Source organism: Acromyrmex echinatior, chromosome 9 (assembly GCF_024713525.1).
Source record: "Acromyrmex echinatior isolate Ae372 chromosome 9, ASM2471352v2, whole genome shotgun sequence".
Taxonomy (NCBI): Eukaryota; Metazoa; Arthropoda; class Insecta; order Hymenoptera; family Formicidae; genus Acromyrmex; species Acromyrmex echinatior.
In genome coordinates, this window is record NC_141860.1 from 1040164 (window position 1) to 1159172 (window position 119009).

Sequence of the window (119009 nt, forward strand, 5' to 3'; positions counted from 1 at the left end):
TCGATGGAGACATTAGTAGGGACATCAGTGGATACCTTTGTAATATACATTATATACATATTAATATTTATATTATATTATTATGTTTTTATATTATTTATATATTTATATACATATATGTATATTCATAATATATTATTATTATTATTATGCTTCATGTATTACTATTTCTTATTGTGCGAGAGCGCACCGCGCGAAAGATTCGAGTGAGAAAACGGCACACGGTTGATATGATAAGCGACAATAAAGAGAACTTCGTTTCTTTGTAATTTAACAAAAGAATTTTCTTTAATATGCACAGTTACAAAGTCAAAAAATATAATTAATTAAATATTAGATTAACAGAATATTGAATGCGGTCACCTTTACCAAATTGTATTTGGAATCGCGGTGATAAAAAATCTCGGCGAGTTTCTCGGCACTTCTCGAAAAGATTCGTTTTATAGCGGTTTTCACTAAGCAGTAGCACGGCGGTTTTACGAAACGATATAGTAGCAAGACTATGACTCTAAGAACTCTAAGAACTTTTAGAAGTAAGAAGGAGGACGGCGAGATCGAAGCATTTATTGCTTTCAGCCTGAGCTTTCTTTTTTGGGAAAAATCCAATAAAAATTTGCCACAATCGTAATTATTACGTGGCATTAGGTATACAAACTTGATTGGCGCTTTGGATTCTTTTCTAACGACGTTCAACGTAACAGTCATGCGCGACAGAAAATCCGTGCGTGGGATTGGTGACAGCGCGTGACGTATTCGTCGGAGCGCGGCGCTCGCGTGCGCGAATTGAATCGTTCTAGAACTTTCGATTGTCCGTTGCCGGTAACGACAACTTGTTTGCGTGTTAACGAATTGTTTTAAAAAGAACAAAGAACGACGAATCGATGATTTTAACGAGGATTAAGATCATGCTCGAGATGAAATCACGAGCTCAATTTATGCATGCGTTCAATGACAATTAATGTCGATCGACTGAAAGAATTCTTGCCTTTCTTTCGAATTACTGATCTCAAATACTTATCTATTATCTTAATGTGCACTTCATGTATAGGGTGCGTCAAAATCCGGACAAATCGGAACAATTTCTTTAAACAAAATATTTTTAATGAAAAATTAAAAATTATAAAAAATCATCTTACATGGCACTTGGAGAATTCCTGTAGAATACAATTATATATCCCCCATTAACTTAAATGATGGTCTCTATTCTCGCTCTGAAGCGTTCGCACGTATGTTGTAATGTAGCGCTGTCCATGCCGACGAATGCTGCCTCAATAGCGGTCCTTAATGACATTTGGATGCCGAGACTTGTTTGTGACCCTTTCAACTACGCTCCATACTTAATAATCCAAGAGATTTAAATCTGGGCTGTTGGGAGGCCAGAATGGGAGGCAAGGCGAGCAATTCGAGCTTGTCCTGGCAGCCTCAAAGAAATCTGTCGTACCTTTAATGTGTACGATTTATATCGAAGGTCCTCCTCGGCAATTCGACACATTGTTGACTCGTTTACACCAACAATCGATGCTAATTTTCGCAACAATTGCCTGGGTCATTCGAAATCAGCGCTTGAGCCCTTCAATGACTGCGGGGGTCCTCGCGATGCGTTCTTTCTCTTGCGTGACTCTTCCTTGCTGGCATACTGGAACCTTCGTTGGACTATTCTAAAGCCGTATATTTTGCTACAACGTCATAAACGGATGATCTCGGGTATCCAAAAACTGAATTATTTCTGTTGCTGAGCGCTCAGCGCGAAGGCCTTCGATCGCGGCTCTTCGATTATATTCCGCACTTGTGGTTTCAACATTTTAAAAGTATGACTGTTTACTAGAAACATCAGGTTTTCTTGGACGCCAACAACAACCTTTGGCGGAGGCAATATAGCAGAAAATTTAAATTGAAATTTGTCCGGATTTTGGTGACGCACCCTGCATATTTTGACGTTTTTTTATATTTTCATACAGCATATATTAACATATACACTGTAATATATATATATATATATATATATTAGGTGTTGGAATTAATTCGTAGCGTTTTACAAGTGATGGGAAGTACTTTCATTAATGTATTTTTTAATGCTCATGTGAAATAAATAACATTCTTTCATTAAAAAACGCTACGAATTAATTCCAACACCTAATATATATATGTGTAATATATATATATATATATATATATATATATATGCGTTACTGTTATATACTATTATCTGTTATTTATAATTTACACGTAATGTATGTTTATTAGATTTATATAAGTATTATTATTATGTTTTATGTTTTATATAGTATCATTTATTATGTGTATTACTATTATTTTTCATTTTATGTATCATTTCATGTACTTTATATCTGTATATTCTAAAACGAAGATGGAATGATAATAAAAAAATGTTATCCTATTACTTATATTGATATATACTTATATTGATATATTTGTTATATCTATACAAAATATATGAATGAAAATTTCAAATGATATTGTTTTTGTGTATCCATGAATTATGCGATCCCAGCCACTTGCGTACACCTTGCCACCTTTCTTGCGTACTTTCTCCACGAGGTACACGTTCGGATGAGTAGCACGACTCGTGCTCGTAGAACGTTCCAGCGATGGATTTTCCGCAATAGTTATCGAATAAATAGGTTACGAGATTGGTACGCTGCACTTTACCGATCATACACACCTCGGTGGTCCAATTTGATGTGTAATCCTTCAAAAACCGTCTTGCTTACGCGTATCGAATTGCTCATTTTAAATTTTACAAGAATCGTAATCTTTACAATTGTAATCTTATCTGCACGCTTCGGCGAGAAGAAATTTTCCGCGAAGGCGCGTCATAGTCCTGGAATATGACGATCTGTAGCAAGCTGATATTGTCAAGATGCTCCCGAGATACTCGAGCTTCAACAGAGATCACCACTACTCACCGTTATCGGTGTGTTGAGCAAGTGCACGTGAGTCGTACCGCTCAAGAGTAAGAGTGGAAGCAAGACGACTGACGCTATCGCCGAGGTAATTCGAGTAAGTGGAAGATGTCCGAAAAATTTACAAATAGATATGGAAAAGGAGTTTTACAAAATGTCGATGTGCAGAAAATCGTAATCTTGACCCTGCGAATGATGCTTGTGTTTGTGCGTTCATCGAAAGCAGTATACTTTTATATTTGTGCATATCGTCTTCCGTGCAGAGAAGATTCGAGAATCGTGCATATCGCCTTCCGTATCGGGAATTCTCTTGAAAATCAACTCGTAAAGACTGGGTGTACCGGCGTATCATACGCCGTCGATAATTATGTTGCCCGTATCATCCACGTCGAAATGTTTATTGCCAAGCATCAGTCCATTCTTGAGTAGTTAAACGTCATATGTATAATCTATACTGGCCTCTTCGCGCTCCCCTCAGGACAGCCTCGACATACTTTTGACCCAGAGGGCGCAAGTTAACTTGCAACGCCTCTCGACTTTCCGAAATTGGCAACCGATTTTGAACCTTTATTACTAGCGTCATCCATCGTTTCGAAAACGTTTTCCAACGACTCTATCGTTAGGCGTAGCTTATCGGTGATATGATTGTAGCACGCGGAGTGGAGATATCGGCTGTACACGATCGTGAGTTTGATCATCGGATGCGAGATCATGGAACGCTCGAATGTCTCGCTCGCTTCCTCTTCCTCCTCCTCCTTCTTTCTCTCACACTTAGAGGCAGACGGTACGTCATGCGACTTTTTTTGTCGTGCGTACGCCGGGGTTGTTGACGAAAAGCCACAGCGACTCGATAAGAAGTTTAAAATGCCTGTTCATTGCTGTATCTTCATCAATTCTACCGGTCTTCAGAACGCGATATTTCTTGCGGATCGATTCACTCGTCTTTTTGATCTTTCGTTTTTTTGACGCTCGTGCACATCTGCCACGTTCGTCTGTGGCGAAGTATCGACAACGACCTAGGGTATCGCGAACTCGTTAAATCCTTTTCTGTATCTATTGTTTGTAAGCGCAATATCTTTGTCTATCACTAGAAATCTATATTTTTGTTTCCAACAGTTGCGGCACATTGTGGTATTCGTTGTACGGTCAGTATTCACATAATTGTTGCAAATGTGTTTCAAGTTGGTACCGTCCTGTTTGAATAAGGATTAGTAGGTTCGCATTGTCGCGTATCAGATGTTTAGGTATCCTCGCGTACCCCTCTCGCGGGCTGCCACCTTGTCGTGGTGAGAGGGCTCCCCCACGGGTCGCTTGCGGCACGTGGGGGTCTAAGAGCAGCCTGTACGGACTCCCTCCTCACGGGGGGAGTCTGTACACCGGGTCCGGTACCCCAAGGGGGGCCCTCTCCTTGTGGGAGGAACCCCTGGGGGTCTCGTCCTTTTCAGGACGGTCCCCAATGTGCCGGTAGGGGTTGGCGACCCCGACTTCAATCGCCCGGTGGCACGGCACCGTCAGGAGGAGGATTGCTCCCTTCCCGTGCGTGATGTGGGGTTTCGACCCCCACTGCGCGTGGACCCCCGTGGGGCCCTCCCCTCCTCCCTGTGAGGTGGGATGGTTCCTTTGGGGTTTGCGTGCAAAAGGGTTCGACGCGGGTGCTCCCGCAGGCGAGACGACCCGTATGCTGGGTGCTCCTGGCTACGGGCTGTCTCATGCCACTGAGGGATGGGGTCTCCGAGAGCCTCGGCTCATTGCACCGGGGACTTCTCCCTCCAGGTGCGGACTATGTCCGTAGGGGAGGACGGGGCCGCGCGGACTTCGGTCCGTCGCGGAATCACCCGTCGCTCCTGGTGGGGCGGTCACGCGGCTGCTCGGACGTACTCCGAGTACGTAAGTAAAGGGAGATACGCTTCTCCATAGCAATCGTGCGCGCCAGGGGCGGGTAACAGGGGTCCGTCTCCTCCTATATAAAACGGAGACGGAGACACGGGTGAGGTGGTTCGTCACCGACCCTACCGTGGGCTGTAGTTGACACACACCGGCCAGCAGGGATCTGCATTCCCCCTAGCTTGAAAACTCGGATGCAGGGACACGGGTAGGGGCAGGTGGATCGGCGAGGCACGGGTTCATCTCAAAGGACCCGGGCCGGCGCCACACACCGCCAACAGGGGTCTTACTCCCCCTGTATAAATAACGGAGGCGTAGTGGAGGAAACTGGGGCGCGAGGGTCCGAAGGGTCTGGATGGGGTTGATTAGAGGGACGGCGCGTAGGGAGCGGGGCCGGAGTCGCCTTAGTACCTACGGTTCTCGTGGCGTACGAGGGACGTGCAGGCCCGACGCAGAGGAAGTACCTCGCCTCTGCCTAATAAAAACCGGAGGTAGTCGGGTAGGTGGAGACGGATCGTCGCGGCCCTGCTCGGTGGTTGCGAGCGCGCGTAGGTGTTCGCGATACGCTCACCCGAGTATCCGGTGACACACGTCGGCCAGCAGGGGTCTGCATTCCTCCCAGCTTAAAAACTCGGATGCAGGAACACGGGTAGGGGAGGTGGATCGTCACGGCTCTTCACTCGGGAATCCGACGACACACACCGGCCAGCAGGGGTCTGCATTCCCCCCAGCTCAAAACTCGGATGAAGGAACACGGGTAGGGGAGGTGGATCGTCGCGGCTCTTCACTCGGGAATCCGACGACACACACACCGGCCAGCAGGGGTCTGCATTCCCCCCAGCTCAAAACTCGGATGCAGGAACACGGGTAGGGGAGGTGGATCGTTGCGGCTCTTCCTTCGGGAATCCGACGACACACACTGGCCAGCAGGGGTCTGCGTTCCCCCTAGTTCGAAAAAACGGACGCAGGGACACGGGTAGAGATGGCGGATAGGCGCTGTACCGTTGCTGATGCCACTCGCCATCGAGCAGAGGCTTGCCTTCCTCTGGATAATCCACGAATGGCAGGGACACGGGAAGGGGGCTGGGGGTAGCAAGGGACCGGTCCCCGAAGTACCCACGGCCGAACAGGGGTCTCCCTCCCTCTGTCATCAATTCGGAGGCGAGTCGCGCCGAGAGGTTGTATTACCGGAAGATACGACCGCTCGGATCTTGAGGCACCTCGCGGCCTATTGTTAGGTCTCAGCATGGGGACGACCGGGTAGACGGGCAAGGGATGGGCACTCACCGAAGAGCGTCCCTACCTGAGCAAATGGAGATACGCTTCTCCTTAGCTACCGTGCGCGCCGGTGGTAGGTAAAAGGGGTCCGTCTCCCCCTATATAAATCGGAGACGGGGACACGGGTAGGTGGAGGTGGTTCGTCACCGGCCCTACCGTGGGCTGCAGCTGACACACACCGGCCAGCAGGGGTCTACATTCCCCCTAGCTTGAAAACTCGAATGCAGGGACACGGGCAGTGGCAGGTGGATCGGCGAGGCACGTGTTCATCTCAAAGGACCCGGGCCGGCGCCACACACCGCCTACAGGGGTCTTACTCTCCCTGTATAAATAACGGAGGCGTAGTGGAGGGAATTGGGGCGCGAGGGTCCGTAGGGTCTGGCCGGGGTTGACTAGAGAGTGGGACGGCGCGTAGGGAGCGGGGCCGGAGTCGCCTTAGTACCCACGGTTCTCGTGGCGTACGAGGGACGTGCAGGCCCGACTCAGAGGAGGTACCTCGCCTCTGTCTAATAAAAAACCGGAGGTAATCGGGTAGGTGGAGACGGATAGTCGCGGCCCTGCTCGGTGGTTACGAGCGCGCGTAGGTGTTCGCGATACGCTCAGCCGAATATCCGTTGACACACGTCGGCCAGCAGGGGTCTGCATTCCCCCAGCTTAAAAACTCGGATGCAGGAACACGGGTAAGGGAGGTGGATCGTCGCGGCTCTTCCTTCGGGAATCCGACAACACACACCGGCCAGCAGGGGTCTGCATTCCCCCTAGTTCAAAAACACGGACGCGGGGACACGGGTAGAGATGGCGGATAGGCGCTGCACCGCGGTGCTGTTGCCACTCGCCATGGAGCAGAGGCTTGCCTTCCTCTGGATAATCCACGAATGGCAGGGACACGGGAAGGAGGCTGGGGGTAGCAAGGGACCGGTCCCCGAAGTACCCACGGCCGAACAGGGGTCCGCCTTTCCCCTGTATAAAACACGAAGTGCGGGCGCGACTCGGAGGTGATCCGGCAGCATGGCGGGAACACTTCCGAACTTATGGGGCTGGGAAGGATGGAGCACTCTGCTCCTGATTTCTTTTGTCCCGGGGGGACAGGGGCGCGGTACTGCAGTGTCATCGCACACAGCAGGCGTTCTGGCACGCCTCAGCCAGAGGGGGGATGCGTTGAGAAGAGATCGGAGGGCTTAACGCGCTCCGTTGGGTGGGCGTACAACGGTAAGGGGTGGAAGGGGATGTTTGGAACCGCGGGGGTAAATTAAGAGCTCCGATCGTTCCCGTGTACGCGGATGGGTGGGGACATCGGCGTGGGTAGGCACTGTCGCGTCGCGATCGGTGAGGTGGAGGATGAAGGGAACGGAATTGATTCCTGATCCTCACCATCCTACCAACAGGGGCTTGCCTTCCTCCTCGTATAAAAACCCGGAGGCATAGTAACGGGTAGGTCAAATGGGGGCGCATGGAGGCTGGGGAGATGCACCGAATCAACGGCTGCTCTCTGGGGCCCCGTGTGCTCTCGACAGGGAATGCACGTCACCCTCGTATAAAAACACGGACGTGTGGTACGGGTAGGTCGCATAGGCCAGGGATACGCCCTCTCCCTGCGGGATACGTTTTGTTCGGAGGATGGTTCCGGGTAGGCCAACTGGCCAGGGGTGCGCCTTCCCCCTGTAAAATAATCGGAGGATGGGTAGGACAGGGGTCCCCTTTCCCCCTGCCCCTGCTAAAATTCGGACAAGGGCTCGGCGGAGGCACGCGAGTGGAGGGTCGGGGGAAAAAGGGTCGAGATATCGCACCAATAGGGTCAGGGCCCGCCCTCACCCTGTTAAAACACGGAGGATGGTGTCGGGTAGGCCATATGGCCAGGGGTGCTCTCTCCCCCTGCAAATCCTCGGACGAAGGCTCGGGCGCGATGGTTTCGTTAGGGCCGAATAATAGGATCGGATAGGCAGCTAAGGTATTAGCACCTTAGATGCAAAATAGGGGTCTCCCTCCCCCTGTCATCAATTCGGAGGCGAGCCGCGCCGAGCGATTGTATTACCGGAAGATACGACCGCTCGGATCTTGAGGCGCCTCGCGGCCTATTGTTAGGTCCCAGCATGGGGACGATCGGGTAGGCGGGCAAGGGGTGGGCACTCACCGAAGAGCGTACCTACCTGAGCAAAGGAAGATACGCTTCTCCATAGCTACCGTGAGCGTCGGTGGTAACAGGGGTCCATCTCCCCCTATATATAACGGAGACGGGGACACGGGTAGGTGGAGGTGGTTCGTCACCGGCCCAACCGTGGGCTGCAGTTGACACACACCGGTCAGCAGGGGTCTGCATTCCCCCCAGCTTGAAAACTCGGATGCAGGGACACGGGTAGGGGCAGGTGGATCGGTGAGGCACGGGTTCATCTCAAAGGACCCGGGCCGGCGCCACACACCGCCAACAGGGGTCTTACTCCCCCTGTATAAATAACGGAGGCGTAGTGGAGGAAACTGGGGCGCGAGGTTCCGTAGGGTCCGGTCGGGGTTGACTAGAGGGTGGGATGGCGCGTAGGGAGTGGGGCCGGAGTCGCCTTAGTACCTACGATTCTCGTGGCGTACGAGGGACTTGCAGGCCCGACGCAGAGGAGGTACCTCGCCTCTGCCTAATATAAAACCGGAGGTAGCCGGGTAGGTGGAGACGGATAGTCGCGGCTCTGCTCGGTGGTGATGAGCGTGCGTAGGTGTTCGCAATACGCTCAGCCGAGTATCCGGTGACACACGTCGGCCAGCAGGGGTCTGCATTCCCCCCAGCTTAAAAACTCGGATGCAGGAACACGGGTAGGGGAGGTGGATCGTCGCGGCTCTTCCTTCGGGAATCCGACGACACACACCGGCCAGCAGGGGTCTGCGTTCCCCCTAGTTCGAAAACACAGACGCAGGGACACGGGTAGAGATGGCGGATAGGCGCTGCACCGGTGCTGATGCCATTCGCCATCGAACAGAGATTTGCCTTCCTCTGGATAATCTACGAAAGGCAGGGACACGGGAAGGAGGCTGGGGGTAGCAAGGGACCGGTCCCCGAAGTACTCACGGCCGAACAGGGGTCCGCCTTTCCCCTGTATAAAACACGAAGTGCGGGCGCGACTCGGAGGTGATCCGGCAGTATGGCGGGAACACTTCCGAACTCATGGCATGGCCTGACCGGTGGGGGGGGGGGTGAATACCGTTCGCATGGTGTCCCGCTCCCGGTTGCCCGCCCGGGAGCAATGGGGCTCGCTCCCTCCTTTCGCCTGGAGTGGAGAGATCCGGCTGGAGGCGGTGGTTTTGACCACCTTGCCGCCGCCGGTACCTGCGAGCGGAGGTAGCCTTCTCTGCCAACACAGGCGTCTGCCGTAGTGGGGGTTCTGCCTCACCCTACTATGTATATATGTGCCCTGCTGCGCATGTGTGTATATATATATATATGTACATATGCGTATGTGCGCAATATATACATAAAACAATCGGAGGTGGCGCGCGTAACACAGTCCCTCTAGACCAGTGAACCTGAGGGGCTGTGCAGATTTTATAACGGGATGTAATCCCCTCTAGGCGAACATCGGAGGGGCTGGGAAGGATGGAGCACTCTGCTCCTGATTTCTTTTGTCCCTCTCGCGGGCTGCCACCTTGTCGTGGTGAGAGGGCTCCCCCACGGGTCGCTTGCGACACGTGGAGGTCTAAGAGCAGCCTGTACGGACTCCCTCTTCACGGGGGGAGTCTGTACACCGGGTCCGGCACCCCAAGGGGGTCTCCTCTCCTCGTGGGAGGGACTCCTGGGGGTCTCGTCCTTCGGGACGGGTCCCCAGTGTGCCGGTAGGGGTTGGCGGCCCTGACTTCAATCGCCCGGTGGCACGGCACCGTCAGGGGGAGGATTGCTCCCTTCCCGTGTGTGATGTGGGGTTTCGACCCCCACTGCACGTAGACCCCCGTGGGGCCCTCCCCTCCTCCCTGTGAGGTGGGGTGGTTCCTTTGGGGTTTGCGTGCAAAAGGGTCGACGCGGGTGCTCCCGCAGGCGAGACGGCCCGTATGCTGGGTGCTCCTGGCTGCGGGCTGGCTCATGCCACTGAGGGGGATGGGGTCTCCGAGAGCCTCGGCTCATTGCACCGGGGACTTCTCCCGCTTCGAGAGGTGCGGACTCTGTCCGTAGGGGAGGATGGGACCGCGCGGACTTCGGTCTGTCGCGGAAGCACCCGTCTCTCCTGGTGGGGGGTCGCGCGGCCGCTCGGACGTATTCCGAGACAGGGCGCGCGACTCCCGCCCCCTCCGGGCCGCTCGGACGTATTCCGAGGTCGGGGCCGGGGGGGGGGGCGTCGAGTATTGTGCCCGGTGTCTCCGCGACGGCGTCCCTTCCGAAGCGGGACACCGGGCAGCGCAAACAACGCTGGTCGCCACGGCGGCTAGGGTCCGGAAGGGGCGCCGCTTCCGTGACCTGAACCGTCCGTGGGGCCGCCCCGGGTGGCGCCACCCGCAGCGGTGCCCTCGACATCGGAGACGACGGACCCCTGAAACTCGTGAGTGGGCTCGCACAACATCCGCTCACGGGGGTAAGGGGCCGGAGGCCAGTGTCCCCGATGATACATTCCGGGGACCCGAGCCATATGCTAGCCCCCCGGGGGAACTCGGGGCCCCCTCTCTTGATTCTTCGGGGGAGGGGTGAGGGTACACCCTGGCTGGCGGAGCCGCTGCGGGCCGTGGGCATCAATCTAATGGACAATATAAATTCTCAACATAATGTGGAGGGAGAACGCTCGCTTCAGAGTGTAGAGGCGGACGCTCGCTCAACTATGAGCGACAGTTCGCGCAAACAACGTCCCGGCCCTGCGAGCAGCAAGGCCGGGGCACGCGCCGAGGCGGTCGCCTACGAGGGAGCGTTGTCGAGGGCCGTTTCTACGGTCTCGCTGAGCTCCCTTGGAGGACAGAGCCGAAAACGGCCGGCCGAATGTTTTCTCCTCCTCGGATTCCGAGGGGGAGTCAACAAAAAGGTCCAGGGGGAGGCCAGCTCTAAATCCCGAACATGTCGGGAAATATACTGCCGAGGCAATGGCAAAGAAGGCCGAAAAGGCTAAAGCCCGGCAGCTAAGAAAGGACCACCGGACGATTTTAGATCCGGAAGTTGAGCCGTCCTCCACATCGGCCAGGAAGGCCAAAGAGAAGGCTGTCGAACTCGCCCTCGAGTTCGACGAACAACCGATTTGCGCAGTCGTCGCGGTCGCAACACGCGAACTGGTGACCATTGCCAAGTCGGTTGAGCGATCAAAGAACATCAGGGACGACATAGTGAGGGATATGTGGACATGTGGCATACACCAAGCTGTCCGCAGCCCTCACGTCAGTCTTTACGAGGGCGGGTGATAGCAGCCTGGCCGCGAACGTAGACCAGAGGGAGGAATGCTCCAGACCCGCCTGGGCGAAGGAGAGACGCCGGCTGAATGAAGAGTTGGTGTTCCTCCGCTCCAGGGTCGCGGTACTGGAACACGGCCGGGGGAGGTCCACCTCCCGCCGCACGTCCGGCAGGGATAGGGTGCCGGGGATGGAATGGGACTCGATCATGGAGTGGTCGGGTCCCGATAGCCTGGCTGGCGACCGCAGTCCAATTAGGACTAGAGGAAGGACTGCTCCCGCGGAGGGGGAGAGGCCGCGCGTGACGGTCACGGAGGAGGACCTGAGATCCGCATATTTCAGGCCTCCTCTGCAGGGGGTTAGCAAGCAGCTGAACCCCCTGGCGGCCGTCGCGGACAGGACCGCCCCTGTCGGCAAGACACCCCCTTCGAAAAATAAAAGGAGGGAGAATGCCGACAGAGTCGATGATGAGGAGGGCCGCATCGAGCGGCTCATCATGCGGCTCCTGCCCCGTCTCCTGCGGGAGATGGGGGTCGCCCCAATGATGGCGCCGTCAACAAAGCCGCGGAGCGGTCTGGCCGCTGCCACACCGGCGAAGAGGGCCGCCAAGGCCGCTCCTAAGACGGGAGAGAGCGCAGCCAACGCGCCTCCCCCCGCCGCTAAGGCGAATCTACCGCCCCCGGCTGTCCCCAAAACATTTGTGGACGGGGGGACGGAGACGGACGCGAACGAGGCGACCTGGGCGCAGGTCGTTTCGAGGGGGGCAAAGAGAGCGGCCGCCAAGGCGAAGAAGGCGGAAGCGGAGCCGCCCCGGCCCCTCCCCAAGAGCGCGAAGAGCGCTGGGGCGCCCGTGGCCCCCGCTCCCAATAAAAAGGGGAGCGGTGGGAAAAAGGGCGGGACGGCGATGAAGGGGAGCACTGCCGCGAGGCCTCCAGCCTCCGGCAAGAAGGCTCCCCTCCCGAAATTGAGGCCGCCAAGTTCAGCGGCCATAGTAGTGACCTGCGCCGACCCTACTTCCTACCAAGAGGTGATAGGGAAGGCAAGATCCTCGATCTCCCTCAAGGACGTGGGGATCGAGGATCTCCGTCCCAGGAGGGCCATCACAGGGGCCCTTATTTGGGAGGTCCGGGGCCCGGAGAGTCGAGTCAAGGCGAACGCGCTGGCCGAGAGGCTGATGGCCGTCTTCGCAAACAGGGACGACGTGAGGGTGTCCCGCCCATCGAAGACGGCCGAGATCCGGGTTACCGGACTCGATGATTCGGCCACCCCCACCGAGATGGCACAGGATCTGGCTAGGGCCTGCAAGCGACTCCCACCGGAATTTAAGGTGGGAGAAGTCAGCAGGGCCCCCAATGGGCTGGGCACCTACTGGGTGCGGTGCCCTGTAGAGGCGGCCAAACAATTAGTGGCCGCCTCACGAGTCAAGGTGGGGTGGTCGAGCTGCAGGGTGGCCCTGCTGCCGGCCCGGAGCCTCCAATGCTTCCGGTGCTTGGAAGCTGGCCATGTCCAGGCCAAATGCACAAGCACCGTGGATCGCTCCGGGTGCTGCTACCGGTGTGAGGGCATCGGCCACGCGGCGAGAGAGTGCCGCGCTAAGGTCGATTGCCCCGCGTGCCGCGAGCTCGGCCGCCCCTCGGGGCACCGCATCGGCGGCGCCGGATGCGCCGCCGCTAAAGCGAAGGGCAAGAAGGGGGGGCAGAAGTCCAGTGGCCCCCTCACTGCCGTTGCGGGACAGCCCCCCGCGGCGGCAGCGACCACCGCAGAGACAACGTCGGCCGTAACAGTGGCCGACATTGAGATGGCCGTCGTGGAGGAGTCACCCCCCACGGCGGTCGCATACGTGGCCGACAAATCCAACGTCGGTGGGGGCGAGGAACGAGGTAACAACAATTAATGTCCCTCGTCCTCGCTCAGGTTAACCTCAACCACTCGGCCAGGGCGCAAAGCATGCTAATGCAGTGCCTCGCCGAGTGGGGGGGTGGACTGGCCATCGCCGCAGACCCATACCATATCCCGGAGAGTCACCCCAACTGGGCGGGGGACTCCCTGGGACGGGTGGCGGTGGTCAGCCGGCACGCGCGCGACACCCCGCCGATGATTCCAATATCGGCGGCGGAGGGGTTCGCTCTGGTAGAGTGGGGGCCCATCGATGTAGCGGGGTGCTACTTCCCTCCTCGACTAACGAGGAGGGAATATGAGGACGCCCTGGAGTCTCTGGGGGAGCACATCAGACGACGCTCCCCCAGGCTAGTACTGGTGGGTGGGGACTTCAACGCCCATGCGTTAGAGTGAGGTTCCCCATCCACCGACTCCAGGGGCGACAGTACCCTGTTGTGGGCGGCGAGGCACGGCCTAGTCTTGTTGAATAGAGGCCGTGCCAGTACCTTCGTGGGGGCCCGGGGGGAGTCCATTGTCGATCTGACGTGAGCGACCCCCGCGGCTGCCGCCAGGATATGTGGTTGGCACGTGGACGCCAGCTCCTTAGGAGAATTGTCGGATCATCGTCTGATCCGCATGGAGCTGGTGTCCACCCCCACGGAGGTGTCGATAAGACGCCGCCTACATGAGAAGGAACGTCGATGGGCCCTGCGCAAGTTGGACCCCGGCGCCCTCGAGGTGAGTCTCCTCTCCTCCACGTGGCCGGAACCCAACCAGGCCCGCTCGGTGGAGGAGGAGGCCGAATGGCTCGGGGACGCCATGTCGCGCGCGTCGATGCCCCTCTGCCATCCTGTGGCGAGGAGGGCAGTCTACTGGTGGTCCCAGGAGATAGCTGAGCTATGACGGGCCGCCGTAGCTGCCCGACGGAGGTTCACCCGCCGCAGACGACGGGGCACCGACGAGGAGGTGGAAGTGGCCGCCGAGGGGCTCCGTGAAGCTAGGAGCGCCCTTAGAGCGGCCATTAGGAGGGCGAAGGCCGACGCTTGGCGCGACCTCGTCTCCTCCCTTGACAGGGATCCGTGGGGGAGGCCCTATAAAATTGTGACGAAGCAATTTCGTCCGTGGGCCCCCCCGATAACGGAAACCCTGGACGCTCAGTTCCTGGAGGATGTGGTGGCCGCCCTCTTTCCCAATAGGGAAAGGGAAATACCGGAGAGGGTCGGTCCCCCGTCCAAATGGACGGAGGAGCTGGGCGTCACCCGGGAGGAGATGGTGATGGCCTTGGCCCGCCTCAAGGGGAGGCCGCGGGCGCCCGGACCCTCTGGTGTACATGGAAGGGTCTGGCTCGCCGCGGCTCCCATAGTGGGCAGCCGTCTGAGGCGGCTCTTCACGAGCTGCCTCAGAGACGGCATATTTCCCAGGCCGTGGAAAAGGGCCAGGCTTGTCCTCCTCCGTAAAGAGGGCAAGCCAGCGGAGAGTCCCTCCGCTTATAGGCCGTTATGCCTGTTGGACGATGCGGGGAAATTGCTGGAGCGAGTCATCGCTGCCCGCATCGTCCGGCACCTGTCCCGGGATGGTCCCAATCTATCCCGCGGTCAGTATGGCTTCCGGGAGGGTCTATCGACTATCGACGCCGTCAGGCAAGTCAGGGCCCTCACGGAGCAGATGACCGCGGGAGGGGAGGTGGCGTTGGCGGTATCCCTTGACATCTCCAACGCCTTTAATAGCATCCCATGGGGCCGGGTAGTGGGGGCGATGAGAGGACATCACCTCTTGCCCCTCTACCTGGTCGCTATTATAGAGGACTATTTCCGGGACAGGCAGCTGGAGTTCCATAACAAAACGGGACTTCAGCAGCGGAGGGAGACGTGTCGTGCGGGGTTCCACAGGGGTCCGTGTTGGGACCCCTACTCTGGAACGTCGCATACGACTACGTTCTCCGCGCGGCCCTACCCCCCGGCTGTCACGTCGTTTGTTACGCGGACGACACGTTGGTGGTGGTCGGGGCCACGACCTGGGGGAGAGCCGTCGGTACGGCAAACGTCGCGGTGGCGTGCGTGGTCGGCTTCATTAAGGAGTTGGGCCTGAGGGTGGCTCCCGCTAAATCGGAAGCTCTTTTCTTCCACGATGGAAAGAGCGGGGTGCCCCCTCAGGCACATATAGTGGTGGACGATGTCCGCGTCCCGGTGAGGCCAACGATCAAATATCTGGGCCTCACCGTGGATGGTCGCTGGGGCTTCGTCGAACACTTCGACGAGCTAGCCCCGCGGTTGGGCCGCCGAGCAGACGCTCTGCTCGGCCTCATGCCCAACCTCCATGGTCCGAACGGGTCGGTCAGGCGGGCTTATATGCACGCCGTCCTGTCTGGGGCCCTTTACGGGGCCCCGGTATGGAGTGGGAAGGCCCTGGCCAGCCGCCGAATAAAGCAGAAGTTGCACAGCGTGCAACGGCGGTTGGCCTTGCGCATCTGTAGGGCCTACAGGACGGTGTCGTACGCCGCCGCCATGGTCCTCGCGGGGATCCCCCCCTGCCGAGTACGTGACTGACGCCCTGGCAGAAACCTTCGCCGGGGTGAAGGCCATTCGGCTTCGGGGGGGGGATCGTTACCCCGAAGAACACTGACCGACTGAGAAGGAACGCCCGTCGGCGGGTCTTCGAAGAGTGGCGCTCCATTCTCGAAAACGATCCGCCGACAACGGGCGCTCGGACCGTGGAGGCCATTCTCCCCTGCCTCGAGGAATGGGTAGGCAGGGGATGGGGCGGACTATCGTTCCACGCGACGCAGGTGCTCACCGGACACGGATGTTTCGGGGAGTACCTGTGTCGCATAGGTAAGGAGCCGACCACTTGTTGTCACCACTGCGACGGGGACCGGGACACCGCGCAGCATACGCTGGAGACCTGCCCGGCTTAAGCGGGCGAGCGCGGTGTCCTGGTCCGTGAGATAGGGGAGGATCTCTCTCTGCCGGCTGTCGTGAAGGAGATAGTCGGCAGGGAGAGTGCTTGGAGGGCCTTCTCCTCCTTCTGCGATCGGGTGATGTCGCAGAAGGAGGAAGCTGAGAGGCAGAGGGAGAGGGCACTGGGAGGTCGGGGCCTTCTCCCGCCCCCGCCGCCTCCGGGTGGCGGGGCTGACGGGGGGGAAGGAGATGCGAGGGGTGGTGGCGTTGGGGGTCAACGCGGGCGCCGGCTCCAACCGGATCGCTCGCGCCCCGGGTCACCCCTCGCGCGTACCCGCCGCCGGGACCGCCCCACGGGGCGAGAACGACGGCGACCTCCTTCCCCCATAGATGAGAGGAGTGAAGAGGAGGACGGTGGGGTGGTGTGCGGGAGTGTCGGGGTCAGTGAGCCCTCCACCTCCGTCGCCACCATCATCAGTGACGGCCCCGCGTCTCGGACGCGGGGCGCAGTGAAGCGGCGGCGGATCGCCGATCCTAGGGTCGATCCGCCGCCGGAAACAGGATGACCCTCCGCGTGCGCGGGGTGCAGTGGCTCATCATCCTCCGGCCGCGTCGAATGCGCGACCGGGCGGGGAGCCCTGCACCGCCGCGCGCGGAGAGTGCGCCGCGAGACTTCCTCTCGCGGCGCCGAAGCATGAGGGGCGCCAAACTTTTGATTGGCGCCCCTCGGGGGGCTGGGGATCGCAGCGGGGGCCGTGATCCCCAACTCCCGCCCCCCAACACCAACCGGGGCGGCGGGCGCAGGGGGTGGTGTCCCCCCAGCGCCCGAATAAAGTCGAAGGTGCCAAGCACCGCCCGGGGTCACGTCGTCTCTCAGACGACGCCATAAGAATCCCCGGGCGGGAATAGAAGTCGGCAATAAGCAGACTGGCCTGAGGGACTCCCAGAAGTATGCTGCACGCGTTCCCGGGAGTCCCTCATGCAAGGCAGGTAAGGACACTCGGAGAGGTTTTAGTGGGTGCAAGCCCCACATAACCCCGGGCTCTCCCCCGAGGCTCGGGGTATGCGTCAGGCATTTCCCCTCCGTTATCAAAAAAAAAAAAAAAAAAAAAAAAGGTATCCTCGCGTACATCTGACAGAGATAGAAACAATTTACGTTCGCGTGGCGGCCCATCAAGAAATATACTCTCATCGCATCCTGCTTGTCGCATGCTACGTCATAAAAAATAAAAATAGAATTTGACTGCGCCTCGCTTCGTCGAACAATGTCGCTGTTGGAGAACGTAAAGTAGTCGATTTCATCGATAGATTTAAACAAATTTTCGAGATATCGATACTTTGGCTGTTGCATCGATTTCGAGTAGACGTACATTTCGAAACGTACACCGTTCGAACTCTCGAACAAGCTTATGAAGATGTTAGTTTTACTGCAATTCGACGGGCCGCAAATGATCGCGCGTATAATACTCGGCAGCATTTCGCCATGCTTGCGCTTCTCTGCACTGTCTCCCATTATTTGCGATTTTGCATCACAGTTTGTGACGCGTACCGTCAGCATTTGTCGCACAAATTTCATGCCCGCACTACAGGCTACGCGCTCGCGAACGCTTATTTAAAGGCGCGAGTCGCGCAGTAGCAAAATATATCTCGCGCTGTATCAGCCTTCCAATATTCTGGACTTGAGCGCCGAGCAGTTGCAGTATATGTCGAAGAATTGTTATGCATGTTCGGTGACTATATCGACCAAGTATGGGACAAACTTTCGGTATATGTGAAGGTGGATTCGTAGATTCAAACCTATCGTCGCTGCGAGCACTACAATCAGTTGTAGCAACGGACGCACATCGATGGTTTTGCACTTAAGATAAAGGACTGTAGCAAATGTCGGCGTCGAGCGGTGGTCTTCTGAATCGGGCGACAAATGCGCATTCTTTCGAATTATATATTCCAGGTAATTAGTTTTGCGGTTCGGACACTCGGTTGACGAAGCGAGTCAGATTTGACGCGGGCATAAATTCGTTAGACGCGGCAAGCTGAGAACACGACTTTGCGTATTCTCAAAGTACTTATCTCATCGATAGACACGCGACAGATAAGATACTCACCGATAAAGTGCTAGGACGCGTCATCGCGAGAAATTCGGCTCTGAGCGAGAGAGCCGCTGCTGCTGCCATCTGGGCAGTGATGAAGACTAATACTAAGATCAGTATGGATATGAAGCTGAAGAAGAAGAAGACGATGAAGAAAAAGATAACGAAAAAGCATATACTATCAATAGTGAAATGAGATGGCACGATACTGTTCTTTGCGCGCTCGGATTCTTGATCGGTAAGGCAACTAGCGTGACGAAAGCGATAAATGACAGCAAAAGTCCGTGCGACGTCAGCTCGAGGAGCTACAACATCATAATCATATGATGGAAGAAGGCCTGAGCTGTATCTCGCTCCATACAAATACGGACGCGGATTGTATCTCGGCCCGTACAAACGCGAATCAGCGAAGAAAAAGAACGTCAAAGAGATGATAAAAATGCCTTCGGGCAACTATCAACGTACATTTGGACGAGCTCGCAAGACGTATGCGCGTACCGTACATTAGAGGTGTTTTCACTGACTAGCGACGCGCATCAAAACGAAAGTCATCGTCAATCTGAATAATGCGACGGAACCTGGTATTTACTGTGTAATGTACGCGAAGAAAAACAACCGCATCGTATACTTTGACAGTTTTAGCAATCTTCGATGTCCAAGGAATTGATGCGATATTTCGAGAATAGTATTAATACAATTGCATGTCTTTTCCAATCAGACATGCGATCAGTTTCTGCGAACAGATGCCTGCAGTTTCTACGAACGGTCAATGCGCGAATATAAAAAGCTCGACGAAATGCCATGAAATCTCAATATTAGTCGAATGCTTTTTCCGGCATGTCGTTGACGCTTACGATGAGCGGGAAGTACCGTTCTCGCAGCGAACTACTTTCCCGCCATAGATTTAAATGACGATGATTACGAGCTTGGTCTGGCAATTTTTGAGACTTATCACACGAGATATAAATGAATTTTTGAAGCGTGCAATTTTATGAAAACGTCTGCGTCGCGACACGTCCGAAGCCGGCGCACATTGACAATAGCAATAGTAACAATGATGGTGATGACGACGATGGAAAATACCCGATAACATTCCACGCAAACTACAACACGATGAGATGCGAGATTAGATGTGCCTATAGAATAAAGCCTTAGTAAGCCCAACAGCATTGGATTGCTGCGAGGATTTTCGCCGAAGTGTGTACTGCGACTGCAAAGATGGTATGAATCGGATGTGTCGATCAACATAATGAACGTAAACGTTATTCGCGTAGAATTTAATGTGACCATGGGCACATACAGCAACAGCAAAAGCATGCACACAATATACGAATTTTCGCCGAGCGTACCGCCAGGATATAAGATATCGGAACAGCCGGCGCAGATTATTTATCTGCCAATCATCGCGCGGAGCATTACAGATATCTAACGATATGCGTCGTTGATCAGAAACGAACGGTTGCTCGATTTTCGGGGAGAAGAGATCATTGTTAGATTGCATATACGACGGCGACAGTGATAACGCGAGCGTGAGAAGCTTATGTTGTACGGAATATAGCACACGTAGAGATAACACATTTCTTACAAGGCTGGTTACAGTCGATAATACTCGCTTATCCTGCTACATCAGGAAGAAGCTCAGCGCTCGAACGTTACATTTTTAAAGTGTTTGGTATTCACGGTGTACAACATTTAAGATGACTGATATCCTAAACATTAAGGATGATCCGATCTTTGACGATCGCATCATTAAGACTGACAAGTACAACCCGTTCACCAACACAACGTTTGGGTACAGCGACGATAGAGATATCCATATAGCAACAGGATCTGCCGTATGAAAGCTTTCAATACGTCGAGGGAAGGACAAAGTAATCGAGGGTGCTAACATGAAATTGGCAAATAATTGCATCGCGTTCATATTCATTGAAATTTGATATATTTTCAATGGTGTAGAGATTGATAACAGAAACGTGGATAATTAACACCTTCAAAAACTATATAACAGTATCCGACAGAAGCATGATTCTGTGGAATGCCGGTTGGAATGCGCTGACTACTGCCGGATGATTTGATTTCTGTGTACCACTCTACGTACTGTTAGGATTTTGAAGATTATAAACATGTAATGATTAAATTATTAACGCTCACGAGTTGATTTTGATACGAGCGCACAATGACAATAATTATCTGACAGGAGATCCAGCGATAGGGCCAAAGCTCAAATTATTCATAGTACAGTGGTGAATGCCGCACGTATTATAGTATAAGTTGTCGATACTGTGCGCTTCGGAAAGCGAACGATATCTGAACATAGCTTTTTGATCGTGGAATCTGTACGAGTTTCCGCTCTTGCAGAGCACAACTAAAAATTTGTGGGCCATCAAGATGGCTACTCAGTTTGAGAAGCCGCGCTACGCCATCTTCGCTCTGCAAACAGGCCAAAAAAACATTATTTCCGAGGACATAAGTTGATTCGACGACTGCAAATTAATCAATGCGAAATTCTAATAAACTGAATATTATCCGTACGATTACTTGAATCTGGATTTCAAAAAAAACAGATATGCGATATTGTATGATTTATACGCGCGTTTCTGTAAGGGCTGCTACGGATACGAATATTATGAGTTTCACCTTTACGACTTTTCTAAATAATGGCCTATTCATAATCATCAATTTGCTCTTGACAGAACGAATCAGTCAAGAGTGGCATCGTGGATGTGCGATTAGACTTTGAATGTAAGGAGAACATGCCTGCAAATACTACAGCCTAATGTCTCATCATACATGATCGCGTGGTTCAATATAATCCGTTGACCAACGCTGTGCGTAAAATTATCTAAGTGCATCCTTCGACGATATAAACTCTATGATACGTCGCAATTGATCACAGTCTTCTTCTCGATCACATGTCTGTACCAACATTCGTGGATCTGCAAGAGAATTATCATTAACAAGAAATTTATAGTGAAGGAAGTGACGGTGCTGAAACAGGGAACCGTTCTCACGCTTGCATTTTTCGTCCCGTGCCATGGAAATTTTTGACAAGATCTGACAAGTTTCTTGATTGCTTATCATCATGGATTGCGGATGGGAGAACGGGAGGATCCCGTACAGCAAAGCAAAACTGATCACGACAGCTATTTTTGATGATACTATCGTATACGTCAAGGGGCGCGAGAAACAAATGTGGCAGCAGAACTTACTTTTGGGCGGTGAGCGAGAACGAATGTACATCGAGACTTTGAAGTTTACGAAGACATGGAATCTTTAACTAATCTGAACGTGACTAATACTATGCGATGCGAACAACATGTTAAGAATTGCATGTTACAAAATGTATTGAAAATAACTGGTGGTTGCAAAAGAATTTTTTAAATAAAAATACGTTAACGTATTTATTATGTATTTATTTTTCCCTTCCTTTGTAATATAAGTATGTCACGCATGCATGCATGTACGTATGCATGCATACATGTATATATGTACGTATGTACGTATGAGCGTATGGACAAATGTACGTATGTATGTACGTATGTATGTATGTATATATATTTATGTATGTATGTCTATATATATATTTATGTATGTATGTATGTATGTATGTATGTATATGTCTGAACAAGGATGCTTCTCTTGGACACACCGTGACATGCCACTGATCTGACAGTGTAAGGGAGACCGGGGTCAGTTGAATAGAAGTAAGTAGAATAGAATAGAAGTAAGTAGAATAATCGAGGCTACATTAAAAACAAAACACGTGAGACACGCGTAAACGTGTCTGAGCACGCAACAGCGACTGCTGCTAAAGTCTGCTGTAACATTTTGTTGCGAACACATCTATGATAGAAATTTTTGTTACAATTTAAAAAAATCATACACCTAAGTAAATATTTTTATTCTTAAAGTTTTTGTTTTACAATCATATATGAATGTCTGAGATATTTGATTTCTACTTAGATAGTAAGTATAATTCTTACTTAATTTCTTACTTAATAAAGTCTAACAAATTTTTTTTGTTTATATGTCTTTGTTATAATATATTGTTAATGTTTTTAAAAAATGAACGGATGAGAATAGTAGACTGACCACAGCATAGAACTGTATGACTCATTTAGTGATGACTCTTATAGTACTTACTCAAAATTTTATTCCTTTAGAGATTTTCCTCAATGGTAAATGTTATAAGTTTAGTTCCCTCATGTCTAATCTCAAAAACTAGGCTTATTCGACATGTTTTTGCACGAAATGAACAAATTTTGCAAAAAGAAGCATTGTTTTGCCCTGCGAAATGAATGTTTGTGTTTAAAATATATTTTTATAAAAGTTTTATTAATATGTAGCCAAAAAAGGAAGGTTAAAATACATTAATCTTTATTTTAATAATCTTAATTGAATTACCCCAGTCCCGGGGCTAGTTGAATCAGATAGAATGCATTAGAAAAATGCATTTTTTTCATATTATCAGTTTTCCCTTATTATTAAAATATTATTAGATAGTCAAATATATGTAGTAACTAGTGTAGAATTCATTTTTTTTGATAAGTCTCTTAATTTTGTCTGTAAACATTCGAAACTAAAAAGTGAGCCTATTAGCCCCGGTCTCCCCTATAAGTAATATACATAGGCAGTGTATAAAGTTTTTTTGATTCAATCATAGGTTTCAGTTACGGGTGATAAGACATGGACCGAGTAAAAGAATATGTATGTCGAAAATAGATCGAGCAAAAGAGGTACTATCCCTTGCCATTAAGTCCACCAAGTTCCCAACCATTGAGGGAAAAAGCTAAATAGGGAATATTCTGGCGAAAAAACATCAAAGTAACCCAACGTGCATCAACGTGCTCATCATCATCAATGTCAAAATATAAACCATGAAGTATACAATATATATGTATAATATATATATATAAATACCGATACTCGTGAACAAAAAAAAATATGTAAAAACATATTGTTACGTCCAAGCTCTGCATGCATGGAGCTGAGGGGGTGAACGCAACAAGAACCGAACAATCGTTTGGTCGCGTCCAAGCTCGGAACCGCTAGAGAACTAGAGGAAGGACCGACTCGAACGGGAGGCACTTCGCTTCGAGGCTCTCGAGGAGCCGGGGACGAAGTGGAAGTCGCTCTCGACGCTGAGCGGACCACAAGGCGAGCGCACTCGTTAAGGCCCGAATCTGGGTCAGTGTGCCGTGAGGCGCACTTTTACGCCAGATGTGCCAGTGCTCTCGTGTGTCCTTCTTTTCAGTCTTGGAAGTAAATCCAAATGACCGGGGAAAGGAGCAAGTGCAATTGCGAGCTCATGTTTATGAATGTTATGAAAGGAGGTGTTGGTAGAATTAAAATAGTCGGTCTTTTTGATTATATAATATAATTAAGAAATAAAGTTGTCGTTACATGAATAACATTATAACTAAATTGTTATTGTATAATTATGTTTGGTTATCCGTTTTTTTTGTATTAACATAATATGTGTGTGTGTGTGTGTGTGTGTGTGTGCGCGCGCGCGTGCGTGCGTGTGCGTGTATGTGTGTGTATGTGTTTGTGTGTGTGGAAAATATAACGAATTGAAGAATGAATCCGTATAGTTGTAACCTATAATTAGAGAGGGAGTGAGTAATCAATGGGGAGGATTAATGCTTCTGCTGGAATGATAAATACTCGTAGAAATGGACAGTCCCTAGACTAGAGCAGAATGATAACGATGAGGAGAGGAAGAAGCCCAATAAGAGAGGAGATCTATGGTGGTAATATGGAGATTAGGAGATTCGAAGGGGGAGAACGAAGGGGTCATTAGGAGAATCGAGAAGTTGGAAATCGACGTCCGGGCTGTGGACTTGGATATGGCGAAGGGAAATCGGATGGTTCGAGGAATTCGTTCGGATGTATGGGAAGGATTGGTACAGAGGAATAGGAAATCTCTATCAGTGAAGAAGGAGGGGACAGAAGGGAAAGTGCTGCTGGTGTCTCTATCGCGTTTCTGTTTTCTGATGGTCGAGCACTGGGGATGAAATTGCAGAGGCGGACGCGGTAAGGTTCTATTTCGAACGGCCCGTCGGCGTGGGCAAATGACGACGATAACGCTACGACGTTGAAGGGTTATGGTCCCGTTAGAACGCACTGCAACGTTTATTTATTTAACAAGGAGAGCGAAATAAGAGACAAAAAATAATAATAAGAAGAGAAAATAAAAGAATACAAATAAGATGATAATTGAAAGGAGAAGAGGGAGGAGTGCTCACTTACTATTTATAGCGACACGATTGTGATTAGGCAGGTTGGAGAAAGGCTTGTTGTTCCCAACAACGACCTGCGGGTCCCTCAGGGCTGAAGGTAATGACTCGAAGGCGATGAAGATTCGATGTATTATAGTAGGTTCTCATTCGGGTACATTGACTCGATATATTTATATGAATATATATATGAATACGTTTTCACTGTGACCTGAATGAGCGAAACTATTGAACCGAACTAAAGACCAAAATTTGTGACTTGTCTCTGAGAGAATCAAAGCGAATAGTCAGGAAAGAGTTCTCCTCGGGGGCCGCGGAATCACGGTTTATAGGGGAGACCGGGGCTAATAGATTCATTTTTCAGTTTCGAATTTTTACAGACGAAATTGAGACTTATTGAAAAAATGAATTCTATACCAATTACTACATTTGACTACCTAATAATATTTTAATAATAAATAAAATTAATAACTAATAAAAAATGCATTTTTCTAATGCATTCCATCTGATTCAATTAGCCCCGGGACCGAGGTAATTCGACTAAGATTATTAAAATAAAGATTAATGTATTTTAAACATCTTTGGCTACATATTAATAAAACTTTTATAAAAATATATTTTAAACACAAACATTCGCTTCGCAGGCAAAACAATGCTTCTTTTTGCAAAATTTATTCATTTCGTGCAAAAATACGCCGAATAAGCCTAGTTTTCGAGATTGGACATGAGGGAACTAAGCTTATAACATTTACCATTGAGGAATATCTCTTTAAAGGAAAAATTTGAGTATGTATTGGGAGTACAAATTAGTTCGGTCGGTTTTTTTGTGTTGAAAAATGCATTTATTTCAAAACAAAATGAACAGATTAATTAAAGTATTGGCTACTACTTTTTCCCATCTCTCAAGCAATTTTCGAATTCCATCTCAAAAAAATGACTCGTCTTTGGAGGCGATCCAATTTTGGAGCCAATTTTCGATTTCTGCGAAAGAAGTCAACCGGTGACGTGCTGCATCCTTCGGAACAACCAGTAATCAGGAGCAATGTCCGGAGAATACGGCGGGTGCGGTAAAACATCCCATTTGAGCGTTTCCAAATATTTTTTTACGACTTTTGCGACATGAGGCCGAGCGTCATGAAGAAAAATAACTTTATCATGTCTTTGCGTATTCCGGCTGTTTTTCTCGCAATGCGGCTCAAACGAATCAATTGTAGCCGATACCGATCGCCCGTAATGGAATCGCCAGGTTTCAACAGCTCATAGTAAACAACACTTTTGGTGCCATCAGATACAGAGCATGATTCGAACCATGAATGTTCGGCTTTGGTGTTCATGTTGAGGTCGATGGCAACGATTGACCGGGCTTAGCGTAGTATTTTTTCTTCTTGGGGTTGTCATAGAATATCCTTCTCATCTCCAGTCACAATCAGATGCAAAAAATCTTTTCTTTGTCTTCTGTGAATCAGCTATTTGCAAGTAAAAAATCACCTTTCAACGTCTCTCGGTTTCAATTCATAAGGCATCCGATTTCCTTGTTTTTGAATTATTCCCATGGCTCTCAATCGTGCAGAAACGGCTTGTTGAGTTAGCCTCAATGATTCTGCAAGCTCCTCTTGCATTTGACTCTGATCTTCTTCGAATAATGCCTCTAATTCTTTGTCTTCGAATTTTTTTGGCTGTCCAGAGCGAGGCTTGTCTTCAATGCTGAAATTTCCATCCTTGAAACGTCGAAACCATTCCCTACATAATTTATCAGTTGGAGCAGTGTCACCATAAACTTCGACAAGCATTCGATGGGCTTCAGCATTGCACTTTTCTTCTAATTAAAGCAGAAAATTAGAACCTCCCGCAAATGCTGCTTGGTTAACACAAAATTCGACATTTCAAACACAGTAAAAATCAAGGTTTTTATATGAAAAAGCGATATAAATGATTATTATTAGCAGATGTCTAATTTCTCTGAAAACGCCAAAATCAGCTGTCATTATGTACCATTCACAGCTGAAGCCATCTTTTGGAAAACGGACCGAACTAATTTGTACTCTTAATACTATAAGAGTCGTTACTAAATGAGTCATAAAGTTCCATGCTGTGGTTAGTCTACTATCCCCATCCGTTCATTTTTTAAAAACATTAACAATATACGATAACAAAGACATATAAATAAAAAAAATCTGTTAGACTTTATTAAGTAAGAATTATACTTACTATCTAAGTAGAAATCAAATATTTCAGACAATAATATATGATAGTAAAACAAAAACTTTAAGAATAAAAATATTTATTTAGGTGTATGATTTTTTAAAATTGTGACATAACATTTATCATAGATGTGTTTGCAACAAGATGTTACAGCAGACTTAACGGCAGTCGCTGTTGCGTGCTCAGACACATTTACGCATGTCTCGCGTGTTTTTAATGTAGCCTCGAATATTCTACTTATGTTCTCTTCTAATGTTTAGGCGTTAGCCTTGTGTTTTCACTGACATTAATCGTCTTCTTAATAGCAGTGTCCAAGGGGGGTTGTCATCGATCCCGCATTAGTCCTCCGCATTCACCGATTCTCACCTTATCTTAGTTGACGTTAACGGGGAAATACTGGAGTCTTTGGTTTTTTTTTTAAATTTTTCGAGAAAGATTTTTATTACTATTTAATTGTCTTATGTGTTGACAACTCCATGTCTCCGTGAAAAGGAGAAAAGAAAAAGGGTGAGAGTCCGCGGTAACAATATACTCGTGGTAAAATTCGTACAAGCAGACTTTCGATATGTCGAGTATATACATATCCATGTAAATCGGTCTGTTGAACCGCCTCAATTCAGCGATAAAATTTTCCGCAAAAACGCTACGATTGTGGAAATTCGACTTCGCGATCATTGTTTTACATCGACGTGGTTGCGTACATTCTTCATAATTCTCTCGAATATTGCGTTGTTTATTAATTTGTATAAATTTTTTTCGAAATCGTTTTTAGCGCGAGTTCTAAACTATGTATTAAGTTCAATGTACTCGTGAAGCCAGGCGGATTGAGCAAATTGTAGTACTCGATGAATCTTTGTTACGAAGACCGTGATAAGTACATTGCTGCAAGTTTCGATGGATGATGTAACGCTGTTTATTGTACAGCGTCGCTAGAAATTTATTCTGGCTCTTGTCGGGCGACTTATCGCGCGTCGGACAGAAAGACAGGTCAGTGTGTAGATCGTGCAGATATTGTGGATATTCGAGATCGATCTCGGGAATATAGATGAAGCTGGAACGATCGCGCTCACGTCAAAGATCGCAGCGTTTTTGATCCATCGAAATTCGGCGTATGGCAATGGTTGACACATCGCGCACCCGTATAAATTGTTAACGTTGTAGTACATCAAGTCGTAGTACATCAAGATAACGGTTTCGATGAATCATACGAACACATGTACTTGTTATTAGCCTGCGAGTATCTACCGAAACATTAACTAAGGCCACCGCGTATACCGCGCTCAATGAATATGACCATATCAATATCAGTGAGCAACTGAAATCTTAAGTCTATCGTAGCCCGATAGATTATGAAAAACGATCGGAATATTTAATGAGTTTTTATAATTAAGATTGCAATTTGCATGCGCTGGATCACGGTATCTACTGGCAATGATTGCGAATCCGCGTGTTGTCCGACGCGAACGGTTTCTCGCAAATATGACAACGCGTCGCGCTACGATAGGCCTCCCATTGTTCTTTCGAGAACGTTTCCATGGACACATTGATGGATACAATATTTTTTACATGATGTGCCAAGTCTTGGAGTTGTCGCGCGAATCATGTTATACAGTCTTCATCGCGACGGAATGACGACGATATGACGATAATGTCGTCGTACAAAGTTTCATCGTACAAAGTATCCTATACTATTGCACGTAGTATGCTATACTAAACCTCGTGCTGTTGATGTGTGTACGACGCATCTTTCCTGTCAGGTTCCGTCTTCCGTAGAACGCACTCCAAATCAGCGTAGACGATAAATGGGACGCGCTCCTTATTACAGTGGTTCCCAAATTCGTCCACAGTCGACAGTCGGATAGCGCATCATTTTCCTATAATCCATTGCGTATGACTGCAATTTTGTGTTTATACTGAAGTAGTGCAAGTAATTGAAAAAAAACAAAAAAATTATTGCTATTATAATTATTTTTATTTTAAGAAAATTATAATTTTTTATGTGTACTTATCAATTGCAGAAAAATTTTTTGTTTCTTCCTCCTTTCTGGTGAGTTGTGATCTCACGAGACGGAATAGATTTTTTATTAAAAAAAATGTCCGACGTTGTCGTCACGTGGATCTTGCATTTACAATAAGTTGACGTGTTTTTTCTTCTTGTCACTGATGAGCCGTAGAGGAAGAATTTGTTTATTTTCGATGCCATACGTTAATCGACACGTCGTTCAAACGTTCAAATCTGGAAATGTCTTTTAAAGTTATTGGAAATTCGATATTCAACACACATTGCGAGATTCAACATTGTCGTAATACGGATATGACGATTCCCGCTCTGTATAATTTTCAGCCGGGTATAAAGCGGCAATCACCGACAACGCGAAGTACGCATTGTCCGTTGTACGCACACTGATCACCGCTCGTTTCGTCGCTATTTTTCGTGGCACTTTGATATGACGTCCCACGCGCATGGGATTTAGTTTGTTTACATTAATGATTAAATTCAATATACGTGACAATGCCCACCCGTTGTCCTGGAACTCTTCGAGTGACATCAATGATGACTGGGCTCGATGACGTGCTGCTTGTACACTCGCGCAAATCGGTGTATCGGTATATCTCAATGTACTGTAACCGCACTCACGAGCGTGGCGCAACTTCGTTGCACATTCACAGCTAAGGTTCTCGTAGGCGATCGGATGACGGATGGCATTAAACGAAACGTGACCGAAATGTCTTCCCGCGACCGCTCTCAAGGGCGGCACATAATCACAAGACAATAATTGGGCGCCAGGCACGAGCGAGCGTGTCACTCTTTCCAGTGATTTTTCTTTATGCCATCTTTAATGAGCTGCGAATGTCGACAGGCTCTCAATCGGTAAACTTTCTCAGCCTCGGAAATGACAGAGGGGGCGGTTCGCGGTCGAGGATAGCAGATCGTTTGGAGGAGCAAATAGGGGCGAGAATAAAGTACACATGAATTAACAATAGCAAAAGTAACAAATATATTAAATGAGTCTTCGACTCTCATTCACATTTGGTGATACAATCGAGACGATAAACTCTACTTGAGCGCAATAACTGATTTACATAGTCCCCGCGATTTTACGCTAGGCATATCAACTTCGTTAAATTCTCGCGACACGAGCTCACGCCACATGGGAATACTCTCGCGAATTATACGAACCATACTTCATCGCCTCGCAAATGCTAAGGAATTCGGCAGCTTGTAGCGTGGGCATGGCGTGACCTCGTGCACGCTCGCGGAACCTCGCGCTGCTCAGCTGAGATGCAGAGAAGGCTCGAATGCGTGCAAACTCAACACTACGCAGTCTCGATACGACAGAATACGCACTCTTATCAATTACTATTATAAATTGACTTTACTGGCTATGACACAGAGGACCGAATAAACATATGCAAATCTTACGTTACAGACGTTCGAGACAACACGATACATGACAATACTACGACACGGAACTTCGACGCAACATGTGATCCGCGATAAAAAGAAACCGACAACGAGGCTATGGCCTTGGCGGACGCATTCGAATTATTCCAACGATAAGGGCCGTTCCAGGAGGCGACACGCGTACGCAAATCCCGCGAAACTCTGGTGCACGGTAATGCCACGTGCACTCACTATTACACGCCCGATAGAAATCCGATAAGTTACGCCTCCCGGACGCGGAAACCGGCGACTTTATAGGGGTGACGCTTGTCTCACCGTGATTCCCTCGCAGGTGCTCGTCCCAGTTGATCTTGGAAGGTTCTCAATCCGCTGACGTCCCATGTTCTCTCGCGTGCTCTCTCCAAGCGGGTCACAGCTCAAATGCCGGGCGCTAATCCTCTCGGGCGCACGCAGAGCTCGTTATCCCCACGAGGGGGCCTTATCGGGTCCTATTGACGCGTGGCCCCGCGGCTCCGCTAATCGCGGGAACCGCGTCATGCCCGTCGCATGTCCTGGCGCGCGAAATTCGAGAGATCGCGGGAGTCTTTTTCAGGCCGTCTCGTGGCCTCGAGGCGCCTATCCGGGGCTCTCGCTGTCTTTGGGGCGTAGAATCCCAGGGCTTTCCCCGTCATGCCGTACCGACTCTCGATCCGCTTTGCGCCTGGAAGAGGGTACGATAAAGAATGCTTTGCGATAATCAAAAGGGCGTAACAATGCAGGAAGAATATCACCTGTGTGCAACCCGGGGTCAGGTGTCGTGCGCCCCCGGCGGGTCCGTCATCAGCAATCGTCTCCCAACTCCCAATCCTGGTCGTTTTTCCTCCTCTTCTCTCCGGTGAGGTGGCGTCACTCTGCCAAGGTCGCCGGCCTCTGTAACCCTCGGTACGGGAATACACCGAAACGGGAAAACGAAACGACAGCGCGGAACGCGTAAGGTACGCAAACGGCGTCGCGGGAAAAGCGCAGGTGCGTCCGCCCCCAAAATGTGAGAGGACACAGGACGCTATACTGCACTGGTCAGGCCATGCGGCTCTTGTGACGGACGGAAAACGTCACGTCACAGTACTTAGTGTTTATATTCTTAATGTCACGTTTGTTGTTCGTCGCAAACTCACGTCGCAAACTGTTGAACGCGATGTTCACTTTTACACTACTGTATTTTTCTACAGCGTCTTGCACACGCTCGAGTATGCACACTATTTCTCTCACGTTTTCTAAAAATCGTCGCGGCTCGATGCAATCCGCGTTAACCACAGCGCCCGTCAATATATGGTTTTTAAATGCGGCGTTAGTCTCTCATCAAACGAGAGATCTTTCCTCGCGATTCGCGTACTCGCCACTCGCGAACCACTAATGTGCATGAAATGTCGCTCTACTTGTGTCTTTGCACCCGGGAGTCGTGCGATCCTCGTCATCACGGATCGTCTGTGTCCAATGACGAGGCGCGAATGCTTGGTACGACAAAGTTCTTCGAGTCGCTCGATGCATTCGTCGCATTGTTGCAGCCACGTGAAACACTCCATCAGAGTAATGATCTGGTCGCACTGCTCCAGCAGTTCGCGTTCCACTCGCTGATTTTCCATGTCTTTTTTTTAGATCACGGTGCACTGTCACGGAATACTTGCACGTGACTTGTTGATACACGTTGCATTATCGCGATATATTTAGAATCATAACGTTCTAATATTTTATCATTATGTTTGTTTGCGAAGGTGCACTGTTCACACTCAAAGCATTAATAGTTGCATCTATCGAAAAACAGTATTAGCACAAGATTCTTATTGCGAAATTTCATCCATATATTATCAATAATCAGCAGTTCGAAGCACTTTTCACTATCCGTGGGAATCTTAATGCACATGCACGCTGTGTGATTTTCTTCGCCCAATAATAATCGTCTTTTATTACATTGACATTTCTATTCCATTAATATCTCTTTTCATACTCATCGTCCTCATAACATTTGTCTCGTAACCGTGAGTACATTTTTTGTTGAGTGAAGACCAGTCTCAAAACGGGTTCTCTGATAACTATTCCTGATATGTTTTTTACCACATATACTTAATTCTCGATTGCGTAGGAATTGCACCGACGATATTCATACACCTATGTCTCTCTTTTGTGGATTATAGAGAATATACAGCACATCATGTACATTACAATCTTCCCACATATTTTCCATGTGTCGCTCACAATACTGTCCACAATAGTTTTTCAATGTGTGCAGAGTGGGCATTTGTTGCACGGAAATATAGTGTACATTGATACTCTGCAATTCGTGCAAAACCGATCGCCTAGCGCAATATAATCGATATCGTGCTTCCTTACAAGGTACATTCCACACCATCGATGTCAGCCAACGGATCATGCATGCACATACAATTAAAACACTACCCGTTGTATAGTAGCGCTGGATTATGCAGTGTTTAGTACGGCCGTTCATACACGCACGGATTTCTGAAAACGGCACAAATTTTTCTGCGTGATCCGTATTGTGTTCGCTCGAATCACTAGCATAACCAGTATCGTCGGATAAAACTTTCTCGTCGGAATCTTGGTCTATTATTTCCTCAAAATCTACTTCTATTTCTTCGAACACTTCGTCTCTAATATTCGCAAATGTTTCGGATCCATGTTTCTAATATACTACGTTGGTTATGTTCTCAATGTTCGCACGATGGTTAGCCATATTTTTTCCATTATTCTCATTGCGACCGATTTGTTCGTCTTCTAGGACACCAACTATGGAATTGAGGACTTATAATCCATTATATATTTCATTTGTGACTTCTTTGTCCCTTTGCCTATTGGGCCACACTTTTTTTAAAAGTAGATAAGGCAGCAAAGCGATTTTAGTTTATTTTTCACACCTCATTGATATGTTTATATAAACAGCACCAACACTTCTCTTAATGTATCACGACATGCCATCGATCTCTTCCCAGAAAAAATTTTCATTACCGACACTTCTTCAAAAAAATTTAAGGGAACGCAATATAATTTCATACTTTTCACTGGAATAGCACTTTCATTTTACTATAGAAGAATTATATTTAGTTTAGCAGCTAAAACATCGGCGCTTCTCTTAACGCGTCGCGACATATTACCGATCTGATAGTATATAAACAGCATATATAACTTTTTTATTCAATATATAGTTTTTTTCATTTTAAATTTCGAGCGATAAGATATGAATCCAGTAAAAGAATATATACGTCAAAAATCGATCGAGCGCAAGGGATACCGTCCTTTGTCACCAACTTCGTCAAGTCCATCAAGGGAAAAAGCGAGATATTGGGAAGATCCTGGTGAAGAAGCATCAAAATCGCCGTGTTCCTCATCATCAATGTCATCAATGCTATTAAAATATAAGCCATAAGGTATCGGATATAGAGTGACTAGTGCTAATGCATTTTATTCTTTGCTGAAAAAGCGAATAGTCAAAAAGCGAATGGTCAAAAAAGTTTTTTGTTCTGTTTTTCCAGAAAGCGCTGCTAGCGATATTCGAGCCACTGATCGCATTCGAACGCTGTTGATGGCGAAAAAAAATGTAATAAAAAATGAGAAAAAATCAGTGTAAGATGTGAATAAAAAATTTTCGTTTACATTATATATATATAAAGGGTGTCTCAAAATGACCTGACATTTTAATGTATTAATAAAACATATTATTTATTTGAAAAGTACACATGTTTTTAGTTTAATATAAAGTACAAACATGGAGGTTATATGTGGAATATCCGATAAATGGCCGCCTCGACTCTGTTTGTAAACGTTCATTCTTTTGACAAAATTTTCAATGACATTTTGGCATAATTGCGGACTAATTTCATTAATGGTACGTCTAATTTCTTCCTTCAACTCCGAAATGGTCTGTGGATCATTGGCATACACTTTTCCTTTCAGAAAACCCCAAAGAAAGAAGTTCAATGACGTCAAATCGCACGATCTTGGTGGCCAATTCACATCGCCGCGGCGCGAAATAACACGACCATGAAACTTCGTCTGCAATAACTGCATTGTTTCGTCCACAGTATGGCAGGTTGCACCATCTTGTTGAAAGAATAAAGTCTATGCCGTTCAATTCTTTCCATAAGAAGTTGGTTATCAATGTCATGTATGTCACGATAACGAACACCATTGACGGTAATCGCATTTCCCGCAGCATTCTCGAAAAAGTACGGCCCAATATCCTCCAACTCAAAATCCGCACCAAACAGTGACTCGTGATGGATGCATGGGAAGCTGTTGGATCACTTGTGGATTTTCGGTCCCCCAAATTCGACAGTTTTGTTTATTCACGTACTCATTAAGTTGAAAATGCGCCTCATCGCTGAAGATGATTTTTTTCGAAAAATCACCATCGATACTCCAATATCCAATTGGCGAATGTATGGCGCTGCGCATGGTCTGCTGGTTGCAGTTCTTGTGTCAATTGGATCTTGTAAGCATGCAAATGCAGATCTTTCGTCAAAATTCACTGCACAGAGGATCTTGAAATGTCCAATTGCTGAGCACGATGGCGAATCGAGGTGGAAGGACTTTCGTCAACACTCGCACTCACTGCGACTATGTTTTCATTCGACCAGTATACGAGAACGGCCACTGCTTTTCGCGGTTAAAAGTGAGCCACTAACCTCAAATTTTTTTATTAAATTCACCACAGTATTGCGAGATGGTGCGTTATGATGACCAAAAGACGTGCGGACTTTTCGAACCGTCTCTGCAAAATGTTCACTATATTTGTAGTGGATTTTCACAATTTCTATGCGTTGCTCGATCGTATAATTCTCCATGACTAAACCTCAATATTTCCTGATGCCAGTTGTTAAAGGTTAGTACGTTCGCTGCAAAAAAAATGGCGCGCAATTTAAAATGTCAGATCATTTTGAGACACCCTTTATATACTTTCTTTTATTTCCCATCCTTTGCCTCGACACATTGGTAAAAAACCATATTGAAAAAACTGCGTCATAAAAAAAAAGGACTTTTATTCTATTAATTCATTTCTTCCGTCCTTTCTTCGATATCACATTGCGTTCCGACATTGTCGCGCTCTATCTTTCTCTAAAATGTGAATTCTTGTTGTCTACGCATTTTTGAGGAGGGTGATAGAGCGATGACAGGTGGCGGGCGGCAGCGGCGGCGGGTGACGAAAAAAATAAGAAACGCTTAGCGGAATGTCATCATGTTTACGTAATCCATCGAATGGGGTCCTATGTTTATATAAACAGCGATGCCGCCGACTGGGGACTTTCCTCACCCCGCGCCTTTCCCCGCGTTTATAAGTATCGCTCGCGCTCCGTGCCGTCCTCTAGCCCCATAGGTTAGAACCGCCCTATTATAACTACTCGCCGACTCTGGGATTTTCCCCACGCTGCCCTCTCCTTTCCCTACGTCTACGGTTACCCCCCATGCCGTGACATCACCTTGATGTTTATGTAAACAGATATCAATGTTTATATTAACATTGATGCCATCGATTCTGGGACCTATTCCGTGCTGCTTCCTCCTTTCCCTCGCGACGTTACATCATCCCCGCGCCCGTTACATCATCCCCGTGCTTACAAGTATCCCCCGCACTCGTGCCCCTCTCGCCAACAGATTATTTTGAATCGGCTCTGCTATACTGATGCCATCGATTCTGGGATCTTTTCCGTTCTGCTCCCTCCCTTCCCCCGCACCTACAAATACCCTTGGGCCTATAAGTACCCCCGTGACGTCACCCCCACGCCTACGAGTATCGTTTCTAAAAATTAGAAAAGCTGAACATAAAAACAAAATAATTTTAACAAAACAAAATTCACTCATTCAGTGATCATGGAACATAAGATGCTTCACAATCATAATTTTAATTGGAACATCATTGAAATATTAATGTTCGAGAGAATTAAGCGGGAAAGACAATCACGAGTAAAAGAAAGGTGTAGGCGATATCTTTGATCAATCCGACATAGTTTATTATTTATTACAATTCATACATTAATAATTTTACAACGATAATGAGAGTAATAAATTCTTGCAAAAAAAGTTGGATTTCAGTTTTCTTACGGAAAAATTACTTTACGAGAACGGTGAGCAATTACCGGCGCAATGGCGGTGGATTCTCAAGCGACAAGACAAAATATTTTGTATCTCAACGGCGGTTGACTCTTGAGTAGAAAAGCAAAGATTTCGGTGTACCGATTCTACGGCGGTTAGCGACTCCGTGGCTAGATGCCGGACTTTATAGAGTCAGTTGCACGAAGAATCTTTCCGTCAATCGCCTATGGGATTATCGAAAATTACCAATTTTTGAGGTGACCTCCTAATTTGCGCGATGATTGGTGATCTGAGATGAAGACGACAAAAAGAAACGCTATGCGCGATCAAAATTCGATGTCCATGATTGGAGCGTGAACGAGTTACGCGCATTGCGTCACGCTGGCGCGCGTGCGTTGTAATCTAACAAGATTGTTAAAGCCATTGTTAACAGATATTTTTGAGTGTATGTACAGCATGAGTTTTGACTTCTAAAGAAGAAGAATTTTCAAAATCATTTGGAAAGTTCTAGAAGTTTTCAAACTACATGCTGTACATTCGTTAATTTATAAAACATTTAATTTTATTTTATTGACGTTTTCTAATTTTATTTTATCGACGTATTATAACACATTCCAATTTTTACACGTTTAAATGCTAATTACTTATGGATTATTGTTACATCTTCGTACATTGACTCCTGAGTTAATTCTTTATATCAATTTATTTTCCATTTTTTATTATTCAATATATTACAACTAATATTATATTCAAGGTCTTAATTTCTTGAGATCATTCAGCTCACCAACTGGCCATGGAAAGATATATGGAGATTAGCCAACGGAATTCACGCACATATTAGTCATGAAATAGAACTCATAAAAATGTATTCGCTGATGAAGGCTTGAAAAGTACATCATTTAATTGTTAAAATATATTATTTAAACTAAAATCGTGTTTAGTCACTTATGCGCATCACTTATAGTGCCAATTCTTAATGGCCCAATTTATTTATCATTTAATTATTGTTATTGTAAAGAATCTTACCTGTGCAATTATAAACATGTTAAGAATTGTGCGTAAAATGTATTGAAAATATGTAACTGGCGAAAAAATTTTTTTCAATAAAATACACTAACATATTTATTACGTATTTCTTTTTTCCTTTCTTTGTAATACATGTATGTATGTGTGTACGTACATATGTACGTATGTATGTATGAACATATGTATAAGGTGTAGTAACAAGATATCCATTATTTTTGCAAAAAATATGAAATTGAAGGCTCTATTTAGTATAGTTAGAATGATCCGATTTAAGTCAAATATGCACCCTTTTGTTCGATAATCTTGTTGCCATTTTGAAGGTAATTCCATTATGCCTCTCTCATAGAAACCCTCGTTCCTATTGGCAAAAAACTGGGACAGTTGATTTTCACAAGCTTCTCTTGAGGCGAATTTTTCACCAGCAAAATCATTCGCCATAGACAGGAACAGGTGGTAATCACTTGGAGCCAGGTCCGGACTATAAGGTGGATGCATAAGAACCTCCCAACCAAGCTCCCGGAGCTTCTGACGAGTCACTATCGATGTATGGCCTTGCGTTGTCCTGATGGAACACAATTCCTCTCCTATCGGCCAATGCTGGCCGTTTCTGGGCGATTACTTCCTTCAGACGGTTCAATTGTTGACAGTACAGGTCCGAATTAAGAGTTTGGCTAGGGGAGCAGCTCATAGTAGATGATTCCCTGCTAATCCCACCAAACACACAGCAAAATCTTCCTGACTGTCAATCCTGGCTTGGCCACCGTTTGCGCCTGCTCACCGCGATTCGACCACAACCGTTTTCGCTTGACGTTGTCATAAGTGACCCACTTTTCATCACCAGTCACCATCCGCTTCAGAAATGGGTTGATTTTGTTGCGATTCAGCAGCGATTCGCAGATAGAAATTCGGTCATAAGGTTTTTTTGCGTTAACTCGTGTCGCATCCATACATCGAGCTTCTTTTTGTATCCAGCTTTATTCAAGTGATTCCAAACGTTTTTTGTGCAATGTTTAGCTCCTGAGCAATCGAAACAGTGCTTACATGACGGTCGGACTTGACGATTTCCATTATTTTATCGACATTTTCGACAATTGGCCTTCCAGAGCGTGGTGCATCTTTGACATCAAAATTACCGGAACGAAATCGACGAAACCAAAATTGTGCATGATTGCCTGTTACAGTATCAGGACCATAAACACTTTTCACATTTTCAGTTGTCTGGCTTGCGTTTTCGCCTTTATCGAAGAAAAATTGTAAAATATGACGTATTTTCTCTTTGCTGATGTCCGTCTTTGACGCGCGCTCAAACAATATTGAGTCAAGCAATCACAAAACTGTCTGAAAAATTTTTTTAGTACGAAATTATCTTATCTTTCTAACGCCATCTAGCGTAACCCGATCGCATTTATACAACGCAAGATACAGATTACTAAAGTCATCTATTGGAAAAATAATGGATTTCTTTTTACTACACCTTATATAAACATAGATAAATTTGTGACAAAGAAAATACGTAAAAAACGCGATAAAACGTGTCAGAATACGTTCGAAATTCTTGGAAATATGGGGAGAGTTTACTACTTCTTCGATTTTAGAAGTATTACCAAATACACTACAATTTATGAGAATGCAATCAATTCTGCGATACCCGCTTGTATGAACAGTTCAAGAATGTCAATACTTTCTAAAGAGAGCAGCGTATCAAAGCGAAGAAGAAATATAACGTGTAAGTTTCAATGTTCTATAAAAAAAAAGAAACCATTTTTCAACAATATGTACATACACAGCATGGAGCGTTGCACGGTGCGCTTACTGAGCAGACATTACCCGACGAATACGGGCTACAAATTTTTGGAAATTGGAATCAACGTTGGTTCACCGAGTTGGTCCACGTAAAGATCACCCTGGGAGATAATAGATACAAACTATCACTGTCTCTCAAAACATGGAAGGGCCTCTACAAACAGCGATGCAATATTTACAAGATGCTTTAAAATAAAGACAATTTCATAAGTGTTGGACCACTAACGGTCAGAGTTTGCACGTTGAACGATACTACTCTTGTCTTGATTCTTCGTCCATACGCATGATGATGACCGACGCTACGCCGTATGTTTGAGTTTGATGACTGTATTGATGTAATGTTCGAACGATTAGTCTGACTCGCCGATACGGTCGATGTCAAGTATACGCGATTCTCCAATATCATGTCCAAAAACTATACGCGATAGCGACATCTTCAATAGACATCAGCTCATCGATTGTGATCTATTAACTTTAGTTTTTAATACGTACGAAGAAATCAGTGTAATGAGATGTGAATAAAAAAAATTTGTTATCATTATATATATGTACTGTATTTTACCCATTCATCATACCCTTTGCCTCGACGAGCTAGTAAAAAAAAGGAAAAAAAAACATACGTATTATGAAAACTATGTCATCAAAAAAATGGATGTCGTACTTGTACTCTATTGTCGCGTTCTATCTTTTTCTAACATGCGAGCGTTACCTACGTATTTTTTGCAGTGTCTAGGGTTCTATGGACTATAAACATTTATTTATGATCTTAAGTGTTTCATTTCTTCCTTGTGTTTCATATGCAGCACAAAAGTAAAATGTATCCTAGGCAGTATTATTATAGCAAAGGAAGCTTCTCACCGTTAATCTTTACCAATTCTTGTCCGCATACGAATATAATACTTACAAAGAGCAATACTGTAGTATATTTCAAGTGAGTGATTTTATAATTTATAAACTGCAAAAAAATATTCCGCCATTTAGCGGTTTACATGATTAAATGATAATTTGAGTGCGTGCGTGTGTGTGTGTGTGTGTGTGTGTGTGTGTGTGTGTGTGTAATTTAAAGGAAGAAAAATGTTACGAACCTCCGGTGAAAAATTAAAATTGATTGAGGGGAAGGAGGACATTCTCATCGAAGAGGACGTTCTCATGGAAAAGGATGTCGTTCTCGGCGAGAAGAAGGAGCAGGTGGAGGAGGAGGAGAAGGAAGAGGAGATTGAGAAAGAGGAAGACGAGGAGGAGGTAAGATTTATCTTATATAATTTATTATAATTTTTTCTTAAAAAGATATTGTATTAACTCTTTGTTCGCATTATACAAGGGCAAGTCAATAAATTCTTAGAAAATCTGTCAGAGGGCACTCACAGTGTCATGTCACATTATTTTTTTACAAGTAGCATTTTTCAGCTGATTACTCTTAAATTTTGAGCAGAATTCATCGCGTGGTTTCATTTTTGTAGATGATTAAAGCGAACAATCTTTGTATTTTTTGCAAAATGGAAAAAAACGAGTTTTGTATAATGATGAAACATCTACATATAAAAGGTTTAACGCCGAGAAATCAAAGCCGAGTTAAATAATGTTCATAACATCTGCACCAGCGTTTGCGACTGTATACAATTGGGTGAATGAATTTAAACATGGTTGTACATCCACTTGTGATGCATCTCGTTCGGGATGTCCAATTGAGGTTGCTACGCCAGAAATCATCGATAAAGTCCACGATATTGATTTGACTGATCGACGAGTGAAAGTGCGCGAACTTATTGAGGTCACAGGCATATCACATGGCACAGTGATTTCAATTTTGCACGAACAATTGGGTATGAAAAAGCTATCGGCAAGATGGATGCCGTGTTTGCTCACTGTGGACCGCGAGCGTGTGACGATTTCAAAACAATGTTTGGAGATGTTGCAACGTAATCCAGATGAATTTCTGCGTCGATTCATTACTGTGGACGAAACACGGATCCATTACTTCACACCCGAGACGAAGGAACAGTTAAAACAATGGACTTCACCGAGTGAATCAGCTCCGAAGAAGGTGAAGATCATGAAGTCGGCCGGAAAGGTGATGGCCACAGTTTTTTGGGATGCACTCGGTATAATTCATATCGATTACCTTCCGTCGAAGCAAACGATCAATGGCGATTACTACACAGCCTTATTGGACTGTTTCAACTACATTTTAAAGAAAAAACGTCCCCATTTGACGAAGAAAAAAGTGTTCTTCCATCAAGACAATACACGGATTCACAGGTGCCCGGCACCGATAGCCAAATTCAACGAATTCCGCTACGAATTGCTTCCCCATCCAACATATTCGCTATATTTAGCTTTTTGCGACTATTTCCTGTTTCCAAACCTGAAGAAATTCGGAGGGAAAAGATTCACTATCAGAGAGCAGCTGATCGCCGAAACAGAGGCTTATTTTGAAGGGTTAGACAAATCATATTATTCGGACGGTTTGAAAAGGTTGGAGAATTGTTGGATCAAGTCGAGCTGAAAAGAGACTATGTTGAGAAATAAAAATGAATTGATCAAAAAAAATGTGTTTTTCTAAAAACTTATTGACTTGTCCTCGTACATAACATGTAGAAAAATAAATAAAAAATACATAAAGTTTAAATAATATGTATAATGCAGTATAATATTAGAATTCATGTTAAACATAAATTTACTTACGATTTTCTTACAAAAAGTATACACACAGATCCCTAACATTTGATAAGATGCAATGGCCAGATACTAGTTCAGGAATATAAGCATATAACAATTTGACTGATAACTAACCGATCTGTTAATTATCGGGTAAGTATTTTTATCAGTATTTGTATCAGTAGATAATCAAGTAAATATTTATACAAAAAATAATTTACATATGCAATTTTTTGCTTCCTGTTTATTATAAATATGCTTAAGATTCTAAAACATCTTTTTTCATACATAATGATTTATTATTTCGATAATTATAGTCTTAATCAGTATCTCACGTTTCTTTGAAATCTATTGAAATTCCTATTCTTAAGAAAATTCTTTAGGAAATCTATTGAAAATCACGATACATTTAAATATAAACATTCAAATACATATTTCTTTCAATATCTTAAACATAGCTTTAAATAATACAATCGGTAATGTAAGAAATTAAATAGTTAAATTATATTAATCATATGTTATATTAAAAATATGTTTCAGATTTCTATTTAAAAAGCTTAATGAAAAAGTTATCTATCATGTGGTCAGATAATGGGCAATGGCCAGTCATAGGTACTTTTATTTTAGTTCTTGCACTGCCTCTAAAGTATTATCATTGCTAAAATCGTACACGAAAACAATAATAATAATTCCATTTTCAGATGAAAATTTTTTTGTTTGTTTTTGTCTAGAGGGCCTATTTTTTTATCCGACAGGTTAAATGTAGCCAGATATACGGATTTTTTAGCGACTGACTTCTTTATTTAGAAGACATTGTTTGAGATCGGTAATTCGAAAGAAAAGCAAGAATTCTTTCAGTCGACCGACATTAATTGTCATTGAACGCATGCATAAATTGAGCTCGTGATTTCATCTCGAGCATGATCTTAATCCTCGTTAAAATCATCGATTCGTCGTTCTTTGTTCTTTTTAAAACGATTCGTTACACGCAAACAAGTTGTCGTTAGCGGCAACGGACAATCGAAGGTTCTAGAACTGTGCGAGAATGCACCGCGCGGAAAGATTCGAGTGAGAGAACGGCACAAGGTGATGTGATGCACGACAGTGAAGAGAACTCCGTTTCGTTTAATTTAACAAAAGAATTTTCTTTAATATAATCAGTTACAGAGTCAAAAAATATAATTAATTAAAATTAGATTAACAAACTTCAAATGCGGTCACCCTTTCCAAAATTGTATTTGGAATCGCGGTGATGGAAAATCTCGGCGATTTTCTCGGAAAGAGTCGTTTTATCGCGTTTTTACTAAGCGGTTAGCACGGCGATTTTACGAAGCGGTATAGCGAGACTATGATTCTAAGAACTCGAAGAACTTTTAGAAATAAAAACTCTGAGCAGTCTAAGAATTCTACGCGGTGTAGACGGTATAAGCGGTGTAGACTATTTCCGCAATCTGCGCAATCTGCTTTTAGAACCGGCGAGATCGAAGCATTTATTACTTCCGGTCCGGGCTTTCTTCTTGGGAGAAATCCAATTAAATTTTGCCACAATCGTAATTATCACGTGGCATTGGTTGTACAAAATTGATTGGCGCTTTCGATTCTTGTCTAGCGAGTTTTGGGGGCCCGCCGTTGGTCCCCCCTTGAGGGTGGGGGTTGGGTTTTGGCCATAGCGACAAACCCCCGGAAAACCGGGGGGGGCCCGCCCACCAAAAGGAAGGGGGGGCCCTTGGTTCGCCCCGGGGGGCCGGGGGGGCGGGTTTTGGCCTTTCCCCGGGGTTTTGCGCCGAGCCTGGGGAAGCTGCTGGGTTGGGGGCCCCCCTTTTGGGCCATACTTTTCCAGGGGGAGGCATGTTTTAACCCAGTGGAGCTGACCGGTTTTCGGACCACAGGATCACGGGTTTTTTCGCGGTTTTTTTGGGACAGAGCGCTTGTGCCGACCCCGTTGAAAAAAAAGGGGCCCCAGGTTCGGTCGCGGGGGAAAAACCTTTTGATCGGCGGCCCCCCTTGTTTGGGGTCAACAAAATTTTTTGGTTGTTTGCGGTGAAGGAGGTACACCCGGGGCGGAAACCCCTTTTTTTTGGACGGCCGCAAAGCCCCCGTTCGGTTAACTCGGGCCGGGCCGACCACGGCCCCACTCGTTTTTTAACCCCGGGGAAGGTTTTCCCCCGGCCGTTTCCCTTTCCGGGGAATTTTTTTGACGGCGGTGTTTTCCCCCACTCTAGGGCTGTACCCAGGCCGATGAAATAAAATTTTAGTTGGAAGGTTTTACTGGGGGCCGCCATCCGAGGGTCGAAGGTGGGGGCCCCCGAAAAAGATTTTTTGGAAACGGAAAAGGTGCGAGGAGGGACGGGGGAAGGCTTTTCCCCCTCTATTGGGATCCAAAAGCGAAAAACCCAGCGTGGGGGTTCTCAGGTCCCACGACCGCGGCCTTAACAGTACTGGGGGGAAAAGGGTCGCAAAAGAAGTTTGACTTTTGGGGGCCCCTTTCGGGGGGGGAAACCCCCCGCCATGGGGGGGGTTTTTGCGTAGCTCGACTTGGAGCGCGTAGGTCGTTTTTCGGGCTTTTTTACATATCGTCGCCTAGCAGGGGTCGTAAAACCTCGCCCTCGGGGGAAAAGGGGGTTTCCCCGTCATCGGCGAGCTACGAGTGCAATTTTGGGGAAAAAAGGGCGCGAAGCGGACCGAGTGACGTTTTTTTAAGTAACCCGCGTACAGGTCAAAACGCGGGTCCCACAGGAGATGAGTCTATGGTGGGGGGAAACCAAAAATTTGCCAAAAACATCTTCTCGAGTGGGGGACTAGCGCGTTCGGTGCCATCCCCCACCGCAAAAACGTTCGCGAGGGGGGGCGCAGTTACCCCAACAAAAGATGCGTTTGGCGACCCCCAGACCCTTTACGTGCGTCCGGGGGACGACTGAGTTACCCCGGGGGGGGGCCCCGAAGGCACCCTGGGGGAAGGTAGCCCCCGCTTCGGGAATTCGGGGTTTGGGGGCCCAATTTTTGGCCCTTGGTCCTCGTTCCTTCGGAAGGCCGGAGAGAGGGCCAAAAAGGCGCTCTCTCGCACTCCTCCATGGGCCCAAAATTTTGCGCAGGTCTTCGCGTCTCAACTAGCGTCGTCGGCGGAGATGCAAAGGTAGTCGCACTATGTATCTTCCTTCGGCAGTGCGTTGGTGCTGCAGCGCGAAGATGTCCTCGCATTGCTGCTCCTTTGGCGTGAGAGCGACGGGAGCGGGCACTTCTCGCTCCTGCTCCCAGAAGCGGTGCACAAGGTCGGCCAACTCGTGATCTGCTGTGCACTGAAGCGAGTGGCGTTGTGCTGAGTTGTTTACTCGGTCGCAACCTCCCGATAAGATCCAGCCGAGCAGCGTCTTTTGAGCGATAGGCGCTTGGGGGCCTCCCTTGCGGAGACCATCCTGGAGAATGATTGAGCATACTTCCGCTCCAAAAAGCAACTCAATAGCGTCGTTTGCTGTGTAGTCGGGATCAGCCAGTTGGAGCCCCTTTAGATGTGGCCACTCAGTTCTGATCCTTGCGTGAGAGCCTTGATAAAGCGACAGACGTGGCAGAACAAAGGCTCCGACGGTGAAGTCGGTCCCTGTTGTTAATGAGGTCACCTTGAGTGTCACCTTTTCCCTGCTGGGCCCGGAGCTTTTGCCGCTGATGCCGATGACCTCGATTGAGGATCGAGAGCGTGGCAAGCGTAGGCGTTGGACCAGAGCCTCGGAAATTAGAGAAATTTCCGAACCTTGATCGATGAGCACGCGTGTGGTGTGCTGATTGCCGTGACGATCAGCGATGGAAACTCGCGCCGTTGCGAGCAAAATGGCCTTGTGGTTGTTGTCGCGTCGCACCGCAGACAGTGAGCTGACTTCTTGAGGTTTCGGTGAAGCGTATGCGTCGTGTAACATGGAGTGGTGACGAGACTTGCACGTAGCACACGTCTTCGTCGAATGGCACTTCGCGAAAGCATGAGAGCCGAGACAGTTAAAGCACAGCCTGTGAGTTTCGGCGACGGCCTTGCGGTCGGCCGCGGATTTCTTCTTGAATTCTTCACACGCCATCACGTGGTGCTTACTCTTGCATAGAACGCATTGAGAAGACTCGGTGTGTTTCTTGACGTGATGCGACTTGGCGGATCGCGACGGGTTGTCGGAGACCTTGAGCGATTGTGGTTTGGCGGCTGTGAGAGTAAGTGCTCGTTGGTTTATGAAGTTCATTAGCTCTTTAAGAGTGGGCATGTCGCTCGAGGCGCGTGAGAGTGACTCCCACTCCAGGCGAGTTTTTGGATCGAAGAGCTCGACGGCAAGATGAGTTAGTAGATCGAAGCCATGAGAGTTGATAGGCCTATCAATGTTCTCCTGGCCGTTGACTACCCTGGTCAAGGCGTTGAAGACGCGGTTGAGCTCCTCCGCACTTTCGCTCTTCATCTTAGCCACGGCGGTAAACTTGGAGAAATTGGAGCGAGATAACTCTCTCTTATTTTCATACCGCTCGTTTAGCAGCTCCCATGCGCGTGGATAGTTGTCTTCGGTCATCGCTAATGGTTGAATCAGTTCCTTGGCAGGACCCTCCAGACAAGTTTTCAGGTAATGAAATTTTTCGATTGCTGAGATTGATGAATTGGTTCCGACAATAGATTGGAAGAGGTCTCGGAATGTAGGCCAGTCTTCGAATGCGCCAGAGAAAGAACTAATCTTGAGGCGAGGCAGCGACGGTTTTCCGGAAGACACATTACTTTCTGTTTTGGAAACTGAACTCGGTTCCTTCGCCATGAGTTTCGTCCGGTACTCGTCCAGCAGACTTTGCTGCTGCACGTACGTGATTTCGGCGGAATCGGCAAATTGAGACGTATTGTACTCACTCTGATCGAAGGCTTCCTTGTAATGTGCTCGAATAAGCTCGTGGTGCCTTTCAAATTTCGTCCACAGCTGGTCGAGAAGCGTCGAGCGGATTTCGACAGCGCGGAGGGTGATGTTGGCCGTCCCCATTTTCTTTAAATTGGTCACTGACCTGGCCATGCGACTATGGATATCACTCTGGGCGGTCAGCAAGGCGGTTATTTCGTCACTCATGATTTCACCTGCGAATTCTTCTTTCTCTGATTTTCTTGATAATGCGCGCACTGGACGCGATACACTCGACACTGCGGATGCCGGCTAGAATCCGGCTCGAAGGACCAGAAAATGTGCGAGAATGCACCGCGCGGAAAGATTCGAGTGAGAGAACGGCACAAGGTGATGTGATGCACGACAGTGAAGAGAACTCCGTTTCGTTTAATTTAACAAAAGAATTTTCTTTAATATAATCAGTTACAGAGTCAAAAAATATAATTAATTAAAATTAGATTAACAAACTTCAAATGCGGTCACCCTTTCCAAAATTGTATTTGGAATCGCGGTGATGGAAAATCTCGGCGATTTTCTCGGAAAGAGTCGTTTTATCGCGTTTTTACTAAGCGGTTAGCACGGCGATTTTACGAAGCGGTATAGCGAGACTATGATTCTAAGAACTCGAAGAACTTTTAGAAATAAAAACTCTGAGCAGTCTAAGAATTCTACGCGGTGTAGACGGTATAAGCGGTGTAGACTATTTCCGCAATCTGCGCAATCTGCTTTTAGAACCGGCGAGATCGAAGCATTTATTACTTCCGGTCCGGGCTTTCTTCTTGGGAGAAATCCAATTAAATTTTGCCACAATCGTAATTATCACGTGGCATTGGTTGTACAAAATTGATTGGCGCTTTCGATTCTTTTCTAGCGACGTTCAACGTAACAGTCATGCGCGACAGAAAATCCGTACGCGGGATTGGTGACAGCGCGTGACGTATTCGTCGGAGCGCGGCGCTCGCGTGCGCGAATCGAATTGTTCTAGAACTTTCGATGGTCCGTTGCCGGTGCCTGTTTGCGTGTACCGAATTGTTTTGAAAGACTACAGAACAATGAATCTCTGACTTTGATGAGGCTCAAAGTCAGGCTCGAGATGAAATCACGAGCTCGCCTTGTGCGTGCGTTCAATAACAATTACTGTCGGTCGACCGAAGGAATTCTTACCTTTTTTTTGAATTACCGATCTCAAACAAGAACAATTCAATTCGCGCACGCGAGCGCCGCGCTCCGACGAATACGTCACGCGCTGTCACCAATCCCACGCACGGATTTTCTGTCGCGCATGACTGTTACGTTGAACGTCGTTAGAAAAGAATCCAAAGCGCCAATCAAGTTTGTACACCTAATGCCACGTAATAATTACGATTGTGGCAAGTTTTTATTGGATTTCTTCCAAGAAGAAAGCCCAGACCGAAAGTAATAAATGATTCGATCTCGCCGTCCCTTAGGGCAGATTGCTTAGATAATTTACATCACTTACACCGTTTACACCGTTTAGAGTTCTTAGAGTCAGAATCTCGCTTCGTAAAATCGCCGTGCTAACCGTTTAGTGAAATCGCGATAAAACGAATCTTTCGAGAAGTGCCGAGAAAATCGCCGAGATTTTCCATTACCGCAATACCAAAATATCATTTGGTAAAGGTGACCGCATTCAATATTCTGTTAATCTAATATTTAATTAATTATATTTTTTGACTCTGTAACTGATCATATTAAAGAAAATTCTTTTGTTAAATTACAAAGAAACGGAGTTCTCTTTACTGTCGCGTATCATATCAACCTTGTGCCGTTTTCTCACTCTAACCTTTCCGCGCGGTGCGCTCTCGCACATTTTCTGGTCCTTCGAGCCGGATTTGAAATAGCGAGAAAGACAGTTAGACAAACGCCGCATCACTCTAAAATTTCACGTCATCGCTCTCTCTTTGATTCGCTCTCGCACAGACATCCATCTACAGCAATGGATTGAAATGTGATTTCAACTCAATTAGTGTCCAGCTCATTATGGCAGAACTACATGACCAACTCAGGATATTCTATGACAACAATATTATTGTAAACAATATAAAAACGTACAGACATTTCGACCCTTATCGAGTTATTCTCAATGTTAAAAAATAAATTTAAATGTTACCGGTAATTATGCAAGATGTTCAATATATAAAAAACGAATGTGTACTCGCATGTTAGAAATAATAATTATAGCATAATACGGTCTAGATTCAATCGACTTCTCATCAGAACTTGTTATTAATCTATTCCAGAAGTCACATAATCATAATATCTTCCTCTCAAATTTACAATAGGTTGATCCAGTGAAAATTAATGTAAAAATGCATACACCCTTCATATCCTTTTTTCAATTATAAATATAAAATTACCTAATAATATTAATTGTCATTGAAGATACTAAAATTGTGTCATTATAAGACTATGTATTTTTGCATAAAAGAATTGAACGTCAATTACAATAAAAGATAAATAATAAATACCTGCTGTTTATTCGAATGTTCAAAATAATTTAAAAAATATAAACTGAGTACTGAAAGTAATTAATAACAGAAATATCAAATGGGTCTTTTAATACTGTTGAACTCTCTGAGATCTAATGCTAGAACATTCGATATTGAAATGATTCTCCCATCTAACAATGGAAGTGGTAATAAAAATGACATAGGAAGGATCCTAGGAAGGGAAATTTAGCGATGTAGGAAGGGATTGTGAAAGGGATAGATATATATCAGGTAGCGAATCGATATCTGTTTATTTATTCAAATCATACTTTTGTTTTTGTAAACCATTTCAGAAATTATTCTTTTTTTATAGTAAGACTCATTATTCAATATTCCAACTTCTCCCCATTTGAAATCGTGAAGTTAAAATTAGTACGGTAATCAGAAATTACTGATGGAGGTCCTGTTTTCTTGTTAATATCAGATCGATGTTCATTTATTCTAGTTTGTAATCTCTTTTTTGTCTAACCCACGTAGTTAGCCTCACAATCCAAGCATTCAATTTTATAGACTACACCCTATTTGGAGAAATGATCCAAACGGTCCTTATCCTTATGTATGAATTTCTTAAGGGTATTAGGTGAAAGCTGTCTTAAAATGTATGCCCATAGCTATAGGCATAAAACTCTCAGAAATGGATTTTACAAAAAAGATAGTAAAATATTTTTGGTTTTTAAGCAACTTTGTATTAAGATGTGAATAGCAATGGAATTTGATCCTTTGTCTGATTACGGAAAAAATAAACGCAAATGGACAGTCATTATCTAGAAGAATGCTTATGGTACCTTTGAAATTTTTTTTATAAAATTGCGGATGAAAAAGTAAAAGAATTCTGTCCACCATACTATACACTATTCTTTTTTTTGTGTGACAAATAGGATTTGAATAGAAACTGATAAGGGAGATTAGGCTCAAAATTCAAAAAATTCTGAAACTTGTAAGTAGAGTAGTTCATCTGTAACACAAAATTATTTTTTGTTTGTGCGGAATTTCAGTTTTAGAAGGTGAAACACCCCTTTGAAAAAAATCAGTTTTTTTTTTAAGCGAATATCGTCGAAACTATAAGGGATAGAAAAAAATTTCTAAATTAAAAATTGAATGACTTTATAAGTACTACAGAACTGTAATAAAATTTTTTTTAAATTAATTGTTTATTGTATACCCCCACCATCACCCCTTTTCAAAAATTTGATAACGTTTATGTAACTAAAATTAAAGAGCATTTTGCGCTGAGAATGACGATGTATATGATAATTATGTTCCGAAAATCCATTTTTCAAATATAATATAAATGAAAACTTCTTTATTTGCGAGCCCTGTACGTATTGTCTCAAACCGCGTTGACTGCGCGAAATAGCGTGAAAGGCAAATACAATACAATCCAGTACAATATCCATCAGTACAGCAGCGACTATTGAAATAAGAGTTTTTACATAACAACAATAACAATATAGTAATAATAGTTTGTCAAACTGTTTGCAAAATCAGTCTCAAATATTTTTATAGTATGCACAAAACATTTTGGACAATTAAAAACAAAGCATGAATAAAGAAATTATTATTTTTATAAAGTATCATGTATTTAATTTTGGTCTTAAGAACAGCTACTTGCGACAAAGACTTACAGTGAAAAAAAAAATACTGTATCAACAGTAATTCCGCACGAATAAAAAATAGTTTTGTGTTCCAGATGAACTACCCTATTTTCATACAATGTTTCAGAATTTTCAGAATTTTTGAGTTGCCTAACTTCCCTGTTAAGTGCCTGGTAAGTACGTCATGCCATAGCAGAAAAAAATCGGAATCAGTAATGCCCATGATAACGAAGCCTCTGGAATTCTAAAAGGGAATAAATATGCAAAACTGTATGTACTGACAGCTGTATGTGTGAAAGATAAAACTCTCAAATTAATTAAAATAATCGCAGTGACGTAGGTGAATCATAATAACTGCAACATTCATACATATACTATTTTATTTAATTACTTTACAACCGCACGATAAGATAGTGCATGGATCTCTATTTTAATATTAAATGCAGAATAATATTGATAATCTTGTTGAACATTCCTATTTACATTTTTAATAATACGGATGTGTTTGACTCCTGATTATTAATATATATTTGTAGGATCACTTTAAAGACCCTAATGTATTAATGTATCGAGGCGTGGATTTTCACAGTGACACTCGTTAACTTAACTCAAAAACAATCAGAATCCTTTTTAACGCGTCTATCTCCTCAGTCTTCGCTCAGTCTCCGTGCCCTCTCGTGAGGTCGCCGCCTTAGCTCTAGTGTCCGCGCCGCTCGGGAGGGAGAGAATAGCTCTAGAGAGCGCGCACAGCTTGAATTCGTATGCAATTATAGGGATTAAGATCCCCACAACTCGGCCGTCCTGAAAAGGCATCTGTCCCAGATGACTACAGCACAGAGGACCATGGTTTCATGTATTCAGCGCATGAACTGGTTTTCTTAGGGCCCTCACGCTCAATATCGTAAGAATTGTTCGATTTAACTCGCATAACTTTATAGGGGCCAAGGTACTTGACGCAAAGTTTTTTGCCAGGTCCTACTTGCACTCTCTTAATCGCAACTAAGTCGTTAATCTTATATTTAGTTGGCTCGCGCCTTCTCAAATTATTTCTTTTACGATTTTCGTTCTGAACTTTACGGATTTGTTCTTTAGTCTGTTTCGTAATTGATCACGATCCTGCTCAAACTATAATCGGAATTCTTCTTCTATTGCACTTTTAACGGTTAAGTCGTTCTTTTGCTTCATTTTTACTCCAGTCAACAGTTCGAACAGGGTCATGCTTATACTTCTACGAAAAGTGGAGTTTATAGTCTGTTGGACTCTAGGTACATATTTATACCATTTCGTAGGATCATTCATCGCAAGCTTAGTTAAAACGGGGATAATCGTTCGAAGCCTTTCTATTTGTCCGTTCGCTCGCGATAGATTAGTTATGACCATGGAGTGTTTGATACCTTCTTCTTCGCAATAATTTTGAAATTCTTGGGAAATTGAAGGGAAGAGAACGCGGTGCCTCTGTCGGTTATGATGCCAGCTGGATTTCCAAACGTTTGACTTTGCATCTGTAGTTTTGTAATCACTTCCTTAGACGTCGTGGATTTGATAGGGTATAATCAGCAAAACTTGATAAAGCTATCTATTACAGCTAATATGTGATTATACTTTTTGCTAGTCGAGTCCAATGGTTTCAAGTGGTCTAGATGATATGTGTGTAGAGGCAAATCACCTTTAGTTAATGGGTTGAGGAAACCCTCTTGTTTATCTGCCTTCTTATTCCCCAAAATGCACGGGACACAGTTTGCTATTACATTTTCAGTCTTTTTGGACAACATCGGAATATAGTACAGCTTCTTCGGTACGCTTCACAGAAAAGTGACCTCGATCATGAGCCATCAGAATGATTTCGCTCTGCATGTCCTACGGTATGACAAGCAGTTCGGTATGACGACCGTCTTTGAATTTATATAGTATATCGTTACGCATCGTATAATCGTCATATGGTTTCTCTTTTAAAACCTCTAAGATGGCCCGTAGCTCCGCTTTTTTGCGCTTTCACGACTTTTAATATAATATTATCTTCGCTACTAATCGCCATAACCGGGTAACAGCTAAGCGCATCTACGGACTTTCATCCTAGGACTAACTCTATGTTCAATGATTACGTCAAATTCCTCGACCATCAAAGCCCATTTCGCAATCTTAGCGGATAACTTGACTTTACTTAGAGTTTGTTTGAAAGCTATACAATCAGTTACGATCTTAAATCGCATGCCCAAAAGATAGTGTCTGAATTTATCTAATGCTCTTATTACGGTTAAAACTTCGAGCTCGTAGCTAGTATATCTGGATGGTATATCTGGTATTCTGTTTCTGTGGTCTTGCAACTCATATAATATACCGAATGTAGTTTGTTATCTTCCGGGTTCTTCTGCAACAAGATTGCCCCTAAACCATCCTCACACGCATCAGTATGTAACTCAGTTTCGAATTTAGGATTAAATATCCTTAACACCGGACTGTGACTTAAATCCGATTTCAGCTGCTTAAATGATTCTTTTTCCTTTACATCAAATCGGAACGAATTTTCCTTTCTTAGCAAATCACTCAGAGGCTTTCCCTTAATTGAGTAAGATTCTATGAATTTTCTGAAATATCCCGATAGACCGAGAAAGCTTTGAACATCTTTTAACGTACGCGGCTCTGGGAAATTCGAAACTGCCTGAAGAGGAGTTCTTCCCGGGAGAAGGGTGAATTGTTCTCTATTATGTACACAAAGTACTCAACCCTTGATTGCAACAATTGGTATTTACCTTTATTTATGTCGAGACCGTAATCGTTTGCGACTCGAAGAACTTGACGTCTGATGCCCTCTTCTACATCAGGCGCAATTATTATTAAATCGTCTAGATATAATAACAAAATTCCTTCGTTAACCAAAGGTCGGAAAATTTGATTTATAAATCGTTGAAAAACGGGTGGTGAATTGCACAATCCAAAAGGTACCTTTAAGAATTGATATTGACCCTGATAAGTTGTGAACGCAGTATATTTTCGACTTTGTTTCGCCACGTTCACATGAAAAAATCCGTTTTTAAGGTCTATCGTGCTGAATATGTGAGCCTCTGATAATCTATCAATTTGATCCTCGATTACTGGAAGTGGATACTTATCCTTAATCGATTTAGTTTTTTATAATCGACACACAGCCGATGAGAACCGTTCTTCTTTTTTATGAGTACTACAAGGCTCCTATATTCAGACGAACACGGCTCGATGATTCCTTCGCTTACCTGATTTACCACTCGTTTACCTGATTTTCAATAATCTCTTTTTCTTTCAGAGGTAATCGTCGTGGAACTTGGAATATAGGCGTCTCATTCTTCAATGTTATGCTCAATTCGATATCAGTCGTCTTAGATTTGTTCGGCTTATATTCTCGTATCATACCTTCCGCAACATTTTTAGCTTCTTTATCAATTATTGTATCTGTACAAATTGCTTCGTCTTTCTCTGGCTGTAATTCTATTTGTGAGAGAAAAATGGAAACATTAGGCTTGGAAATCGTGATTGAACCATCTTTATCGATCCTTACTTCGGCTTGAATTATTAGGTCAGTGCCTAAAATCACATCAACATTCAGGGCTTCGGACGGAACTACATGGAATGCTAACGAAAAATCGACATTATCTATTGTGACCGTTGATTGGAAATAACCGAGCGTCTTTACTCGACCCTGTGCGATACCTGTTACAAGGACTTCTGATTCATGCAACTTTAATGTTTTAAAAGTTTTAAAAACATCCTCACGCATTAAAGGGAGGTGGCTATCGGTGTCTAATAATGCATACAGACTTTTATTTTCGATTGTGACCTGCTTGAACATCCGATTCACGTCGACCGCTTTAACAAGAATATTTGACATTACCTGTGTAGTGTTGGACTTATTTTTATCGGGACAATGTTGGTTTCATGCCCAAAGTTATTACAATGAAAGTATTTTTTTCTTTTATCTCTAAATTTACATTTGTCCGATCTATGTCCGCTTTCGCCACAGTTGTAGCAGCATTCTCCTGGTTTTGTTGACTTCTTTCCCTCTTTCGCCGATTTGGCGTCGTCCTTGTTTGTCTTGTTTGCTACTTCTTTCTTCGGATTATTCTTCATGGTTGTAGTTCCTCATTCTTGTATCTTCTCATATACACGGAGGCGGGACCTGAGCTCGTTATAATTTTGAGCTCCATATATAACATCTTGCTACTGCCATCCGGAATACCATCGATGATGTACTGTATTGTTGATTCGACGTCTATACCTCCTTGCGACGCTAATTCCCTCATAGTTAGGTAGTATTCCTGAATACTCTCATCCTTCTTTAACTTCTTTTTGGCTAACTTTCGATGGATATCTGCACTGTTCACTCGCAAGCTGAATTCTTTCTTCAGAGCTGCTTTCAATTTATTTCATGTTTGCACAGTACTCAATCCCGCACAAATATTTTAGCGACACCCTTTAGAGACTTGCGGCCAAAAACCAACTTTTGAATGTCATTCCACTGAAACAGAGTGGCTAACTCCTCAAAATCTGAAATCCATCTTTCAATCGTATAATGGTCGCTCCCATCGAATGGACGGATAGTATCTTCAACATCTTTGAAATTGAAGATAATCTTCGTACTCTTTTGTCGTTCCCTTCTTGGCAAATCTCGTTCGCCGGCCTCGGAGTCAGTGCTACTAGTGGCCAATGACGGAGTATTCATTTTGTCGGCTGCTCGCTGATTTTCCGCGTCATCAACTCGTTCAGCGCCTCCTTGCTGTAACTCATCGGGTTCCTCTTCCTCGGTTTCTACATCGTCATCGTGCGCACGTGGCACCAACGTTCTAATGTTCACGAGCGCCCGCGTAATTCTCTGTCGCAGTTCTTCTTTGGCGCCTACGTAGCTCAAGCCAAGAATATTGCACATAGATGTCAGATCACCAATCGAAAAAATGACAGAGTATTCCAACTTTGCACGAAATTCAACTGAAGCATCGTCGAAATCAAAACCACAGAAATTACGTAGTTGGTTGTGACTAGTGCGATCTCCGTCTTTTTCGAATATAAATTTATACAGCGCGTATACGGCTGGGCGCGACGACGTTCGTATCTTGTCGGCGATTGGCTTAATCTTTCCTAGCGTCTCCATGTTTATCACTAACACCCAATCGTCTTCGGTTTTCCCTACAAGCAAAATGGCCGTTATACTCACGCCTACTCACGCTCGTCAGCCTTCTCGAATGTTCCTCTATCAACTTCCCGCCAAGATGGCAGACTTTCCGTATCCTCTTTCTCCCTTTAGTCTCGTCTTTCCTCTTTGTTGCGTCTTTCTCTTTTCGTCTTTCGTCTTCGTCTTACTCTTTTCGTCTAACCTCTTTCGTCTTTTCGCCTCGTCTTTCGTCTTCGTCTTATCCTTTTCGTCCAACTTCTTTCGTCTTTTCGCTCGTCTTTTTTCTTTCGACTTTCCTCTCGTCTCGTCTTTCGTCTTCGTCTTACCCTTATCGTCCAACTTCTTTCGTCTTTTCGTTCGTCTTTCTTCTTTCGACTTTCCTCTCGTCTTTCTCGTCGTTATTTCCACGTAGTGTCGTCGTCGTTGTTCACTACTTGGCGTCATTTTCCTCGTGCGAGGTGTCGTTCATCATCTTCACTTAGAGCGTCGTTCCTCGTCACATTTTGTGCGAAGCGTCGTTTTCGTCCCTCGTGTGAAGCGTCGTCGTCGTACTTCGTGCAAGACGTCGTTTGTCGTACCTCATGCAGAGCGTCGTTCCTCGTACCTCGTACAGAGCGTCGTTCCTCGTACTTCGTACAGAGCATCGTTCCTCGTACCTCGTACAGAGCGTCGTTCCTCGTACCTCGTACAGAGCGTCGTTCCTCGTACCTCGTACAGAGCGTCGTTCCTCGTACCTCGTGCAGAGCGTCGTTCGTCGCTCTCGTGCAGAGCGTTGTTCGTCGTTCTCGAGCAGAGCGTCGTTCGTCGTTCTCGTCACCGTCAAAATCTAGTTCGATCCCGGACAAGCCCCCAATTTATGTAGGATCACTTTAAAGACCCTAATGTATTAATGTATTGAGGCGTAGGTTTTTAGAGTGACACTCGTTAACTTAACTCAAAAACAATCACAATCCTTTTTAACGCGTCTATCTCCTCAGTCTTCGCTCAGTCTCCGCGCCCTCTCGTGAGGTCGCCGCCTTAGCTCTAGTGTCCGCGCTGCTCGGGAGGGAGAGAATAGCTCTAGAAAGCGCGCACAGCTTGAATTCGCATGCAATTATAGGGATTAAGATCCCCACACATTAATAATATAATCTTTTTTGTACATATTTTGTAATTTAATTATACATTGCGAGAGATTACAAAACTGTAGAGGTTCTCTAAATCATAGATTGTAATTAGTACAGTAATGGTATTCTTCATAAAAATGTTGAAAACAAAAATATTCGCTACACTATACACAATGCATAAAAGCGGCCCTTCCACAAATACTACATTTGGATACATGCTTTTCATTTTTGAAATAACAGAAATCTACAGGATTTGGAAAATCGCCGGGTTTTTGCGTTGTTAAATAGCTGATTTTAAACCAAGCATATTGAAAGAGATTTTTGAATCTAGGCGAAGAAAATTGGTTATGGGTTAATGATTGCAGTTTAATTGTATCATTACGCGAATGTAAATTGATATCTTTTTCTTGAATAATTACATTATCGGAAAACGTTCGCACAAAATTCTTCCAAATTCTAAAACCAAACATATCTAAAGGTTGAATGAAGCCTGTCGCTTTCTTTGGAATAATCATAAATTTTACTTCTTTATCTTTAGGAATGTATTATTCTAGCTGACTCAGTGTCCACGAATCGAATAGAAGCATGCTTTTACAGCCAGTATCGGTAGATACATTTCACTAAACCATTATGAAGTGTTCCGTCGTAAGTTTTCCTGACTTCGACGATTCAATGTAAATATTAACTAGGCAGAATAGAATTTCCTGCACTCAAATGTTCCTGTAAATTTTTTCAACACTATATATAATGGTAAAAGAAGAGATCCACTTGCCGAAATAATCGGTATGATATATAGTAACTATGTGTTGTAGAAGATACCGATTGAACCATTGCTTCAACTGTTTTGTTCCTGATTTTGCCAATGTTCGCCTAGAATTTTAAGGTTGAAACCACTCTTGTCTTTACATTATAAATTTCTTCAACTCCGGATATTCATATTTGGGATGTTAAATTTTACATTTGAAACAAACGATTGTGCGACATCTTTTAGATTGCCAATATATATTTTCAAGTGTGAATTGAGTCCTGAATATTGTTATCTTGCGGGAAACAATTTTGTGCACATTCTTGAATTTCCAAATCCATTATTTAAATTTGGGTAAGTCAACTTGGGCCTTTGCCTCCAAGGCCCATAATCTTAAATTCATGTCATGAATAATAGATCTTTTATCACACAATCTTTTTCAAATTTTTGCAATACATATTCCGTAATAAATGCAAATTTATCTACATTTGTTTCACCTTTCTCTACACTTGTCTCCCATCTGTATAGTTGAATTTAAGGATTTAACTTTGCAAAACTTGGACTGTTCACTAGTTAAGGGGATGCTGGAGTGTCCTGTTTTATCATTAAATTTTAAAAGCACCTTTCTCATAACTGTGTTTATGGACTGAAAAATCCTTCTCCACAATTAAAGTATCGACAACAACGCAAAGCGCCAGCTTGATTTGAATACGAAAAACGAAAAAAAATTAAAGACTTACAGTTTTGTTATCGGCTTCTGTAGTCAACACATCACAATATGTGTTGCATATAAGAGTTTCAGATCTTGCACGTTCATGAAAAGTAGCTAGCGTATTGCGGAAAACCTAAACGAACAATCCCATGTTTTTAGAAACGCGGTAGAAGTTTTAGTTTAAGAGAAAGGTGTTTGTATATTAAAAATTTCGTTTGTATATTACGAGTTGACGAAAAAGAGTTGAAGCCATGAAACTGAGTATTTTAGTTCCGCGATATTCCGACAGTGGCGCTGTCATGAAAAGTGCGTCGCTGAACCATAGAAATGATCTGAATTATCGACCTACTCAGGCCTATATCAATCAAAACGTGCTCTGGTCAAAGTTTTTTCTTTTGAGAGGAAAAATAATAAAATAAATATGATATTAGTTATTTCAATTTTGTTGAAATAATTTCTTCCTAAACAAGAAACATACCATATTATTTACATATGAATACAAATGAAGATAATTATTTTAATTATACTGTTCTGTCTTTTACATACATTTTATTTAGTAAATTATTGATGCATATATATAAAATAACATATATATATATGTATGTATGTATGTATGTATGTATGTATGTATATATATATATACATACATACGTGCGCACGTGTGTGCGTGTCATATATACAACACATGTCTAAACTTTATTTACTGAATTATTTACACATGCATATATCAAGATTCGGAACGCGATGTATGTTTCGGTTGAGCTTTCTTTCTGCTCGGATGTCGGAACGACAAGCGGCAATCTCGTAGGAGACGTAGCATATAAATGAAATTTTCGAATACACTTTACTCTTATACTAAAGCTCGTAACTCGTTTCTGCAAGCATAGTATTGTTCTTTGAGGTCTTCTGTAAATCGCCAGCTACTTATGCAAGGTTTGAAATTATTGTATACAGCACATTTTTGACTCGACTCGGATGTCGAGTCTTAGTAAGAAGCGCTATTCCTCCTATCGGTCGCGCGCAAACGAAGTAGTATTGCTATTCAACTATAGAAATGGATTGAACCATTGTAAATAAACCAGCAATATATTATCAGCCGGAAACACCATAATAATATATTTTTGTATATATAGAAATATATATCAGGATCGTTGTTTAAAGAAGGAATCGTGCGTCCTTGCTGCATCGACGATGATGCCAGAATCAATAGAAATCACATTCTTGAATTGTAGAACGAATTATTGAAACAGAAGTACGACAGAGTGAGACAGAGAAAAAACAAAAAAGGATGGAAACTCCGATTGTAATCGGTGAGACTCCGCATGCCGAGCTGGGCTCGTCGAACGAAACAGCGAGTCTATCCTTCAGAGTCTCTCTCTCTCTCTCTCTCTCTCTCTCCACTCTACTCCTCTCCTCTCCTCTCCTCTCCTCTCCTCTCCTCTCCTCTCCTCTCCTCTCCCCTCCTCTACTCTCTCTCTCCTCTCCTCTCCTCTCCTCTCCCCTCCCCTCCTCTCCTCTCCTCTCCTCTCCTCTCCTCTCCTCTCCTCTCCTCTCCTCTCCTCTCCTCTCCTCTCCTCTCCTTTCCTCTCCTCTCCACTCCCCCCATCTCTCTACGGTCGCTTGTTTCGAGCGACCGAAAATGCTTTCTGGAAAATTTCGGCCGCTCAATGTGTATAATTAAGAGGAGAAGGAATATTATAAATAACATATAAGTTTTAATAAATTATGCTAATCCTATATCCCTCCAATTTCTGTATAATAACAAAAATAATTTCAAAACACGATAATTTACAGGATATTTCTATGATTTTCCATGAGCCTTATATACCACGTTCATAGAAAAGATTTGCAAGACCTCGGCGTGGTCTCACGCGTAAGATGCGAGATCTGAATGTTAGAGATCTCATGATCAATTCCTTTTTTCTTTTTTCATAATTTATTTTTTTTTTAAATAAGTGACATTGTTAACAAACATATATTACAGGCTAAATATATTTTTATTTAATTATTGAAATTATATGTGTATTTCTAAACGTTTAATTTACCTTTAGAAAAAATCCAAAAAAAAATCATGTTTCTGTAATAATGTTACGTCGATCAGTATTTTCTGTGAAATGTTTTTTTTATAATTATCATCCGAAAGAAAATTTTGATAATCAATCAAATCGCAAAAGTGCGATTAATATAATTATAAGGATGATTAATATAATTATAAGGATGATGTCAATATAATTTTATAATTAACAAATCAAAAAGCCTTTATATGTGCCTTTATATGCAACATACAAATAATTTTTTATTTATCTATTAAAGTGATTCGGTATTCTTCCTATAGTTATTGGAATATATGTTAAATTTTGGGTCGACTTTTGAAGCATCGCCTTCTTTCCCCCCGCCGCCGCCACTCAATGCTCGACGGCTGAGCTGTACCGGATCGCGCGCGGATGTGTATCTCAGGAGCGTTGCACTAAGAAATATTCTCCGTATCTTCTAGCAAATTATCAATCCTTTACTTTCATTAGTCTTCTGTGATGTCTTCTTTATTCAACATGCCTTCTTTATTCACATGTTGAATAAAGAAGACATCACGGAGTTATTGAAGTTGAATCATTCCAGTTTAAAATTACGCATCTCGTTCTGTATCGACTCTTATTAGTCTTAAATTAATATTATCAGTATTCTATATTAAAAGATATTACATTTTGTGGCACATAAGCGTCAGTAGCTCTTTGAAAGAAAACCGAATGTATCAATGTAATGTATAAAAATAATAAAGTAAATATTTTAAAAGTACATAATATTTAGCAAAATATATATACTTATTAATATGATGTTCAATCACTATTATTAAGAAAATAACAATTATGTAAGAAGGAAAATATTTTTATGATAATTTTCATGCTAAAATGTTGTCATGATAATTTTCATGTTGGAAGGTATGATAGCAGCATGTTTCTTATACTGTGACGCTCCTGAGATGCACGTCCGCGCGCGATCCAGCGGTTCAGCCGTCGACTGTTGAGCGGTTGTAAAGGAAAAATAGGCAGCACTTCAGAAATTGGCTCGAAATGTGTAACTAGTTCTGAGCACACTAAAGTACACATATAATTTCTATAATTTTATAAAAATATATTTGGAGTAATATGTTCATTAATAACGTTATTTGTTTAAAAAAAAATTAAGAAAAAAAGGAAAAAGCAGGATTGAACATAGGATCCTCAACATTCTAATCTCGCACCTAACGCCCGAGACCATGCTGAGTTTTTGCAGACCGCCTCTATGGACGTGGTACATAAAATACACGGAAAATCGTAAACTATATCTCGTTAACTATCATGTTTTGAAATCATTTTTGCTATTATATATTAATGAGAAAGGTATATGATTAACTCTTTCACTAATATCGTGTGAGACTCGTGGTAAAGAAATCGGGCCAAACATAAGTATCATTGATGAGAGCCGTGGTATGTCTATCGGGCCAAACATAAACAATATGTTCCAGGCTGTTAATTATGGCACGCGCCATCGTAACTTAAATCGTAGGGCAAAGGATTAATATAATTTAATAAAAATTATGTATTGTCTAGAATGTCTCTTTCCTCCTTATGATACACGCCAAGCGGTCGAGATCGTCGAGAAAATATTTTCGGTCGCTAGAAACAAGCGACCACAGAGAGAAGGACAGAGACAGATGACTCATTGTTTTGCTAGCGGGCCCAGTTCGGCGTGTCCGCGCAGAGACTCACCGATTACAATCGGAGCTTCTATCTGTTTGTTTTTTCTCTGTCTTGCTCTATCGAAATAACAGAAATTGAAAGAATTTTAAATCACGAACACGGTTGCCAGTTCTCCGTTTTTTTTTTTGACAGACTTCGGTTTCTTGGATTAATATTCAATACTCCAGCAGATGTGAAAATCTCCAATTTTTGTCGAATTAAAATTCTTTCATTTTCTTTTTATTAAATTATATTAATCATATATCTTTCTCATTAACGTAGCAAAAATGCAAATGCAAAAATGATTTCAAAACGTAAACATTGATGAGATATACAATAATTTACGACTTTCCGTGCACTATATGTATCGCGTTCGTCGAGGTGATCTGCAAGAACTCAACGTGGTCTCGGGCGTTGGGTGCAAGATCAGAATATTGGAGATCTTATATTCGATTTTGCTTTTTTCTTTTTTAATTTTTATTTAATAAATAACATTTTATTTATTAAATTTTATTAATAAACATATTACTCCAAATATACTTTTTATAAAATTTCAAAAATTATATACGTGTACTTCAATGTGCTCGAAATTAGTTGCGCATTTCGAGCCGATTTCTGAAATGCTGCCTACTTTTCCTTCACAATCGCTCGACGCTTGACGGCCGAACCGCTCACGCGTGGACGTGCATCTCAAGAATGCACAGTATAAGAAACATGCTGCGACCATACCTTCCAGCAAATTGTCATGAAAATATTTTCCTTCTACATAATATTGTATTTTCTTAATAATGGTGATTGAACATCATATTAATAACTTAATGCATTTTACTAAATGTAATGTACTTTTAAAATATTACTTTATTATTTTTATGATACATTCACTTTCAAAGAGTTACTGATCACGTTTTTATGCCACAGAATGTAATATAAAATTTTACTTTACCGCATCATACATCTGGTCATCTATTTGTATTTTTTTTTAGTGGAATAAACCTGGAGAATACATTTAAATGACGTATCAATAATAGAACTTCAAAGATAATAGAGAGTCTTTTTACAATAACGTGGATTTAGATACGGTGAACGCCTTTTCTTAATTAGTCGCTAAGGAAAAGATAATGTGATCATGATATCGATTATGTATCTTTTTTCTTAGAGTGATAAATAACAATTTTTTGTATGTATATGTATTATATTATATATATATATATATATATATATATATATATATATATATGCATACATATATCATTTTGCGTGACGCTGTATGTGTAGAAAACAACGGCGTTATACGAGTCAATCAGCTGTAACCAGTATGGCCCGCGTTCACAGTATTATTGCCGCACAACAGTACTGTCAATGTAGTGTAGTGTAGTAGTGTTCTACACACAACCATATATATATATGTGTGTGTGTATGTGTGTGTGTGTGTGTGTGTGTGTGTGTGTGTGTGTGTGTGTGTGTGTGTGTGTGTGTGTGTGTGTGTGTGTACGTGTGTGTATGTGTATGTATATATGTGTGTATATGTGTGTATATGAATATATATATATATATATATATATATATATATATATATATATATTTATATAGTATTTTTTGTCCACAAAATAGAAAAAATGTAATAGCAGAATATTGTCTGCCTTTGATAAGACAAGGTTATGAGTGCTTTATAACAAGCGACTCAGTACAATACAGTACAATATCTCATCCTTGTATTATCGAACAAGATTGTAATGATGCACCGTGTCTCTTGTTGGAAGGCGCTCTAGAAGGCCAAAATTGGTTATTGTGATGTGTGTTTCTTGTTGGCACCCTATAAAGCCAGAATGAGAAAGGTTAGCATCTTTATGTTATTCGTGAAAATATCACTTTTATTTATCATACAAGTGATATGATTAAATTTATTGTTATAACAATAAATTGCGCTTTGCCTAATTATGATCCAATGTCAGAGGCGTTCATCGTGGGCTGACTATTTTTAATTTACTGCCAGAGGCGTTAATCGTGAGCTGGCTAGCTATAATAAAATGTCACAGCCATAAATCATATTTTGGCTAGTTATAGACAAATGTCAGAGGCGTTCATCGTGGGCTGACTATTTTTAATTTACTGCCAGAGGCGTTAATCGTGAGCTGGCTAGCTATAACAAAATGTCACAGCCATAAATCATATTTTGGCTAGTTATAGACAAATGTCAGAGGCGTTCATCGTGGGCTGACTATATTTAATTCACTGTCAGAGGCGTTAATTGTGAGCTGGCTAATTATAACAAAATGCCACAGCCGTAAATCGTGCTTTGACTAGTTACAGATAAATGTCAGAGGCGTTTATCGTGGACTGACTATTTTTAATTTATTGGCAGAAGCATTTCGATTATTAAATTTGGTGAAATACAATTACGGAATCAATTTATAGAATTTTGCGTCTGCAATTAAAGAAATGCAAATAGATGCATTGTCATGATGGAATCAAAAGCTAATTGCTTGACATAACCGAAACAAAGAAACTAATGAAGAAAAAAAACTGAATATCAGTAAATAGCTTCTTTGAAACCTTACAACTTTTGTCTGAAGCGTTTTTAAAAACGTTATGTAATAGCCTTAGCACAAGGATGGTCGTAATTGAATCGTAGAACGTGAATCATAGAGCAACGCATTATATTTTGGCGTATTATACATGCCGATACAAGTTCACATTCCTTTACGATTAGTTATAATCACTTTTATATTCAGCTCCTAAATCCAGAGCCTTTTTGGACACCCTATATAATATATATGTTATACATATATGTATATATATATATATATATGTATATATATGTGTATATATATATATATGTATATATATATATACAACATATAATACATTACACAGTCAATAGTCACATGCATAATTTTTGTACGATGCTATACGTTTATGAAATATATGTAAGTATATTATATTCAAAATGTTTTAGCAAATATATACACTTACAGGTCAATGTACGTTGACTAACAGCAAGTTACAATAAGTATATTTTTGAACACTCTGACTGTGACTTAGATATATTTTCGGATGCAACCATGTATTTAAAATACATGTATACACGTGTAATATAATAGCACTTTTTCCTTTATTCCCAATGTTATTTTAACTTAGGATGTAACATGTATTGTCAGTACGTAAATACATTGCACATACATATGTAACTATTCCATCTCTTTTTATTATTTAATGGGCATTACAATTATAAGCCATAAATCAGCCATAAATAAGAAGTCAAACGCTAAAAATTGGCTGTGATTGATCAATTTTTAGCTTCTGACTTCTGATTTGTAACTAATGTGTTATTGTAGAAGGCCCATAATAAAAAGAGATAGAAGTTACTCATACTTAGCTTTTCATGCAGATATAATATAGACACAGTCTATTAGTGAATATTAGAATTATATTTTATGTGCATTATGATGTGTACACACATTATAAAATATATTTCTAATTCATATTCACATACGTGTATATCTACTTCATCTCTTTTTGTTATGTATAACAAAAAGGTGTACTGATGTCCTCTTTTTTCTACGTTTAATAAAAAGAGATATATTTTTTTATGATCAAATATTAGTGATATATACTTTTATATTTTCAATATTAGAATATACAACGAACATAAATCAAAGCTAACGATAGTCAAACACAGATGATTAGACGTAACATCTTAAAAAAAATAATCAAATTACGAATCCTCTGATAAATCCTCATTTTATGTGTGTATATATATATATATATATATGTATACAATTTTAATATTGCACATTTAAACACAGAGAATGCATAAACAGTTTAGCATTGATAACTTCTATCTGCAACGTATGTATATTCACACATTATAGTACATATATGCAATATTGTACAATATTGCCTATGTGTGTATTATATTTAAGTACATCACTAATTTTAACATGATTAACTTCTACATATTTTTATTAAACATAGCAAAAAATGGTATAGCTATGTATATTATATGTGTAATATCTATGTATAGCTAATACATATCACATCCTGACCTAAAATGACATTGTACGACAGGAAAAATGCTATTATATAGGCCCATGTGTCAATGTACACTGAAAATCTATAGTTATGTATTTTCAGTACTCGCAGTGAATATCGAAATACAGTTGTAGTATCACTTTTTCCTGATCAATATCATTTAGGGTTGAGTCAAGATGTAACATATATTATTGTCAATATATGGACACGTGTTTCATATATATATATATATATATATATATATATATATATATATATATAAATGAATACGACATTGCACATACATAATGTAACTCTTTTTACTCTGTCTAATAAAAAGAGATAGATACTTATATTACTTATACATTACTAGTATGTCGACTATATATCTAATATAGAAAATTGTATGTGCATTATACTATGATAATTCTAACATTGTTGTAATATATAACAAAACATTATTAGTGAATATAAATTATAATTATATTTTATATGTATTATAATGTACTTATACACAATAATGTACCCAAAATATAATTTTAATATTGCATATATCATTAATTCACTAACATGTTTATGTCTTCACTAATATGTCAATAATAGTATAATATTTTTTGTGTTATTGTGTATATACACATATTATAATACACATAAAATGTAATTGTAATTCGTATTCATGACGTATTCTTTTTATATATAACGTTAGAATTACATTTTATATATCATTATACACATTATAATATAAAATTTTAATATTGCATAAAAATGGACGTAGAGAATATCTGCATGAATATATATATATATATATATATATATATATATATATATATATAATGATATTCATTTATGATAATATATTATCGTAACCTAAAATGGCATTGGATGTAAGAAAAAAGTGCTATTACGGTTTCGTATCGATATATCTATTAATTAAAAATCTGTATTTTATGTATATTACAGACTTTTAGTACTGGTGATATATTAGAACACGGCCTACATTGCATGTGTATATAATACAACTAAATATGTATATAATGCAACTAAATTTCTAAGGTCCGATTCTACAAATATAAGATTAACTTCAATTATTTTATTTTTTTTTCAATTCTAAAATTGGAAAATTTTCCAAAATAAATCTTACATTGTAGGACCGACCCTAATACACGTCCCTGTTAAGATGGTAATGTAGGAAACGGAATAAAAATATCGATAATTAATCGATCGAATTTCCTGCATGATCATATTAACTTCAGAGGGCATAAGCAGCTTATACATTGGAAATGAAAACCTGTAATATCGACCTTGATCAACTTCGGCCTTCGCTCCAGCATCCCCTTAAACTTCGACGGGTCTTTTTTTCCATTCTTCCAAAATAGAACAGCTTTTCTCTTATAACTGAAGTCGACTTTGCCTTCATCATCAATAATGCATTCTTCAAGTTCAAAACTATCTTCATCTTCTTTTTTTTCTGCAGTCATAATATACTCTACAACTTGTGCTCCACGTGGTTCTGATGGATCGGCAAAATTTAGTACGTAATGTTCTAATAATAATAAAAAAAAAATCGAACGAGTGTTTTGAACATTTTGTAGAATGTTGCTAATTTCATTATGTACTTCAATTTCAAACGGTGTTATAGGTGTTTGTGTTATACTCGCAATTTGAAATGTAATGGCTAACATATTTATTACGTTTTTAAAATTAAATGACGTCATTTTAAAGAGAATTCTGTCAAGCAATTATTATTAACAGAACTGGTGACTGATTGTTTATAAATGAAACTGGGAATAGTACTTTCTCAGGTGTATGAATCAAAATATACGATTACATAAATTTATTTATGAATAGATGTTGCGCAAATAGATTATTAATTGCATCATCTTATTCCGTTAATAGTCCAATCTATGCCTTACAAAACACTATATATTTTTTATTTATCGTGTGGTTTGCAAAATAGTCAAGATTATTAATATGACACTGTGTCATTTAACGTTAAAAAATGAAGTTCTATGCAACATCTTATTTATCACGCGATTTGCAAATCAAATATATTAATAATAATTAATTGTAAGTATATATTGCTTTATGAACTATTTTATTATAATAATCAAACATAGTAAAACTTTATAAATTCAATGACTTGGTTTCTTTAAACAAGAATTTTTTTAAATACAAAAATTGATTATAATTGTTTCATTAATAGTGTTATTGTATGTATCAATAAAATTATTTTTAAAATAATAAATATTGGATCTACAATTTCATATTTATTCCCTTTTAGAATTCCAGAGGCTTCGTTATCATGGACATTACTGATTCCGATTTTTTTCTGCTATGGCGACATGACGTACTTACCAGGCACTTAACAGGGAAGTTAGGCAACTCAAAAATTCGAAAAATTCTGAAACATTGCATGGAAATAGGGTAGTTCATCTGGAACACAAAATTATTTTTTATTCGTGCGGAATTATTGTTGATACAGTATCCTTTTTTTTACTATGTTGCAAATTCTTAAGACCAAAATTAAATACATTTTATAAAACTAACAATTTCTTTATTCATACTTTGTTTTTAATTGTTCCAAAGTGTTTTATGCATACCTTTATATACTATAAAAATATTTGAGACTGATTTTGCAAGCAGTTTAACAAACTATTATTACTATTGTTATTATTGTTGTTATATAAAAGCTCTTATTTCAATAGTTGCTACTGATATTGTACTGATGAATTGTATTGTATTTGCCTTCACGCTACTTCGTGCAGCCAAACACGTGGTATGAGACCAATACGTACAGGACTCGCAAATAGAGAAGTTTTCGTTTATATTTGAAAAATGGATTTTCGGAATATAATTATTATATACATTGTCGTTTTCAGCATAAAATGCTCTTTAATTTTAGTTACATAAATGTTAACAAATTTTTGAAAGGGGTGGTGTGGGTATACAATAAGTAATTAATTAAAAAAAACTTTTCTACTACATTTCTGTAGTACTTGTGAAGCCATTAAATTTTTAATCTGGAAATTTTTTTCTATTCCTTATAGTTTCAACGATATTCGCTTCGAAAGAAAAAAACCGATTTTTTTCAAAGGAGTGTTTCACTCTCTAAAACTGAAATTCTGCACAAAAAAGAAATAGTTTTATGTTACGGATGAACTATTCTTGCACACCAAGTTTCAGAATTTTTTGAATTTTTGAGTTGCTCCCTTATGAGATATCTGTCTGTATGATGATGTCGGTTCAAATACCTGTCAAAAATGATGATAATGTTCCGATTGAGTTAGCACAAAAAAGTATAATCACAGATGTAATTACATAGCTAATAGTACAAAAATAATATAGGAAGAGTGATTGCTACGAATTTTATTTTTAATTCCACATTTTTTATCTTTAATGGATCGTTCTACAAATAGATTCATGGCACACCGATAGGATTACTCTTGTCTCCTATTATAGCAGAAATAGTTCTACAAGATTTAAAACAGCAGGCAATAAAGAGATTGTCATTGCCTTTATATTATAGATATGTAGATGACATTATCTTGGCAGCTCCACAGTTTCAATTAAATTACATATTAGAAATCTTTAATTTTATATATAAAAAGCTGTAATTCACTATCGAGATTAGTAATGACAACAGACTCAATTTTTTGGACGTCACAGTGATATTACATTTTTGATAAGTATTCGAAATCGACATCATCGGACAGGTATCTCAATTTCTATTCGAATTATCCTATTTATCACAAAAAAAAGAGCAGTATATGATATGGTGGAATTCTTTTACTTTCTCATCCGCAATTTCATCAACAAAATTTCAAAGATATTATACCATAAGCATTCTTCTAGATAATCTATCCACTTGCGTTTATTTTTTCCGCAATTAGACAAAGGCTCAAATTCTATTGCTATCCCCATCCTAATACAAAGTTGCTTAATAAAAAAAAAATATTTTACTTCTCCGTTTGTAAAATCCATTTCTGAGAGTTTTATACTTATAGCTATGGGCATACATCTCAAAACAGCTTTCACCATATCCTTAAGAAATTTATACACAGGGGGGACTCTTGGATAAGGGGGGGGGGACCGTTTGGATCATTTCTCCAAATAGGGTGTAGTCTATAAAATTGAGGACTTGAATTGTGAGCCTAGCTACGTGGGTCAGACAAAAAGGAGATCACAAACTAGAATAAATGAACATCGATCTGATATTAACAAGAAAACAGGATCTCCTCATCAGTAATTTCTGACCATCGTACTAGTTTTAATCATGATTTCAAATGCGGAAAAATCAAAATATTGGATAATGAGCCTTATTATAAAAAAAGAATTATTTCTGAAATGATCCACATTAAAAAATAAAAATATGGTTTGAATAGACAGACAAATACCAATCCGTTGCCTGACATATGTCTACTCCTTTTACCATCCCTTTCTACATCATTAAATTCCCCTTCCTACGATCCTTCCTACGTCATTTCTATTATCACTTCCTTTGCTAGATGGCAGGATCATTTCAATATATCGAATGTTCTAGCATTACATCTCAAAATTCGACAATATTAAGACTCATTTGACATCTGTTATAAATTACTTTTAGTACTCAATTTATATTTTTTTAATTATTTTGGATGTTCGAATAAACAGCAGGTATTTATTATTTAACTTTTATTGTAATTGACGTTGAATTCTTTTATGTAAAACATAGTCTTATAATACAATTTTACTTATAATACAATATCTTGAATGACAATTAATATTATTAGTTAATTAATTTTATACTTATTATAGTTGAAAACAAATATGAAGGATGTATATATTTTTATTACATTAATTTTCATTGGATCAACCTATTGTAAATTTGAGAGGAAGGTATTATGATTATGTAACTTCTGGAATAGATTAATAACAATTTCTGATGGGAAGTCGATTGAATTTAGGCCATATCATGCCATAATTATTACTTCCTGACCGTCAATCCTGGCTTGGCCACCGTTTGCGCCGGCTCATCGACCACGACTGTTTTCGCTTGACGTTGTCATAAGTGACCCACTTTTCATCACTAGTCACCATCCGCTTCAGAAATGGGTTGATTTTGTTGCGATTCAGCAGCGATTCGCAGATAGAAATTCGGTCATGAGGTTTTTTAACTCGTGTGGCACCCATACATCGAGCTTCTTTTTGTATCCAGCTTTATTCAAGTGGTTCCAAACGGTTTTTGTGCAATGTTTAGCTCCTGAGCAATCGAAACAGTGCTTACATGACGGTCGGACTCGACGATTTCTATTATTTTATCGACATTTTCGACAATTGGCCTTCCAGAGCGTGGTGCATCTTTGACATCAAAATTACCGGAACGAAATCGACGAAACCAAAATTGTGCATGATTGGCTGTTACAGTATCAGGACCATAAACACTTTTCACATTTTCAGTCGTCTGGCTTGCGTTTTCGCCTTTATCGAAGAAAAATTGTAAAATATGGCGTATTTTCTCTTTGCTGGTGTCCATCTTTGATGCGCGCTCAAACAATACTGAGTCAAGCAATCACAAAACTGTTTAAGAAATTTTTTTAGTACGAAATCTTATCTTTCTAACGCTATCTAACGTAACCCGATCGCATTTATACAACGTGAGATACAGATTACTAAAGCCATCTATTGGAAAAATAATGGATTTCTTTTTACTACACCTTATTTCTAACACGAGTACACATGCGTTTTTTATATATTAAATATCTTGCGTAGTTATCAGTAACATTTAAATTTATTTTTTAATATTGAGAAGAATCCAATAAGAATCGAAACATCTGTACGTTATTATATTGCTTACAATAATATTATTACTCATACAATATCCTGAGTTGGTTTTTAGCCCTATTTTGTATCTTTTAATTTATTTAATTATTGGAACCGTTTTCATTTATTGAATTTTAAAACTACTCGAACTTGGCTAGACAGACATTTTTTTTTCACAATAATAGATTGGAAAGAGAGGAATAGTACCTTGGCCATCCCGATCACCTGATCTGACTAGACTTCTTTGTGTAGGGGGTCCTGAAGTAAGAAGTTTATTTATCGTCAATTAACTCAAGAGAACAATTGAGAAATCGAATCGAAACTGCAAATGCATCAAATATCGCCAGATGAGTGTTTAGCTGCAACATGAGCTATCCGCGCTATATACATGCATATTGGATGCTTACTGCAAGAGGCCAACAATTTGAAAAATATCTACATTAAACAAGTGAATATAATAAATACAACGTGAATAAGTAATGAGAAAGTACCAAAAATGAAAACTACGTTTTGTCTTTTTTGCCATTTTCTTCAAAACGAAGCATAAATGAGGATATTTTTACAGGATTTTTTTTCTTAATTTATCGATCCCCTACACACTTCCAAAGCTTTGATATTAAAATTCCAAATACCCTCTATATATATGTATATATGTATATATATATACACACACACACACACACACACACACACACACACACACACACACACACACACACGCACACAGGTAGTAACTAAAAGGTTGCAACACTTTTGTTTTAAATGTGTTTCGAAATACAACCTATTCACTGAGATTGGTTCTTACATAGGGGAAATTGTAGACAGTTGGTTAACAATGCGTATATTTTTTAAATGATAAGAGATAAGATCTTATGAAGAACAAAAATAGTCAGTATCAAGGCCTGCGCTTGCCTCATGACATCAATATAGTGTGTGCGTCACATGTAAAAAGTTATATGTAAGGTGCTCAGATAAATCATGTAAGTGTAAATTTACAATGTTAGTAGTATATATGCAGCCATGGACGGTGCAGCCATGGTCCATCTCCGGGACGCGAGGGTGTGATTATGAGATAATTAAATGGTGTTTTGATTAGTTCGGTCCATGGCTTCCCACGTGCTGATTGGCTCTGTCCATAGTCGCCCACGCGGTTACTGGAGAAGAGTGGAGTGTCGGCAGAGATGAATACTGTAATACTAAGGAAAATCAGGACCAAGACATTTTTTCTTTACGGAGGGAGGGGGAAGATGTGGGCAGCGGATAAGAATAGCACACAGTTTTTTGTTCTGTAGGTCATTTTTTACTGCAGTGACTCAATGTCTCCGGCGTACTAATGCTTTAGAGAAAGGATTTTTTCTAATTTTTTATGACGAGGAGTTTTATGAGTATTTTCGGGAGACTCTTACTTTTATTAGGGAGGAAGGGGAGGTAAAACAGAAATGAACAAGCTCGCGCCGGCACGCCACATCGTAATCGGTGTGTTGATTTGAATATTATTTTAAAAGAAAAATTTTTTTCTATATTTTGTTTTTAATGAATATTATCTAAATCCGGAATATGTGAGAAAAGGTGACTAATGTAAAAGGGGACGAGATTAGGAGTAAGAAACAGACGAAATTTACATGATCAAAAATGTTTATTTTAAAAAGAAAAAAAATGATATTACATAAAATATTTGTTTTATATTTTACTTTTTAAAAGAGTAGACGATTGAACATGACGGCATATAGCATGAGAATTTATTTTTTTATGTTTACAATGAAGAAAAAATTTATGAAATAATTATACGATCAATCGATCATTGCACTTACAATCAGAGGTAACAGACTATGAAACTGGCTAAGATTATAACCATTACACATAAAATATAGAAATACACACTAGTATTGTCCGCAAGTTTGAGAAAGTATTCCTTGCAGCGTCGTCGTATTCCAGCGATACGTGGTCGAGTTTCGGTGAAGTCGTAAGAGGAATCTTGAGTCTAAGGGCGGTAAGCTATAACTATCGAAATATCTTTCTGTACCGTGTTCGTCAATGTAGAAGGTGACACTAGCCAAATCGATCGTCTGTGTTAGCGACAATGGTAGTCGATCTCGTCTACATCCTCGGCAGTCGATCGACAGGATAAACCCCTGCATGTCGGACACTGAGTTGATATAATGCATTTAAAACTTCCAGTGAATTCATTTCTCGTCGTTGGAGTGCGTGAGAGAGGAAATGTTTGTGCAAATTCAGAGTTTACCTCTTTTGCCAGTACGTGCGTTGTAGAGTTCTCAAAATTTGACGTTTGCGAAACGCTAGTGTTAGCTTTATCTCTATCCATCGATGGGATGAATTTTAGAAGATTTTTTTTCTCCTTGCCTGTCGCTTCTTCGTCCTCGCTTTGGTTTGACTTTTCTGTCACGATATTTTTGTTCCACGCTTCGATATATATGCAAAATATATCGTGTTTCTGATTTTTAAATTGAATTGAAAAATTTTCGCTGTCTGTCCTTTCGCTCTCGCTCCAATTTTCTAAGGGAAGGCTATCGTAGCTAGAATTGTTGCTATTTCGTATAGTTAGCCAACATTTCAATTTGTAAGCATTGCGTAAGGTGTAATGTGATTCAATGTTGGTTCGAAATCCGTGATGCGTGCAGCGCTATCCACATTTTTTGAAATCTGGTAGATTTTTGAAAACCGGAGAAATTCCTTCCAGATTATGTACGTTTGTGGAAAGTAGATTACTCAGATAACGCGCCCTCTCTTGTCTTCTGCTATAGATGTAGCGTGCGCGGCGTGTAACGTTTCGTAGTTGTATCGTAAAGTATTTATTGATATTTCCGTCGAATCATTCCGTGATAATTTCGTGTAAGATAGTTGTTTTCTCGTCTTACTCTCTTGGATAAATTGCCAAATGGATAAGGCGGAATCATAATCCAGTGTCCGATGATCGGCGCATTAATCGTAAGAACCGCGACTTCTTTCAGAGTAAAGTTTTCTTTGACATCGCGAAAATCTTGTACTATATGTCAATGATTATATCCATTATAATAAATATTCGAATTTTTACTACTCTTTTTACGTCACGAAACGTTGGCGCCGGTGTCATGAGCAAGACTGAAGCTTTTTCGTCATCTTGCGTGCAATTAGATGAGAAAAAAATATGTAATGGGGAGAAAATAATTTTCTCGCGACAGTCATAGAGCTAACCGGAAAAATCGACAATGATTTGACCGTGAGAAGTCGATTTCTAAAACGTTATCAAACTTGGAATAGACGATACAATTAATAATCACGGAAAGAGCTTTTTCGAATCTCACTTCTAATCGTAAGCTTCCGTGTTTCACGAGATTCCAATGCCCTGCGCAATTAGTGGATAGATCTGGAGTAAGATCGAAAGCGAAAAAGTGTAGCCGTTGGCATAATCGTCTTTACTTATTTAAAAAGTAAATGTCAATTCCCGAGAATAATGTGTGATAAGTTTCAACGTAGAGCGGCTCGTCTTTCGAAAAATTTGGCTATAATGGCCTACTGGGGATTTGTATACCATCGGCGTACAGCGAAAAGAAATTTATTCCGTAATTTTTGAAATTAAACGGGTTCAATTTTTTATCACCGTTAAACGCTTTATTATCGACAAAGCCGACTATTATTCGTTTCGGCAACTGTCCGAGTATTGCATTGTCTATCGATTCCCCCACTATGCCGGTATGTATCGTGAATGTTTTAACTTCGACTCTAATAAGGGGATACTTGGTGATAATTTTCCTCAGTATTCTAGCGTGTGCGAGTAGTACACCCAAGCTTATTTTTGCTCTCCTTACGAGTAAACTGGCATCGAGAATACGTATTTTTGATATCGTTTTACTCTCCATAAGGCAAAATGAATCTTTCGAACGTACGAGTCTCATTCTAACTTCCACTCCATCTAGATAGTCTTCTCCATGTCCGAGTAAGACGAATTCTATGGGCGAATCGTCCGCGAGCGAAGTTACGAGTTTGTAATAAGTCCATTACGAACTCTCAATGCTGGTTTGCGTAGGAGAGAAATGATCGAGTTCACTTTTTATACATGCGCTCGAGTGGGTATAAAGAAAGGATATATTTTTTCTCCAGCCATGAATTCCTATCTTAATTAAGAGAATATGTTGGATACGTCTCATTTCTTGACTTGATGTTTCCTAACGGACAGTTTTTTGGTTTTTCTTCTTTCAGCGCAAATTTTTTTTTCTTCTTCGTCACTTTTTTGGTCTTCTTCTTTGTGATACTTCTCGATGATTTTCTTTTGATGTCGTTGCACGATACGTTTATCTCGACCATCGATTGGAAACTGAAGCACCGCGGATTTTGCAGATATTTTATATCCTGATCCTCTTATTAGTGAACTTATTTTTTTTTTGACTTTTCTCTTTAGATTATCCCTCGATTCCGCGAGCCAACTTTTAACTGCTTCCTTTAACGGTTTATTATTTTTTACATTTTCTATTACGTTAATTTCTGCACGTAAAACTTCTTTACCGACAGCACGTGTATTTTTATTTAGATAAGGTAGCATTTTTCTAAATAGCCCGTCGAAAAAGCTTGCCGATTCCATGACCGCGCTGATAGGGCGAGCCGACGAGAACAATAGTGGAATTCCATCTTGGTTACCGCTGTATCCCGAGCATCAAAATACTCCTCATATTCCATCGCTAGTTCCTAACTAAAGACTGTCACTACCGACATACTCGCATACATGGAAGAAAGAAAGTTATTGCTTACGTTTAAAGTGCAGTGTCGCTGTCAGCATTCCGAATTCGGATGGGATTTTTTTCCAAGATGATCCAAGAAGATACGACAGATGTTCTCTGAAGCTGCCGGAACAAGTCGAGTTGCTCGCCTCCCATTCTGATCTCCCAACAGTCCATTTAAATCCCTTAAACTACTACGTATGGAGCATAGTTGAAAGGGTCACAAACAAGTCTCAGCATCTCAATGTGACGTCATTAAGGACCGCTATTGAGGCAGCATTCGTCGGCATGAACAGCACTACATTACAGCGTGCGTGCGAACGCTTCAAAGCGAGAATAAAGGCAGTTATTCTGCTCTACAGGAATCCTCCAATGCCATGTAAGAGGATTTTTTATAATATTTAATTTTTCATTAAAAACATTTTGTTCAAAGAAATTGTTCGATTTGTCCGGATTTTGGTGACGCATCCTGTATTTCGATCGTTCTAAAATTAGTTCGTCGCAATGGGATATAATTTGGAAATGAGAAATGCTTCACCAAATTTACACCAAATGCGTAATTATGACTCCGTATCTCAATCGAAAGTATCCTGAGAAGAGGAATACGTACATCGCCTTTATATAGTACAAATTAATTTGGTCCGTTTTTTGTACAAAAATGCATTTATTTCAAAACAAAATGAATGAACAGATTAATTAAAGTATTGGCTACTACTTTTTCCCATCTCTCAGGCAATTTTCGAATTCCATCTCGAAAAAATGACTCGTCTTTGAAGGTGATCCAATTTTGGAGCCAATTTTCGATTTCTGCGAAAGAAGTGAACCGGTGACTTGCCAAATCGTGCTGCATCCTTCGGAACAACCAATAATCAGAAGGAGCAATGTCCGGAGAATACGGCGGGTGCGGTAAAACATCCCATTTGAGCGTTTCCAATTATTTTTTTACGACTTTTGCGACATGAGGCCGAGCGTTGTCATGAAGAAAAATAACTTTATCATGTCTTTGCTCGTATTCCGGCCGTTTTTCTCGCAATGCACGACTCAAATGAATCAATTATAGCCGATACCGATCGCCCGTAATGGAAACGCCATGTCGTTTCAGCAGCTCATAGTAAACAACATCCTTTTGATCTCACCAGATACAGAGCATGATCTTCGAACCATGAATGTTCGGCTTTGATGTTGATGTTGAGGTCGATGGCAACGATTGACCGGGCTTAGCGTAGTATTTTTTCTTCTTGGGGTTGTCGTAGAATATCCACTTCTCATCTCCAGTCACAATCCAATGCAAAAAACCTTTTCTTTGTTGTCTTTGAATCAGCTGTTCGCAAGTAAAAAATCGCCTTTCAACGTCTCTCGGTTTCAGTTAATAAGGCACCCAATTTCCTTGTTTTTGAATTATTCCCATGGCTCTCAATCGTGCAGAAATGGCTTGTTGAGTTACTCCCAATGATTCTGCAAACTCCTTTTGCGTTTGACTCTGATCTTCTTCGAGTAATGTCTCTAATTCTTTGTCTTCGAATTTTTTTGGCTGTCCAGAGCGAGGCTTGTCTTCAACGTTGAAATCTCCATCCTTGAAACGTCGAAACCATTCCCTATGATATAATTTATCAGTTGGAGCAATGTCACCATAAACTTCGACAAGCATTCGATGGGCTTCAGCTGCACTTTTCTTCCAATTAAAGCAGAAAATTAGAATCTCCCGCAAATGCTGCTTGGTTAACACAAAATTCGACATTTCATACACAGTAAAAATCAAGGTTTTTGTATGAAACTCAAAGCGATATAAACTGAATATTATTAGCAGATTTCTAACCTCTCTGAAAATGCCAAAATCAGCTGTCACTATGAACCATTCACAACAGTCGGAGCCATCTTTTGGAAAATAGATCGAACTAATTTGTACTCTCAAATATAAGATTCACAAATATCTCAATAAACGAACATTTTATCGGGGATACCGCGCCACAAACTATAGGGTTCGTTACTCCAGTAACCGTCTGCAAGTTGTTTTCCCGTCTTCTTATTAAATCCGCGAGTAAGAAAAGTTATCTTTTCTGTTTTATTAGAATTAGGTTTACGTATCGCGAACTTGGAATAAAATGGGTAATTATTTATGGAAATTGCCGATGCGAAACCTAGCATTCGTAAAAGATTATCGAAAAAGTTTCTATGATGTAACATTTTACATTTCTCATTACATTTAATACTTATCAAGACTTTGCCGTGAGACGCTTTTTCGAAATAAAAATGCGATTCGGCAACTTTACGTGGTATTAATCATCAATAAGCTCATTGATATCATAAATTTCATTTTGGAAATGCAACTTCTTTTGCCGTAAATGCACCATTCGTCCCCTCATCGGGTTTAACATCGACGAATCTGATCATATTTTCGTTACGACGTATGTGTAAAAAAGTAGAGAGAAATCTCGCTTATCGCAACCTCCCATTGTCCATGTAACACTATAGAGTGAGATAATTCCGTGAGGACAATGTTGTATTATTATGGAAAATGATGCATACTACTATTACTAGGAAGTACCAAAAGAAATTGTTCCTTCTCCATTGCGAAGAGAAATTAAATTCGAATCCAAGTGTCAAACTTACTGGAATAACCGCGCCAACTAACAAGCACTTGCTTATTAGACCCTCGTTCTGTTTATCACGCGATTGACGATAAACTGTTCTTCCTCTAAGTTTTTTTCAACTCGAGCTAATTCTTGCTCATAAAAAATACCGTCTATGACTTTGTCTGCTAAATCTCGCAGTTCGTACACATGAGGGTTTCGCCAATCGAGAACATGGTTAATTTGTATTATCTCCTCGCTCTACTTAGCCTTGTATCCTTTCTCGAAGGTGTCTTCCGCCCTATTGATATGAACGATGCGTCTCCGACGCGATATTTAATCTTTCACGCATGTTTCTTTAATGTTTTTCCAACGACGAACTATATTTTCACGTGCGTTTTCTCTCGTTACTACCGCAAGTTGCATTCGTGGACGAATGACGCGTGTGATTGTAAGCGCGTACAATATCTTGCAAAACATCGATGTAGCGTCCCGTATTTTTATGCATGAAGTAATGTCACATTCCTTCAGTGTTTTGTTAAAGCGCTCGACGATGGCGATTTTGACATCTGGATTGCGCGTTACTTGAATGTCATTTTCTTTAAGAAATTTCTGTATTGATTGCGCGACAAATTCTTTGTCCGTTTATAAGTATACGATTACTCGTCCTTCGCTTTTCGCTAGTATGCGTTGGAAAGCTTTTATGACGCAGTTACTTGTTTTGTCGCGTAACGGTTCTACCCAGAGTATTTAGTTAGTACATCGATAATCACTAACTGATAGAAATAACCATCATTGTAACTTTTTAAACTTCGGAGTTTGAGCAAATCTACTCCCATACATCGTCAATGTTTGTTACGTTGTAATGCTATCGTAAAAATTTTCTACATAATAGTCGGTGTAACGTGTATGCACGTCTTGCGATTCAGCGCACGACTTCTCTCCGTGAGAAATTCGATTTAACAGCACGAATTAGATTATCCATCGCCGAATAGCTCGCATAATGCGACGGATCGTAGTATAATTTTTCAAATGTCATCGTAATCTTAGTTTTTTCCAACCGAGTAACCGATTTTTTTCTGTTTGTAAAAATGCGGGGGTATCAGTTTTTTCGTGTACGAGAAAGAATCAACGAGCTTTCCTTGTCTATTTCTTGTTTGTAATTTTTAATTTTTCTCTTTCCTCGCGCTCTCGATACAATCAGCATGAAACTCGTGCTTTCGTTATAAAAAGGAATTCGCCCAAGGTCGAAGTTTTACGCTGTTTATATTAACACTGTGCGTAGACAATAATCTTTTTCACCAGCGCAGAAGATATGTTCAACGCACGGAGTAATAGCGCAAACTGATTTCTACCGACTACTTTCACAGTTTTTCTCTCGCGCATCGCGACGTTTTCAAATCACTGATATTCGAATCTTTCACGACGTTATCATCTATGTATAGTCACGATGCTCGTCCCAACTAATTCTATTAGGCACAGCTTTTCGAAACCAAAGTTCAGTAAGTGTGCATGTTTATGATAAGATTTCGGTATGCTTTCTACTATTTCTTCAATGCTTTTCATCGCGTGATTATTCCTCGCATGATTATGCTCGCTCGAAATTTCGAAATTTTTTGTAATAATACTGGTATTACCAATGGAATGTGCGATATATTAGATGTTTGCGTAAGATCATGAAAAACGTCATCGTTTGTCATCTTGTTATCACCGGAGGCATCTTGTGTAATGTTGTCTTCTGCATTTTCATTTTCGTTGTGTGCGTCTTTCTGTCTTCGCGTTTATTGAATAAATCGCAGGTATTGTCATAATGCCTCTCTGTACATTTTTCATCTCTTACTTTCGTCGCGCGGTCAGAATTAAGAATACCACTCATCTCCGCATCGAGTCGTGTTAGGTGAGTTCCGGGCGTTTGTATTGTATTATTAGTGCTCATTGTGTTATCCGAATTTTGCGGTATGTGATTTCTTTTGACTCTCCGCCAGCGAATGATGTCGGATTCTGACGTAGCTGATATTGCATTCTCTCGAGATTTTCCGTCGAAATTAAAACCATTTTTTTTATCCTCTCCATAACGTTTTATCCTCGCTGTTTCTTGTTTAGTGATAATAAGGTCGATAGATCTGATAATATAAGATAAAAATCTTCCTCGCTGCACCAACAGCTTTCATTTATCCTTCCAATTTTTCCAATTTTTCCAATTTATTCTTACCACGTTTTACAACGATACGACGCAGAGCCGTTTTGTATTTGGTTAACCGATTTTTTTCACAATGTTCGAGCGAAACGTTACCTTTGAGTGTATTAAAAACATATTCGAAGATGTAACGAATTAGTTTTTCGTCAGCTCCACGTAAGAAGGTGCGTTGATTTTCAAATGATAGAGCGCCGCGAGAAGATAGGCGTTTTTCTTATCCGATCAAATGTGAGGTGATTTTCGTCGCACTGTGTGATTTCTTGTCATCCACCTTCACCGCGAGAAAAATCTACGACTGACACGTACAATTACCCGTACTCGCTTTTTATACGAATCCGCTAGAAAATGATGTACGCGACACGTAGATGTATTGAGTCGTATCCTCGAGAAAAGTACACGTTCGAAATCGATCCGAGATTTTTAGATCGAACAGCAAATAGCCGTGAGGTCTCGACGTAGCATTATAGTATACCTCTTCTAGAAATTTCGAATCGTCGGAATGGACTTGACTTTAAATGACAAATTTGAGCATGATTACGATTTTTGAAAACGATATAATTCGCGTTGAGCGATATATCGCGTTGATCACGCCCCTGATGGAAGAGATTCTGCAAGATAAGAATAACACTGAGATTCTTATGATGACTGCCTTTGGTGATAAGATCCACAATCGCGTCGCACGATAACGATTCTCTCATAAGATCGTCATCGTGCGATTGTGTGTGTAGTTATCACTGATTTCGGAAAAAATGGATCGTTCGAGTAATCTTCCGGACGGGATAAACCTTGGCGAAATTCAATTATATTCTTCTTCGTCGCTTTAGTATTGCCGCATCCTCAACTCTGTTCTTCGAGTTCGTTTTCACGAATATCGTATTGTAATTGACGATAGGCTTCTTGCCATTCCGCATAATAGAACAAAACTTTCGAAAGGTACATCGGACATGAGAGATAAATATTGGAGAAAAGTCTTTACAAAAATTGTTTTCTCGTATCCAGTCGGACCGCATACGATCGATATCCATGGTTTTCGGCGTACGTCCATTTTGCGAAATAAGCTACTCTATTACCGTGGCTTCAAAAGCTCAATAAAAGGAAAAATGGCGCTTAATAATATTTTCAAGAATGTACAAAAAATTTAAGGAGGAAGGGATAAGCTGATCAACGCGGCAGAGGCCCCCCACGCGGCCGGACGCGCGCTTATGTCAGTGTATCCCCAGCAAAGGCTAGCCGACGAAAGCACCACGGCGTCTTCCGAGCTGATTCTTGCCGTGATGCGACGTGTACAAGCTTATCCGCGATGAAGTCATATAATTTCTTTGGGATGTAACATCGCCGCTAACGAACTTATACGCGATGCCGCATTAAAAGCTTATGATGGAAGAAAAAAGATGTAAAAAATTTCTTGTGACTTAAATATAAAACATTTTATTTTTTACATTTGATATTTATTTTTTACATAGTGTGAAAAAGGGGAAAAAAGTTTTTGTATTTAATCAATTTTTTCAAATGTTTCAAGTATAATTTCATATCGTGAATATTTTACATTATTCACATTATTAAAGTTCAATAAAATTTCTAGTACTAAAAGATTTAATAATAATATTCATATTTTATTTTACAAAATCATGTATTACAATTTTACATTTTTATCTAAATGTATAACTAATGAGCGAAAAATTCGATGACGTTCCTATATTAAAATGAGAGAGAAAGTTTGAGAAAGATTATTCATCTATGAAGTCATAAAGAAAAGAATAACGATTATTGATAAATCTTTTACCAATACAGGCGCACATGATTTTGTCTCATTTTGTGTTACAATTTCATAAAACACAATGAGTCGAATTGCAGTAAAAAAAATTTATCGTCGACTTCTCCATTTCTTCTTTTGCTTCTCGCCTTTCTCTCTCATTTTCTACTATTAATTCCTTAATATTATTAAAGTTTAAAATTAACGAATTTTTATAATTAAATATTATACTCTTTATTTTATAGATTTCGTGCGTACGTCTTTCTAGTGTACGAACAATATATGCATAAAATTTTGGGCCACCCAAAACGAACGACTCGATATAACTTCTGCAACTGTAGCTCTCGAGTTCCTTGTATCGCCCAGAAAATTACCCGTACGCGATTCGTACTCATTCGGATTACTTAAATATATACACAAGGCAGTATCGTAATATAAAAAACACACCTATCTAATTTTTCTAAATATTCATATAATTTTAATTGCGCTAATGCTGTCGCGATTACGACATTTATTGGGGAAGCTACTACTGCCTCTTCGAGTAGCCACCTCGAAACATATATTACGAATAATATATCAGTTATCTCATGCTCTGGACTCGTGAGTAAAATCATCAGACGCTGATAGGATTTTACGTACTAGGCAGATTGATTCGCTGGCCGAATTTTTCCCAAAATGAATTTAGACAAAGCTTAGCGACCGAGCTCTCGTAAACCGGGATTCCGTACAATGTTATTTCTGTCGAGAACGATATCTTCAGATATCATTCTTTAGCCTCGACATCGTTGTCCTCGCATTCGCTCGGCCATCTGCTAGCTTCCTGTTTTAATTGTAAAAATGTATTTATATATTCGGCGAACAATCCTCCCCGTCATGTATAGGGATCGTATCGCGTAATTTTATACTGCCAGATTTCACTCAGATTTCGCTCGTCACAAGATACCTCTTCTCGATGACTTTGCGTCATTTGCAGGATACCTAGGTGCCGAATTCACGCTCTTCGGAACGATTGTGAGTGCACATTGCCCACGAGAATGTTTCGCAGCAGCTCCGACACAATGCGAAAAGCAACTTTCCTTTTATCCTGTACAGGAGTACCGGGTGAAATAGATTACGCGGTGGGAGTACTTTACACCATACAAGACTCTCAACAGAGTCAAAAATTAATATTTGGCGCTTTACTGATTAATTCATTACATTCCTTGCCGATATAAATATCAGGGTGACCGTGCGGGAAAGCATCCGTTTTCAACACATACGAATACAGAGAGCATATGTCCACATAGCGTATTTTCTCTGTACCCGTAATTTCGTATCGGGTAGCAATGTTTCCTGTGCGACCGAAAAACGCATCGTGCGGATCGAGAGGATCGGATTTTATTAATATATGATTCTTGAGATCACTCATCTCGGGATTTTCAGGCATTTCCCGGTCGAAATCGTATTCCCATTTTTCTATAACGTGGTAGCCCTGTTTTCGAAGACGATATGTCGATGCGCTCGTAACGCGCGTCAATTATATCATTACGATCTGCGGACTAAAGCTTTCTATCGCGATTCATCCGATAGCACGTCGGACAACCATGCCAGAAGCACCCGTGAAACTGAAGCATGTAATCCGTTGTATTCCGTTTGCCGACTCCGACTCGTAGTGTCCGTCAACGTGCTTGCCGTCAATTTTGTATTCGTGTTCTCGTCTCGCGTGAATTATACTACGAGTCGGAGTCGGCAAACAGAATGTAACGTTTTGTGCTTCAATTTCACAAGTATTTTTGGCATGGTTGTCCGACGTGTTATCGGATGAATCGCGACAGAACGGGGCTACCACGTGATGATCGAGTTCGAGCTCTTACCACATTAGCCACTTTAAAGTTTTTCGCGAATGTCTGTCCGTATTTTTGTATCTGCCTGAAGGAATGAAATTTTGCGAAAAACTTTCATGCACGAGGAAGCGATAGTTGTGCATTCCTCGAACGGACATATATTACTGCGTTCTAGAAAGATCTTTGTAAACGCTATGTACGAGCGTCGGAGAAGATCTACACCGTTACGGCAATATTTAACAATTTCGAATTGAAAATTAAAAATAAAGTTTGACCGTATCATTTCCTCGTGCCATTTTGTAAATCGTTCACGTTCTTCGGACTTCATTTGATCGGGAGAATAATATCTCGCGTCGGGTACCGATGTACGTTTGATTCGCCTTTGTATTAAATAAATGGGGAAAGATGCCTTTACCCAATGTATCCTTCAGTCCGAAAGCTTTGGACAAATCAGATAAACGCATCGGCAAATAATTTACGCTGTCTATAAATTTAATGTTCCCGATCGACATCACTATAATTTTCGTCCCATTTAAAATTACCCGCGATTCTTCCGTAATTTCCGAGTTTTCGATTAAATATTTGAAAATAAATTGCGCGTCGAACGCTTTTGCATTATGTGCTATACAAATGATCTTTTTAAAACATTTTGTTGTTTGCATTATGAGATTACAAATTGTTTAACCGGGTCATTTCGAAATATAAATTCGCGCACTCCGTACCAACAACGTCGCACTGACATATCCTCTATCCCCGCACATGTTTCGCAAATTTGTGATGCGACGCAAAGAGATGAAACATGAATTTGTACGTTTTCGGTTCCTTCACACGTCTTGTCCTATCGCGTTTCGAAATCGTAGAACATGAATGCGACGCGATCTCTTTTGTATTTATAATTTACTCTACCTTCGGACTCATTCTCGTGCAGTTTCTTCCTGTATCACTCGTACCTTCCCTCGGATTCTCGGTAACGATTTTACATCGAAAAGGGCGCATGAAGCAAAAATGATTCGAAGGCCGCTGCGATCGGCAAGTTTTACAATATGCTGTCTCGCATTCGTGCCTCGACTTTGACTTTACGAATCGCCCGCAATTGTTATAAATTTTTACCGACTCGCAAACGCTTGCAGGAGATTGTTCGTGATAGGATCTTTCTGCGTGATGACGTTCGAAACATGAAATACCGTAAAACGTACGATTACACCTAATTAGATTCTCGTCGAGCGATTCACACGACGCGTAACAGCGTGGGTATTTTTTCGTGCAGCGGTGATCTCTATCTTTACAATAGCCCATGTTACACGCGACGCAATTTCCTCCGCGAGAGCCAACAGCGGCTTTTACATTTAATATCGGATTGTAATGTCGCCTACGTTCGTAATACATTATATTTAATCTAATAAAGGACTCACGCCCTAGAGAGGTAAGTAACACGCAATCGTCAAATAACGGATTCTCATCGTCCAAAAGTGTTAAAATTGTACATCATTATAGCAATATTTTTGACAACGAGATACCGATTAAAACGCTCGATTTCGCGAATTTCGCATCCCACCTCAGGAATTGTGACTCCAGCGTTTCTCATTAGTTCTCTCGCTAATTCGGATTGTAACAAAGAACTCTGTCGTCTTATATAATACAATTCCATTTTTCATGGAGTTTATCCATACGTAAATTTCCACGTTCGCAATGCACTTGCGCCACTATAAGTAGAAAACACAAATTATCCGAATTATTTAATTGCAAAATCGAACGTTTTGCTATGTCTTCGCGCGTTAAATGATTTACTATATAATAACTTGCGGCCACGACTCGCAGATGCCGCGATGTTGAAAACACGTACGTTGAAATTTTTCGCCATATCGATTCCTCCGGCACTTTGAACTACCGAACTTACGAGTCCCCATATATCCTCGGAAGTTAAATCGCGTACCGGATAAAGCGATAGTCCTTCGGACCATACATTAGATTCGTCGAATCGAACGATATTCCTACGTAATCGCCCTACCGTAATTCGCACAAACGTATACACGTAGATTTCGCGGAACGCGTTTTCTAACCAGTAAACGATATTCGCGCCTTCGTGTATTGGCTGTATCACGAAACTTGCCTCTCCTCCGAAAATGCCGAAATTTCTGAAACGTTTTCCGCCCGTAACTCTAAGAAATTAAATTGTTCGCCAACCTCGTGTCGATAATGCTGCTGCTGATGACACTGTTGCTGCTGATGCTCCTCGATCGATTAAATGTGCGTGAAACGTTATAAGTGATACCATTAATATGAAAAACAAAAATTTATTGTTAGAGTGTATGGATTTAGGAAAACCTTGTTGAAATTTCCGATTATTAAATTATCCTGCCTTTTTGCAGCTCGGCTACGGTAGAAAACTCTCTACTAGGTAAGAAAGAGAGAGAGAGAGAGAGAGAGAGAGAGAGAGAGAGAGAGTGAGAGGGAGGATGAGAAAAAAACATGTACGTGCATGTATCATCGTGTCACTCGTTTCATGCGTAACAAGTAGATCGCAACTAAACGCCCTCGTCAGACGATGCATTGCGCCGATGCATTCTGCCTACCTTCCGTACGCGACTCGCAATTTGCTCACTATTTTTGCTTATAATTCAAAAACTAAGTTAAGAATAAATTTTTGCATAGGAAAAATTGTCTTAGAATTATGTCAGAAATACGTTATTTTAAAAACAAATGTTTGTTCTGAGACACCTTATATTTCAGAAACCTAACCTTTTCTCGATACAAAACAAGATGTATTTTCTTATCATAATAATGACTGATTTATAATCTTTTTATTAAGAATACTAAGCTATTGATATATACTGATGTCTATAAAGTCCCAAGCCATATTTCTTGAAAATGGTAGATATGGGAAAATGTCTTAGACAAAAGTTATAGGACATTAAGAGATACGTATGATATACATATATATTAGGTGTTGGAATTAATTCGTAGCGTTTTACAAGTGATGGGAAGTACTTTCATTAATGTATTTTTTAATGCTCATGTGAAATAAATAACATTCTTTCATTAAAAAACGCTACGAATTAATTCCAACACCTAATATATATATATATATATATATATATATATATATATATATATTATATATATATTAAAAGTATATTCTATTCATTGTAAGGATGAAAAAAAGTCATATAAATATGGATTCGGAAACGCTTCCTTTCCAAGTTATAAACATTTTTTTATTTTATACTTATATCTATATTTTATTTTATATTTATATCTATATTTTATTTTATATTTGTATTTATTTTTTATTTTATATTTATATCTATATTTCCATTAGAGAAATTGCTGGAAATGATTTCCTTCCACATCGATGCATGCTTCGCATAGATTGTCGAAGCATGCATCGATGTGGAGTTCAAAAATTTTCGGAGTATTTCATATTTTTAAATCCTTTGAAGATTTGAATCCTTTAGATTTTTATTTATGGGAACATCTTAAGACCCTCGTGTATATACTTTTGTTATCGTGTATAATACTTCTGTTGTCATGTATAATACTACTATTGAAGTACTCCGAAATCGTATTATTGTGTGAAAAAATACAAAATACTCCGAGTATTTTAGAAATCATTTCCAGCAGTTTCTATAATGAAAATATAGATATAAGTATAAAATAAAAATTAGATACTAGTACAAAACAAAATATATATATAACCATAATATGAAATATAGATATAAGTATAAAATAAAATATAGGTATAAGTATAAAATAAAAAAAATTGTTTATAACTTGGAAAAGAAGCGTTTCCGAACTCATATTTATATGACTTTTTTTCATCCTTACAATGAGTGAAACATGCTTTTAAAGTTTGGCCACCTATTTCTGAAACACCCTGTGTTTGTGTGTGTGTGTGTGTGTGTGTGTGTGTATCATATGACTACTTCCCAATAAACATCAATTTAACTATAATATATATATATATATATTAATTATAATTCCTCACGATATAATTGTAATATTCGTTATAGTTATTGTTCAGTGGTAAATTGTAACTAACAGTTAATATATTTTTAATATTAATAATATATAAGTATTATACGTATCTTTTACATGAGATAATTGAGTATTTAATCTTGATCGGCACACGCACATACGTTCATTGATGAAGGTACTTCAAGAGATGGCCTATGTACACGTATAATTTGAATACAAGATGTAATTACAAAATGGCTGGCACATCGATCCTAGCGATCCTAGAATCATTTCCCGTACAGCACGTGTGTGCGCGTGCATGCGGACAGGCGGACGGACGGGGTGGGCATGCGGGCGGGCGGGCGGACGAGCGTGCGGGCATGTGTGCAGGCTTGCGTGTGGGCGTGCATATACCCGCGTATGAGCATGATTGATCAATATATAACATGCTCTGCACATATTAATTGGGGGTTTCAGAAATCTCTCAGAAGCTTTGTATTTGCGCTGAAAGAACTATATATTACAGGAACTTCAAACATCAGATTTCAATCAAAATAATTGCAGAAATGTTGCAGTTGTAATACTTCAAAGAAGATATTCTCAGAAATATTACAACATGTGATGATACACAATTGAGACATTAAAGGGTCCCTGTAACATAAGGAACAGTGAAACTTTTGTTATCAGGAAAGATGATGCTGGAGCTTGTATAACCAAACTTGATCGAGGTCGATAGTACGGACTTTTTTAATTTCAAATTCGATAATAGTGACATCTTTCATTTATTTCTTATATTAACTATATATCGTTGTGTCTCACTCAAACGTATTCATCTCTCCTTATCTAACATATTGCAACATCATCTCTTAGAAGATCGAACGCATACAATTATTGCTTTGTTTACCATTTCGAGTATTCGCTCAGCGTTCGTATATATGTCATTTGCAGATTAATGTAAATCTTCCTTTTGAAGCTCTTAATCTTAGTTTTATAAACTCAGTATTGTTTCTGCACGTAATACGCTTAGTGTTGCACTGTCATTTGATCCATATGAGCTATAAAACTTTTATATTTAGGAAATATCTACATCAGGTAACAACTTTACGAGTTGAAAAAAAATATAAGTTTTTAACTTTTTTCTCGATTTTAGTATAAAGTCAACACTACCAGATTTTACGTCTTTAATCTTGTAAAAGGATTTTTGATTTCGTTTAATAAATTCGGAAATTTATATCGATCTGCAACGTGACATTTTAGCCACTCCAGAGTAGGTTTACTAAGAGGATTCTAACACAGATCCTCTGAGGAGAGCGCGGAGGATACTCGTCAGCGAAAGGAAGCGGAGCACGAGAGAATACTCATAGACGCGGAGATGAATTACACACCCGCAGCTGCCCACTATCCTCCCCAAAAATGCGTCGCGATATTACGAGGGCAAGTCAATAAGTTTTTAGAACAACATAGTAAAACACATTTTTTTTGATCGATTCATTTTTATTTCTCAACATAGTTTCCTTTCAGCTCGATACACTTGATTCAACGATTCTCCAATCTTTTCAAGTCGTCCGAATAATATGATTTATCGAAAAGTCTCTGTTTCGGCGATGAGCTGCTCTCTGGTGGTGAATCTCTTTCCTCCGAACCATTTCTTCAGGTTTGGAAATAAGAAATAGTTGCAGGAGGCTAAATCTGGCGAATATGCTGGATGGGGAAGCAATTCATAGCGGAATTCGTTGAATTTAGCCATCGGTGCCGGGCACGTGTGAACCCGTGCATTATCTTGATGGAAGAGCACTTTCTTCGCCAAATGGGGTTTTTTCTTTAAAATGTTGTTAAAATGGTCCAATAAGGCTGCGTAGTAATCGCCATTGATCGTTTGCTTCGACGGAAGGTAATCGATATGAATTATACCGCGTGCATCCCAAAAAACTGTGGTCATCACCTTTCCGGCCGACTTTACGATCTTTGCCTTCTTCGGAGCTGGTTCACTCGGTGAAATCCATGTTTTGACTGTTCCTTCGTCTCGGGTGTGAAATAATGAATCCATGTTTCGTCCACAGCAATGAATCTACGCTGAAATTCATCTGGATTACGATGAAACATCTCCAAACATTGTTTTGAAATCGTCACACGGTCGCGGTCCACAGTGAGCAAACACGGCATCCATCTTGCCGATGGCTTTTTCATACCCAATTATTCGTGCAAAATTGAAATCACTGTGCCATGTGATATGCCTGTGACCTCAACAAGCTCGCGCACTTTCACTCGTCGATCAGTCAAATCAATATCGTGGACTTTATCGAAGATTTCTGGCGTAGCAACCTCAATTGGACGTCCCGAACGAAGTGCATCACATGTGGATGTACAACCATGTTTAAATTCATTCACCCAATTGTATACAGTCGCAAACGCTGGTGCAGATGTGCTATGAACATTGTCCAATTCGGCTTTGATTTCTTTCGGTGTTAAACCTTTCATATGTAGATGTTTGATCACTATACAAAACTCGTTTTTTTCCATTTTGCAAAAAATACAAAGATTGTTCGCTTTAATCGTCTACAGAAATAAAATCACGCAATTCCGCTCAAAATTTGATAGTAATCAGCTGAAAGATACTACTTGTTAAAAAGTAATGTGACATGACACTGCGAGTGCCCTCTGACAGGTTTTCTAAGAACTTATTAACTCGTATATAACTTTAAAAATATGTTACTATCTCTATTACAGAGAACGTAAGATGAGCAAGGAAAAGAAGAAAAAAAGTCGATCAGTGTACGAAAAGAAATATCCACACACACAGGAAGATATACGAAATGCATTAAAAGAAAAGGGCATATCGACATGCATGGCTGCCGTTATATACAAAGTGCTAAGAAGTACTCTGTACGCGAAGTACAAAGATATCATTTCAATCGAAGATGTGAGAGGACCGAGTATCTACTTAACAGCTGAAGAAGAAAAAATGTTAGTAGATAGGATTTTTTACTGCGGTGAAAGAGGTTTTCCGATTTCAACAAAGTTTCTACTATAATACTACAATTCGTGCAAAAAGTGACTGAAACAGGAAGAGAAACTCCTTTAAAAAATAACCAGCTAGGCAGACATTGGTGAATTAGTTTTGTAGATGACATCCTGAAAGGTCAAGAGTTGCTCAAAATTGAATATGAATCCTGTTTTGAAAAAAGCTTTGGATGCAATGTCAAATTTATCACAAATTATTTAAAATAGTTTTAAAGCTTGTGATCTTTCACCATTTTCTTCTGAGGCTACGGATTTTAATGTTTTGAATAAAAATGGAGAGTCAATAAAACATGTAAATCAAGAATTGTTAGTTACGAGTACAGAAGAAGGAGATGCTAAAAAACATCTTAAATATATAGAACAAGGATTATCTCCTGATATTTTTAAAGAGTTTAAGTATGCATTATCTAGTAGATGTTTTAAAATCAGTAACAGTACTAATGAAGGACTTTTCCAATATTAATTGGATATAAAATGTCTGCATATACAATTAAATTAAATATTTAATTTAAAATTATAACCTATTAATATTTTATTTGGGAGAAAAAGAGATAGTAAGTGATTTGTCTGCGAATGTAAACTCCGGAGAAAACATAAATGATATATTAATTGACATAAACTTAGTAGTTGACATATCTCCAATATTAGATATTAGTAATCTATCAATGATTATAGTACCTAAAAACGACGGAAGTGATGTCATATGTTTAGATGTAGATGTTGAAGATCTCATTGAGTCTCCAAAACTTTCCTATTTAACAAAGAATGTAGAATTTGTCGATGACTACTGATCTATTCTTTAAAGGTTTTGTGAACTATTATTGTGTAAAATAAACTATTATAATTTTTTACTATTTTATTTGTTATTTTTTTATTAGATGAAAGATGAGAATGAAAATGAAAAAGAACAATAATATTACAGTGGGTAGAGAAACTAAAGAAGCTCAAAATCTTTTTGATTTTATGGAATCTATTCAACAACTTTTTATACTGTTGATTTCTTGCAAGATTCGTAAAATAGTATTAAAAATATTTAGATAACTTAAAACCTAAATTAATACAAATAACTTAATTATTTTTGTATTTGCTGTAGATGATATAATTCGAATGAAAGTATTTTGAATGTAAGTGAAAGCGATATAATAACTGTAAAAATGATTGAACATGCAACGAGAAGCCATAGTGTTATGTTTAAGGAATTGCAATCAAATGTTAATATAGACGAACAAGTTTTCAATATTAGTTCTGTAAAAAATAATTTGTGTTTATAACATTTTTATTTAAAAAATTACATAAACAAAATTTTAAAAATTTATTGTAGAGTTAAGTACGAGCGATAAAAAAAGTCAAAATAATTCTGGTCTATCAAATGCAAATATGAAAACTGATGAAAAATATAATGAAAATGTCAATCAAAAAATCGTTTTGAAAGATATTGAAAATCAGATGTTTCATGAACTTTAAGATTTATATAAAATTCTAATATTTATTGTATTGATAGATACTATTTAATTTTTTGTAACAAGTCTTACAGATATCCACACATTTTTTGTAACAAATTCTTACAGATGTCCACACTGAAACTAATGAAAATAAAGGAACAGAGAACATTCCTTTAATGTTAAAAAAATCCTTGAGTTGGCTTGCAGATATTATAAACAATAAGAAAAAAAGTCTGCTAGAAAAGCTTTCACCGCACTAACTACTGAGGAGTAGCAAGAATAACAATTAAAAATAGAAAAAGAAAAATTAAAAAAACAGAAAGAAGTCGAAGAACGAAAAATTTAGAGAAGAAACGGAGAAAAAAAGGCTAAAAAAACGCAAATTAAAAAGGCTGCACTTGAAGAAAAAAGGAAGCTGAATCAAGAGATTAAAAAATTGATGGCGCAAAAAAAAGCAATTAGAATCAAACAAAAAAAAATTGATTAACTACTATTGTAAATACAAAAAGTCTTTTTTAATAAGAAATGGTTTAAACGTATTGCCAAAGATTCTGTCCAATATGTATTTTATAACATTAATTCTTAATCTCTTAAGTTAGTTTTTATTTTAAAAAATTTTAAATTCATAAAATGTTATGTTAAATAAGTTACAGTACTTACTAGGCTGATAAGGTGTTATGTTGTTTCTATGAGATTTAATACTAAAAAGAGCGTTTATAAAAAATAAATTTCTCTTTTTAAGATAAATAATAAATCGTTTATTAAACAAATAATAAATAATAAATCATTTATCAGATAAAATAATAAACACTTCTTTTATTTTAAGTATTTCCGTTCAACAAGATAAAACTTTTATCATTTATTTATTTAAAATTATCAAAATCATTTTTAATACATTATAAAAGTTATGGCCAATTATTGAGACCTCAAAAATTAGACGCTGGGACAGCTATTTTTGATTGTTCAGTCATTGGGACATTAGGGATCTATCATTATTTGTGTCTATAATTAATTTAATATTTCAGAAAATATTGTTTTTTTATACGTGTTAGACAAAAAACAGTAATACCTTTCGATTTAGTACAAATTATTTTATAATAAAATTGATTTGCATGATTGTGCATTATATTTGAAAAAGATTATCTTGCTTAAACGATCAGTTATTAGTACTTCTACTTTATGTTTTGACTTTTTTGCAAATTTTTCCAAAATGAAGCAAAAACGTGTATATCTCTACAGGACTTTTTTTTAATTTATCGATCCTCTGCACGCTCTCGAAGTTTTGTCATTTAAATTTTAAATACCTTGTATAGGGTGTGCTAAAAGTAAACAATAAATCTTTCGCACATGGGTAGAATGGATTAAACTGAAAAGAAAAGCCCTCTAACAATTTTACAATTTTTGCAATAGTTAACAAGATATTAATTGCTAAAAATGGCCAAAAATTGGTTTTCAATAATATTTTACTCAAATACTATCAACTTTACAGAAAACTGCACAAAAATTATTTATTTTCTTTTTATAGAGCTCTAAGAAGTGTTTTAGAATTTTTTCAGATTTTTTTAATACCGTATTTTCTTATGTTGGTGAAAATAAGAAAACGAAGTTTTCTAAAAGATTAAAAAAAAATTCTGAAAAAATTTTTAGAGCTCTATGAAAAAAATAAAAACAATTTTTGTATCTTGCAGTTTTCCTGTAAAGTTGATAGTATTTGAGTAAAAAATTATTAAAGAATCAATTTTTTGGACAATATTAATATCTTGTTAACTATTGCGAAAATTGCAAAATGGTAGAGAACTTTTCTTCTCAGTTTAGTCCATTCTACTCCTGTGCGGAAAATTTATCGTTACTTTTAGAACGCCCTATATAAATATGTAAGGTGAGGCATTTTAATCACTCCAAGCAAATATTTCAGAAACTAAGAGAAATACAAGAAAAAGTTTTATATGAAAGTTGTAGGTTTTTTTAGAAAGAAGATGGAAATAACGGATTTTGAATAGGGAGTATTACTAAGGTTAGGTCAAGGTCAACATGAATTTTTAAAATGGAATCCTCCATTTTTTATTTCATGTTCTTGTAGCACATCTCGAAAGCTTTCCAAAACATTACAATAAAATATTTTTTCATACTTTTCGTTAGTTATAATGTTGTGTAAGATCCTGAACAACATTCGTTAAGGTCATTGGAGATTATTTTTCTTATTCTCATTTTTATATAAAAATGAATTTTTAGTGCAAAAATGAAAAAAAGAGAAACAATTTTCAATAACGTTTATCTTAACAAATGTTATATAAGACATAATCCTGAGCAATATTAAAAAAGTTTTAGCCATCGGTCGGACACCTTGAATAATGCTAATGCCGGCGGTATTGTTTCAAACCTTATAACTCGAAAAGTATTTCATGAAAAAGTATTTTATTATAACTAATATAATTTTGGAAAGTTCTCAAGGTGTGCTACAAAATGTGCAATAAAAAATGGGAAGTTTCATTTTAAAAATTTATGTTGACTTTGACCTGACCTTAGTAGTGCCGCCTATTCAAAAACCTTTTTATCCAGCTAATCCCTGCCCCCCCTCATCATGCGGAAATAAAAAAAACACATAGCTCAGAATTTGAAGCAATTTATGAGCTTTCAAATCTCGCAAAAAAAATGTTGAGCTCGTTCCGGTTAGAAGGAATCTTAATTTAAAGGTGAGAGGCTATGAACGTCCACCCACTCTTTTTTTTTATAAGGAGGGGAAATGTTTATGCATATCCCGGGCCTCGGGGGAGAGTTTGGGGTTATGTGGGACTCGCATCCACTAAAAGCCCTCCAGGTGTCCTGCACTAGTCCTGATTCAGGGATCCCCGGGAACGCGTGCAACATACTTCCAGGGACTTCGGGGACCTACCGGTGGTAGTAACAGGCTCATACCCGCCGATATCTGATACCGGCTGCGCAGGTGCGCCATACTGCCTATATGGGCAGGGAAGAGGACACCGTCCTATGTTATAGAGACTGAGTTGGGGTCGTCGACTCCCACCTGAGCGCATGAGAACGGGAGACATCCCTGTGGGAATGATGCAGAGGGGGTGGCCGTGCGTAGCACCTAGCCACCCCCAGCCGCCGTTAGGTGGAATCGTAATCCTCTCCCCTCCCTGGTAATAGTGGGATTGTGACCGGATCTTCAGTTCGGTTACTTGAATTTCGGTCCTTTTTCTCTCTCTCCTCTAGGTTACCATGTCTTTTCACCTCCAAACACGAAGGGATTTGCGCTGTCGTCCTCTGCACCCCGCCACCGTAGTTGCGCGTGTTCCTCATGAGTCGCTGGCTTCTTCGGAGAATTCGCAAAAGATGGGTTCCGCAATAATTATTCGACTATCACTTCTTAACAAAACAACTCTATATTTAAAGATTGATTTGGTCACAATATAAATGTATCATCTTCGATAGTTGCAAATGTTTGTATATTCACTAACTCTGCATTATGCGTTCCCGCGGTTTATCTATTGGCTGATTCCCAACGTAACGCAGAGGTTTAGCCGAAAATATACCGGGTATGCGGACAGGACGCGAACTTTACCAAGTAAATGGTAGGAAGCGCGGCGGGCATCCGAGCAGTAAGAGCTATGAACCTGTAAAGGGAAGATAGCGATAAAATATAATAATTGCCTACATCCACCTAGAGATGAACAGAAACCGGGGTTATAGGAACGAAATCCATTATCGATACCTAGAACAGCAAAAGGGTGAGTGAGTACGAATCAGAACATCGATAGGGAACAGAGGTTGCGATGCGAGCACCGTAGGGAAGCGAAGCGAGGTAAGCGATTAGTGAGAGTGGGGAGCGAAGGATATAGCGTGCAGCAACGGAATGGGAGTTCTCGCCCGGCTTCAGAGTAGAAAACCTGAGATAGCTCGCGCTAGTGGTCGGAAAATAAAACGTTGTAAGGGAATATTCTTCCGGCGGCGAAACAAAGGTCGTAGTACCTAGGAAGATGCTTCAAATCGCTGAAACGTTAAGTTGCTACTCGACCACGTCTACGGAACTCTACGTTTTTGCTTTTCGTCTCCTTCGCTCTTATCTACCCGAAACGCTATTTTACTTTTATAACGATAAATTTCTTAATTTTGCGAAACATTAAATTGCTCCCTATCATCGTCCGAGAAACTCTACGTTTCTGTTTTTCCTTTATTCTATCCGCAACAATGTTTCGCATTTTCGCGGTAACTTATTCAACTTTCCTAAACGTTAAGGTTTGGTACCATCCCTTGACAGTCCTACGTTTTCGTATTGTTATCATCTCGCGTTGACTCATGCCATCGTTTCTGCCCTTCATTCTTCATAGGTCAAGTAATTGCTTATTTTACAACTAAATCTTTATATCTCCTTAGAACTCTCTTTATTTTTTGCTGAGTATTCTCGCCCATGACCGACTTTATCTTGTAACAATTATCATTATATTAATTCTAGTTCGCTTATTGCTAATCCTAACCTACAATTATACATACATATATATTAGATATAGTAAAAAGAAATCCATTATTTTTCCAATAGATGGCTTTAATAATATGTATCTCGTCTACGCGTGATACAGATTACTAAAGCCATTGGAAAAATAATAGATTTCTTTTTACTACACCTTATATATATATATATATATATATATATATCCTATTGTTATTACTCATAATAATCTTACCCATCACCTTAATTGTAATGCTTATATTAACTTATTGCTAACAACTTCATCTTACTGTCCTTATTCCTAATCTTAATCCTACACTTATCAATTTACTGTATTACCTTAACTCTATGTGTTTCTGTGCATATTTGTTCCTTAATTGTAATCCTTCACGCACACATCACCTGCACCTCCTATCCTTCAAGGCTCAGCCGGCTTCGGGTCATGCAGTCGGGAAATCCATTTGGGGCTGCAGGGTTCGGGGGCCACGACTCCCTACAGGCAAAAGGAGACGAGTAGCGGGCACTGCCCGTCCCTTCAGCCTCGCTCGTATCTTAGTAGTCGGACCGTCCATGATGTGGTTGCCCGGCCCCAGGATGTCTTCTTTCTCCTCTTCTGTTTCGCCCCCTTCTTCCTCCTTGAGAGGGAGAGGGGCATCTCCCTCTCCCCTCTCTCTTCTGGTGCCAGCGGCGGGAGCCACCGAGGGAGCCAACCGACGACGTCGGCAGCACCGTTGCAAGCCGTAATCCAGAATCTCACTATTACCACCGCCGTCTCCTCCTGGTGAAGGAGCGTCGCGGAGTGCTCTCTCCCTCTCTCTCTCTCTTTCTCTCTTTCTCTCGGCCTTCTCCTTCCGCAGTATGATCTGCTCACAGAAGGAGGAGACCTTCCAACCGCTTTCCAAGAGCTCTTCCTGTCGATAGTCTTGACCACGGTCGACAGGGAGAGATCTCCTCCTATTTCATTTGTTAGGACTTCGTGCTCCACGTTGGGCAGTGTTCCAGAGTGCGCGAAGCCCTGACTCGCCTCGCAGTAGTAATACTACGTCGTCGATTTCTTCTCAATTCGTCACAGAAACTCACTAAAACGTGGCCGGTGAGCACCTGTGTGTTCATCCTGAAGGAAAGTCCGCCCCATTCCTTGCCCACCCATTGGTTCAGGCAAGGAAGGACAGCTTCCAGGACTCAGACACTGGTGTCTGACGGGTCATCCTCCAGGATGACCGCTGCCACTCCCGGAAGACCCGCCTGCGAGCCTTATACGGTCGACAGCCCCGGGAATCACGGTGCCCTCCCTGAGTTTAATAGGTTTCTGCCAGGATGTCCGCAGGGGGGACGCCCACCATCGCCGCCACATAGGACACGGTTCTATAGGTCCTTGTGACACAAAAAGCCAGCTGTGTCTGCACAGTGCGGCTCTAATGTAGCGGCTGGCCAGAGCCTCGCCACTCCACACGGGGGAGTTCCGTAAAAAGCCCCCGACAGGACAACGCCCATGTAGGCTTTCCGGTGTTCGGACTTCGAAGGTTGGGCATCAGGCCGAACAATGTACCTGCCCGCCTGTCCAATCGGGGAGTTATGTTATCGAAATGATCGCAGAAGCTCCACCGACCATCCAGGGTGAGGCCTAGGTATTTCAAATCGGGCTCAACCTGAATGCGGACTATCTCCACCATGATCTGGGCTCTCGAAAGGGGGGACACCCTGGGATCCATCGTGGAGGAACATAGCCTCCTTCTTCCCAGAGGCCATAATTACTACAAGTGACCCTCAGACCTAAATCTCGGATTACATCGACGATGCAGGCCACCGCGTGGTTCGCGTTCGCCATTGTTCTTCCCCAGCTACAAGTGCGCGTAGCAGACAGTCTAACAGCCGGGGAGCAAGGCCGCACGGAGAACGGTGTATGCGACGTTCCATAATAGGCGGCCCCTGGGGAATGCCACATTACTCTCCGCTGCTGGAGTCCCTTTTTGTCGTGTAGCTCCAGCGTCCTGTCCCGGAAATAGTCTCTCATAGTATCCACCAGGTAGAGAGGCAAGAGATGGTATTCGCTCAGTACCCCCATTACTCGGCTCCACGGGATACTATTGAAGGCGTTGGTTATGTCCAATGAGTGCCAACGCCCTCCTTCCCTTCGCGGTCAGCTGCTCCGAGAGGAAGCGGACTTGTTTAATTGCATCTATCGTCAATTTTCCCTCCTGGACGCCGTACTGACCGATGGATAAATCGGGACCATCCTGAGATAGGTGCCGAATGATGCGGCCAGCGATTACTCGCTCAAATAGTTTGTCGACATCATTCAGCAGGCATATGAGTCTATAGGGAGGGATTCTCCGCTGACTTGCTCTCCTTTCTAAGAAGGACAAGCTTGGCTTTCTTCCACAACATAGGCTTGGACCCCCTTCACTTTTTTGACTGCATTGCAGTTCTTGTCAATGTGGTGTTCCGCAGGTCTGCCCAGTTCTTTACAAGCCGAGCATTGGAGCTTGGCCTGCTGGCACTTCCTCGCCCTGGCCGATTCCGTCGCATCTATAGCAGCAGCCAAATCGACCCACTTATCTCGTGCATTTGCTTTGCACGTGCCCAGCCACCAAACACCTGTAACACTGCAAACCCCTCGCGGGGAGTAGTGTCGCTCGGCTGGACCAGCCGATCATAAGGCAAGGGATTGCCAGCGCCTTTTTCCATTAGTCTTAGACGGCCGAGATACTTTGACATTATCCTGGAAGCGAAGACCTCTCGGATCTTGACTGCCAACTTATCGGCCTCCGCTCCATTGTCCTTTCTATAGACCTCCCAGATGTGGGTCCCCGTGACGGCCCTCCTGAGTCTGAGGACATCGTCAATGTCTAGCTTAGCAAGGCTAATTTTCGACCTCGCAAATCGCACCACGTCCGCGTATGCCTCTGAATCCGCGCACGTCATCGAGACCGCAGATGTAGTGGGGGATCGGACTCTTAGGGAGATTAGGTTAATTACCCTTGTCCTTCCCTACAGAATCCGCACCTTCCCAAAACGAGAGTCCCCCGTGCAATGAGCCGAAGCTCTTGGGGATTCTCCCTTCCATGGCATGAGCCAGTCCGTAGCCAGCGTGCGGGCCGACTTGCCTGCAGGAGCACCCGCGTCGATTCTTCTGGGTGTGAGATTCCGAGGGGAATCACCCCACCCCATAGAGGGGGAGGAGAGGGCCCACGGACACTCACACCCAGTGAGGATCGAAATCCCACATCACGTACGTAGGGAGTAATGCTCTCCTTGACGGTGCCGAATGATTGAAGTCAGGCCGCCAACCTCTACCGGCATATTCTATCCTAATAAGCGCGAGATTCCCAGGAGTCTCCCCTCCAAAGAGAGAGAGACCCCCTTGTACATCGGACCCGATGTACAGGTTGCTCTTAGACCTCCCTGAGCTGCAAAGGTGAGCCAAAGGGGAGCGCCCTCACTACGACAAGGTGGTAACCCATGAGGAGAAAAAGAGATTTGGAGCAAAAGGCTCTAAGATTTCCCTGGCCCCTCCAAATTTTCGCCTAGGGGCCCGCGATCAATAGATCGCTGTACTTCGTAATCTACACAGTCCCTCAGGTTTACTGTTCTAGAGGGACTGTGATACGCGTGTCATCTCCGATTGTTTTATAATAGGGTGAGGCAGGATCCCCACTATGGCAGATGCTTGTGTTGGCAGGGGCGGCTATCTCCGCCCGCAGATACCGGCGGCAGCATTTGATTTCACGCATCCAACGAACGATCTGAGTCCCGAAGGGAGATTCACCGCCGCCAGCCGGATTTCTGCACTCTGGGTGAAAAGAGCGAAGCGAACCCTTTTTTTCCCCAGTGAGCGGCCGAAAGAAGGACACCGTATGACCAGCCTTCACCTCCTTCATTGGTCAGGCCATACCATAGATTCGGGAGTGCTCTCGCTATGCTGCAGGATCACCTCCAAGTCGCGACCGCACTTCGTATTTTTTATACGAGGTCTGTTCAAAAAGTATCGCGAATTTTGAATTTCCGCGGGTTACGTATATTCGATTTTTAATTTTTTTGTGGCGTTATGTTGATATTCATGTCTCTCACTTATGCCGACAAGTTCGGCCATTTTGAATGTTCAGTTAATTTTTGACAGCTGCTTTGCTTGCACGTGTTTTGGCTTATCTTCGATTTTTGCCTATTCCAAAAAATGGATCAAAGAATCTGTATCAAATTTTGTGTGAAAAACAAAATTAAGTGCGCGGACGCATTCCGAATGTTGATTGTGGCATATGGTGAAGCTACCTTGGACCGAAGCAACGTTTATCGGTGGTACAAAATGTTCTCAGAGGGCCGAGAAGATGTGAACGACGAAGAGCGTGCCGGACGCCTGAGCACGTCAATAACAAAACATTGATGAAGTGAAGAAAATAGTATTGGCCAATCGTCGAATCACCGTTAGAGAAGTTGCTGAGGACCTAAACATATCGATTGGCTCATGCCATTCGATTTTTACCAATGATTTGGGCATGAGACGGGTCGCCGCGAAATTGGCTTTTGCACCATGATAACGCCCCTGCTCACACATCGTTGCTTGTGCGCGAATTTTTGACCAAAAACAACACACTAATGATGCCGCAGCCACCGTATTCCCCAGATCTGGCCCCCTGTGACTTTTTCTTGTTCCCGAAACTGAAGAGGCCCATGAAAGGACAACGCTACGCTACGATTGAGGAGATAAAGACGGCATCGTAGGAGGAGCTGAACAAGATCACAAAAAATGATTTTTTGAAGTGCTTCGAGGATTGGAAAAAACGCTGGCACAATGTATAATATCTGATGGGGATTACTTTGAAGGGGACAAAATAGATATTCATGAATAAATAAATAATTTTTGAAAATTCGCAATAGTTTTTGAACAGACCTCGTACAGGGGAAAGGACCCCTGTTCACGAATACTTCCGGGACCCAGACTTTCTTCCCGTGTCATTTGGATATTATCCAGGGGAAGGCAATATCCCTGTTCGATGGTGTGTGGCATCAGCAGGACGCCCTTTAAAATTAATAATAAGAAATTGCTCTTAGGCTCAGGATTAAGAATGAGAAATTACAAACTAATACAAAATTAATAAGGTTTTTATAAATTCCTTTAATTGAACAATTTAAAAATATATGATAATAACATAAAGTACTATAGGAGTAGTCAATGCTGGTTATCAATTAGCGCAATTCTTCTTAATATTAAATATATAAACCTTGACCTTAAATGTTTCCATTCATAGTTTGAGTCTTCATCAGCAATCTTTTCCCCGGATTATTGCATTACAAAACAATAATATTAACAGAGTTAGAAAGCTGAGTGCCAATAAGAACTCAAGCTAAAATTATATAAATGATTAAAATATCGTACATAGTGCGACAAATATGTTCCCGGCCTGAAAATCATAATTGAAACAACAATATGCATATTTTTTGGTTTTATTATTCAAAATATTCTCCTCTGGCTTCAATACACTTGTTATAGCGATTCAATAGTGATTCAAATGCATGTTCTAGCTCAGTTTGCGGAATTGCCTCTAGTGCCTGTGTAGAAGCTGATTGGATGATCGGAATGTCATCAAAAAAGGGTCCTCTCAATTTCAATTTCAATTTTGGGAATAATGAGAAGTCGCAGGGGACCAAATCAGGTGAATACGGTGGATGGTTTAACACAGAGATACGATTTCGAGCCAAACATTGACGGACAATCAATGAAGTGTGACTCGATGCATTATCAACAAAGACCAATTTTCTGGATCACGATATTCAGGGCGAATATGATGAATTCTGTCCATCAATCGCTTAAAACTTCGAGATAATATGCACCAGTAATTGTTTGGCCAGTTGGAACAAACTCTTTGTGAATAATACCTTTACTATCAAAGAATGTGATGATTGTCTTGATTTTTGATGGAACTTTTCGTACTTTTTTTGCTTGTGGTGAATTTTTTGACTTTCATTCCGCACTTTGACGCTTAGTTTCTGGATCATATTGAAAGCACCATGTTTCATCACCCGTAACAATTGATTTTAGGAAGTTTGGATTATTTATTTTCTGCAGCTGCAACGATGTCTCTGGAATAATTGATTCTCGCTGATTTTTGATCGCTTCTTAATGTGTGTGGAACAAACTTCGCACAAACCTTCGTTTTACCCAAATCTTCATGTAATATGGTTCGAATCGTTTCTCTACTGATATTTAAAGCCTCCTCCATCATTTTTAGTGATGCATTGCGATCGTTTGTAACAAAATCACGTACTTTTTCGATCATTTCGGGTGTTCGAACCAAAATTGGTCGCCCTGATTTTTTGTCATCTTCAAGGGTCTCTCTGTCTTTCAAAAAACGCTTATGCCACTCAAAAACAGCTATACGACCTAGACATTGACTGCCGTAAATTTGTTGCATCGGAATGTTTCTGATGCACTTTTACCAAGTTTTGCGTTAAATTTAATCACTACTCTTTGTTCCATATTAAAATTTCTACCTCGACCAAAATCTTGTTTAACATGAACTGTCATATCTTCGTTATATGTCAACCAAAATGAATGAAACTTTGACAGATGATAGCAAAATGCTCAACCTTTAAAATGTATGTTTGAACTCACAGATATCGCCACTGGTTGTTGAGATGTGGTTCATGTCCGGGAACATATTTGTCGCACTGTGTACGAGGGCAAGGTGAAAAGTAACCGACCTCAACATGAAACATGAACATGAACGCAGTTTTCAGTTAAGTACCAAGTGTTATATATCAAATTACTCGCATTGAAAATATCTATAATTTCTCCTTTGACCACTTTGCTAAACAATTCACAGCTAAAAAGTTATAGCCAAAAAACCATAAGAAGAAAAAAAGCAAAAAACGAAAATTTAAGAAAAAAAGTACGACTTGTTGTTGAAGATGCCGCCATCGAAGTCAAACTTTTCGGTATATATTCAAGTTTTATATATCATATTGCTCACATTAAAGGCGGCTACAATTTCTGCCTTGACCATTTTTTTCTACAGGTTAGCATAGGCTCGGTAGACTTATAAGTTGCTGCGGCAGATTTGAAAAAAAGCGCTAACATATTTTTGACTCTAACTTTTTAGCTATGAATTGTTCAGAAAAGTGGTCAAAGTATAAATTATAGATATTTTTAATATGAGTAATTTGATATATAACACTTGGTACTTAACTAAAAACTTTGTACATAGTTCATGTTTTCATGTTGAGGTCGGTTACTTTTCACCTTGCCCTCGTATGTATAAATTTGAAAATTAATAATCATCTCATCTCACACAATCGATGCCTCAACACTGAACAATAAATATGTCGTATGCAACATTTTGTACATCGTTAATAAGTTAAAAATTGTCGAAATTTAAAAATACTAACTGAGAGAACAATTTGTGTCTTGTCATTTCGACCGTCGGTTGAATAATGATTGTTAAACAAGTAACATAGCGGTTAATTTGAAGACAAACAAATTATAGTTTATGACATGTATTATATTACGAACAATCTTACAGTTTATTGAGAATCTGAATGATTTAAAGCAACGATATCATGTTGTAAATTTGGTAAGTTTGGTTGTTGTAAACCTTTGGTCTGTCGATTAATGTGCATCATTTCCGATATCAACCGTTTGTCAGGAGACGTGGTAGTGCCTCCAGCCTTAAACTGATACATAAAGAAATAATAACATAAAGACATAAGGATATAAAGACACTGTAAGTCTCTTATCAAAGTCACCAAAGTCCATTCTTTGGGAGTACAGAACTACTAAAATATAAAAAATTTTGAATCGCATGTAACATAAAAGGCGGCATCGCCACGAGTAATTTCAAAAGCCAAAAGAAATAAAAATCGGTCAAGCCATTCTGGATATACATCGAAAAGTGATGATTTTCGTGAAAAATGAAGTAACGTCTTCTTTTTTTTTCTTCTTCTCCTTCTCTGTCCGCAATCACATGCATCTTTCTTCTCTCTTATATTTCACTCACATCTCCCCCAACTTCGACCAACTCCACCCTTCTCCTACCCTCCTCATCACTCATCCCCACCATCCATATCTTTTTCGTCCCATCTCACTCTCTTTCGTCCTTTCTCACTTTCGTCTGCTAAAAGTGTCCGATGGTCACTTAGGGTCGTAACAATGTGAGTCAAAGTCGTATTAATCTTTTTGTATAACTTCGTAACGCGTGATGGATGACTGCTACAACCTTTCGAACGTTGTTCGATGTGCCGACCTTTATAATGTGTGGAAGGGTCAGGGTCATCGGAAGTGAATGGTCCATTTTAATTTTAATAGCTTTTCAATGGACAACGGTCGCCTGTTTTTAATTTTTTTGGATAACTTTGTAATGCATGATGGATAATTGCTACAATTTTTCGAAGATTTCGGTGTGATGATCTTCATAATGTGTGAGAGGGTCAAGGTCATCGGAGAATTGTCTTTCGATGGTCACTAAGGGTCATTATCTTGACTATATATGTCACGGTCAGCGTCATCGGAGTTGAATTCCCTATTTCATTTTTAATAACTTCTTAACATGAGATGGGTGACTGCTTAACCTTCCGAAAGAAATACAGTGGGAAGATAACTGTCATATGTCGAAGATCTATGTTAATAAGTAATAATTCTAGATTGAGAAAAGGAAATGTACAGACTAGTGGATGTGTACTGATGGTCATTATCGCAACCTGTTATAAAGCTGACATTACGTTCCAGTTGATGTAGCGCATGTTATTATGAATATACTTAGAATAAAGAATGGACTCTTCCATCACTCGTTCTTGTGAGAACGCAACCATATTTCTCTCGTCTCTTCGATTTCAACACAATCTTTAATATTTATTTTGATTGCAACAGAATGAATTTTTAATATTATGTGAATATACTTTTTTTGATTGCGAGGAGGAGAAAAATCTTTATATAGCCCCTTATCCAGGATGCTCCCGAAGGAGAACCTTACTGGATGAGGAGAAGAGAAGCCCAGAAGCCGGTCTCCTGATTGTGTAGGATTCGATGAGTCTGCGTCCCTCCTATAAGGACAGTGGACGTCATCACCTACCTGCTAAAAAACTTCCTCTATTCAGCACCTCCGCAAGATCACATTGGGCACACTTCGGAACTGCCTACCCGGAATTTCATCAGGTTGCAACCAAGTCGTGGAGTACGCTCCCTCCATGGTCCGATATACAACTTAAAGCTAGAATCTTATCCTATATTATATTAAATATTATCCTAAATATGTATATTCTATATACATTTTTACATATGATTGTCGTCAGACCTAGACAGGCCTGAGCTAAAAGAGCCCTTTGCCTTCTCAGGGCCTGACGCTCCCACTCAGCCCGTTCTTTCTTGTGCATGACAACGTAGAAATCCGTGAGGGCCGTCCAACACGCAGCGGAGCACATAGTCGCTCTGATAATGGAGCCGTATGTCCTGTCAAGGACATTGAGCCCCAATCGCTCAAAAAGTGGCATCCTCTCCGCGGCCCAAGATGGATAAAACAATAGCATCGTATCCGCAATCGTATGACAATGCGCACAAATCGGTAATGTATTACGTTATATCTCAAAAAGGTAGGCTTCAAAGCACCCATGATCCATTAAAATCAGGATCATGCGAATTGTATGAATATATTGAAAATAAAGAATGGGGGAGGGGGGCCCTCCATCGCCCACTCTCGTGAAAAAGCAATCATATTTTAATATTGTTCTGTTTTACATAATTGTTCCGTTTCACGTGTGAGTATCAGATTAAGACATCCTCCAGAATGCTATGCAAATCCTAATGTGTACATTGCAACGATAAGCACTTTATCGTCTCATTTTCCTTTCGTGAGGAATATTCGAAGAAATGTCTAGACAATTATAAAAAGTTTCATCAGTTGTTTTCGGCTTTGAGATTCGTCAATATGATAAATTGCTTGAAATTTTCAATGATATAAAGAATAAAGCAAGATATTATCCAAGAAATTTAACGAATGTTAGTTTGGACAAGGAAATGATTTTCTCGCAAAATTACGAAACGCTTAAAGTTATGAAAAAGCGATTGTTGGATCTACCATGTCTCCCTTGTATCTCATCCGAAAAATTATGTGTGAGTAGAGACGTTTCTAAGCTTGAAAAGTTGAGGAAAACAGTGGACGGACCTTTTTGGAAAGACCTGATTGTCTACGTAACACAATACTGATATTGGATTCATTTGTAAGCTTTGTTTGAGCAAATTTCACAAAGGCCTGTTGCCTTCTGCTTGCATTTTGAATAATCTTGCCGTAAAACTATTATTAGATGTTTTATCGGATTTCAATGATTACAAAGAAATGTTAATTAAGAAAGTGAGCAGCTTCGAAGTAGTGCAAACGATGGGTTGTGTTTCGAATAAACATATGCCGCACAGACAAATGATCCGCAAAGTAAAAAATAGAACATTTCATTTGCCTCTGCCTTTACAAGAAACATTGGATAAGATCCTCCGGAAGATCCTATAATTGAATCGCGAGTTGCACATCCTCGTTCGAGGTATACCCAAAAGGTCTAAAGTTATTTGGGAAAATTTGGTAGATATTAATAAAATATATAAGGCTTTACAATAGTCGAAAGACCATAATCCTCAATACTCGAAAATTCGTCTTCGAGCGTCGTTTAACGATCTTATGAATAATAAGTTGCAAGAAACAGAATCGGATCATCGGTGACGGAAGCGACAGTGAAATAGACGAGGTGCTTGAGAACACTGTACAGCACAACAAAGATAATAATGATCAAACCGTTTTAAAACGTAACGCTTTAACGTAACGCTTTCCTCACGCAAATCACTAAAGATTCAGGTATTAATGATTAGTATACAATATATCCAATGCACGCGAAAAGAATCGAAACGAATCTGCATTCTTTATCAAATGTTGAAAATTGAAGATATTCCAATGAATAATCGTTATAATAAATATCTGGATGTCATGTGTTTCCCTGATTTATATCCTGAAGGTGTCAATGGATAACGTTGAAGATAGAAACTTTGCATTGCCAGATTATTTATTTGTCAAAACGTGATTGATGTAGAAACACAGTAGCTTCAGGTTGAATCTATAGTATCTGTTCTTTCTTCTCAATGATGCTAATTACCGACAATTGAAAAATGGTGTCTATTATACTATGATGATTGCTAACCCACGAGAAAAATACACTGCTGGTAGATACTTGAATGAATTGAAAGACGAACAATTGGAATCGAATTGAATGAGTATTTTTGCAAAATTAGATCAAGAGAAATACGGATCAATTTTGGCGACAATCGTCCAATAATGTCAAATGCATGATTTTGCATTATGGTCCGGCGATGTAGTTTTTAACTTTGAGTTCTAATGAATGGAAATGGTTCGATTTGAATATTTACGAGACATGAATCCTGATAAACAGAAGTTTAGCGAATCAATCTCATATGATCCTGTAAGTACATTCAGATTCATGTGTATAAAATTTAAAGTCACGATTGATTTTATTTGTTCATCCGATAACTCAATAGGAGAGGTCATTCATTATTGTTGATTGTATGCCGTTAGTCCCACTATATATATATCACGTGTTCTTGTTTTTATTATATCTGTTACCAGACAGATGGCGTGAGCACCCTTCTCGTACTAACCTTACCTTTTGTTTCTTTATTATTGTTCGCACGCGCCGAAAACCAAGCTCTGTATTTTGTTTTGTTATTCAGCAATAAAAATCCCAATAGGTTATGAGCCCAGGAGTGTGAACGGCTATAATAATAAATAGGAAAAAGGAGAGTGATAGTGTGTGCAAGGAAGACAGAGGTCCAAGTAACATCGCTTGAATCTGCAAGGATGGAAATAAACTTGAAGTCTGTTACGCAACTGAACTCAAGCAGTTACGTTCGTTGGCGTTTTGAAATTCAGGCTCATCTCGAAGCAAACGATGTGTTTGATGTGGCTGATGGATCGAGAGAGCAACCAACAGATGCCACACTGGCTGATTGGAAAAAGAAGGACGCCTTGGCGAGGTCTTTGTTAAGTAAATCTTTCGATGATGCACATTTTAATTTGGTGGTCGCCTGTAAATCATCCACTGATATGTGGAAGACTCTCGTGGGACATTATGATGAGGTTTCAAACACGACGAAGCTAGCTACATTGGAAGCATACAACGACTATCACTGGAAAAACGATATGACTGTGACGTCGTATATTTCAGGGCTTATGCTCATTGAAAATAAGCTCAAGGCGCAAAAATTAAACATCGAAAAGGAAATGATTATTACAAAAATTGTTCGTGGTCTACCGCAAAAATTTGATAACTTCAAGCAAGTATGGCGGATTTGTCCTACGAAGGACATTACGGTGGAACAATTACAAGCAAAATTGTTAGATGTCGAACGTGACGTTAACGTGACGTCATCCGGAAATCATGGTGTAGCGTTATCTGGTCAGAAAGATCAGAAAGACCGAGAAGTTTTCAAAGATAAGAAGAAAGCAGGCTGGAAAAAGGACCGAAAGAAGCTACAATGTCACAACTGCAAAGGTTTTGGACATTTTGCTCGTGACTGCCCATCCGAGAAGAAAGACACGAGCTCAGAAGGACGTTCGTCTAGCAATCGTGTGGCAATGCCAGCAAAACAACAATTAGGAGATATTGATGAGTGGATCGGTGATTCAGGTGCGTACAGCCATATTACTCGTAATAGTGATTGGTTTGTAGAATCAAAGGCATTGAATCCTCCGGAAGAAGTGAAAATAGGGGATGGCAGGATTCTAATGGCGACGGCTATTGGCAAAATAAATGTAACAGTCCATAACGGTAAAGAGTGGGTACCGAGATGTCTCAAGGATGTAAGGTTAGTTCCTGATTTTGGATCATTCAATCTTTTCTCTATTGTAGCCACGACCGACCTTGGTTACGAAACACTTTTTAGTAAGTCAGAGGTTGTTGTAAAGAATTCAAAAGGCGAGGTGATTGTCCGTGGTATTAAAAAAGGACACTCGACGTATCGAATGCTGATCAAAGTCGAGAAACCAGCTAAGGTTTGCACGGCTCAGAAGGAGATCTCCGCATCATGGGAAACCTGGCACCGTCGACTTGGACATGCAGGAAAAAACAAGGTCAAAGCTCTATTGGAATCTAAAGGATATTGTGCAACTGGAAAAGAAGATTTCTTCTGCGAAGCCTGTATTTTTGGAAAAATGACCAAAGGACCATACAAGGAAATCGTTAATAAGGATTTCAAACCAGGTGCAAAAATTCACTGCGACCTTAGTGGAAAGGTTTCAATTGAATCGGCAGGTGGTTGCAAATATTTTGCTGTTTTTGTTGACGAGAGCTCAGGATACAAGAAAGTTGCCATGCTGAAAAAGAAGGAACTTGTCGAAGAATTCAAGAAAGTGATTCAGGAAGTCAAGGAAGAGACGGGTCATCCAATTGAGATTTTGCGGACTGATCAAGGCACTGAATTCATTGGTACATCATTTCAAGATCTTCTGAAAGAATATAAAATCAAGCATGAGATGAGTGTTGAGTATACACCACAGTCGAACGGTATGGCCGAACGTGCCATTCGATCTCTTACAGAAAAGGCTCGATCTCTACTTGCAGATGCAAACTTGCCAAAGTTTATGTGGGCCGAGTGTGTCTCGACTGCTTGTTATCTGTCCAATCTCGTCGCCACTCGTGATCTAAAGAAGACATCGTATGAACTCTGGCATGGGAAGGAGCCGTCCATTGAACATCTGCGTGCATTCGGTTGTGATGTTTTTGTGCACATCCCAAAACCGAAGCGAAATAAGTTCGACAAGAAAGCTCGAAAAGGTCAGCTGATAGGTTACGGACCGAGTACGAAGCTGTATCGAGTTTACTTTCAGGATCTTCAAGATGTTCGCATCGCACGTGATGTAAAATTCAATGAAGGAAAGCAAAATTCTTTCTATGTAGAAGACGAGATAAAATCATTATCCAATGACGAAACTTATGAAATCAAAGAAAATGATTCTACTGAGATTGTAAATGAGATCGTTAAAGTATCTACTCATCCGAAGTCAACAAATGTACGCAAACCCAGTGGACCTTTAACCATGAAGCTCCGAAGTCGTAGCATCATCAGTGAGGATGTTCTTGACGAAGAGCAACAAGGAGGGCATGAAGTCCTGATGGCGTTAAACATGGAAGAACCCAAGACAGCAAGAGAGGCTCTTGAGGGTAAGGACTCCACCGGATGGCAAATGGCTATGCAAGATGAACTCGATTCCTTCGCGAAAAATGATGTGGTTGAGACATGTGTCTTACCATCGGGAAAGAATGTTATTGACACAGGCTGGGTATTGAAGATCAAACGATATCCAAATGGTGAAATCAACAAGCTAAAGGCTAGAATTATTTGCCGTGGATACAGTCAAAAACGCGGGATTGATTTTACCGAGACATTCGCACCTGTAGTTCGTATGGATTCAATTAGAATTTTGTTAGCTATTGCAGCTCATGAGAAGCTGGTGATCAAGCAATGCGATGTCAAGTCGGCATTTCTCTACGGAGACATCGAGGAAGAAATTTATGTGCGACCTCCTGATGCAGTAGACATTGATGATGGAAAAGTTTGGAAATTAAAAAAAAAATCGCTCTATGGTCTGAAGCAGTCACCTCGGAATTGGAACAAGAAATTTAATAAGCTTGTCACAACCTTCGGTTTGATTCGTTCTATAGCTGATCCTTGCATATATTATGGAAATGGTCAGAAGGGGCGTTTGTTGTTGGCAATATATGTAGACGACATCCTCGTTGCTGGACAACCAGAAAACGTTGTGACTGAATTGCTAGATTTCATGAAGGCTGCGTTCGAGATAAAGATCGAAGAGCCAACCTGTTTCCTAGGTTTGGAACTAAATGTTGACCGAAGATCAGGACGTATTCGCGTAAATCAACAGGGATATATTCGTAATATGCTCGCTCGTTTTGGAATGGAAAATTGTAACAAAGCCCATACTCCGGGAGAAGTTCAAATTAGGAAACATCAACTAACGGACGATGAAACATTTGGAGTTCCATTCCCTTATCGACAGGCTATTGGATGTTTACTATATGCAGCGACGCATACGAGACCAGATATCTCGTTTCAGGTTAATCATGCTGCTCGCGCTGTTGAAGCACCAACACCGTATAACGTGAAGGAAGTGAAAAGAATTTTCCGTTACTTAAAAGGCACAATGTCAGTAGGAATTCAGTTTGGTGAAGGTAAAAACGAAGTTGTTGGATATTGTGATTCAGACTATGCAGGATGTCCGGACACTGCTAAAAGTACTTATGGACATGTGTTCGTATTAAACGGTGGACCAATATCCTGGGAATCACGGAAGAGCACGATTGTCGCTGACTCCACAACTGTTGCTGAACTGCAGGCTGCTTATGAAGCATCGAAACAAGCCATATGGATTAAAGATCTCTTGGAAGAACTCATAACGTCTTCTGAGAAACCAATAATAATCTATTGCGACAATGAAGCGGCTGTTAAGCTGTCAAAATCCGAGGAAATAAAGAAGAAAACCAAGCACGTCAATGTTCGCTTTAATTTTCTACGACAGACTGTTGGAGACAACAATGTAGAAGTTAAACATATTGCGGGCACAGAGAACCCAGCGGACATGCTAACGAAGCCTCTACCCCATGCAAAGCTGCTCCATTGCTGTAATCTTCTTTTTATCGAGTGAGACTACGTCAAGAGGGGGTGTTGATTGTATGCCGTTAGTCCCACTATATATATATCACGTGTTCTTGTTTTTATTATATCTGTTACCAGACAGATGGCGTGAGCACCCTTCTCGTACTAACCTTACCTTTTGTTTCTTTATTATTGTTCGCACGCGCCGAAAACCAAGCTCTGTATTTTGTTTTGTTATTCAGCAATAAAAATCCCAATAATTATTTCTGGCGATTGGAATATCAAAGTAGAGGTATTCAGCACGTGCATTATATGATTTGGATAAAAGATGCTCCAGTGCTAAAATAATCGCTGGATGAAGAAGTTGTTGCGTTTATTCGAAAATACGTAACGTGCGAAATTCTAAATGAAAACGTTTCGCCAACGTTGTACGAAACAGTTATAAGTGATCAGAATTATAAATATAATTCGTATTACGTACGAAAAAAACTGAAACGAATATTTACAGAAAGTGTCGCTTCGATTTTCCTCGGCCAGTTACTGACAATTTCGTTTTAAGAGACGTTATCACTTCGATAGTGGATAGAAAAATTTTACGCAGTAAGAGTAGATTGTACGATCTTCCTCGCAAGAAGTCGGAAAGATTTATCAATGATTAAAATTCGGCTATCAAATTAGCTTGAGAGAGTAATATGGACATATAATTTATTGGAGAAAAATCAGAGTTTTTAAACTCGTACTTAACAAAATACACGATAAAGTCAGAGAAATGCAATATAGACTTTGCAATAATAAATTCCAATAACACCTTAGTATCGAAACTGTAAAATTTTGTGATGCGTTCGTTGAATAACAGAGAATGCGATGCTTTAGAAGCTGCAGACACACTGCTAGGGAATTCTTTGTATGGTAGTGATACCATTGTCATGGATTGACGTTAATGAGATAAAAAACAGAAAAGTTAAATCATTTAATGAAATTAAATTTTTTTTCGATGAAAATTCTACGAATATTTATTGTTCGTCGCTCATCGATGATTATTATCCAAGCAGACCTAAGGAATTAGAATCATTGAATTTGTACGATTTTGCCAGATTTTGGGAAATTACAAGACAGATGACAAAAAATGTCAAAATCGAATATTACAAACTTGTCAGGTTTATTTAAAAAAAAACAAAAAATGTGTTATTTAATTAACTATCATCAATTTAATGTAAAAACTGAATCCGAAAAATACTTTTACTCGTTGCTTCTTTTGTTTAAACCGATTTGAGTGAAATCAAAGGTGCATACGAGATTGATGCGGATGCTTTCAAGAATTCAGCATCTGCTTTGACGAAGGCGATGAAATATCACGAAAGGCTCGAAGAAATACAGTTAGCTTTTAAACGCATTGCTGAATTAATCGAGAAGCACAAAAATGATCTGAAAACAGCAGATAGAGATAAATTCGATGACAATGAATTGGATTGCAATTCGACGACATGATGAAAGATCTGATAGATTTTGATAAGATCATCCTGATTGATTTATCGCAAATGATGTCGCGATTGAACGAAGACCAGAAGAAAGTCTTCGATAGAGTATGTCAAGTTTTACAAAATAAAAATCAGATTATGTGACTGTACGTAAGTGGCGATGGTGATACAGGAAAAAGTTTTCTTATTGAAACGATTAAATATTGGATCAGAATACATTTAAAAAAAGTGATTGCCTTTCCACGGGTATTCAATATCAATGATTTGACGATCTACAGATCGTCGTTTCAACTACCCGTCACTCATGAATTTACGTAAAATATATGCACTTGTCAGACATGATTTTGAAAACTTTGAGAGACAAATTAAACACTGTCGAATTATTTATAATCGATAAAGTATTCATGATTTATTGATGTATTGATGAATGTGATATTGATGTATTGATATTTATCAATCTACGATTATGTGAAATCTTTGATACAGATACAAATGATGATTTCTTTGGCAGAAAACACATTCTTCTCTTTGGAGACTTGTTGCCTGTACTTTCCCCTGTAAAAGAACAATCTCCGTTTGTGAAAATGTCGATCAGAAATTCACAAGTATTTAAGTACCATGGATGAATCTGATTTGTGGAGATTGTTCGATTACGACGTACTCTGATTAATATGCGACAAAGATGCGACAACATATAATATATCGTGATACATTTTTTAGAATACGAATAGGTTTGGTAACGGATTCTGATATCAATGTTCTTCAGTAGAGAAAAATCCATTTCAAAGAAAGTAGTTGCGACGAAGGATTGAATGAACTTTGCACTTATATGATCAATTACCATTGGTTGATACAATATATTTATTACCTACGTGTTATTTGTGCAAGATTCTGAACACGGCAATGTTCGATAAGATTGACGGTGATGAAATTGTATTGATAGCTGAAAATGATATCGATTGTGTTCCAGCAATGGAAAAAAGAGTGCACAAAATTTTGGAAGACAAAGATGACATAGTTTCGGAAATAGCTGACATTGAAAGAGTAACAACGATACAAATTGGCGTTAAAGTGATGATTCGACAAAATATTGATGTAACTATGGGACTTGTCAATGGAACGATAGGCAATGTAATTGTAATTAATTGCTCTCTTGACGGAAATCCTATTGATTCCATTAAAATAGTTATTTCGGATAACAAAGAAATTACAATAACGAAAGTAGATATTAAATTCGAAGTATTTCACAAAATGGTGATACATCGGAAACAATTTCCATTGTCTCTCAATTATGGTATAACTATACACAAAAGTCAAGGAATTGTAAAAATGCAATGATAAATTTAGGAATGAGTGTGTTCAGTGATGGCTTATGTAGGTTTGTCGCGAGTATACTGGAAGGTCTATATTTGATAAATTTTAATCCGTTAAAGCAAATTCAGAAGCCATTGTAAAATATAATCGACTGAGATCTGTGTTCAAAACTATTACAAATCAATTCGTCCGAGAAGAAAGTTATGAAAATTCACGATTGTCGATGGACCATATCTAATATCATGATGTACAAAATTATGGTTGCGAGGAACTAGAAAGTATAATTACATGGAAAATAAGGTCTCTGCAATGACGATCATGTTTCATGTTACACTAATGCAATGTACGTTTTATTGTGTACACAGGCAACAAATACTGAAAAATAAAGTATCGAATGCATTGACTAATGCTAGCTGAGCGTAAGTGTTGCAATATTCTAGCTGTTAGAAGATCTGTCGGAGAATGTTTCGAAGAACGAACATAACAAGATGTTTCGGAATTTTTTACGGCTCTAATGTCGACGTATTCCAAAATCAATGATGTATTAGAACTCGAATTGAACACGTAACATCTTGTTCAAATATCAAATGTAATTACAATGTAACTACGTTGGAAAAGAGTTGTTTGTAATATTACCTATACAGTCGATATTGAAAAGGAAAAAAAGTGTCACTCTGCAAACTTTGATTGATTTAGAATTTTCGAAACGATAAATGGCAATTGTAACGAATGTAAAAATACCTTTCTGAAAAAGAAAACCGTAATCGAATTGACTTTATTCGTCTTAGTAATACAGCTCAATTTATACACTTTCCTAAACGGTCCTTCTAAAAAAATTATCGACAATCGGATTAACAGCGTACCGACGAGTACTGTAATACTCACGATTAATAAAAAAAAGTACAAGGTAATAACCTCTATATTTTATGAGGGCGAAGAAATAAATCATGGTCACTACACGTGTATGTTGAGAGCAGACAAAATGCCGGAATGGTGTTACTCTAATGATTTACAAGTTAGCAAGAAGAAATGGCCCAAAGGAGCACAAGGAGCATACATGTTGTTCTTCGAGCAGAGTACATTAAGTAAGTTTGGAAATAACTTTTATATATAATGACACTTTCTTAGAATAGAATGGAATTGTTCTGGTACGTTTACGTGAACCTTAATAAACTATCGAAGTTTATAATTAAATTTTATTTTCAGAATATTGAAACAATTAATCGTCTGCTTTGGCAGACTATATAAAGGCTGCCATAAGCGCGGAAATAACACATCTGCTGCTCTGACATTGTATGTAAACTGCCGTAAGCGTTGTATTAAAACGAATACAATAAAGTTCTGGCTTGCCCTAGGTATTGATATATTACTATGAATAACAAAAATTTCTTACCGTAGTCGAAGAACTTCATGACATTCAGAGTATTATTAAGAAATGAATCTCTGTATCAAAGATCGTGGAGACGAAGAAAATGTGATTGCGTTCTCACGAGAATGGACGATGGAGGGATTTATTCTTTATTTTTAGTAGATATTCATACAACCCGTATGACCCAGATTTTAATGGGTCATGGGTGTTTTGAGGCTTATGTTTTTGAGATACAGTGTAACGCGTTGCGAATTTGTGTACATTGTCGTGCGACTGGCGATCCACACGCTGTTGTTTTGCATTTTGTGCCGCGGAGAGAATGTCATTTTTTGAGCGGTTGGGGCTCGATGACAGGACATACGGTTCCATTGTCAGAGCGGCTATGTGCTCCACTGCTTGTTGGATGACCCTCGCGGATTTCTACGAAGCCGTCATGCGCAAGAAGGAGCGGGCCGAGTGGGAGAGTCAGACTCTGAAGAGGCAACGGACTCTTTTAGCTCGAGCCTATATGAAGTCTGATGACAATCATGTTTAAAAATGTATATAATTTACATATTTAAGATAGTATTTGATATAATATAGGATAGGATTCTTTAAGTAGTATACCGTATCAGAGGTGGGAGCGTATACTTCACGACTTGAGTGCCTGATGAAATGCTGCCGGGTAGGCGGTTCCGAGATGCCTAATATGGTCTTGCGGATGTGCTGAATATGGGGAGTTTTTTAACAGGCGTTGATGTCCACTGTCCGTTCTTATAGGAAGGACGCAGACTCATCGAATCCTGCACAAGGTCGGGAGACCGGTTTCTAGGTGTCTTTCTCTCATCCGGTTAGGTTCTTCTTCGGGAGCATCTCGGATGAGGGGCTATGTAAAAATTTTTGTCCTCGTAGACAAAAAAACCTATATACAGACAATATTAAAAATACATTCTGCTGCAATCAAAATAAATATTAAAGGTTGTATTAAAATCGGAGAGACGAAGAAAATATGGTTGCGTCCTCACGAGAATGGGTGATGGAGGAACCCATTCTTTATTTTAAGTATATTCATAAAATATTAAAAATTCATTCTGTTGCAATTGAAATAAATATGTAATGTATGGTCAATATTTATTACAATTATAAGTTACATACATACCATTAAACATAATATATATGCATATGATATATATTTATGTGTATATACTATATGTTTCAATTTTTTTTAATCATATTGCATGAATTATAGCTTATAGAAGATTACATGATAAGAGTCGAAAATATATATTATACATTTGTGATATTTGCATTAGAAAGCTGTCCCGTATATCTGTACTCTGAAAAGTAGGTAATATATCCCTAA

General features: G+C 40.9%; 3 protein-coding genes and 2 pseudogenes across 3 annotated transcripts; 1 reads left to right on the top strand and 4 right to left on the bottom strand.

Moving 5' to 3' along the window:
• Positions 1-44813: 44813 nt before the first annotated feature.
• LOC147908468 (uncharacterized) lies at positions 44814-46778 on the bottom strand. The gene has a single exon (XM_087409424.1). It carries the CDS (start codon positions 46776-46778, stop codon positions 44814-44816), a length of 1965 nt encoding a protein of 654 aa, XP_087265550.1.
• Positions 46779-55111: 8333 nt separating this feature from the next.
• On the bottom strand, positions 55112-55816 carry LOC147908469 (uncharacterized). Its single transcript, XM_087409425.1, has one exon. It carries the CDS (start codon positions 55814-55816, stop codon positions 55112-55114), a length of 705 nt encoding a protein of 234 aa, XP_087265551.1.
• Positions 55817-57107: 1291 nt separating this feature from the next.
• LOC147908470 (uncharacterized) lies at positions 57108-67842 on the bottom strand (annotated as a pseudogene).
• A 12465-nt stretch (positions 67843-80307) lies between these two features.
• LOC147908471 (uncharacterized) lies at positions 80308-82484 on the bottom strand (annotated as a pseudogene).
• A 10572-nt stretch (positions 82485-93056) lies between these two features.
• LOC147908472 (uncharacterized) lies at positions 93057-94882 on the top strand (the record flags this gene model as incomplete). The annotated part of the gene is given in 3 exon segments (XM_087409426.1): positions 93057-93219; positions 93525-93649; positions 93651-94882. Coding segments are annotated over 3 exon segments (408 nt in total), but the record flags the coding sequence as incomplete, so codon positions are not given.
• Between the last annotated feature and the right edge of the window lie 24127 nt (positions 94883-119009).

Excerpts from the sequence above, each read along its gene's own strand:
- LOC147908468 (XM_087409424.1), bottom strand. The coding sequence starts at position 46,778 with ATGAGTGACGAAATAACCGCCTTGCTGACCGCCCAGAGTGATATCCAT.
- LOC147908469 (XM_087409425.1), bottom strand. The coding sequence starts at position 55,816 with ATGGAGACGCTAGGAAAGATTAAGCCAATCGCCGACAAGATACGAACG.